The sequence below is a fragment of the Pseudochaenichthys georgianus genome, chromosome 24 (assembly GCF_902827115.2).
Source record: "Pseudochaenichthys georgianus chromosome 24, fPseGeo1.2, whole genome shotgun sequence".
In the NCBI taxonomy this organism is placed as follows: Eukaryota; Metazoa; Chordata; class Actinopteri; order Perciformes; family Channichthyidae; genus Pseudochaenichthys; species Pseudochaenichthys georgianus.
Genome location: NC_047526.1, coordinates 15,570,051 through 15,714,229, shown reverse-complemented (window position 1 = coordinate 15,714,229; position 144,179 = coordinate 15,570,051). Strand labels below are relative to the sequence as shown.

At 42.6% G+C, this 144,179-nt stretch overlaps 6 protein-coding genes across 8 annotated transcripts in view; 2 read left to right on the top strand and 4 right to left on the bottom strand.

Annotated features, from left to right (window-relative positions):
* Nucleotides 1-15,140: 15,140 nt before the first annotated feature.
* LOC117440106 (thyroxine 5-deiodinase-like) lies at nt 15,141-16,349 on the top strand. The gene has a single exon (XM_034076356.2). It carries the CDS (start codon nt 15,228-15,230, stop codon nt 16,032-16,034), a length of 807 nt encoding a protein of 268 aa, XP_033932247.1. The 5' UTR covers nt 15,141-15,227; the 3' UTR covers nt 16,035-16,349.
* Nucleotides 16,350-29,202: 12,853 nt separating this feature from the next.
* Nucleotides 29,203-32,029, bottom strand: LOC139433070 (uncharacterized). The gene is made up of 3 exons (XM_071201958.1): nt 30,759-32,029; nt 30,037-30,677; nt 29,203-29,950 (listed from the first exon to the last, which is right to left on the bottom strand). The coding sequence occupies exons 1-3, from the start codon at nt 31,663-31,665 to the stop codon at nt 29,252-29,254; spliced, it is 2,247 nt and encodes a 748-aa protein (XP_071058059.1). The 5' UTR covers nt 31,666-32,029; the 3' UTR covers nt 29,203-29,251.
* Nucleotides 32,030-67,251: 35,222 nt separating this feature from the next.
* On the bottom strand, nt 67,252-104,261 carry ppp2r5cb (protein phosphatase 2, regulatory subunit B', gamma b). 3 transcript variants are annotated; one of them, XM_034076248.1, is made up of 16 exons: nt 104,078-104,261; nt 103,490-103,549; nt 98,451-98,616; nt 84,530-84,729; nt 78,063-78,173; nt 77,820-77,912; nt 77,594-77,724; nt 77,428-77,487; nt 77,144-77,252; nt 76,996-77,049; nt 76,106-76,276; nt 75,894-76,021; nt 75,697-75,798; nt 72,768-72,840; nt 72,450-72,566; nt 67,252-69,948 (listed from the first exon to the last, which is right to left on the bottom strand). In XM_034076248.1, exons 1-16 carry the CDS (start codon nt 104,102-104,104, stop codon nt 69,814-69,816), a joined length of 1,737 nt encoding a protein of 578 aa, XP_033932139.1. In that variant the 5' UTR covers nt 104,105-104,261; the 3' UTR covers nt 67,252-69,813. The 3 variants fall into 3 exon arrangements, with proteins under 3 accessions (XP_033932139.1, XP_033932140.1, XP_033932141.1); XM_034076249.1 differs by having other exon boundaries at nt 98,451-98,613; nt 104,078-104,259; XM_034076250.2 differs by lacking the exons at nt 98,451-98,616; nt 103,490-103,549; nt 104,078-104,261 and adding an exon at nt 90,098-90,321.
* Nucleotides 104,262-109,482: 5,221 nt separating this feature from the next.
* On the bottom strand, nt 109,483-127,223 carry hsp90aa1.2 (heat shock protein 90, alpha (cytosolic), class A member 1, tandem duplicate 2). Its single transcript, XM_034075664.2, has 11 exons — nt 126,921-127,223; nt 118,751-118,900; nt 118,235-118,601; nt 117,986-118,119; nt 117,591-117,902; nt 117,334-117,499; nt 113,061-113,251; nt 112,405-112,552; nt 111,128-111,396; nt 109,997-110,330; nt 109,483-109,914 (listed from the first exon to the last, which is right to left on the bottom strand). The coding sequence occupies exons 2-11, from the start codon at nt 118,898-118,900 to the stop codon at nt 109,802-109,804; spliced, it is 2,184 nt and encodes a 727-aa protein (XP_033931555.1). The 5' UTR covers nt 126,921-127,223; the 3' UTR covers nt 109,483-109,801.
* Nucleotides 127,224-128,231: 1,008 nt separating this feature from the next.
* On the bottom strand, nt 128,232-136,199 carry hsp90aa1.1 (heat shock protein 90, alpha (cytosolic), class A member 1, tandem duplicate 1). The gene is made up of 11 exons (XM_034076037.2): nt 136,032-136,199; nt 134,977-135,123; nt 134,523-134,889; nt 134,295-134,428; nt 130,827-131,126; nt 130,549-130,714; nt 129,788-129,978; nt 129,549-129,696; nt 129,170-129,438; nt 128,737-129,070; nt 128,232-128,642 (listed from the first exon to the last, which is right to left on the bottom strand). Exons 2-11 carry the CDS (start codon nt 135,121-135,123, stop codon nt 128,533-128,535), a joined length of 2,166 nt encoding a protein of 721 aa, XP_033931928.1. The 5' UTR covers nt 136,032-136,199; the 3' UTR covers nt 128,232-128,532.
* A 1,909-nt stretch (nt 136,200-138,108) lies between these two features.
* The window catches only part of wdr20b (WD repeat domain 20b), a 6,590-nt gene continuing 519 nt past the window's right edge, over nt 138,109-144,179 (top strand). The window contains exons 1-4 of the mRNA XM_034076038.2: nt 138,109-138,408; nt 140,546-140,728; nt 141,184-142,647; nt 142,959-144,179. The exon at nt 142,959-144,179 is cut by the window's right edge and continues 519 nt beyond it. Coding sequence (XP_033931929.1) covers nt 138,160-138,408; nt 140,546-140,728; nt 141,184-142,647; nt 142,959-143,015 — 1,953 coding nt within the window. The 5' untranslated portion in view covers nt 138,109-138,159 and the 3' untranslated portion in view covers nt 143,016-144,179. The remainder of the gene's footprint in view (nt 138,409-140,545; nt 140,729-141,183; nt 142,648-142,958) is intronic.

The window sequence follows — 144,179 nt, the reverse complement described above, 5'->3', positions numbered from 1 at the left end:
AATCCTCTGTAGGCAAGTGCCGTTTTTTCCAGCGTTATATGTAACTGTAGCTTTTGTGATTGTAGTCTGTAAGAACGATCAGATATCATCGATCTGTAAGCTAAGCTACGCTACGCTAATGAGACATGCCGTTTTTTTGCAGCGTTATATGTAAAAGCTTTTGTGTGTTTACTTGTTTGCGCACATGAATATAAATGGGGGTGTGTTAGGATACAACACTGTGTCTGTATGCGAGGGGGGACACACACCACGAGTAAAACTGAGCTAAAGCCCCGTTAGGTGTTTATATATTTTTGTAGCATTTTATTTTGTATGCTCCGCAGTCTTTGCTTTGTCTTTTATTTGAATTATCAGGCATTTGCTAACATGTTCAGACATACTGCCGTAATGGCGATCTGTGTGAAGGCTGTAAAGCCACGCCCTAGGCGATAACACAAGTATGTATTCTCCTATTTATTAGTATTTTGTATCCTCTAAAATCATATCGAGTAAGTTATAATAACAAACGTAATCCTCTGTAGGCAAGTGCCGTTTTTTCCAGCGTTATATGTAACTGTAGCTTTTGTGATTGTAGTCTGTAAGAACGATCAGATATCATCGATCTGTAAGCTAAGCTACGCTACGCTAATGAGACATGCCGTTTTTTGCAGCGTTATATGTAAAAGCTTTTGTGTGTTTACTTGTTTGCGCACATGAATATAAATGGGGGTGTGTTAGGATACAACACTGTGTATGTATGCGAGGGGGGACACACACCACGAGTAAAACTGAGCTAAAGCCCCGTTGGTCTGTTGTTGTTGACAAGGCCTTACCTCTAGCAACAGGCTAATTAGTGGCTAGCACTCATTACAGTCAGTCTACTGAGCTCAGCCCCTCTCCAACACATCATCTGTATTGAGTCAGAAACACAGCATGCACGTTACGGTTCAAAACTAACTCAGATTGGAAAAGGCTAAGCAAAGAGCTTTGCTAAATAGAGAGTTTTAGCCCCATCTTTTGGGATTTCAGACTATATTTATCCAAATAGTATTTTCTCATCCTGAATACTAAGTTGAGATGATTTTGTTCTAACTATGTGTTCTTCTTTACAGGCCAGCACCTCACATACGTACTAATTAGTGACAATTTGTACATCCTTTGCTATTAGTTACATTTTTTTTTCTCATGGCGGAAATGAAAGACTGTACCTGGCAGCCCTGCACTACAATGAAAACGCTGAGCGTGCACAAGCCACTACATCCACTGGAAACCCTCTGTGTAAACTGCAGTTCCCAAAGGCCAGGAAGGGAGAATGCAGAGCAAAACCAGTAAAGACTGACCCCACATTCCGTAAGTGTTTAAAATATTTATTATACAACTATTTACAAATATAAAATAAAAAAATTAGAAAGAAGTTTCAGTTTTTTACATGCATATACTAATCTAAACCACATTTTTTGTTGTGCTTTTTTTACCATTGCACAGCCCTACGTGGCCAACTTGATGGACCTCATCTTCGACCAAGTCTTTGTGGACCCTGCACCATTATGAGCGACCTGACAGGGAGGAGGTCATCGCCGGGTATGCTACACGGTTCAATTTGGCTGCTGTCTGAACCCAACATCGACATTTCACAGATCAGGAAACTCCCTGCGTGTCCTGAGGACAACACAGGCCGGAATCACCACTCTGATCCTGCGTCCAAGGAAGCCCCAGCACCAGCTCACAAAGCTTCTGTAAAAATATTTAGTGTCATTTATACAAAATACAAGTAGGCTACATTTAGTTTTTTTTTATGGGTTTTTTTAACCGTTGATTTTGACAATAAAGTTCCGAGTTGATATCAAAATGTGTCGTGATTATTCATGTTTGGATGGGTAAAGAATATTCTGATTTCAAAAGCATAAGGTTGTGTGGACTTTTTTGTCGTACACATGGGTGTGTTATGCCATTGCTGTATAGTATATAATATAATAGTACATGTACAATGACAGAATGAAAGATTGCATAAAGCCATACACACCAGTATTTATTTCCATGAACAATATTAGCATTCGTTTTACAATTTCAGTCAAAACAAACCACTCACTGCTCTATTTGCCTCAACTGTCGTCCACCATGTTCAGCTCTGTAAATATTCAACGCATTCTGCAGGGAGAACACATTCAGGCACACAGGCTCCAATCCAGGATGGTCCACCATACAGGTTACAGAGTCCTCAAGTTACTGCATCCGTCTTGACACATTGTGATAAACATATATTGAATGACATGTGAAAAATGTCTTTAAACAGACAACTTAGTAAAGCTGTCAAAAATGTTACCTGTGGTATCTCCATGCAGCACACATTCTCCGTTCAGAAGGCATCGTGGTGCAATTTGCACAAAGAAGTCAATAACTGAGCTTTTAAAAACACATGAAACTACACACATTGCTGACAACTGAGGTGTTGTTGGAGTTATACTTTTTATCATCCTAAATTATTCAACTTTCCAACGGTTGTTGCACGATGTTGGAAGAAAAGGACTGTAAACTATTAATAAAAGCAATGAGGCCATTGTATATATGCTGAAAATATTAATGTCTCCCTTTATAAATATATATATATATATGTGTCGATGTTTTTGCGTTACAAGCTCTAAGTTATAAACTGTACACATTGCGTTCTTGCTAATTAGCCAAAATATGAACGGAATAAGGAGCAAGCATCGTAACAGAGTAAAATAAATAGGGACAACAGCTTGTCAGCTAACCATTCAGAAACGTCCTGCTGCAACCGAGATGTTTGCACCTCCACCAAAACCTCCGCTGCTTCAGGGTCAGTTTCTGGATCAAATTGATAATATGCTTGAACACATGCATTGCTCTGAGATAACATGTTTATTCCACACTCGTAATCACAGCAAGCATGGTAACGTGACTCTCGCCGGCTCATGCCTGCTCTTCTGCAGGGGGGCGTGGTCAGCTGCTGCTCAGAATTTTCAAAGACGGGCTTGGAATAGAGCGAAAATGAGCGAAACGAGGCATGTCTAAAAAATGATCTGTTTGGTATTTTGAAAAATAAAATGTATAAATATACCTTATATAGGTATGGTCATACACTATATCATTTAAATATAGCATGATAGGTCTCCTTTAAGTGGCTGAGGAGGGAAGATGGCAAAATGTTCTGCGACATCTGTAGAAAAGCTAAGAGGAGTAACGGATTTGTCCGAGGGTGCACGACGATGCAGAAATCAGCGTTCAGGCTTGGCTACAGCAGGTCAATTGAGTTGTTCTTGTACATATTTTGTTCATATTTTGATTGTAATTGTCTCATTTAAAACGATGGCATTGTTCATATTTGCCTGTTTAGGCACAATGGTCGTGGTGTTTTTAGCGGCCTCTGCCCCCCTCTGTTGTGCTGTCAGTGCAGGAAAAAATAAATCATTCATGTTCGTGTTGACATGAAAAGTGACCACACGGTCGGTGTCTCTGTTCATCTTTTTTTTCTCCATGCCCTTAAAAGTTCTGTATGAATCATTAAAACATGAATGAATGAACATTTGCTGCTCAGTACCCAAACATAAATATTAAATAGGTCTCATCCAGTCTATGGTCTCATCTCATCATTAAAACATGAAAAATAAAATGACGGATAATAATGGATTATGACGAAAATTTTACGATCCTGTCCGTCAAAATGACGGACAACGAAAAAGTCTAACGCAACCACTGCCGCTCAGTGTCAGTAAATATTGTGCAGTTAGTATTGGACTACAAGATATATTTAAGTTTAAGAGTTATTTAAAGCATAAATGAGTGGGTTGGGTTCTGGAGGTGTGGTTACAGCAATTGTGCTTGGTTGGTGTGGCCTATGCCTGGTGGTGGTGGGGCCCAATTTGATATATTTTCATGGGGCCCAAAATCCCTGGTGGCGCCCTGCCTAGAGTTCTGTGCTAAGTGCAATAGCATTTTTTCGCTCAGGGCTCATTTAGACGCTTCTTGTGAGACTTGTGTTTTGTTTCGGTAAAAATGATTCGTATCGTCAGTTAGTTGAGTTTCTTCCCGTTAAGTGAGTATGGAACATTAATAGTTTCATAAATGTTAAGAAGCCCTGAGACACCGTTTCGTGAAGGAAAAAAAAGCCCAGTGTCCCCGCCCGCGGGGGCATGGGGCTCAACAGGTTAACTGGTTATTGGCTAATGGTTACACAACCCAAACAATCGTTATGACATCATAAAGTAGCCAAACTCTGATCAGCTCATTTTCAGACAGGTTTTTATATAAATGGATCGGGACAAAAAGAGAACAAATCTTTTTTCCTGAAACTTTCAGAATATCTTTACACAGAGGGGACACATGTGTATGTATAAAATACATGAAAAAGTGGATTTTGCATACTAGGTGACCTTTAGTAAAGTTGGCCAAACAGTCTTACATCGAAAATGTAAACCAACATGACACATGGGGTTTGCTTTTATTAAGACCTGTTGACTGCCCGCCATAAAATGAATAACTGTTTGGGGATTATGTTCTCCTTAATTGTTTTAATTTTTCTAAATGGGTCAAATAAACACTCAATCCCTGGAAGACCTATTCCAGGAGAGCCTCTGTAATCATGCCTCAATAACAAGCCATTTTGAGGAACACACAAAAGACCGTCTTGGGGAATGGGTTGGCAATGGACGAAACATGATTGAAATCCCTATTCAAATCAAAATCACATTAGTGACTCTTCTGGATAATAACTTGACATTCAGAAATAACAGTGTTTCCTTTCACAACATTATAATATCAGACCTCAGCTGACCAATTTGTCGCCAGCTTTGTGTACGTGGTGTTCCTGGCTGGAAAGTCAAAAGAGGCAGGGTGATGTTTAACACCATATATGTGAGAGACATACGGTGTTAAACATTCGTGTTGTTACATGTGTTTTGTGGGACGTAACACCTATCTGCCCGGCTCTGTCTCTTTTATCAATACAACAGATTAGCTGTTTTCAGGTCTAAATGACCAGGCTCTCTGATGCGATAAAGAATACAAAAATATGTGCAGTTTGGTGTATCAGTGCTGTGGACAAAAGACGCTGGTGAACCAAGGTGATGTGTCAGTGTGCATCGAAGGCTCCATGCAGCCACAGCGGCCTAGACGGATTAGCCTGAGAGGGACTACATGCCGGTTGCTTAGTAACTACAAACCTACTCAAATGCTTGACGAACATACAGCGACGGGGCTGTATTGTGACCATGAATAGTCAAAAGTGCTTTTTTTTGCAACCTCATCTTACCTTGAAATACATACAACACGACAGACAAATTCATAAAGCCCTAAAAACTATGTGTGTTTTAATTATTTGTGATTTGTGTGTGTGTGTGTGTGTGTGTGTGTGTGTGTGTGTGTGTGTGTGTGTGTGTGTGTGTGTGTGTGTGTGTGTGTGTGTGTGTGTGTGTGTGTGTGTGTGTGTGTGTGTGTGTGTGTGTGTGTGTGTGTGTGTGTGTGTGTGTGTGTGTGTGTGTGTGTGTGTGTGTGTGTGTGTGTGTGTGTGTGTGTGTGTCCTACCTGACTCTATGACTCTCCAATGGCCAGTGCACCGATAGTGGTTTTGCTGGTTCCCTGACACTCTTAGTGCTTTGCTGCAGGCTCTGTCCTGGCTGTTTTTCCTATTCTGGGATGTCCTTGTATGACCTGCGCTCCCATGCCAAGATCCAAGCTGTGTCTAATGAAAGTAACGTTCCAGGAGTTTGTTTCAGAATAAATAAATCAAGGCTCAGGCCGCCAGTGTTTCATTAAGCCATACTTGTAAAGCGCCGGTTGATAAGTTAAAAGTAGCAGAAGTTGTGGGATTGTGGCCTCAGACTGTGAGGTTTAGGTATTTAAACCAAGAAAATGATTTTCTAAGAAAAACAGACTGATACTTTGCTCATTCTAGACTTAACAGTAATCACAAATGTTAGCTGTGTGGTTTATTTGTTAGGTTCATTGCATAAGGTATTGTCGGTAGCTAAGATCACATTGTAAATATTGGACAACCTAACACTTTTCTGGTTGGACAATTGGCAAGACTACCCTGATGAACTGCTAAAACGGACTAAATCAAAGCATGCCATGCCAGTTTAATCTAGAAAGTGAAGTTAAGCCAGTGTCCCATTCATCCAATCACATCCATGTGTGATTATGTGCTTCGAAAGTATTTGAGGGTGAAAGGTTGTGTATTATTATGTGAGCGAGGACGACTCATGTCTTTAGTGTGTGTATGTTAAGCTTAGGAGACTTATTTCTGTGGTGACCTATAGCTTCGTGTCACACAAGGCTGATCGGTACCACTTTACAATAAGACTACCCTTATAAAGGGTTTACGAATAGTTTGTAATTCATTTATTAATTAGGTTGTGAACACTTTATAAATCATTAATAAGCTTTTATAAGACGTGAGATAAACAGGGCAACTGTGACCGGTTGCTTGCCAAATAGTGAGCCCATGTTTATCTGCACTGCTAAGCCTTATATTGGCTACTTAGCTTACTTCGTCTTCTTCATCAGCCAGCATCCTTGGTATCTGTTGTTCACCGAGTTGATTCCCCCCCACATCTCTTATGATTATCTATGAATGAGTCACTAACATTTATAACTGGCAAAAGGGAGCCTTATTGTAAAGTGTGAAACACATCACCATCTATTGATGAGTCACTAACATTTATAACTACTGAAAGGGTGCATTGTTTTTAAATGTAATACACCATGTAATGTCCATTTATGAATGAGTTATAACATTCACGCTTACCTAATACACATTTTTCCCATGAAATGCAAAGAAAGATGCAAAAGAGCCAAGCAAAACATTTTATTCACACATGAAGAAAATCAGGACTCAAAATAATGACTGTTTAGTATGACTGATACAAATATATAAACATAAAAGCTTTTCTCAGACATAAATTAAAGACGTGGTAAGGAATAATGGTATTCAGACTGGAAAGGCTTTGTGTATATCCTTGAACAAGCGTCCAAGCAGTCTATCAGGGTGAGCAGAGCCAAGATGACCATTCAAGAACCTTGAGGTGTTCGTCCAACAAGTTTCCTCTCAGTCTACGGACATGTCCTTTGATGGTCGACCAGGCTCTTTCACTATGTTGGGTATGACTGCCGTCTGGGGGTTCACAAACCACCTGCTGTGGTTTATGGTGTAGTGGTTGTACCCCATGTTACTCAGCCCTCTCCTGTATGCCCTCCACTCATCCCTCATGATGCTACTTCCTGACTTAAAATGCCGTCTAATCAGAGGGACAAGGTGGCATCTTGATCGTTTCTCCACTAGTTTCAACACTAGTCTCCGCCTTTGGTCTTTAACTCCGATCATTCCGAAGACCCATTTCTTCTTCCTCCACGTGCATAAAAACACAAAATAAATCATAACATCATCTTAGTTAACAACAACAAGCACAGAAATTACAGGAAAAATTGTTGCACATCATGTTTAAAAATGCCATACTTGTTTATAAGGTGTATTGTAAACATCATTGAAGGATAATGATACAGTAATGGTCCATATTGATTTAAAATATATATTCTCTTGTACAAGAAAGCCCAGTCTATAACTGCCAAACATAGGAACTGGGTACAGTACCTTGTCCCAGACACAAATACTCAAATAAATAGTTTACTTTATCAGCATTGGTATTACCAATGCTTGCTTACTATTTATTTGATACCAATTTGGTAATACAATTAATAAAAAGAACAAGGTTTGGGTTTGTTCTTCAGATATGACTGTGACATTAACGTGTAAGCTCAATAATGAACTCCAGCTCAACCAACCATATTGTAATATTTAAGTAATCATCTTGAAATATGACATTATTATTTGTAATATACACAAATCTTGTTGTGAGATTAATTTCACATACACTAGGCCGCTCTTCAACACTACTTTGACATTAGCTTGACTACATAATCGATCATAGCTCATTTAAATTAACCTTGTTATCAATGCATAAAGTTATCTACCTAATAAAATATCTCTCTAACTTACAAGGATGACCCTATTTCACCAACCTAAAACAGAAGCCGTTTGTTCTACAGTATTATCCCACTTAATGCTTAACACTTCTCCAATATGTTTTAACTTGGAGGCTACGATTAGCATCGTTAGCACAGATGTAGCTTCCACTTGCTTACTACATGCTAACACAAGCCTTAACATTCATTAACGTTAGCTGACTAAAAAGCATAAGCACCACATACATAAAGTACTCAAATTCCACTTACCGTAAAACTGTATTCATGCACCGTCTGTTTTAGCGAGTCACAATAGTCCGATATAAGCATGAAGAATAGTCCACAAGGCACCATCACAACAAACACGGCCGAGTTCAAGTTCTGTTCCCCGGATGAGTTGAGCAGGCTGAGTCCCTGTAGCTTCACAGAGATGCTAGCAGAGCAGAAAGCTAACAGCAGCACTGGACAGACCTGTCACTCAATGTGACCATGTCCTAATTTATGCATAACTTTAATGCTTAATATAACTTAAACAAATTATAAATGGTAGTAACTCATTAATACATTTGGTGATTTGTTTAACACATTACAATAAAAATTGGTTGTAACTCATTAATAAATGGGAATGTGTTTTCTACTTTACAAGGCTCCCTTTTGGCAGTTATAAATGTTAGTAACTCAGAAATAAATCGTCATAAAAAGATGCCAAGAAACATCAAGATGGAAGGGGGGAATCAACTCTATGAACAACCAAGGATGTTGGCAGATGAAGAAGACGAAGTAAGCTAGGTAGCCAATATAAGGCTTAGGCCTACCCCTAGATTCCACCGGGTCCGTCTGCTTCGCGTTACGGCCAAGTTACGGCTGCGCCGCGGTGTCCGCAGCAATCGCAGCCACTCTAGTCAATGGGTGCTACCACACGCGGCGCGTTACGGCTCAGAAGCGTCCCAGAAGCGTCCCAGAAGCGTCCCAGAAGCGTCTCGGCGCAGGGCTCCTATAAAATTAGGATGAATCCTATTTTTGACGCGACGCAGCCGTAACATAATGTCGGGCAGGCAGGAAGTGGAACGTTCAGAGCATATATAGCATATATATATATATATATATATATATATTGTAGTGGTCACTAATTTACTCTATGTACATAATTCACTCATGGAACTACGGGTTGGGGGTATTGTTTCCGCACGGACATATATGTGGTTACCTTTATATGTTGTGTGCCCTCCTGGCTCTTTCTCTTGTCGTCCCGGGCTGCGACCCGACAACACCTGCATTTCTGCTGCTCATTAGAGACAGCTTTGCACCTTCGATGCATCGCCTCCGACTCCCTTTCTCTCGGCACTACATTGGTGATCCTGACAATGTCTCGTGAAGTTTCCGGGACGGACCCGACCACGGCAAAAAAACTCAGGTTTTTTTCTCTAAATGCCGGGGATTTTTGGAGACGTCCGTGGCTGCCACTGGCACGCGGACTGAGGCTCGGTGCTCCCCCCGCGTAATGGCTGAGGACGTCGCTCGCCATTCCCACATCGTCTCGGCACTGGAAGACAGCAAGCCTTTCAACTACAGGGAGACGATGCACGACCTGCTGGGTATGGAAGAACCCGATTCCTTCCACATGGGGCTGTTTCTTCGGGACGTGCGGCTGCACGTCCAGGCTGCGCAAGCTAACGACAACTAGCAGCTAACAGCGTTGGCTAACGACGGCTAGCAGCTACCGATGGCTGCCAGCTAGCGGCTAACGGCAACAGCTAACGGCTAGCTGCTAACGGCTATCGACCCTTTTGAGCTTTTTCTGGTGCCTGAGAGGAGGTTCGACCATGTCTGGTTGGCCTCGTGTGGATCCTCTCACGATTTCGCCCACCTGTTTTTGAACGTGGACAGTACGACCCTTTTTGAGCTTTTTCTGGTGCCTGAGAGGAGGTTCGACCATGTCTGGTCGGCCTCGCGTGGACCCTCTCGCCTTTTCACCACCTCGACGGCGGCTTCGGACGTCACCCGCGCTTTCATCGGCGCCTGGGTGGCGCGCTTCTGGACCCCGTCTCGCCTCGACAGTTTCGGACGTCGCCCATGCCTTCATCGGCCCGTGGGTGGCGCGCTTTGGGACCCTGCCTGGCCTCTCCTCTTACCACGGCTCACGGATCGCCTCGACGGTGGCTTCGGACGGCGCACTGTCTGGCCTCTCCCCTGTCCACGGCTCCTTCCTCCCGGGGATGCTGCTCCTGCCCCCCAGGGACACGGCTCCTTCCTTCCTCCAGGTTTTCGAGCCCGCTCCTTCCTGCTGGGGACCACCGGGTTATTCACGCCCGTCGCAGCTCAGCGACCCAGCTTTCTCCAACTGGCAGGTTAATTCTTCATTCGCCACGAAGCCTACTGCGGCCCGCCCCCCACCCCCGGTGGGGATGCCCTCGTTAGGGCCCCTATCCTCTCCTGCGGCCCCCTTCCGCAGGCCCGTTCCATGACCCGGCCCTCGCCTGCAACCACGCCCTCCTCGGCCCCTGTGGTGCTTCCTCCCAGACGCGGGGATTGTCTCCATGGTTGAATTCTGGGGGGCTTGTGTAGTGGTCACTAATTTACTCTATGTACACAATTCACTCATGGAACTACGGGTTGGGGGTATTGTTTCCGCACGGACATATATGTGGTTACCTTTATATGTTGCGTGCCCTCCTGGCTCTTTCTCTTGTCGTCCCGGGCTGCGACCCGACAACACCTGCATTTCTGCTGCTCATTAAAGACAGCTTTGCACCTTCGATTGCACCGCCTCCGACTCCCTATCTCTCGGCACTACAATATACACACACACAAACTAATTTTGCAGACCCTATCCCTACGTAGTCTTTCAAGTAGGAGGAGAAATGCCAGCGTTCTCCTCCTGTTTACAAGCACTGTGTAAATTATATATATAGAATAATTATGATGATGAATGCATTTTTGTACCACTAAAATACAGCAACACATCTTTGATTCATATCGTTTATAAGTGGGATATTACGATTATTATTAACCTTGTCTGTACAAAGTAGCCTGTCCAGGAAATATGCCCAAATCAACTAAAACTGTGAGCCGGGCACGCAAGACGCTCCGCTTCTAAAATGCTTCTGAAACGCGCCCGGTAGGGTATGGCGCCGGAGGAGGCCAGAGCAAAACTGCGGCGCAGCCGTGACGTGACGCGACGCAGACGGACCCGGTGGAATCTAGGGGTTAGTCAACTTGCCAAATAGTGAGCCTGTGTTGATGTTAGAACTGGTTTATAAATGGTTCTTAATGATTAATAAAGTGTTTACAACTTAATTAATAACCTAATTATAAACCCTTTATGAATCCTTTATAAGGGTAGTCTTATTGTAAAGTGGTACCGGCTGATCTAAGAGGTCAATGATAATGGGATAATCACATTCAGCCCCCAACAAACCAACACTGGCCAGGATTTCTTAACAAGAAAGCACACACATGCTCTTATCCTCCTGGTAGTAAACAACCGAAAGACGCCAGTGGTCTAATTGAGATCACAGAGTTTTAGAGACTGGTTCCTAGAAACCAAATTCATAGAAACTCCTGATTATAGAGCGGCAAGTGTTTGGATGGTTTCTCTATTAAAAGCCAACACCAAACTCTCTTTGTACTCGATGGGTGGCGTTTCTAACTTTTATGGTAAACACTTTATTTGGCAGCGTTTCAACAGCCGTTAAACCAAATTACAACTGTAGTGTGATATGACATCAGATAAGAAACTATTCTTAGTCATCCGTAGCTTTTTCTTATGCAATAACTCATTCACATCATCTCACACATTTATTTGCGGTCTGTGATCCATGGCCACAGAAGAACAGAAGATAGACAGTTGAAGTTCAATGCTTGTATTCTGTAACAGGTATTTAAATTAATCAAGGCTATTTCTTACTGCTGTCATATGCACAACGTTATCACTTATAGGGGACATATGCAAAATTCACTTTTTGATGTCTGTTATACATAAATATGTGTCCCCGGTGTATCAGGGAACTCAAGCAGTGTCAGAAAATAAAACCCTCTCTCTTTTCCTCCGTACCCAAATCTCTAAAAACGGGGCTACAACGGAGCTGATCCAGATTTGCGTCCGATATGACGTAATATCGGAAATGAAGACCCACGGCACTATCAGAAAGTTGCTATCAGAAACAATGCCCGACTGCTTTGGACGTAATATGGTCGGTGTTTACATTAGCATCGCTAACACTCAGAGCTAACCTGTACTGTAGAGCATGTGTGTGAAGCAGCAGGAAATAAAAAGGAACTCACCTTGTGGTATAACCGGCAAGAGAGAAAGCCTTTGAGCTCCATACTGTTTCAGAAATAATCCTTGATAATCCATGATATGGCGTTTCATCATGGCAGTATTTAGTTTAGACAGTAGCTGCCGGGTCCCGCATGAGCTCAGCCCCCTCCTTTTTTATTTTGTATCAAAGCTTTATACCCAAAATCAGCACTTTTGAAACAGGAAGTGAAATAGAGGGATATGAGGCTTGGCTAGAATAGGTGGTCTGTTTGGTATTTTGAGCAAAACACTTCATAGACATGTTTTTTATATATTTTTATATATCTGAGACCTATGCTATTGCCTAAACATAGGTAGGTGACCTTTAACACAACATAACATAACTTTAACACAAAGTGTTGCATATTGCAAATTCAGGTCATGCTATGAATAATAGAGGAGGCAAAAGTATGTTGTTAGTTTTCTGGATCATTGTCTGACTACTTATGTTCAATGCCTTTATTTATGCTGCTGCAACGCAAACATTTCCCAATTTGGGATCAATAAAGTAACTCTTATCTTATCTTTAACTTAACACTTCAGAGTCCCATCCACTTCATTCTAAAATCTTCTTTTGTCCATTTCTTTCCGATCTTTTTATAACGACCAAATACAGTTGCCATATTAATTGCACAATGTGAAAATAAAAAATGTCTTGGTGCAAGCTCAAGCACAAAGTTCCCATTTTGGAGCGTCAGAGCTGTTTTTGTTTCATCCAGTCACAGGACAACAGTTGGACCACTTCAGTTTGGGACTAATTGTTCCCATAATAAAGAAAATAGAATGCATTCCATTCAGGAGAGCGCACTTTCGATTACATTTTAGCTTTACATGGAAGAGTCTTTTAAACAGAATCATACTGTGACAGTGCGAAAGAGAAAAACTACTTTTGTGTTCAGAAGATACAAATTAAGATGGTAAAAAATGTTGCTATTAAATCCAAAGTGCTGGGAGGCATAATCTCCTCCGTTAATGGCCTTTAGAAGTGAAGGGGCACCTGGAAGTTATTTTCTCTTGCAAATCATCTTCACACTCGCAGCTGTTTGTGTAATGGAAGCTAAGACGTCACTCTGGAAGCTGTCGCACATCTTGTTTGTTACGGCTGTCTCCCACCAGGTTGTCTGTTGTTGTCTGAAAATCAACGATGGCCTCCAAAACAGTCCCAGGGGCCTCCTTTCGTACTTTATCATAAATTAAATATTACTTTCTTGGGTTTCTAGCTCATTGTTTCTATATCAGTAACATTGCATTAACACATAGATCTTACTTGTGGTGTTTTTTTATCAAACTTTTGAAATGTCGCGGTTGAAAAAGGAAGATAGACGTGTTTTGTTTCACTAGTTCGGAGTGAATAAAGGTTATGCAAATCATAGTTCTGTCAGAAGTTGGCAGTATAAGCTAGACTTTACACAAAGCTGTCATCACCAAGTAAACAGAGAAGAAAAGATTGAGGTTACGAACTAGCAAACAGACAAGTGGAAGTGGCTAAATATGAGAAAAGTCTTCATGAAATTGATTTAATTATGGCTATGTTTTCTGCGGTATAAAAAAATAAGGATGCTGATAGCGGAAACAGCTGATAAGTCAAGGGTTTTATATGTTCGCTACATCAAGACATTGGCAAAGGCCTTTTCATACCTGACTGGGTGCAAAAACTCTTTCAACAAAGGAAAAAAACAAATCAAGCTCACTTGTGCAATGGAGGAATTTTTAGTATGACAATCAAACAGGTGTTTTAAAAAAAAAAAACAGGGTTAGAAAAATAAAGCTTTGCAGAAGTCCAATAGTGAAAACGTTTTGCATTCCTATTCTTTTTTGGGGGGTCATTGTTATCGTAGAATTATGAGCTTAGCGTAAACTCTGGGAAGAGAGAAACCTGACTAAATTCCATGAGTCTGTGCTGGTTGCCTGGCAACACCCAAGTGATCACTTGGATTTTGATAGGTTCAGGGTGAGGTCTGTGCTTGACTGTGCTTGTATTTAACCTCTAAAATACCAGATAGAATGCTAAAATATGTCTTTTTTACAATGGAGTCCTGTCATACCTGGCAGCATAAAATATATGAAAAAACAAGAGTTGAGGATACAATTTTCTTAAATTTGGCCATGTTAGACGAGATCATTTAGCCCTGATTAAACTCTAACCCTAATTAAACGTAGTTGAAAATGAGCTTTACCTAGTTTCATTTAGATTGGACACCAGAGAAAATATGTGGTATACCTATAAACCATTAGTCCATAGGGTTGTTGAGAAATGTTTGATAGAGGCTAAGTGTGTTAATCAAACATGTATAATACAAGGCCAAAATCAACTTAACATAAAATCATCATATCATAAAATGAAAACAGGTTATGTCAGGTAAAGGAAGGGACAATAAATATACAGCAAACTTTATTCTGCCTTCTCTTCCTCCCAAGGTGCTCAGGGGCCCAACAGATCATTGAATGAGTCATCCAGCTTCACACTGTCTATGAAACCAGCTCCGTCTAGTGGTCACAGTGGCTCCTGCAGATTGAAGCGAAATCAGATATTCTTTTTATCCTACTTTCAGAACCAACCGAGCGCCCAGCCACAGCCAATTAAAACGAATCCTAGAGTTTCGCAGTGTTATATTGAAAAACTCCCATTCCACTGTCATGTTTTATCTATGACATGTGGCTGAGGACACAGAGTGTGCTTGGAGCACCTCTCTCTCTCTCTCTCTCTCTCTCTCTCTCTCTCTCTCTCTCTCTCTCTCTCTCTCTCTCTCTCTCTCTCTCTCTCTCTCTCTCTCTCTCTGCGAGGTAATCCCCACCATGTGAGTGGGCGGTGCGGGTACCGGAGGCGTGTTATTTTTTTTTTACTTGTTTTTCATTATTCAAATGCTGGTGTACCTATAAAAAGAGCGCCTGCGTGCGTCAGATAGTTTTTCTCCAATGGGTAAAGGTGACTAAAATACTTTAGTCGCATCCTATCGGCAGGGGGAAGGAGATGATGCACGACTCCGGAGGTGTCCAAATGGCGAGGGTGTTGAAGCATGCCACCCTATGCCTGATGCTGCTGCCCCGGTTCCTGGTGGCCGCCGTCATGCTGTGGCTGCTGGATTTCTTGTGTATAAGGAAAAAAGTGCTGCTGAAAATGGGAGCGAAGCAGGACAGCCCTGACGACCCGCCGGTGTGCGTGTCTGACTCCAACAGGATGTTCACCTTGGAGTCGCTCAGAGCCGTTTGGTACGGACAGAAATTGGACTTCCTGAAATCCGCTCACCTAGGGCGCGCGGCACCTAACACCGAGGTACTGATGGTCCAGGAACGGCGGCAGGTCCGGATCCTGGACTGCATGAAAGGGAAGAGACCGCTCATCCTTAACTTTGGCAGCTGCTCCTGACCGCCATTCATGACGCGTCTGTCGGCGTTTCAGCGCGTCGTGAGCCAGTACGCGGACATTGCAGACTTTTTAGTTGTATATATCGAGGAGGCGCATCCGTCGGACGGCTGGGTGAGCTCTGACGCGCCGTACCAGATCCCGAAGCACCGCTGCTTGGAGGACAGGCTGAGAGCCGCTCAGCTGATGCTCGCTGAGGTGCCGGGGAGCAACGTGGTGGTGGATAATATGGACAACGAGTCCAACGCCGCGTACGGAGCCTACTTTGAGAGACTTTACATCGTGATGGATGAGAGGGTGGTGTACCAGGGGGGCAGGGGGCCGGAGGGATACCGGATTTCAGAGCTCAGAAACTGGCTGGAGCAATACAGGAACGATCGGATGAATTCCCACACAGCGGTGCTCCATGTGTAGTTGGAAGATGCTGAACTGCTCCTCTGCTCATACTGCTTAAGTGTCCAACTCACAGTGCAAAAATATTCAGATGCTGCTATAAAATGTTCACACATGGCACATTATGTTGTTGGTTTTTTTAATAAAGATATTCAGGACTCTTTGACAAATAGCCTAAAGCCATGTTCAAGCCTAGCCTGTTTTATCGTGCTTGTATTGACCTTAATTGATGGAAAAGTCTTGAATCAGTTGAACCCGGATTCAATAGTGGTCACTCTCTTTTTCTACGGTGTGTGTGTGTGTGTGTGTGTGTGTGTGTGTGTGTGTGTGTGTGTGTGTGTGTGTGTGTGTGTGTGTGTGTGTGTGTGTGTGTGTGTGTGTGTGTGTGTGTGTGTGTGTGTGTGTGTGTGTGTGTGTGTGTGTGTGTGTGTGTGTGTGTGTGTGTGTGCGTGCGTGCGTGCGTGCGTGCGTGCGTTCAGGCTAAGGTCTCACTCTGGTGTTTCTGTGAAGTTCGGTTTTTAAAAGGCGAAGCCAGAAAACTGACACTGATGTTTTTGACACCGGGAGCGGGACCACGTGGGATGCCTTCCTCGATGATCGATTGCCAAATGATTAATGTGGAAACGATGTAACTGAACAAATGTTTTTAATAAATATCAGATCACACATGGATGGTTAACTGTTGATTTGTGCAACACCTTAAAGGTATTTTTTTATAATTTAATGCACATGATGGAATGATGTTTTTGTTTAAACTCTCTAACCCTTTGTTTCACTCTCAGTTTTATGTCGTCTGATGACATCAGACCTGCTCGTTTCATGAATGTTTAGAGCCAGAACTTATGTTCATATGATTGTGAATGTTTACTGTACACTTGCCTCCTTTTACTCCTGCCCTTATAATGACTTATAAGCATGATACGTGTACTGTGTCCCCTCTTTCAGCAAGGAAACATGCAAAAAAGTAGAACAGTTAAAAGGTCAAAATCATTATCAAAATCAATTGTAGAATGAGAGTAACAAATGTGAGTTCTGTTTCATTATGTGTAACACAATCAGAAACAACAATCAGACCAATGGTCAGATAAAAAGAAAAAGGTCAAGAAATGTCAGGATTGAATCATGCCCGGATGAAATGACACTCACAAACAGTAGATGCAAAGTAAACATGCTTATGAGAAAACTTCCCATTCATCTTCCCATTCATCCGTGCCACTATCCATCCCTGGATCTGAATGAAACAAAGAGACTTGAGCTGGTTAGGGGGGGGGGTGATGCATCTTTAATCCCTTTATCTTCATCTCTTTCTCACTTCGTCATTATTTCTCTCTTCTCCCTTCTCTCTTATACATATATGGTCACACACACAAGCAGGAATTCACACACTGCCACATGTATTTTGGTTGGATTATCATGAACCCTCTATTGATGTGGGAAAATGACCCTACTTCTCACTTGATTTGTCACAGAAATAAACCTTTTCCTGATGAATGTATGGTCTCAATCACTAGTTGAAGTCTTCATAAATAAAACATGCAGTTTATTGTGTGAAAAGTGGTCCAATTAAAGGTAAAACAGAGGTTAAAGGTAGGATTTGGCCACTGGCAGCATTGTGAGATTACTTTGGTGTGTTGTGGTGGCCAGCTCTCTGTGACTGGATCCCAATATGGACAACACATTGCTGCACTCCGCTTTCCCTTCAATGAACTGACAGGCTTACATAAGGCACACAGATCCTCATCCAGAGTGATTGTTTTTAATACATCTTGTAAGCCATTGTGTTGCTGCTTTTCCTCATTAATAAGTAAGGCTTTTATCTCACCCACCCATAACCCATCTGCTATTGTTAAGAAATATTAATTTTGATGGCTTAACCCGTGAATTAAACATGTGCCTGCAGTTAGAACCGCAACCATACATAACTAGTAAGTCACACTCTTTCACAAATACAGGGTTTTGGCTTTGTGTGATTCCATTGGCTGCTACTTTGTGATATTTGTTCAAATGTGCCCTAGTGTTGCACAGAATATATATCAGCCCATGAATAGTTGTGGTATGATTTAAGTATCCTGCATTCAGCATAAATAAACATAAAGCAGCATTGATGTCATTAAAGGGGCACACCACCGTTTCAACACCCCAACTACAATAATCTTTCAGCATCTCTGTTGTCAAGACAGATGTTTTCTGCAAATAATCCGAGGTTTGTGTTGCTTCACAGAGCCTTCTCTTTTCCTCCTGACTTGCTGTGTTATCAGCCAGTCTCAGGTCACCAATGTCATTTTAAAAAGCTCTTTGATCAGATGTCACTGATTGACTCTTGTCTTTGTGCCTCGAGGGCTGTCATTTATTTGAAAAAAAGTGTGGGGGAGGGGGGGGTTCAAACAAAGGCAGACCTTTTTTTCTTCCCCTTTAGCATAGAAACTGTTTCAAGATGGTGAAGAGGGGGCATGTCAGTTCTCCTGCTCTCAGTTCACCCCTCGCAGCACGCGGCATGAATGCATAAGGACACACACAGGCAGCTATACAGTACATGCATGTGGTGATATAATGAGGCACAACTGAGGCATGAAGGGACCTGAATACAGAAATCTATGCAGCACAGACGTGGGCTACATACTGAGATGCTGGGTGGAGATTGAAGTTGGGGGTGTTGAAACAGCATCCTTCTGGATCAATAGCTTCAACAAACGTCATTATTATAATTGCATAGGCAATTGAGCACAAAAGTAATTCAAATATATCTATCTTTCAGAGACACTCCAAAAGTAGATTTCCAATTAGGAGTGGGGCTGATAAAAAGATGAGTTCAAGTCTATAGTTGACAAATCCTGAGAAAGATCTCTTTGAGGAGGCACAGGTAGACAGCATCATCATCGTGTACGTAGATACAGGTTTCAAATACATTCTCTGATTTTGTGGACAGTTTCATCCACTTCTTATATACTGCGCAATATATAGTCTCATGGCTACTAGGCAATAACAAAAATATCTATAGTAACAGCTTTAGTACATGTAATCTGGATTACATTACAAACAATTACACAAATGGTTTGAAAACTGATGACACACTTCAGGCAACAAGGGTAGGTCGTTTCCATAAGCGTTTGTCTAAGAGTGTGTGTGTATTTGCGGTCAAACGTGTGTGTGTTTTGGCATGCATGTGTTTTAACTTTGGATCCTTTAAGAAAATTACCCTGTTACATAATTATATTTCATGACGAAGAAATTGCATTAGCTATACATCTGATAAAGTAGGCGCAAAAGTTCATTATTTATGAAATTGTTAAATAACTCAATATGATAATGTGAATCAGCTTTTAGATATCATGTTTTCCTTTAAAGGGCGAACACGTTTTATTTCTACTCAAGCAAAATGTAAACATCTTATTAGAGGTAGTTAAAGGTCTAAAGGTGTGTGACGTAACTCAGTGCAAAGTCTCATTTTGTAGCAATACCATTACAGATAAAGAGCAAAACAACAAATATCTTGTCATTCCATACAGCACTTGAACCTGTTAAGCCCCAAGCCTGTTTTTCAGGTCTCAGAAAAATGTAAAAAATGTAAATGATAGTGTCCGTCCAAAAATTATTTTTTACTTATAGTGAAAACCACCCTTGGATGATGGGTTAGTTAGTAGACTAAAAGCTTTAGGAATCCAAAGTACAACATATATATAAGTACCCTGTATCAAGATTGCTGCAACATTTGACCTTTTTAGAGAGGTTTAGCAAAAAAGACTCCACCTCTGGGGTCATTTGGGTGGAAATGGGCGTTTTTGCCGTTTCTCTGAAACCCATTGGTCGATTTTGATGATTGACATCTCTTTTGAACCGTTAGAGCCAATAGAATCGAAGGGGAATTTCCACATACACACCAACGTTACCATTGAGAATTGGGGGCTATGCGCACGCAGTTTGCCTAAAGCGAAACCTATAGGTTACTTACGTAACCCCAGTTTTCAGAGTAACATGAAGTGAGATGTCTCACTATGGGATGCGCCTCATTGCGGAGCAAACAGAAGCATCAATCTCATTACCCCAATCCTGATTGGCTGGTGATCTTGACGTCAGCGTCAGGGAATCCACCCCCTATAAGTAGCTTGCGCCACGACGCATGCGTTATTCAACGCATGGAGGGCCGTCTGGTGAGACATCTCATTTCATGTTACTCTTAGACCTGGGGTTACGCAAGTAACCTATAGTTCTCATTCATAACACTTCGTTCGATGTCTCACTATGGGAAATTGTAGCTCCCGTATTGCCAGACGAGCTTATCTCGAAAATCACCAAACCAACCAGAACTTTAACAGGTAGAGCTCTGACTCAACCAGTTGCCCAGCACTGCTTGAGTCACACTGGGAGTAGAACGTCCAGACTGTTAAGAGGCGGACAAAAGTGAGCGGCGAGGACCAGCTCGCGGCGAGGACCAGCTCGCGGCGAGGACCAGCTCGCGGCGAGGACCAGCTCGCGGCGAGGACCAGCTCGCCGCTTGCACCGATGTCTTGGATGGGAGACATCCTGGACAGTGTCCAGGATGCAGCCAGACCCTGAGTCGAAAGAGCTCGCGGACCCGAGGGTGCCTGCAAACTCTGACTCGTATGGGCCCCAAAGCAATTGCTTCCACAAACCAGTGCGAGAGCCGTTGCTTAGTAACAGGCTTGCCCTTATAAGGGTTAGCCCAGGACACAAGGCGTTTGGTCATTATGACAAAGCACCCTTAATCTGTCCCTGTACGTGCGTAAAGCACGGGCTGGACACGGCAAATCCGGCCGCTGTTCCCCGGAGGAATACAGTGGCGGGGAGGATGCCTTAATGTCAAATGTGGTACCTCAACCAACCGCCTTAAGATAAAAGCAGGGTTGGGCTTCAACCACACTCTGTTTGCCCTGGAGCGAACTGAGTGCATGAAGATTGTACAGATAGCGCATGAGTGCCACTGGCTCACTTGGCAGCTGCCAGGGTCAGCTTCATGTTACACTGTATTCAGATTGTACCACTCATGGGCCAAGCCCATAGAGCCAAGCGCTCTGGGTGTGGGTGAAAGATCGCCCCCCCCACTTGGGACAGTATTTCCCTGCGTAGTGGGAGCTGCCATGGCTGCCCGCACAGCAGCTGATATATCTCCGCTAGCCAGTACATAGCTTTTAGGGTGAGAAACACCGCTAAAAGCTCCAGGTAATTTATGTGCGCCCGCTGGAGGTCTCTGCTCCAGAGACCCCTCACCGGGCGACCTTCATAAATACCTCCCCAGCCTGTCAGACATGCGTCCGTGGTGACCACTTTCCGTGAAAGGACAGCACCCATAGGCACACCTCGTACTAGAAAAGTCGGGTGCAGCCAGTGGCGCAGTGCCATTACGCATTTCACAGTAACCATCACTTTAGTTTAGTTTTAGGGTGGCCACCCAGCGCTGAAACTCCCTCATGTGTAAGCGTCCCAGTCGTACGACCAGGATGGCTGACGCCATGAGCCCCAGCAATCGCAGGCATGATCTGAAGAGAACATGTTTGCGCAGCTGGAAAAGAGCGAGACAAGCTCTGAAAGCTTTCACTCTTTCCGCTGACAAGCGAGCTGAAAAGGGCACCGAGTTCAGGTGTAAACCCAGGAAGAGTATAGTCTGCGCGGGGCACAACATGCTCTTCTCTGTGTTTATTATGAAACCCAGGTTGAGCAGGTGCTTTACGAGGACATTTATCTGCGTAACAGCCTCCTGCTCCGACTGTGCGAGAAGCAGCCAGTCGTCCAGGTAGGTCGCCAGGCGAATACCCTGTTGTCTTAACGGGGCTATCGCGGCTTCCGTACATCGTACAAACACCCTTGGACTGAGAGACAGACCGAAGGGGAGTACTCTATATTCATAACAGATCCCCTGAAATGCGAATCTCAGATATGACCTGTGTGGGTAATATACTGGGATGTGAAAATACGCATCTTTCAGGTCGACCGATGTAAACCAGTCGTTTTGTCGCACAAGCCGCAGCAGAGATGTGTGAGTGAGCATTCTGAAATTATATCTTTTTAGATATTTGTTCAGAGCCCTCAAATCAAGTATTGGCCGAATTCCGTTCCCTCCCCATTTGGGAACGAGGAAGTACTTGGAATAGAAGCCGCCCTGACTCTGCTCGGCGGGTACAATAGATATAGCCCTCTTTTCTAGGAGTGAGAGAATCTCTCTCTCCAGAATGTGGGCTGACTCTCCTCGGGCCTGCGAATGCAGAATGCCCGAGAAGCGAGGGGGGGTGACAGCGAATTGGAGTCTGTAGCCCCGTGTTACTGTCTTGAAAACCCAAGCAGATGATGTGAGCATCTTCCACTGCATGCTCCTTACGGTACGTCCACACAGCAGCTTTTCAAAAATCTTGAAAATCTTGGAGCTGGGCGTGTCTGACAGCTTGGGGATTTTTTGCGAGCAATGCGACCAACAACCAATCACATGAATCTCCCGCCCCCGACATACAAAGCAAAAAACCCCGGGGATTTTATGCGAGCAATATATATATATATATAAACTCCCCAAACAGGCGAAAACCTACCAGTTTCACCCACTGTCTCTGCCACCTCCCTCCATGCCTGGTTCCTCCGGTTTGTATCCCGTTAATAGTTCTGGTCGTAAAGAACCGGGTGATTTGCTACCATAATTTCTCGTTTGGAATATGAGGAAATGAACTGCGGTCTGGTTCTCCCTGCTTACACGTGGTTTGATTGGCTAGTGCTTCTACTGTCAGATTTGCATAAACGTGTTTGATTGGCTGGCGCTTCCAGCTCAGCTCCAAAGTTGAACATTGCTCAACTTTGGAATCCTGGAAATCCTGGACATCCTGGAAATCTTCGCTTCGCTCCCCCACAATGCAGTTCGGCGAAAAGCGAGGCAAAGTGACGTCATCCCCATTCAAAGTCAATGGGCAGAGAAGCGTTGGAAGCGGTGGAAGTTTCTTCTGAAGCTGCTGTGTGGACGGCCCGTCTACACTACAGCGTCGACAGCGTCGACAGCGTCGACAGCGTCGAAAGCTCCAATCTGCCCATTCACTTTCAATGGGGTGACGTCACGTAGCCGCACTTTTTCGCCGAACTGAATTGTGGGTAGCAGAGCGGTCCGTCTCAGGCGTCTCCGGCGACAGAAGTTGAACAATGTTCAACTTCTGACGCCGGAGACGCCGGAGTAGCCAGCGCCAGCCAATCAAATCCCGTTTCCCAAAATCTGACAGCTGAAGCCGTAGCCAATCAAACCGCGTCTAAGCTGGGAGAGATATCCCGCCGTTCATTTCTATATTTCAAAAAAAGTCGGAGGAGAAACTAACTATCGCCGTAGCGAATCACTCGGTTTTGTATGACCAGACCCTGGTGCATGTGCATGACGGTGGTGCCTTCACAACCCCGACCGGCACTGCGCATGCGCGTGACGGTGGTGCCCTTAAAGCCCCAGCCGGCACTGCGCATGACGGTGGTGTCTTCACAACTCCAGCCGGCACTGCGCATGCGCGTGACGGTGGTGCCCTTAAAGCCCCAGCCGGCACTGCGCATGCGCATGGCGGTGGTGCCTTCACAGACCCACCTGTAATCCGCCTTTTGAGAGATGCCGTAGCTGCTCTCAGAAGGGCTGTTTATTGGTTTTATTGTTTTTCTTTTCATTTTTTTGAGCTGCGCCCTTGGCCTGAAGCCTGGATGCGTCAGCGGCAAATGTTTTATGACAGAAAAATCAACCAATGTGGGACATGTGTTTGTGCGGACTTGAGGATGGTGTTGAGGCATATCTCGAGGTGGCGGGAACACATATAGAGCTGGGGAACCGTGGACTTCCAGCTCTGTCACAGAGGGGAGAAGGAGGGGCTGTCACGCTGCTCGCTTCTTCTTCCTCGACTGCTGGCCGAAATTCTGGGTTGGCTGCGCCTGAGCTGCAGCCGGAACCGGAGATGTTCTAGGCCAGCTCGCCCTTGTCTCCAGCCTGGGCTGGGGACTCGGGGCGGGCTGCGACCTCTGCGTCTTCAGTGCTTTAAATCGAGCAGGGTTCGAGGCAGCTTGGGCGAAGGACTGGTGCTGCAGCGAAGGCAGCGGCTGGACCCTTCGAGGGAGGCAGAGGTGGAGTGCCTCGTCCTCCTTCTTTTTCGACTCGCACCTCCTTTGCATGGAGGCGAGAGCGGAGCCGAAAATTCCCTCGGGAACGATGGGCATATGCAGCACATCCTCCTTTTCCCGGTCTGGGAGGTTGGTGAGGTTGAGCCATCTCGCTCTTTCCTGCACCACCATCATCCCCATTGCCTTGCCCGTGGCCTGGACGGCGCAGCGTTGGACACGGAGACAAATGTCCGTGACCGCTGCCATCTCATCCAGAGTGGCTGCCCCCGGGTTACCTGACAAGTCCTCGCAGAGCTCCGCTTGGTAAGCGGTTAGCAGCGAGGACACATTCAGGGCCCTGGCGGCCAATGCTGCAGCTTTGTAGGACCGTTCAGTCATTGTCGACTGAAATCGGTCCGACTTTGCTGGCAGCGTGGGGTTCCTGCTTGGTGACGGGCCCATCCTTGGTAGGAGGTGGGCCGCTACCAGCGGTTCCATGGGCGATACGTGGAGCAGGCCGAGCTTCTCCATTCCGTCACAGTCTAGGGAAGAGGCACCCTGGATTGGGACCTTGTTAGTGAAGGGCCGGTCTCTCCATGAGACCGACACCTCATGCAACATCTCCGGGAAGACCGGAAGGAGTTGCCTCTTCGTCCGCGCTGCTTGGGGGAAATGTTTCCCTTCGTAACGGGACCTGGAGGTCTCCTTGGCCATTTCAGGCCACGGGATGTCGAGTCTGGCCGCAGCGCGTTTACACACGGCCTGCAGGTCCATGCTCAGACAGGGCGAAAGCTGGTGTGCTATCGCCCGGGAGAGCAGCCCTCGCTCCAGGCTTTGCAGCCTGAGCCGATGACATGAAGGTGTCCTCTTCCTGTTCATCCGACTCGGACAGGAGGAACGCCAAGGCGTCCTCTTCGTCCTCCTCGTAGTCCAGCTCGAGGACATCTTCCGCGGGTGAGACCATGGTGAGGTCTAACCGGGAGCCCCAGCTCGGTAAAGCGTGGGGTCCCGTTCCCGCGTGTCTTGCCGTCACCGGGTCCCGGCGTGCCAGGGCGCGGGATTCTGGTTCCGTAGTCATCGCAGATAATGAGCCCCAGACCGACACGGAGAGGGGTTCACTCTCTGCAGCAGACGCCCCCGTGTCTTGACTGCCGGCCGGCGGGTCAGTGGACATGGGGGGGTCCTGTTCCGACAGTAAAAAACGTCCTCGCTACCGTGGTGTCGATAGTGAGGGAGCGAGCTAGCAACAGGTATCTTGCTAGCTTAAAAAATCAGACCTACCTTACTTTTCCCGGGGAAGAGAAGGGCGAGGTCGATTTTAATACTAACATACCCTAGGGACCAGAGGGTACAATGGTTGGACATTTACTACCGGCCTCGGTATGCCTAGTGTACAGGGTCCATATAACCGACTTAATGCATAGCGGGAAGTCGGTTATATAGACATCAACAGAATAAGTGTTTAACGGTGATTTAAACTAGTTTATGCGGGGAAAAGAGTGCTCAAAATCGGATTCAACAGGCCATCCACACCGACTCCCATTAAAAGTGATTGAAATGTACAGGAATCTGTCCATTTCAATCACATTTGATGACCCGTCCAGGGTGACTTTCTTCCCCAGGAATTAGTGTCTGAAAGCTGGCTAACATTACTTTAAATACAGTGTGCACATGGCTTTATTACCCATGAAATAGTGTGTGAAAGCTGGGTGAGTTTGATGTGAATTTAGGGAGGGAGAGCAGCAGCAGCAGCCGCCGCAGCAGCAGCAGCAGCAGGCTGTGACCCTGGCGGAAATACATTGATTGTTTTAGCCAGGAATAAGTGTTTAGAAGGCGGGTAAAGTGTTCCTGCAGCTCCTCCATGACGGTAATAATGATTAGAAATCATTTACAGGGCAGAAAGCTGTTTTTAAAAGTGAAAAAACGATTTGAAACCGTTTGAAATGACTGGCGGGTGCTGATGGAAAGCAGGCGGAAATAAATGGATTGTTTACCCAGGAAAAGGTGTTTAAAAGGCGGGTAAAGTGTCCCTGCAGCTCCTCCATGACGGTAATAATGATTAGAAATCATTTACAGGGCAGAAAGCTGTTTTTAAAAGTGAAAAAACGATTTGAAACCGTTTGAAATGACTGGCGGGTGCTGATGGAAAGCAGGCGGAAATACATGGATTGTTTACCCAGGAAAAGGTGTTTAAAAGGCGGGTAAAGTGTTCCTGCAGCCCTTTAAATACAGTGTGCACATGGCTTTATTACCCATGAAATAGTGTGTGAAAGATGGGTAAATTTGCTGTGAATTTAAGGGAGATATGGCCCTTTCAAACAGGGAGATGTACAGGCCTTTATTACCCACGAATTAGTGTCTGAAAGCTGGCTAACATTACTTTAAATACATGGTGCACATGGCTCTGTTACCCATGAAATAGTGTGTGAAAGCTGGGTGAATTTGATGTGAATTTAAGGAAGATATGGCCATTTCATCCACACCTCACGACTCCCATTCAAAGTGATTGAAATGTACAGCACTCTGTACATTTCAATCACATTTCCCGACCCGACCAGGGTGACTTTCTTCCCCACGAATTAGTGTCTGAAAGCTGGCTAACATTACTTTAAATGCATGGTGCACATGGCTCTGTTACCCATGAATTAGTGTGTGAAAGATGGGTGAGTTTGATGTGAATTTAAGGGAGATATGGCCATTTCATCCACACCTCACGACTCCCATTAAAAGTGATTGAAATGTACAGGAATCTGTCCATTTCAATCACATTTGATGACCCGTCCAGGGTGACTTTCTTCCCCACGAATTAGTGTCTGAAAGCTGGCTAACATTACTTTAAATGCATGGTGTACATGGCTCTGTTACCCATGAATTAGTGTGTGAAAGATGGGTGAGTTTGATGTGAATTTAAGGGAGATATGGCCATTTCATCCACACCTCACCACTCCCATTCAAAGTGATTGAAATGTACAGCACTCTGTACATTTCAATCACATTTCACGACCTGTGTAGACTGGCTTTCTTACCGTACACCGACAAAGCCACCTCTTCGGGGCCGCTCCAAGACCCCCAAAACAAGGACGCAGCAGCCCCAGCATCTCTCCCTGACATGAGCAAACAGGTTATTTCAAACTTCCATGACATACCCCGGGGAAAAGCACCTCTCTGTGGCCGCTCCAAGACCCCCAAAACACGGACTAAGGAGCTCCAGGATCCCTCCCTGCCTTGAGAAAACAGGCTAGTTCACACTTACATTACGTACACCGACAAAGCCACCTCTTCGGGGCCGCTCCAAGACCCCCAAAACACGGACGCAGCAGCCCCAGCATCTCTCCCTGACATGAGCAAACAGGTTATTTCAGACTTCCATGACATACCCCGGGGAAAAGCACCTCTCTGTGGCCGCTCCAAGACCCCCAAAACACGGACTGAGGAGCTCCAGGATCCCTCCCATGTACCTCCAGAACCTCGAGCACCTTGGGTCCCCGGGCCCCCGAACTTAAGCACTCCCCCACGGACTAAACCAAGATGATCACACCCTCAAGAATCTCGTGCCCCTGGGAATCTTAAAGGGGGGTCTACTTTGCGGTGCTTTACCGTCCGCCCATCAGCACCCATAGTCGGCCTTCCTCACAGCAGCAGCACCCAACCTCCATGGAGGATGTTTCTCGTGCCCCTGGCTACACTTAAAGGGGGGCTACTTTGCGGTGCTTTACCGTCCGCCCATCAGCACCCATAGTCGGCCTTCCTCACAGCAGCAGCACCCAACCTCCATGGAGGATGTTTCTCGTGCCCCTGGCTACACTTAAAGGGGGTCTACTTTGCGGTGCTTTACCGTCCGCCCATCAGCACCCATAGTCGGCCTTCCTCACAGCAGCAGCACCCAACCTCCATGGAGGATGTTTCTCGTGCCCCTGGCTACACTTAAAGGGGGTCTACTTTGCGGTGCTTTACCGTCCGCCCATCAGCACCCATAGTCGGCCTTCCTCACAGCAGCAGCACCCAACCTCCATGGAGGATGTTTCTCGTGCCCCTGGCTACACTTAAAGGGGGTCTACTTTGCGGTGCTTTACCGTCCGCCCATCAGCACCCATAGTCGGCCTTCCTCACAGCAGCAGCACCCAACCTCCATGGAGGATGTTTCTCGTGCCCCTGGCTACACTTAAAGGGGGTCTACTTTGCGGTGCTTTACCGTCCGCCCATCAGCACCCATAGTCGGCCTTCCTCACAGCAGCAGCACCCAACCTCCATGGAGGATTTTGCTCGTGCCCCTGGCTACACTTAAAGGGGGTCTACTTTGCGGTGCTTTGCCGTCCGCCCATCGGCACCCATAGTCGGCCTTCTTCACAGCAGCAGCACCCAACCTCCATGGAGGATTTTGCTCGTGCCCCTGGCTACACTTAAAGGGGGTCTACTTTGCGGTGCTTTGCCGTCCGCCCATCGGCACCCATAGTCGGCCTTCTTCACAGCAGCAGCACCCAACCTCCATGGAGGATTTTGCTCGTGCCCCTGGCTACACTTAAAGGGGGTCTACTTTGCGGTGCTTTGCCGTCCGCCCATCGGCACCCATAGTCGGCCTTCTTCACAGCAGCAGCACCCAACCTCCATGGAGGATTTTGCTCGTGCCCCTGGCTACACTTAAAGGGGGTCTACTTTGCGGTGCTTTGCCGTCCGCCCATCGGCACCCATAGTCGGCCTTCTTCACAGCAGCAGCACCCAACCTCCATGGAGGATTTTGCTCGTGCCCCTGGCTACACTTAAAGGGGGTCTACTTTGCGGTGCTTTGCCGTCCGCCCATCGGCACCCATAGTCGGCCTTCTTCACAGCAGCAGCACCCAACCTCCATGGAGGATTTTGCTCGTGCCCCTGGCTACACTTAAAGGGGGTCTACTTTGCGGTGCTTTGCCGTCCGCCCATCGGCACCCATAGTCGGCCTTCTTCACAGCACCACCTGCCCTGCTGGAGGTTCACACTTTAACTTTTTTTACCCTCTTCTACCTTACAAATCATCCCACACTTGAGCACTCCTCACTCGGACTAAACACCTACATGCTACCACCAGAACCAGAATATCGTGCCCCTGGGGATCTTAAAAGAAGAAAACCCATAGTGGGATTAAAAACAGAACACTTAGTAATTTTAACAAACTTTATTTACAGTAATATTGACAGTAATAAATAAATTCAAACAGGATATAACGTATTTACAAGGGGACTGATTACAACAACACACTGCATATTTACAAGTTGATCACTGGCAACAGTGGGTGAAGTTGGGGCAGAGTATGGCACCCTCTCTTCACCCATGTCTGAGGGGTTGTGTTCGGCCAGTGACTGGTCCCTCTTCGGGACATGTCTTGGTAGGGAGTCTTGGTAGGGAGCCGGGCTGTGCTCCTCTCCAGAGTTGTCACTGTCGATGTCAATACCCGCAAAAGTGTCTTCATTTCCCGCTGCTGCTGCTGCTGTCGATGCCGCCGCCGCTGCTTGAAGTGACTGTGTGAAGAGCAACCGAATGTCCGCAGCCTCCTTCAAAGAAGGATTATTCGCGTAAAATTTGTCCGCAGTTGCAGTGTTGTGACACATGAAATCACTCACTCTTTGGCGGTTGCCTTTGTCTTGAAACCTCTTCGCATTATCGGCGTGGACTGTGCGGAGGTCGGTGAAGTTAATGGGACTGCGGAGCCCCACATCAGCCCATGCCAACCTCAGGGAGTAGGCAAGCTTCCTGAACGGGTTCTTCCCCTCTGTGTACAGAAAGTAACGGCTCTGGGTGCAGGTCAGCGTACCCTTAATTTCCAGCCACCTCTTCATCCATCCAAATTCTTCTACGGTGAGGTACAGCTGCGCCTCCCCGAACGCGTTGGCCGTCTTGTGGTTACTTACCTGTTATGACAGAGATAGAGAGTGTCAATACAATGTCAATCATGCATATAACTGCCAGAATAAATACATTGATTAATAGCACTCACATGAACCAGGTAGCCGAAGGCAGTGCCAGTTGTATCCGCCTTTCGGACCTCGGCGTTGGTCATGTTGGAGTAGACCCCCGGACGGTGGCCATAAATGCAGCTCCAATGAAGAGTCATATACCCATAGAGCAGTGTCCGGGTCGCGGTAGTCGGATTGCTGGCCATCACATCCAGGAGCTGAGGGATGCGAGTGGTGGTCGAAGTCAAGCATGTCATTAGGTCGTTGTGGCTCGGCAGACCTTCCATCTTGTCACGCTTCACTTGCATCTGGTGGATAAGTACTTTTCTCTTCAGGGACTTCAGGATGGCAACTACTTCCCGTTTGATTAAAATCATGTCCGTTTGGCTGAGCCTGCTCCCCTTGCACGGTGTGTCGGCCATGTACTTGAGAAAGTGTGATATATTCTTGATGTAGAAGTCGGAGGTCGTGACCTGAAGGCTTGACTTCATCAGGCTCCGGGACCACCCGCGTATCCTCTTGAGATCCCTCAAAAAGAGCCAGTCAGACAGGCGATTGAAACCGTGTGCCATGAAACTGAGGAACGACTTCACTCTGCTTAGTTTGGAGACTGTGTTTTCCTGGAGCCTCACTGGTGGGTCGATACCTGCATAATGCTCCCGGTATCCTTGCAGATACTCCTCTGTGAAATATAAACAGTACTTTAATGACAACACATGATGTGTTACAGAAACTGCATGTGTCACATAGCCAAAACACTTACCCATGATCCGTGGGAATGTTATGTCCCGCATTATATTTCCCCGGCCCCTGCCCCGGAACCAGGGGGAATTTATGGGAGGGGAGGTTGACGAGGCCTCGGTATGGATGGATGCAGGCTCTGAGGAGCTGGGTGAATGGGTGTGAGAGCCAGTGGGGGACTTGCTGCAGGCGGGAATGGGAGACGTGCTGCAGGCGGGAATGGGAGACGTGCTGCAGGCAGGAATGGGAGACTTGCTGCAGGAGGGACCTTTCGACTTGGACAGCCTCGTTGGTGTCGACTCTGGTCGGGGTCGTTTCTTCAGAATGACCCGCTCTCGTTCCTCCCCATCGAACGCGGGCATGTCCCCGGCCCGCTGATCCATCCTCTGTCGCTTGTCCTTTATCCTCTGCTGCAACTTGCAGCGCAGGGATTTCACCTCAGCAGCATATATGTCCCGCTGAGCCCTCACTGCGTTAGCCTCCAGCCTCCATTCTTTGCAGTCCGGGTTGTCACATTCATTCACCGGGGACAAGGGTGGAGGTTGTGACAGTATATCGTCGTCTGCCACCGTGTCAACAGCCCAAGCGGTAATCATTTCTATTGTGGGGTTTGTCATTCGGAGTTCATAAAGCTCCTTCTTGGCCACTGTCATTTTCATTTGATTTTGAACCACATGTAGTTCCTCCCGGGCCAGCTCAACATGGTCTCTGGCCAAGTGGCGATCCAGCCTTGTGCCGTGGTACTCGCATCCCAGAATGGTACAGGGATGGAGCCTAATGTTGGTCCGTCCGTTGGCCAACAACAGCAGAATTTTTCTTTCATCCAAGTTACGCACACCATGGTTCCTCTGTAGGTGCTTGCTCAGGGCACGGTAGGAGCTATTGCAGATCGGACAACGGACCGCCATCCGACCTGTATTCTTGAGCATTTCGGTACCGGAAAATGTCACCAGAATCGTGGGTAAAAAAGAAGGAAGCGTGAAAAGACTCACGAAAGACGCACTCAGCTTATTTTCAAATCTGTGTTTGTTTTCATTTGCATCATGGTGCGGTGTCCCATTTAGGCACTCGTTAGGCGGGCAGAGATCCCTGTAATCTCCCCTCACGTTCCTCCAGAGTCTGATTCTCCCAAAGGATACCCGACAGTTTCGGGTACGACCCAGAGGGCGCACGGTGGACGGCCAGGGCGAGGCCGCCACACCGCGCTGGAGTCAGGGTCCCGGTGAGGCGCAGGACGGAGCACCCGGCAGTAGCCTCCAGCAGACCCCCGCGCGGTTCCCTCATCCCTCAGAAGAGGTGGAGAGGCGGAGGGGTGGGTCTTTTCATCTGCTGGCGGGTTGCCGGGATAACAGTATCCTCCGGGGAGGCATTGAACCCTTCTCAACTGCCCCCCGGAGGAGGCAGGGGAGTCAGGTACCCAGAGGGTGGACGGCCAGGGCGAGGCCGCCACAACCAGAGAACCAGAAAAAAGGGGTGAAATGGGAAAAAAGTACCCCAAAATAGTGTTCCATAAGGCGGGTAGAGTCCCCTGACAACTCCCCATACCTTTCTCCAGGGTGGGAACAAGTTTAAGTCAACTTTTGGAAGAACCAGAGAAAAGGGTGAAAATGGATAAATTGTATCCGAAAATAGTGTTCCAAAAGGCAGGTAGAGTCCCCTGACAACTCCCCATACCTTTCTCCAGGGTGGGAACAAGTTTAAGTCAACTTTTGGAAGAACCATAAAAAGGGGTGAAAATGGATAAAATGTATCCCAAAATAGTGCCTCTTGAGGCGGGTAGAGTCCCCTGACAACTCCCCTTGCATTCCTCCAGACACCAGTTTGAAAACTTAAAGTTTTGTGAGAACCATGATTGGGGGTCCTCCAGGCAACAATTTCATCCGATCCAAAGTGCTCATGAGGCGGATACATTCCTCCATGATTTCCCCATCATGTGAAAATAGCTCGTTTTTTTCTAAGTGCTCTCAAAAACCGGGTTTCCGATTTCGTGCAGATGGTAGCTTGGAAAAGATGAATGAAAATTTTGGACGGAGGAGGGGAGCTCTCGTTTCCCCTCTCCGTTGTAAATTGCAACGGGGGAGTGCAAAAGTCTCCGGGGCTTCGTTCCGAAGCGCCGAAGACTTGACCCCCTCCCCCGTTGGCACTTAGCCGTTTTTCAAGAATTTTCAAAAACTTCATTTTTGATTATTTTAACATATAATTGACCGTTTTCTTTACTTTTTTTTGCTTTCCACGGGTGGAGGCGCATGGCAGGCCGCATATGAGCTTCCAAATTCGGCCTGGAACGTCCGGGAATTATGGGTTAAGCTCCATATACTGACGACTCCCATTAAAAGTGATTGAAATGTACAGGAATCTGTCCATTTCAATCACATTTGACGACGCATGCAGGGTGACCCTGGCTACACTTAAAGGGGGTATACTTTGCGGTGCTTTACCGTCCGCCCATCAGCACCCATAGTCGGCCTTCTTCACAGCAGCAGCACCCAACCTCCATGGAGGATGTTTCTCGTGCCCCTGGCTACACTTAAAGGGGGTATACTTTGCGGTGCTTTACCGTCCGCCCATCAGCACCCATAGTCGGCCTTATTCACAGCAGCAACACCCAACCTCCATGGAGGATTTTGCTCGTGCCCCTGGCTACACTTAAAGGGGGTATACTTTGCGGTGCTTTACCGTCCGCCCATCAGCACCCATAGTCGGCCTTCTTCACAGCAGCAGCACCCAACCTCCATGGAGGATGTTTCTCGTGCCCCTGGCTACACTTAAAGGGGGTATACTTTGCGGTGCTTTACCGTCCGCCCATCAGCACCCATAGTCGGCCTTATTCACAGCAGCAACACCCAACCTCCATGGAGGATGTTTCTCGTGCCCCTGGCTACACTTAAAGGGGGTATACTTTGCGGTGCTTTACCGTCCGCCCATCAGCACCCATAGTCGGCCTTATTCACAGCAGCAACACCCAACCTCCAGTGGAGGATGTTATCATGCCCCTGGCAACACTGGTAAACACTGGTAACATATGTCTAGCCGCTGACAGGAACTTGACATCGGAACTTGACATCGCATTTCCATTGAGCGGACTCCCGTACATGGGAAGGGCAAGTCCCACGGTACCTCCGTTCATAAGGCTGACATTTGCCTTACACTTAAAGGGGGTCTACTTTGCGGTGCTTTACCGTCCGCCCATCGGCACCCATAGTCGGCCTTATTCACAGCAGCAACACCCAACCTCCAGTGGAGGATGTTATCATGCCCCTGGCAACACTGGTAAACACTGGTAACATATGTCTAGCCGCTGACAGGAACTTGACATCGGAACTTGACATCGCATTTCCATTGAGCGGACTCCCGTACATGGGAAGGGCAAGTCCCACGGTACCTCCGTTCATAAGGCTGACATTTGCCTTACTGGCATTAGTATTACCGTCTTCCTGCGAAGCAGAAGGAGTAGCCGGCGAGCGCCCGTCAACCGAAATGGGTATTTGGGTTCAGTCTGTGGACAGTTAAGCTTGTCCGGCTACTGTAGAGATGTGCTCTGAAGCGAGAAGAGGTGTTTGAATGACGCATGCGTCGTGGCGCAAGCTACTTATAGGGGGTGAATTCCCTGACGCTGACGTCAAGATCACCAGCCAATCAGGATTGGCGTAATGAGATTGATGCTTCTCTTTGCTCCGCGATGAGGTGCATCCCATAGTGAGACATCGAACGGAGTGTTATGAATGAGAACTATCTTACGCTCTGAAATCTGAAAACTTAAAACTAGGTTTATTGCTGATGGATTATCAGAAATCATTTCAAAGTGACACAGGCACATTGCATTAACCTATGGATTAACCTTCAGCAGCGTTTTTATCGTTTTAATGCCATTGAAGACAACTTTTGATCAGACAACAACAAAGGTAAGACATATTGCCTGTTTTCTACCTATTGCCACATGTTGTGATGTCTATTTTTGTTTCTCATTTCGCGAGTTCTTATCATGGAGTGATGATACAGATACCTATCGTATCTGTGTAATCTCACGATGCTAGTCGATGGGTTGGATTTGCATTTACGATAAGTACTAAGGATTTTATGAGTGAGTTCTGTGCTAACGGCGTTAGCATCTTTTCGCTCAGGGCTAATTCAGAGGCTCAGCGTTAGTCTTGTGTTTTCTTTTGCTAAAAATGGTTCATATAATCAGTTAGCTGAGTTTCTTCCCGTTACATGGATATGAAACATTCATAGTTTATTAAATATTAAAAAGCCCTCAGACGCTGTTTCCTGCAGACGATGCGTTTTTTTCCGCCCGCCGGCGGGGGGATGGGGTTTACATTTTTTGCACATTTTTATTAGATAAAGCCAGTTCTGCCACTTAATTTCTACATTTACCTCCCAGACAAACTGGCACCAGGCGGAAGATCTCCCTTTTTATTGTCGAGGCATTTATTGTGTTATATAAATGTGATTTCATTTGAATCAATTGATTTCTTGGACGTCTTGGCAAGCTAACAAACAATGTATGATCTCAGTGAGGCATTTGCCGGTTAAAGTCAATAACTGCTGATTAACAGAAAAACACACAAACAGTTATCAACTCATGAATAACAACATGCCTCAGATAAGATGTCCTGACAAAGCTGTGAATCTTGTCGAGCATAGCATCTTCTGACCCAGTAAATCCCACAAGGTTTTTTTTAAGTACACGTTATGGCCAGCTAAAGCTACAATAATCACTATTTTATATTTCAAAATGTACCAAATGAGAAAATGGTACCTTGTTGTGAATAACCCACAGAAAATCAAAACCATAATCCTTCAGTTCTACACCGATTTTTAGTATCTTTCCACTAAATGTTTTTGTTTTCTAGACCACAATTTAAATACTGTTTCAATTCAGTCTCACCACCTGGATCAGTGCTTTTAACAGCAATACATGTCCAACCACATACTACAGCCATGAAGTAATCTGGTGTAGCTGGTGACAGGGTGTTCTCATTCACTGTTTGTAGGTGTATTTATGAAAAGTCATGCCCCATCCTTTCTGTATATCCAACTAAATGTATTTGTATGTATTCCAGGTAAATGTGGGGCAGGAAGTATGAAGATTGAATGATTCTGCAAATGAAATAGGTTGTTGTGGATCGATGGGTCCAAAGACTTTCATCAGGGCCGACTTTTTATGTCTTGTGTGAAACTTCTGTATTTATTTAAGTTATTCCACTTCCATAGTTAACCTGTTACGGCCTGTCATGGCTCAGTTTGTCACACGCGGCCCGCCACATATATTTGAGAAGCCAAACCCCAACAAATTATACTAAATAATTGTATTTGTAGAACATTGAAAGAAAACAGAACTAGAACTATCAAACTAGTCTAGAGGAATGGCAAAAAATAACCAAACAATTAGGAAGCCTTCGGACCAGAGCACCCCAGAAACTTAAGAGAAACAGTGCAAAAACTAAACTAAGAAACCAAGCCGTGAAAACTGAACTACCAGATCCTCCGTCCTTAAAAAAACAACAAAAAAGAATGGATGGGGTAAAATGATGAGTGAACTCATACAATGAAGTCTAGAGCACAGAGCTTCAACATGGACCCTCCAGCTGAGTGTAATATCTACACGAACACCAAAACACCAGGACACTGCAGCAAGAAAGAGACAGATACCTCCCTCCTCCTCCAGCCTTCCTTATGTACGGGGAATCATGTCAGATCAGGATCACCTGAGGGAAGGGCCGAGTGCAGACCACCACAGATCAGGAGCAAAGGGGTGAGAACTGAGAGAACAGGGGTGGTGAAGGTATAACATAACCTAAAACAATTACAAGTTATTCTGTTACTTAGAACTGAGGTGTTTTTTGTGAAGAATGGCGTTTATTTGGCTTTATGTAGGTACACATGTTGCTTGACATAATCATTCGTATTAATCGAATAGCGTATAGCAATATTTTTCAACAGTATACTTGATAGCATTTCTTCAGTACTTTCTGTCGGCTGTTGATTAAGTATGCATATATTCTGGATATTTGTTGTTATCCACTAAGGACTCCACCCCCTCATTAGTTTGAATACTTACTGTAGTGCTTACGGAAATAAACAGGGTCTCTGGGAGGATGAGGTCGGGCCTGGGTGCAATGGTCTGACACGCTATCATAAAATGAATTGCTGAGTTAAAAAATACAGTGAAAAATGTGTAATTTAATGAAAAATTACATGATCGACTAAGTACAACATAAACAGCAAAATCATATTCATATTCAAAGCAATCGTAAAGTTTGCAAAAAAGTACAGCGACCCTCTCTGACCCTCTCTTCCACACACACACACACCTCACCCAGGTGAACAGGTGATTATAATTTCTATGAGTGCTGCCCATATCCATGTGACCCCACAGTAATATATTATAACACAAACCATTACCCATACAAAATAAATATAAACTAGTACAAACCTAAATTGTAATAAAACTAAATGTATCACTTTGTAAGTTTAAGGGCTTCTACATTTACAAAGCACAAGTTATTTTTCAATTCTACCAATTCAACACCCCCCTCCTGAATCAGACCACTGACCTGGCACGTGTTAGAAATACTCCCAAGCCCTTTTAGTGTGTACTGTCTACGAAATGACATGAAATGATTGTAATGCTGTTTGAGAAAAGGTACATCTCGACAGGACATGAAATGCCTTCTAGAAATGATATCTCTTCATCTAACCCCGTGACTCTCCATTCCATTCCACTGCGAGCCCTTGAAGTCATATGATGGAGAAAACAAGGTTTGTGACCATGGGACAGTGTTTCCGTGCGGAGAGACACTCAAACACACTTTACAATTTAAGATACTCAATGACCCTCAGGGAAACCTTCCAGCTTTATCACAGCAGATTTGGTGAAAGACTGGCAGCAGGAATGTGTGTGTTGATGCAAACAGTGAGCCTCCCAGCTGCACTGAACTCCACGGCATTTTAATATAATCAAGTCTGAGCCGTGTGGATATTAGTTCCTAAGGGAAGTCCATAGAGCAATACACGGACAATGCCTGTTCTAATAATAAATAGAATGGACTACACAATCATACTTTCATAAACTGTGCACACAGCATAAGCAATAATAATATGGAAAGAATCCTAGGAGTCATTTCCAGTGGGGGTTTGACTGGTATTTGAGTTTGATATGAATTCATATACGTTTAAACTAATGTTTGAAAAGCACATGGGCAATGTTCAGTTCTGGACTCATTTCAAATTCATGCATTTGTAAGACGGGTTCATATTTACATCTGTCTTAAGTCAATACTCATATGTATAATATAAAGAGTTCCTGGATGTTAGTATTCCATAGTGACTCTCCAATATATTTATTTTTAATCTGGGAAACCATATGGAATAATACATAAAGAAATCAAGTGACTATGTATTTTTACTGAATTACTGTTTGAACATTTAAGTAATACATTGCAATTCATCTCTTTTAGAACTCTTACAAACCTCACGGATCTTTACTGAAGAGCAGCATCCATCAAGGTGAGAGGAGGCTGCTTTCGGAACACTTTAAGCAATTAGCGTGAGAGGAAAAGGCCGGAAATGCTGGGAGGTACATAGACAATAATTTAGGGATGGAAACTAGATGAATCATTCTTTTTTTTTCTTTTGGAAAAAGTGTCAGTCTGGCAGCCAGTCACTCTGCATAATCACCTCAGCATGGCATCTGCATCCATGTTGCCATGGCAATTTGGTTGCTATGAGATCATTTTATCTGAAGATCTGGCTGTTGCAGATGTCATTTGGTGCTGCTCTCCAAAATGAAGCATCGATCAAATTAAAGAAAGGCTCACACACACTCCTTATTCTGACCCTGACTGATAGACTACATCTTCAGTATTCTATCTTTGAGAATCCTAGAGTGTGTTTGAGCACTTCTGCTGATCATCCAATCAAAAACTGAACCAATTTCACACTGGGAAGTATCTACTATATCAGATAAATACCATAAGATGCCAGTCAAGATCATAGTGGAGCTAGACGTACAGTAACACCACGCTCCAAACTCACTCTTTTCCATATCCACCACCAAGAGGAAGAAATACATGAGACATTATTATGACTTACTATTAAGTCTTAGACATTATAAGAACTTAATATCTCATTATTATCAGAGTGCGTTGAAGGCCTACATTTGTAACAAAGCCTAGGGTTAGAGCTGGTATTTTTTTGGTATTCATTTAATTTGTATGGTAATTAATTTGAATGTTTTATGTATTTGTATTGTCTTTTGTTGTCTCTTATTTTTGTTTAGTTTTATTTCTATTTGTATTCCACACACTATCTTGTCTTTTCATTTAGCTGTAACTCCATCATATACAATGTTATTGTTTGTTTTTAATCTGTGAAGCCCACTTAGACAAACGTGTTTTTTAATATAGGAATATACAAATAAAGCTTGATTTCATTTCATTATCAAAACGAGTCATGCCATCATTTTTGACTTGGTCTGAAATATCTCATAATATGACTAACTTTGTCATTATCGGGCTTACATTGTCATTATTTTTGGCTTCTTAAAACTAGATTCACAATGAAGATTAAAACAGAAACTGACTGAGAGGACTATGGATGGTCCACACCAGACAGGAACCTGGTTAAAGAGTCATTCCTAACCAATGTTGAAACAGGTCCAGACTCTGCTGAAACTGAAGTCAGTTTTGATGATGGGCAAAAGCCTTTGCAGGGAATTCTGAAAAGGCACACGAGAGTCAACACAAGAGAGAAACCATTTGGTTATAACAATGATACAGTGAATTATTCAAATAAAATAGTAAGTCATAATAACGACTGGCCCAGTGTCTTAAATGTGCCTCTCTCTCTCCCATCCTCCTCCACTCAGAGCCTCAGAGCTGGTACATGCGGCCCCTGCATGACGCATGTCTCCACACCTCTGACGTGGAGATCAGCACAGGAGCGGGAATACCACCTACTTTATTTCCAGTGGTTAAAACCCCCCGAGCAGCCAATTCAAATCTGTATATTGCTCTCCTGTATTCATCTCAGAGGGGGCTAAAATTAGTTTGAGTCATCACATGACAGAACATATTTAGCAACTCTTCAGCAATATGTCATGTGTGCGGGAGTTAGAAGAGAGCATACGAGTGTAAAAATAAAACTTTACTTACACTACAGAAGTTGTTTGAGAAGTGGCACATATTTTTCTCAATACCTTAAGAGTTTATCAAGAATTTAAGGTCACACAGAGTAATTGATGTGTACAATGGTGAAATACTCCTGTAAGTGCATAGTACGGGTTGAAGAACTAAGACAAGGGGAAGGTAAGCTGAAGTTATGAAGGTTATTTATACAATGTCCTCACAAATATAGTAGAACTGCATGCATCCTGTCAGTGTTAATGACCCTCTTAACGTGGCCCACCTGTCTCCTGTGAGGAGAAGCTGAGCTCCACTTAGCCATGATAGGTGCAGAGTTGGGGAAACATGACGTATGGAGTGCAGGCTGTAGGTGTAATGTGAGAGCCCTGCTTGTTGAGGAAAGGTTGTACCAACAGGTCAGAAACAAGTACATTTCAGGTACGGAAACATGTTGCATGTTTGAGTTGGAAAGGGGGCATATTTCAGCCCAAATTATACATTTTCTCCATCATAATTGTCTTCACAGTTTAAACAAAACAAAATTGTATTGGCACACATTTGATAGCTGGACTTATTTTCCCGCTTTTCACCGTTATATGGGGAAAAAAACACTTATCTGTCTAGACTTCGATAGCTGGACACAAACTCCTTTTCTTTCCATTTCCTTAGTCTCTGTACATTTATGAACTGGAGTCATAAACTCTCTGCATAGGGGTGACTTATCAGCCAAGTACAGAGTTGAGCGGTTACATATTTACTTCGATCCATGCCTCTCATTCAGGGCACATTTGTGTCCACTTTTTGATTGAACTTATTTACAATAGTCCACCTTGGTTGTCGAATCCATACCAATTGTCCATCATATCTAATGTTAAGTGGACATACTTTAAAGCCATCACCTTCAAAGAATAAAATGCCAATAAGTGAACAATGCCCCCTTGTATGACAGCTTGTTTCTCATACATGAACAGCAGAGTATTATGAGTCCTGCAACTTGGATGCTGAGTTGTTTTTCTAGCATGAAGTTTAACCTTGTGATCTAATTCTGACATTTTGAAAAGTACACATTCAATAATAAAGGATTGAATCATCCCGAGATTAAACTCACAAACAAACCCACGTGTCAGTTGAACGCACGCTTTGAGTGTCCTCAGCTCAGCTCTCACTCCTGAGTGTGCAATGACTCATGCAGCTCCTTTCACAAGAATCCAAAGGTGACATGATGCAACATGCTCTCGTGTTTTTCCTACAACGCAGACAGGGGTAGCAAACAACCGTGACCTATGCATTATCTTGAGAGGGTTTAAAGTTAGCAGCAACGGTATCCATATCCTGTCCCCTGACACTGGACATCCAGCAGAGTATCCTTCCTTCCCCACCAACCGCAAAATCAATCAAGTTTTTTTTTTCTGTTTTTGTATGAGCCTTAGCAACACTTAATCAGCTTTATCCTAATCTGCATTTCAATTAGATCTACCACAAGAGGCTCCTATTTGCATTATTTTAATGGAGTGTTAAAGATCTCGTGTGACAGCCTGATTTCCACGGACAGAATAATTTCTAAAGTGCAGAATGACTCAATATAATCATGTTTGTATTTTTCTTCTACAGTTCCTGTGCTTGTTCCAATCATAATGCGTTTATATATAGGCATTCATCCGTAAAAATAAAAACACATCAAGCAGTATTGTATGGGAGCTCATGCTGGGAACAGGCCCTATAAAGAAGCTTGAAATTGGATGTATTTGCAGAGCAGCTTGTCTAAGTGGAACTTAAATGGGGTTCAATTAGGTTTGCACAAATAATTGTAGAATATTAAATAGTTTCAAAAAAATGTGCCCAGAAACAAATGACCTGCTAAGCACCCCCCTTGCTGTGCAAAACCCCAATAAATAATTCACATAAATGCATTGCCATGAGAAAAACTGTTCACCCGTGACGCTCAGATGAAGCCTCTCATCTGAACATCCTCTTGTGCACATTTATCTATCGCTCAGCCAGGTGGAAAAGAGCAAAAGAGTGTGAAAGACCTCTGCCTGTGTGTGTGTGTGTGTGTCGTGCGTGCGTGCGTGCGTGCGTGTGTTTCTCTGTCCAGTTCTCTCTATTTTCCTGAATAATTATTTCCAAACACAAGTCAGTGTTTTCTGTTCTGAGAGCAGCGAGGCTCCAGACGGTGAGGTGAGGCTGTTCTCTTCCTCTGCCCTACATATAATCAGACAGCTACCTGTGTCCCTTGTACAGACGAAGGCTTATGTGTCTGCGTGGCTTCAGACAATGGGGACGTCCCCAGGTGCCCAAGATACTGGAAGATAATAAATGTTGTGTGTATGTTCCAGACAGTCACAAAGGAAGAGTGGCTCTGCTGTGCCCGCACTGACAGGCAGCAGGATTACAGCTGGAGAGGTGACCACAGTTGTGGTCGCGACACAGAGGGCCTCATCATGCAGGTCACCCTTTAAAAAGAGATCTTTTGATCTCAAGGGGCTTCACCTGGTTAAATAAAGGCTACAAACAAACAAACAAATCATATAACTTTGCGTGAGGCCACAAGTTGGCCAGGGGCGGCCCTGCAGTAGACTCACAAAGTGTCAGACAATACAACCCTCTCTCTTGTCCTCCGTACCCACATCTCTAAACATGGGGGTACAACAGAGCTGATCCAGATTTGCGTCCGATATAACTTGATATCGGAAATGTGGGCTGGCTTTACACCCTCGGCCCTATCAGAAACGTTGCTCTCACAAACAATGTGCGACGTGTTTTGGACATAATATGGTCTTTTTTTACATTAGCAAGCATCGCTAACACTCAGAGCTAACGCCACTTATGTTTCAGAAATAATCCTTGATGTAGTTTGGAACATGATATGGCGTTTAATCACTGCAGCGTTTAGCTGAGTATCTCGGTAGAATTCTCCTGCATGAGCTATTTTATTTTATTTATTTTTTAACCTGTTAAGGCCGAAGGTCCCCGTCGACGGGGACCCTGGGTTTTTTTTTCACAACACTGTGCCACAGGGCATCTTAATATTTAAAAACCTATTAATGTCTTATACCAGATTAACGAGAAGAATCTCAGCTAACTGACTATATGAACCATTTTTACAGAAACAAAACACAAGTCTCACAAGAAGCGTTAGCATTAGCCCTTAGCTAAAACGGGCAGATGCTACTTCCGGTGCTAACTAGCAAAAACGATCTTTACAACTTAATATTTTCTGCACAAACTACATATCATCTGAAAGCTGATACTCCACAGATTATTTGGTTATAAGTATCATCACTGTAAGACACAAACTTACTGAGCTAGCAGCCAGAACAGAGAAGAGAAAAAACAGCAATTTTCAAAACCATAACAATAAATCAACCTGATCTCACCAGAATGCGTGACTCCACCACGACTCCTTAACACCACAATGCGTGGTGGAGTCACGAACTCTGTTACATTTGCGTGTCGGCACCACGCAAACAACCCCAATGTAAAGTGAATGAGGCTCCTTTGTCGTGGTGCACACACGCATTTCTACAACGTCCCGCAGTGAGCTTTTATTCTATACAACGTTTTTTAAATCTACTTTATAGCGTGTAGTAACTCACGGGAGGCTTCTTTTATTTTATTTGTATTCATAATTATTTTTATTTTTCGTCAGAATGTAAAAATTACATTAGTTACGAATTTGTGTTCTCAAAAAACAGTGCATTGTGTGTAATGCAACTGTTAATTTTATTAAATTAGTTTGTTTTTAAGGAAGGCCAGAGCTTCAGCTGTGTCAAATAGATTGTTCCCTTTAGTTAACGTTATTTAAAAGATAATGATCATGTCTTGTATTACGAGCGTCCATTCCCATTGGATAACGGAGAATTTTACACCCGGAAGTAAGTAGCCTATTCTCCTTACTGTCGATTGATTTTACAGTGATATCTGCACTACTCATCGACTAAAAAACACCAAATTGTCCTTGTTAATTACACAACATTGATTGGTTTGAATTGTGTACAATGCTTTTGTATTTTCCCCCTTCGATTCGGAGAAACAAATATTTTTTCGGAGTTTTTGGACGGCAGAAGACACTACACTACCCAGAATCCTCAGCTATCGTTTGGGACTACACCATGAACCCCGTGATCAGCCCTCAAGCTCTTTGATTGGTTGACCTCCAACTGCATTCCATATAAAAAAAACGTTTCGTAAAAGAGAAAATCATACTTTATTCAGCAGTGCTTGCTTTACTCTTTGATAGTCATCACATGAATGCATTGTAATAAATGGTTTGGCTGCATTACATATTACACATCTGTCTTAGTTCTTTATTTATCTACAGAGATCGGGCATCAGAATAGACCGGAAACTATTCTTTTACCGTTCTGTTTTAATTTCACAATAAAGTTAGTAGTAATATTTTGTTTTGATATTATTGTTTTGTATTAACTACTAGACGACTGGGTCATGTTAAGACCATCTTTTGGTTGCTATGGGTTTTTTCCATCGCTTTTGTGTTACAAATATCAAAACAATAACAAAATAATATTCGTCCTAAACTAAACCGGAAACAGCAGTATATTTTATTTTGTTAACACTGTCACTACCCGATCCGTCACCCTACCCGATCGGTACTGCGCATGTGCGAGATGGTCCGGAAGTCCGGACGGCAACCCAAGATGGACACTTGACACAAAGCTCAAAAAGAAAAACCGAGAGAGATGAGTTATTGTTATTACAACGTGACTTCACTATTATTTAACAACTCTTTTTATTGGGTTCTTTTATTTGAGGTTAAGTACATTGTCAGAATAAGTGAGAAATAGATTTAACTTCTGTTAGACAGCTATCATACTGAATAAATATTTACTGTGAATGTATGCAAAAATGTATGGCATATGGCTGTCTAACAGAAGTTAAATTCATTCCTCACTTATTCTGACAATGTACTTAACCCCAAATAAAAGAACCCAATAAAAAGAGTTGTTAAATAATAGTGAAGTCACGTTGTAATAACAATAACTCATCTCTCGCGAGTTTTCTTTTTGAGCTTTGCTAAAAGCCACTGTGTCAAGTGTCCATCTGGTGTTGCCGTCCGGAGTTGTCCAATATGGCGGACCATCTCGCACATGCGCAGTACCGATCGGGTAGGGTGACGGATCGGGTAGTGACAAACACTGTAAACTTGACAGCCTTTTAACCTATGCTTTTAACCCAAACCACCTACTGGTTAAAGCACGTTATTACACGTTTAGAGTAATTGCAATGCAGGAAGATTGTGTTGCTTTTTAATGACTGTTTAAAATGCCTTTTTCTTAATGTCTTTCATTTTTGTAACGCACTTTTGAATGTGTTATATTTTATGAAAACATTCAAATATTAAGAGTACATACAAAATAGTGGGAAAGTAGAAGGTCAATTATATAAATATAGAATAGAAAATATCAAGAAGATACTCAAATGATATCTAGAGTAAAACAGTTTAGTGCCTGATAGGAGGATGTGCTAACTAATAAGGCTTTATTTAAAGAAATGTGCAGAATACGACAGTGTAATGGTGGAAGTATACACACATTGATAGATGTCTTGTAATGCACTGTTGATGAACCTGTGACCCAAGTTTGTCATTCATTGCATAACTACGCTATTGTGTATATGATATGTCAATAAACCTTAGAAAATCTTGAAATATTGCAAGGGATGTGCAAAATAGCAATTATATACAGTCTTTAATGAACTATTAGAGAATAACGAGTAATGAATATGCTTTAAACGGATCTGCAGATAAATATTTAGTCTTCTCAAGCACCAACTATCAAATATCTCGCCTGATTGTTGGCACTTGACAATCACCTTCACTGAATTTCATTCAGGTGTAACTAAAGTCTGATTTAAGAGTTGTTTATATTTCACATCATTAATCCAAATCTGTAAAGTAACTAAAATAAATGTAGTGGAGTAAAAATACCAGGTTAACCTTAAAGAAAGCCCTCAGGATTATAAAAGACCACCATCACCCCAGCCACAAACGGTTCTGTCTGCTGCAGTCTGGCAGGCGGTACCACAGCATTCGGACTAAAACCACCAGACACAGAGACAGCTTCGTCCCACAGGCCAGAAGACTATTAAACACCTGAACTTAGAAATAACATTCATCTGGCTGCTACTTAGAAATTATTTATCTAATATATCATATTCCAATCACTTGTATATAGACTCTTATTGCACTATTTCACAATTTTTTCTGTGTATCTGTTTTATTGCGTAGCACTGTTGGAGGAGCCTGTAACCTAAGGGGGGGAGGGGGGTAGGACACGTTCGATTCCTGTTTTGAATAGTGTGCCGTCGATGGGTTTCATTCCATTTCAATAGGCGCGTTCACACTGCGGTACTTTTCCCACAAAGGTTCATGCGAACTTAGTTCATGCAAACTCTTTAGTTCGCATGAACTAAGTACAGATCGCGTTCACACCAGAAAAAGTCCCTGGGGGTGGATTAGGCAAATGAAGCCGCTGACGTCACTTCTTCTTCTTCTGCTTTGGGTTTACTGGCAGGCCGCAACCCACTTCACGGCGTATACTGCCGCCCGGAGTCCCCGGCCGGAAGTCCCCGGAGTTGGGGAAGGCTTCAGTAGAAGCTGCTGGGACTCCCAGCAGCTTCTACTGAAGCCTTCCGAGTAAATCGCCAGAACGCCGACACCTCCTCATCTCCACCGCTCCCATGTTTTCTTTTGTGTTGCCATAAGTTAGTCTCTCTGCGTTTCTGCGCTGGGCTAATGCTAATAATGCTAATGCGAGGATAATAAAATGGCGGCTTCACAAAACTTTTTGGGAGTTTTACGGGGCGTGGTTTGCAATTCGCCCAGCCAATCAGACATATAGCTCTTTTCTCACAAAAGAGCCGCTCGAAAATCCCTGCTCTCTAGCAGGGACTTTCGAGGGGGTAAAAAGGTTCGCATGAACTACTTTTAGTACCGGCTCTTTTTGGTGTGAACGCGATCATGAACTAAGTTCGCATGAACCTTTGTGGGAAAAGTACCGCAGTGTGAACGCGGCTAAAGTCCTTTTGGACGCTCTGTGTAAACGTCGCGCATCCAATCACAGAGGTTGAGGACTGATCACGGGGTTTGTCAAGCTAAGCACATGGTGTAGTTCCAAACGATAGCTGAGGATTCTGGGTAGTGTAGTGTCTTCGGCCATCCTAAAACTCCGAAAAAATATTTGTTTCTCCGAATCGAAGGGGGAAAATACAAAAGCATTGCACACAATTCAAACCAATCAATGTTGTGTAATTAACAAGGACAATTTGGTGTTTTTTAGTCGATGAGTAGTGCAGATATCACTGTAAAATCAATCGACAGTAAGGAGAATAGGCTACTTACTTCCGGGTGTAAAATTCTCCGTTATCCAATGGGAATGGATGCTCGTAATACAATACAGAGGACATGATCATTATCTTTTAAAAAATGTTAACTGAAGGGAACAATCTATTTGACACAGCTGAAGCTCTGGCCTTCCTTAAAAACTAACTAATTTAATAAAAATCACAGTTGCATTACACACAATGCACTGTTTTTTGAGAACACAAATTCGTAACTAATGTAATTTTTACATTCTGACGAAAAATAAAAATAATTATGAATACAAATAAAATAAAAGAAGCCTCCCGTGAGTTACTACAAGCTATATAGTAGATTTTAAAAACGTTGTATAGAATAAAAGCTCACTGCGGGACGTTGTAGAAATGCGTGTGTGCACCACGACAAAGGAGCCTCATTCACTTTACATTGGGGTTGTTTGCGTGGTGCCGACACGCAAATGTAACAAAGTTCGTGACTCCACCACGCATTGTGGTGTTAAGAAGTCGTGGTGGAGTCACGCATTCTGGTGAGATCAGGTTGCAACCAATATGTCTTACCGTTGCTGTTTTGTGATCAAAGCTCTTGTTCAAGGGAATAAAAACGCTGTTTAAGGTTAATCCAATGTCTCTTAGTCACTTTAGAATTGTTCCTGATAATCTATCATTACATTCATGGCAGCAGAGTAGTTATAAAGTTTCGCAGTCCGGAGGTAATGCTCACATGCTGTTTACGCAAACCTCTCTTTACTTGACGTAAGTGTTTAGCGGGACTTACTAACTGTCACTCGATTCTATTGGCTCTAACGGTTCAGAAAAGGTGTCAATCACCCAAATCGACCAATGGGTTCCAAAGATATGATCCTGCGTAGTATAAACTACGCCTGCTCCGGCTCCATTACGCATTACGCAGCCAGAAGGGAGAGCTTCACCACAGAGCAGCTGCAAGAGATGCTAGCTGACGATAGCTATGATCATACCAGATGACTCTTCGTCGGATGATGAAGATCTCCTCCAGCCAGACCTGGATCCGGACAGTAGTGACTCGGATGTTGAACTTCCACCACGGGAAAGGTATGTAATCTCTCTGTTTTTATATATTATGTGGTTGGTGGAACTGCGTCACAGTGCTAGCTTAGCCAAGAAGCTACAGGAATGATTAGGCAAAATGCTAAATAGTGTTACTTGTCTTTTTGGAGTTACATTTTCTAAATGAATGGCTAGTGAATGAATATATATATGTGTTTACTTATTTATTTGTTGTAGTATTATTCATTTATTGTCCAATATTATCCTTTTTATGTATTGCTTTTGTGTTTGGTGGAACTGCATCACAGTGTTAGCTTAGCCAACAGGAATGATTAGCCAAAATGCTAAATAGTGTTACTTGCCTTTTTGGAGTTACATTTTCTAAATGAATGGCCAGTAAATAAATATACATGTATACATGTATAAAATTATTCATTTATAGTCCAATATTATCCTATAAGTATAAGCCAGTGAATTAATCGAATCTCTTTGTTTTTCCACATTTGTTAGATGGGGTGTGTGACCCCAGCAGGACAAAGCCACACACCCAGAAGACTTTCAGGGAGCAGCTTGCTGCAGAATTGTTGGAGTTTGCTGAAGGCCCTGCTGAAGGCCCTGCACCACCCCCTCCTCCACCACTCACATGCATGCCCGAGTATTATGAGGAAGATGCCACCAAGGTCAGGAAGAACTGCAGGAGGTGCCTAGATGCTGGACTCAAAAGGGTGAAGACACCTGTGTACTGCAGGAAGTGCCAGGTCCCTCTGTGCTTCACTGTCAAAAAGAACTGTTTCAGGGAGTGGCACGACCTAAATACTGGAACATTCAGGTAGGTATAAAGTTCAGGTAGGTATAACATTTTGCGAGTGTTTATTTAAAAAAAAAATACTTGTTGTTTTATATACCTAGTGTGATTTTATTGTATAGTACGTTGGTAAAATGTTTGTTTTACATGCCTATTGTGTGTTGGTAAAATGTTTGAAATAAATCTGCCCCAGTTGGAGTCAAATGTTTCCGGGTTTTTTTATTGTGCAAGTACACCTACACACAATGTAGGTACAGTTGCATACACACACAGCTACACTTACACATACAGCTACACTTACACATACCCACACAGCTACACTTACATACACACACAGCTACACATTACATTACATTACATTACATTGCATTTAGCTGACACTTTTATCCAAAGCGACTTACAATAAGTACATTCGACCAGGAAGACACAACCTTGAGGAAAACAGAATCATATAAGAACATCAGGTTTCAAAGAGCCAATCGTTTCAAGTGCTGCTCAACTGGCTTTAGATAAGCCAGTCCTTTATTAGTATATAAGTGCTCTGTTAGCAGTTCTTTGTTAGTCATTCTATCGCTCGAAGTGGAGTCGAAAGAGATGAGTTTTCAGTCTGCGCCGGAAGGTGTGTAAGCTTTCTGCGGTCCTGATTTCAATGGGGAGCTCATTCCACCATTTTGGAGCCAGGATAGCAAACCCACGTGTTTTTGCTGATGGGAACTTGGGTCCCCTTCGCAGCGAGTGTGCAGCGAGTCGTTTGGTTGATGCAGAGCGTAGTGCACGTGCTGGGGTGTACGGTTTAACCATGTCCAAGGGCCAGATCCATTCGCAGCATGGTACGCAAGTACCAGTGTCTTGAAGTGGATTCTAGCAGTTACCGGAAGCCAGTGGAGGGAGCGGAGGAGCGGCGTGGTGTGGGAAAATGTTGGAAGGTTGAAGACCAGACGAGCCGCTGCATTCTGGATGAGCTGCAGAGGTCGGATGGCACATGCAGGTAGACCAGCCAGGAGGGAGTTGCAGTAGTCTAGGCGTGAGGTGACGAGAGCCTGGACCAGAACCTGCGTCGATTTCTGGGTCAGCTGTGGGCGTATCTTCCTGATGTTGAAAAGCGTGTATCTGCAGCAGCGGGTTGTAGCAGCGATGTTTGCAGTAAACGACAGGTTGTTATCTAGGATAACACCCAGATTCCTTGCAGACTGAGTCGGGTAAACAACAGAGGGGCCGATGTTGATAGTTAGGTCAAGAGAGGGACAATCTTTTCCCGGAAGGAAAAGCACTTCAGTTTTGTCAAGGTTGAGCTTGAGATGATGAGCGAACATCCACTGAGAGATGTCAGCTAAACAAGCAGAGATGCGTGCGACGACCTGGGTCTCTGAGCGGGGAAAGGACAGAATTAATTGGGTGTCGTCAGCGTAGCAGTAGTATGAAAAACCATGCGGGCTAATGACAGATCCGAGCGAGTTTGTGTACAGGGAGAAGAGGAGAGGACCAAGAACAGAGCCCTGAGGGACCCCTGTAGTTAATTGACAAGGGTCGGACTCAGACCCTCTCCAAGTAACCCTGTAGGTGCGGTCTTTGAGGTATGAGGTGAGGAGGGAAAGTGCAGAGCCTGAAATTCCAAGTTCTTGGAGAGTGCGAAGGAGGATCTGATGATTCACCGTGTCGAATGCAGCAGACAGGTCCAACAGGATGAGGACAGAGGAGAGGGAGGCTGCTTTAGCAGTGTGCAGTTCCTCAGTGACAGCAATGAGAGCAGTTTCTGTGGAGTGACCTGCCTTGAAACCAGACTGGTGCGGATCCAGAAGGTTGTTCTGATGGAGATAGCAGGAGTTGTTTAAAGACAGCGCGTTCAAGTGTTTTAGACAGGAACGGGAGGAGAGAGACAGGCCTGTAGTTTATAACATCAGACGGGTTGAGAGTGGGTTTCTTCAGGAGAGGGTTTACTCTCGCCTCCTTGAGAGTGTGTGGAAAGTGACCAGAAGTTAGAGAAGTGTTGATGAAATGGGTGAGAAACGGTAGAATATCAGGAGCGATAGTCTGAAGGAGGTTTGAAGGGATAAGGTCCAGAGGACAGGTGGTAGGGCGGGCAGAGGTAATGAGGGTAAGAACCTCACTTGGTGAGAGAGGGGAAAAGGAGGTTAGTGTGCCGGTTGAAGGTGGCTCAGGTGATCCGGCGGTGAGTAGGGGTGAGTCAGAAAAAGAAGAGCGAATGTCGTAAACCTTTTTTTCAAAGTGGTTAACAAAGTCGCTTGACAGAAGGGAGGAGGGGGAAGGGGCTTTGGGGGGGTCCAGGAGGGAGGAGAAGATGGAAAATAGTTTTTTAGGATTGGAATAGGAAGATTGGATCTTATCTTGAAAGAAAGTGCTTTTTGTCTGAGAGATGGAAGCAGAGAAAGAGGAGAGGAGAGCCTGATAGGTTAGGAGGTCGTCACGGTGTTTGGATTTCCACCATTTCCGCTCTGCTGCCCTAAGGACGGTTCCATTAGCACGCAGTGCGTCATTTAGCCAGGGAGCAGGAGGGGACTGACGAGCCTGCCGAGATGTGAGAGGACAGAGAGAGTCCAGAGAGGATGAGAGAGTAGAGAGGAGAGTTTCTGCAGCAGAGTTTGGAGGCAGGAGTTGGAACGAGTCAGAGGAAGGGAGGGCTGAGAGCACCGAGGAGGCAAAGGTAGAGGGGGAGAGGGAACGGAGGTTACGGCGGACAAGTGCAGGATGAGAAGAGATTAGTTTGTTATGTTTGGAAAGGGGTAAAGAGAATGAAATGAAGAAGTGATCGGAGGTGTGGAGCGGGTTTACAGAGAGGTTAGAAGTAGTGCAGTTCCTTGAGAATATGAGATCGAGGACATTGCCAGCTTTATGAGTCGGTGGGGACGGAGACAGTGAGAAAGCAAAGGTGGTTAACAGAGATGTTAGTTCGTCTATCTTCCCCGTCTGGAGGTTGAAGTCTCCGAGAAGTACAGCGGGAGGGCCAGTTTCAGGGATGTGTGAGAGGAGATGATCTAATTCCTCCAAGAAGTCCCCCAAGGCGCCTGGTGGACGGTAGAGAACAACAATGGTCAGTTGTATAGGATGGGTCACAGTGACGGCATGGAATTCAAAGGTGGAAGGAGTGAAGTTAGGTAGCTTGAAGAGGGAAAAGCTCCATTTGGGAGAGAGCAGGAGACCAGTGCCACCTCCTCTGCCAGTGGGTCTGGGTGTATGGGAGAAGGAATATGCTGTGGAGAGAGCTGCTGGGGTGGATGTGTTGGATGGAGTAATCCACGTCTCAGTGAGAGCAAGGAAATCCAGAGACTGCAGGGAGGCGTAGCCAGAGATGAAGTCAGCCTTAGGAACAGCTGACTGGCAGTTCCACAGGCCGCCTGAAACTAGGTGCTGGATCTCAGTGGAGCACGTGGGATAGACGAGAGCGGGCCGGTTATAGCGATTAGGAGATACACGGGGCCAGTGATAATTGCGAGAAGACACATGAACAGGAATGGAGAAAATACACATGATTATAGCATGAGGGGCTGGAAAGCTAAACAAAAGAAAAATAAGAATAAGACACCAGTGATACTTAGCTCAAATTAGAGTAGGATTTGCCTCCTCTTTGCCACCCTCGTGACTCCCGCAGGACTCCCGCAGGACTCCAATGTCTTTGGCAGTCTTACTCCCGCAGGACTCCAATGTCTTTGGCAGTCTTACTCCCGCAGGACTCCAATGTCTTTGGCAGTCTTCGGCTGTCTGACGCTGCCGCTGACGCTCAAGAAACAGCTGCCTAAATGGACGCCTGATTGCTGAGTTCTCACAGCTAAGGTGCCACGCCCCTCTAGTTAGTTAACTCTCAACAGCTGATGGGCGACAACGCAGAGGGGTGCGTATTTAAATGCAGCCCAGACAGAAACTGGACGCAGTGACAGTTTCACGTGGACAGATCTGAGATTTAAATTCTCTCAAAAGTGCCCTTTTAGCTACAACAACTACAGAACAATTATACAGAGTAGAATAACTGAAATAGAGAAGTCTAATTAAACAAGATTATTACTTGCAGCGGTTTCTGCGTCCGAGGAGGTGTAGCAGCCAGGTCAAAGGAGTACACTGCACATACACATACAGCTACACTTACACATACCCACACAGCTACACTTACATACCCACACAGCTACACTTACACATACACACCTACACTTACACAAATATTTGTAATATTTTGTTAAGAATTATTTTTATTTTTTTTTATTTATTTTTTTTTGAGTGGAATGAATACCTATAGTGATGATTCAATGTAATACAATGATTTTTATAGTCTGGTACCTGAACAAGGTCAAATGGCACTGATGGAACCAAATGTGCCCAAAGCTTATTCCGCCTGGACTTTATTTTCATAAACCTCTCTAAAAAGGTCAAATGTCACTTGTTTTGCCTCAATCCTGATACAGGGTACTTATATTATGTTATACTTTGGATTCCTAAAGCTTTTAGGCTAGTAACCCATCATTCAAGGTTGGTCTTCACTATAAGTAATGGGTTTTCTTTAGGCGGAGACAGGAATTTACATTTGTTTTGCCATGTTCCATCTGAATTTACTCTGACACAGAAACATCTATATTGATTCTGACACTTCTACATCCAACTCACAGATGTAACCTTGCTTTGATGACAAAAAATATTCATATAAACCTTTTAGAAGTGAAGTTATAGTCATTTGTTCTGGGAATGTCATTTTCGAGCCTGAAACCTGAAAAACAGGCTCGTGGTTTAACAGGTTAAAGCTATAAAGAAACCCAGAATCAGCACTTCTCTAACAGGGCTGAAATAGAGGGGGTATGAGGCATGGCTAGAATGGTTGATCTGTTTGGTATTTTGAGCAAAACACATCATAGACATATAGTTTATGACGGGAACAAGTGTGAAATGTACAAATATACATCCTAAATTGAGAGTCAGACCAGCAGTCACAAAACCAAAGGCCTCGGCAATCGGCTGCTGACTCTTTAAGCTCTTCCTCCAAGGTGCATCATGCATCTCACAGCAGCAATGCAGCACACCTGAGCAGAGCTGAGGGACACACAACAGCTTATAGTTATACTTTGACTTATGCCTTTTGCAGTCTTTGTCTGAAATATGTTTCCCAGGCTTTGCAATTGAGAAGAAACAAAATATCCTAAAGTGTAATCGTACATTGTCTTGTCACCTGTAAGGAAGTTAGCCTTGTGAAAGCCGGATGAAGAAGACGTCTCTCTCGTCTCTCTCCTCTTGTTTGTAAGGCAGGATGCTGGGCCCGATTCCAAGTCCTTCACTTTGATACAGAGGACTTTGAAGACCGGGTGTGGAGCATCAAAGAAATGGGGGACTGGGCTGAACCCCAACTCTCCATCCTCAAGGGGGGGAGAAGGGTTAAAGTGTGTGGGGTGACTGTTCACTGTGATCAAGAGGATGCAGGTAATACAGAGCTACGGAAGTCAAGACCACGTAGCTCAGTCAGATTTCAGACCCCCTGGGTGGTGTGATGAGTCACTCTTCGGCTCCCTCCCTCCCTCCCACACACACACACACACACACACACACACACACACACACACACACACACACACACACACACACACACACACACACACACACACACACACACACACACACACACACACACACACACACACACACAGAGAGAATCAGGTCCACACAGATGTAACCACACTGCACTTCAGAGTAAAGTAACGCAGCGCTGAAAGCTTTTCCTAAATCCTGATTGGATGCAGGCACAATGGGGGTTGATGTGTCAAACTTTTGAGTTCTGTTTCCATGGCGATAGGTTCTGACATGTACTGTCGTATCAAGATGTTTTTTGGTTTGCAAGGACCAGAGGGGGATCAGAACAATGACAGTGAACGAAGGGGCTGTCAGAACATCCTGATGACCAAAAAATAGGAAAGAAAAACAACTTATTTGAAATCAAAAGAGCTGCACTTCCACTTCAGGCAAAACAACAAACCCAATGATCTCATCCGAGAGCCGAGAGAGAGGTAGTCTTTTAACAGCACACAAAAAACAGACGTATTTTGTGACGTACCCAGTAGAAAGGAATATTTCCTCTTAGATAATTGGGGTACAATTTGTTGATAATGAGGCGAAGAGAATCTTTTTTTGTGGGAGACAATTTGCATCCTCGTTAGGGCGGTAATTTAGAGACAACGGCTATTATGTTTCACACGTTTCCAGTGCTAGATGAATCCATCTTTGGCTCTGAAAACAGGATCAGTGTAATCCCTTTGAGAATAAAGTTCAAAGCAGAAACAACGACAGTTGCACTGTCTTATCCACTGTGTCATCATCACCGTCACAGCAGCAGCCGGGTGGTTGTTTGTTTGTGTTTGAGAGGCGAGATATGCCTGTTTGTTTTCTGAATCCCTGCAAGGTTCATCTGGGTTCAGCTCGGTACCCAGCAGGGGTGCTAGACACAAGGGGTGACACCTCACTGCTGTCTTCAAATGAAAAGAGGAACTTAAGTGAGATGAGACAAAACAAAGCAGAGAGTGTGGGCATCGTTGAAAGGCTGCCTAGCAACATCTCCTAAAGAAGAACAAGCAGTGTCTTTCAACGTATGACTGCTTATGAGTTAAACCTGTTTATTCAGTAACGCATTAATTAAATGTGTCCTAGTTCAGTGCTGCAGCATGATAAAATAACCGATTTCAAACCAGAGAAGCCACATTACATCACACCCTGTTTAACAAGAGAAATTGTGTCTTTTAAATAAAGACACAATTTAAATAGTTATTAGGAACAAGGGAGTATTGACCAGGCTTGGAATTTCGTCATTTTAGGGGCAAGGCCATTTGGCGTTACACATTTTTTCAAGGCGCAAAGGCCACATGCCAGGGCACAAAGGCCATTGAGGGATACATTTGGATTTGGAGCTTACAAATAAATAACTTCACTTTTTTATAAGAAAAACACACGAATGACATGGAAAACAAATCACTTTTTTAATATCAATAATTTCAAACATGATATCATATAGGCCTATGCCTCCTTAGTATTACCGTATATAAAATAAAATACTTTACTTTGAATAATTAGTGTTTGGTATGTTTTCCATAATACTACTTCTCCCATTCACAAATCCAAAATCAAATCAAAAAATCTAAAATTCTATTAATATGTAACAAATATATTCCATTTCAGAGCAGAAGAAACAGCCTTCAAGGGTCAAACTCTGCACATACATCATTCAGCAGTGCACAGAAGTGTGTGCGCGCGTGTGCGTGTGTACGAGAGTCTCTTTAATCAACTCCTCACAGCTCTGTTCAGAAACTGGACAAAAGTTAAACATGTACAAACCACAGACTGTCATGGCGAATACAATCGCTGCTTTAATACTGTCTTTAGGACGTTGTTGTGAGTGTGGACGGAGCAGCTACAGATTAGTTTAGCCTGATTGATCCATTCAGAAAACACGCATTTTAAAAGGTTTTTCGCTTGCCGTCTTATCTGCAGACTTGTCAAAGCATTAATTCATGTTTTTTACTAACCGGTATCAGTATTTAGTTACTTCGGCATCATTTTGAAACGTTTATTACAATTAAATCACGGTAAAATATGTTCATTTTGTCGTAGTTGGTTTCCACCACAGTATTTACATGGAAATAAGCCCCGCCCCCTCTCCAGCGCATCCTGTTTGAATGACAGGAGTAAACACAGCTGACAGCCGCGGTGAAACTCCAGCGGTTAGAGCGATGAGAATATTCGCATCACGTCCGTTGTGAACGCAGCATAATGCAGTTCAGAAAACACCGTTTTGTCGCTTTTAAAGCAACTTCGAGATTTTAACAGTATCAGGGGCACACACAGGCCATGGTGGCCGTAGGACGTACAATTATTTGTGGGGCATAACGGCCAGACCGAGGGGCTACGACCATAGACATATAAATGACATTATATGACATATGTCTATGGCTACGACGGCCATGGCCGTCGTGAAAATCCTACCCTGGTATTGACTGGATCACATGTTTGTTAGCAGCGTGTTACCTAACACAAAAGACTACATTTAAATATAATTATTTTCGCTTTAATGACGAAAATATCAAGGGTGAGGCATTGATTATTTTCTTGCTTCAGTCAGATATTCGTCTGAACGACGAAGTAAACTCTGAACCCTTCGTTTAAATGCTCCAATTGTGAGGTTAAACCATAGGGTTAAACTGTACGGCGATGTATAAACACTTGATTGACAGCTCTTTGTTGACACAATCAAAGTAAAAATGTGTATGATTTTTGAAGAGCTTGATATGAATCATCAGGCTCTGAAGTGTTGAATGTTACCTTCTGTTTTCCAGCAGGGGGCAGCCAAGGACTACGTTTCCTTTTAAATTAGTGCAAACAGGGATTACAAAAAAAACTAATATCATTTAGAGATTTGGTTTCCTTGCAGTTTGGTTTGAGCTTAAAGAAAAGTTCAACTAACGTGACATTTGAAAACAGTCAAATGTATCCTATTCATATAATCTATATAAATGCTATACCAGCATTCAAAAGAAACAAAGGTGAATGTATTACCTGAATGTCTGCATACTCATTCTGCAATCATGCGTGGTGATGACGGATACATTTTACATATTAAAATTGAGTTTGAGTTGCTTATTCAATGTAAAACAAGTGCGTAAAATTGTACATTTCTACAAGTTGTAATCTTGTATAGTTCACTCTATAATTCTTATGTAAAAAAAGTTGAATGAAACAACAGAGGGAGACTCACATGATAGCTTGAATGCGATCAATAACGACTCTCAGAAAAGTGTTTTTTTAGGATGAAAATATAAAACTCACATGTTCTCTTTATTTGCTGTATATAGATAGATGAACACCACTGGAGATTTGGATAAAAGCACACACAAAAAGCTCATTTATGTAGAATATCAACACGTGTGAAGATGGAAAACAAAAACGGAAAAGATGTCAGATTACAAATAGATAAACTATCCAAATTCTATACGGTTCTCTAAATGTAAATAGTCACGTGTGTTGAAGTCTGTGCCACATACCAACTGTCTGCAGTTGCTAATAATAACCTCTGTATTCTGTACACAGGGTTTTGTACAAAATATGAAATCTACCATTTAATAGTTATAACATAAAATAAAAGTACATTATATGTACAATATTAGAAGCCATTTAGTATGAGACATATACTAAAGGACACTTCATTCTTTTGAAAGAAGACAAAATGTGACATGGAGAGCTCCAAAGAAGCCAATATTAAAGCCATTTTGAGAAGAACAACAGTCACCAGTGAGCGTAACAAACCCAGACAACCAACAATCAGAGGACGTAGATCACCGAAGGGATGGATTCACTTTCATTACAATCCACTGTGGGGCACAGGGAGTGAGGTAAGAAGCCTTTGGTGAATGTTTTTCTTCCAGACAAACACAGAGAAAAAAGAAAAAAACGTGACTGCAGTATTATTTACAATTTGCACATTCAGTTGAAACACTGACTGAGAGGTTCTGCAGGCAAAGGAAGAAGAAAAAACAGAACAAGGAAAACTTGCAAGCATCCAGAAGCAGATTCAACAGAATATCAAGCCTACTGGGTAGTAGGTTTCTACTGGAGAAAGGGGGGGGGGGTTAGAGTCAGTGTGCAGGTCCGGGCAGATGGGGTCAAACAACGGTACAAATCAAAAGCGGAATGGGACAGAAAAGATTTCCTCTCCTGTGGAGGCGAGCTCTTATCCACCCCACCCAGGGGAGGCGACCCCTCACGCCACCACAGACAGCATCACGGATTCTTTTCTAGTTGTTTTTTTTTCTATTTTCTTTCAAGTTTTATCAGGAAGTGCTTCATCGCTAGGTTGGCTTGGGGGCGACCACTCTGCTTCTGCTCTCTAGCTTTCACCTACAAAATCCACTTTGTAGCTTCAACAAGGCAGCAGCTGGAGGTGTGCCACTACAGACTTGAAGGAAAACTTTTTTTGTTAATGATCTGGCATTTCTTTTTGTTCATGCTACTACTCGATTCTCGTTGGAACAAATATCCCCTTAGACTATAAAAGGCACTGTGAAAAGAAAGGCTCACGTTCAAAGCAAACACACCTCATCTCAAAGCAGTCTAATCTCTAACAAGTGTTTTATAAATAAAAGGGTCTTGCTTGAGAAGAGTAGAAAAAGCGATCACCATGGGCACAGTTTCTGCCCCTGTTGACTTCTCTCCCACACAGCAGCATTGTGTAAATCCAGAACATCTCTCGGACCTCTCTAAGCCCAACATGAATGACAGCGACTTGTACTGAATGCTAAATGGCCGTGTTGAACACACTCCTACCATGGCTGGATATGAGCGAGCAACCAAAAATAAATCCCACAATCCCCTCTCATGTAACCAGGCACGGGCTGGACCTGTCCCAAGAGCCAATCGAATAGATCCAAACACAGCACACTGTCTGACCATTGTTTGAGCCACACACTGCAAACCTGCATCAACTTATTGCCTACACAATTAAAAAACGATTGTTTATTTTTATGAGAAGTTGGCACCAGACTATGCTTTTATACAAGCACAAAGATCTGTTCGATTAAAAAACGAACTCTGTCAGGCCAGCACTGTGTGTCGTAACACTTTTAATCCGGACACACACTGTACTAGTAGTCCTGTCCTGATTATCAGAACAATCAATTCATCTTCACAGCTGATAGAAAATAAAAATAACATAGCAGTTATACTGATAGGAAGTGTGTTTGACTCCAAGTAGAGCACCCTAATATACTATGTGAAGGAGAAAATCAAATATAAACAGCTGTCTAGACTGTCTAGTTAAAATGAGAATAATAGCTTGTGTTAAATATATAGAAATGACTGATCTCATCCACCGCTGATTTCTGTTTTAAAAACCAAACAAGGCTCATGGTATTTGAACAAGCACCTGACATCTATAGAGAAGAGGCTAGAAGAGACGACGGCTCACGCACAGAACAGAACACCTGAGAGAGACGACCAGGAGGGGGCAGCGCGGGACCCCGAAAAACAAGGGAGAAGAGAGAGATAACACAACAGTATCTTGGGAGAAGTTCAGGGACACGGTGCACTTTGTGGTCTTTTACAACAAAACGGCATCACAGATGTTTTTGCTGGACAAAAAGGGAAGGGTGGGGGGGGGGGGGGGGTCAGAGCATTGCTTGTCCCAAAAAGTCGAACAAGGCTAATTGGACGTGCCGCTTTCGACATTTTCTGCGTCAGGTGGAGCTGTTCAGTTCCGTGTTGTGCTGGGCTGAGATTCCAGAGTTCGGACGTTGTGCTGGCCTCTGTGGGCCTGGGGGTCCTCTGCTGCTGCTGCTGCTGCTGGTTCATGGTGGATCCGGGGTGGTCTCTTAGTGGCCGTCGTGCGGCGTTATCATTTCATCGGCTCTCCGATGCATCTCCAAGGCCGTGACGGTGCAGATGTCCCTGGGGAGTTCGGATTTCCTCCTCACCAACGGGCGCTCTCTACGCTGATCTTTTTGGATCTGGACACACATGGAGACGGGGAGGGATGGTACGATTCAGCGTTAATACACACACTCCAACGTAACAATTATGGCAATTCACTGTCTCTCAGGAGGCAAAGGAAACTAAAGAGTCTGATATTAATGTCTGTGCTTTTCCTGTGCCCCAAGTTCCATCTGGAAAAAAAAGCCCCTGCCTTCAAACTCTCAACAAGCACATAAAGAAAAGGCTTTTCATTCAGATTCAGTCTGATCTAAATGAATTATTTAACACTTAAATACACGCAGTTTGTTCCCCATGATACTTGGAAGTGCAAAGTATAATCTAGTGAGCAGGCATATGGATAATAGTGATGGTAGGCGTTAGATCTATGAATTTTAAATAGTTTTTTTACGTCTGGCAGACAGGCTGTTCCAACAGAATCCTCTAATGGCGCTTTTCCACTGCAGGACCTAGCGCGGCTTAGTACGGTATGGTTAGGCCTTGGTAGGCCAGGCTCACTTTATGCTGTGTTTCCATTACAGTTTAGTAACAGGGGGAGTAACTATAGTAACAGTGTAGGCGGGGCGATCGGCTGTTCAGCGGGCGGAGCGACGCTGCGTAAAACTGCCGTGACGCCATCTTCAATGCGAACCACAAAACCAAAACATCAGTCGTTAGCTGTGAGCACTCAGAGCTCACAGCTCCTCATAGAGTAGACTGTGTCATGGCGAATACAGTCGCTGGTTTATTTAGGTCTGTAGGCCCTTGCAGGGTATATGCAGGAATCCTGAAGTCAAATGTAATACCTTTTAAGACCTTTTTTAAGACCCTTTCCATACATTTTACTTCGAGTTCTAACCGGTTACATTGGCAACACACTTTACCTCACATTTACTATATTGATTGTAAGATAGCACAACTAAACAGAGTGCAGACAGACTACTGAAGCCTCCTCTCCACATGAACTTCAACCTCTCAGTGAAGGTCAGGTTTAATGCAGCATGCTGCTTTGTTGCTTCTGTACTCTGTGCTCATTCCAGTAAAACTCCTCAGAAACCAGTAGAAACCAGTATTTGACCAATAAACAAAACAATTGACAAAACTTGAACTATGAATATATTAACTTCATGAGCTTCAGCGGGTATGCCATATAGGAGCTCCCTCACAAATACCCAGGGGTTCAATTGGGCTGGGGCTGTCCGGGGCTAAGCCCGGCACAGAGGACGATGCTCTGACGTCATCACCCTCACACATTTGTCATATGTTTACAAAAAACGATATGTTAAGACTTTTCTCGTTCTTAATATAGACTATATTTAGGGTCGATATGTGTTGACCTTACTTAAAATAGCAGATCTCTGTGACCGGATAGTTTGGCTTAGACCCCGGCCCCACGAGGACGCATACAGTAAAACGCATACGCAAACGCAAAAAAGTCTTCCGTTCACGCGCATTCGATTCATTAACGTGTCCGTTCACACTAGGACCGCTGGAAATGCTGGAAACGCTGTAGTACATATGCCAGGCCTGTAAGTGGCGCTGCTGCTGCCACAAAATACACCAAAAGCAGCGAAGAAGACCCCGGAGCATGGTTGTCCTTCTGTTTATTCTCGGCCGTGTTCTCCTGCTGTAGGCTATATCTCTCAGGTAGTCCACCAGCAGATTAAACCCCCCCCCCCCACAGAGCGGAGGCAAGGCAACTTAAAATAAGAAGCAGCATTTTATGGCAACGCTATGCATGGGGCCACCTTGAGGGGTTTCCCGACATGTTTGTTTCAGTAAATTAAAGGGTGTTTCATGTGGTCGTTGCTGTGGAACTTCTTAATACCTTGGAAAATGCTGTTTAATACTTTTTAATAGCCTTAATTTTCGCTAAATTGATTTATCAACTTCTAATACTTTTTAAGACCCCGCGGACACCCTGCCTTGTTGTGAGTGTGGACGGAACATATACAACGTAGCTTAGCCTGATCGATCTGATTCCCATTCGGAAACACGCATTTTAAAAAGGTTTTCCCCTGCCGTCTGTCTGCATTAATTCATGGTTTTTACTAACCGGTATCAGTATGTTGTTATTCGGCATCATTTTGAAACGTGTATTACAATTAAATCACGGTCAAATATTCATTTTTGTTGTAGTTGTAGCCCCTTGCCAGCGATTCTCTGACCATTCAGCAGTTGAGAGTGTTTACGTCACTAGTTTTCAGCCCGGTTGTTGGCCCGGTAAGAACCTCGTTTTTGGAGGGCCAGAAAAAAGGTGAAAAAGTACCCGCTAGCCGGGAACTACCCCTAGTGGAAAAAACAAAAAAAACGTGCTGCAGTGGGAAAGCGCCATTAATGCACAGTTGGACACAGAATCTAGAAAATGATTTGTATATTATCCAAGTTGTGATAGCATATTAGGAAAAATAGCCGTATACAAAATATAAAGCAAAATGGGCCCATAATAATTGGACTGCACCAATGAGCAATGTAAGACCAAAGAAGACAGTAATATTGACTGCTCCACAACACTACAGTCTATTCCGTACCTGTATTGGCCTTCCTCTCTACTTTTTTCTTGAGCAGGTTGACATCGTCTAGCAGCGTCACGTCTGTCTCCATTGTCCATCGGACCATCGCAGCCTATCGAGTCAACGTACGGCAAAAACTGTTAAGGGATGAGAAGCAGGAAAGGTGAAAAGGCATCGAGAAAAACTTTGAGAAATGTTCACTAACTTCGGAGAAACTCAGTGACCTTTTCTCTTCGTTTGTTTTTGACCATGCTGTTGCACGGTGCATAATAACACCTCATCAGTCAGAAAGATGTGTTCTGCCGTATTGATTTATTAAAGGTTAAAATGGTGTTGCTCACCTGTGGGTTTGACTTTGCAAGATTCTCGATCTTCAGCCACGATTCGTCCCTCTCTTTCCATTTGGCTTTCTCTTCTGTGACGAAACAAAAACAATCTTAGAATTAGTGTTTAATTTTCGTCAGCTATTTTTTTTATTTAGTTTTAGTCTTAGTCCTTTAGTCTTAAATTTCATTTTTAGTTTTTAGTCATATTTAGTCACCTTCATCCTGTTTTTATTTAGTCATGTTTAGTCGATAAAAGTCTGAGCATTTTAGTCTTATTTTAGTCAAAGAAAAATAAAATTTTGTATCCTCAATTTTACGACGACGAAAGTAAGAGAGAATTTTTGGCATAGTTTTTTATTTAGTAAACTACATTTTCGTCTCGTCACTTTTTCGTCAACGATATTGCATGATGATTCGTTGAGTTATTGTTTACTGCCGTTGGTGCCGTCTCGTCATAGTTTCGTTTTCGTCATGAAAAAAAGGTCGCTGACGAACATATTTCGTCATAGTTTTTAGTCAACGAAATTAACACTACTTAGAATTCGACTGTTATTGGTATCAGCTCAGTTTCTGGTATCGTTGACATACCTAGTGCCATTCTTTTCATATCAAATATAGGTTTGTGTGATGTTTTCTTTGACATGTAATGAGACCATAAGATGTGATGTCCAGGGCTCGAGCTTAACACTAGAACCGCCAGAGGTCGCTGTTATACCTAATCCGCCCACGGGTAAAGTTTACCCGCTATTGATTTCCAAAGGTACAATGTACCATACAGAACGGTGAGTTTTGATCGCACAGGGATGACATGTATACCAATATAATCTGTGGACTCTCAGCTTTTCATATTATGTGACCCGCTCTATCAAAATCAGTCGGAAGTCGCAACGGCTCATTTCAGAGTAAACGTGGATTTACGTAAACAACTATTTTTTTCAGGGTTCGGGTGTTTTGTTTGATTTTAAACAAACAAAGTCTTGGCTTTCAGAATATGAAACTTTTATTTCCAAAATCACACGATAAATACATTTTTGAAGCTTGTAAAGGGACGAAGACAGGCACCTCTCACTCGCAATCTGCTCTTCCAGCAGCGCCGCCCCCCCTCCCTCCGGCTGAAATTATGAACGTAAGAGTAAAGTAATCATAGATAACACGGCAGGGTCCGTTACAGTTTGTTTTCATCTGATTTAAATTAAACAAAGTCTTGGCTTTCAGAATATTAAACTTGTTTCGGCAAATTCAGATGATAAATATAACTTTGAAGCTTCGGCATAATTACAAGCGGAGAGCGGAGTAACTTGACAGCAGGCAGCAGCAGGCACAACAACAGCCGGTGTTTCTCGTGAGGGTTTTCTCTGGGAAACAAACACAATACACACAAACGCAAAAATACACAAACACACACTATACACACACACACACACACTCGCGAGCTTCCCCTCCAAATGAAAATATCTTCCCTCCCTAGTATTTTGATCATTTTGATCGCAAAATCAATAGAGCGAGGAGCGCTGCATTTCTATGAGGTAAATATTACCCGCTGGCGGAAATAGGTATAAATATCATTTTTTTGGCGATTTTTTCAATCTGACTTCATATTGACCATTTTTAACAACACAGGGTGTTCCATAACACACTTTCAGGAAAAGTCACGGACTGGGAGACGTTAATATTTTATTGAAAAAAAGTTACATACAATAAAAAAACAGCTGCGGGTAAAATTTACCCGTTGGCGGTTCTAGTGTTAAGGACGTCCCGTCATCCCGGGGCCGAGAAAAATAGTGTCGGGGAGGATAAAAAATAATTTTGTGACGAATTTGTGACTAGTTAAAATAAAAATACCCTGCTAACTCTACTACAAACGGCGATGAAAATGAAACCGACTGCACGTTTTGTGTAGCACACAGTTATTAAACCTCCTTGTCAACATAAACACGCACAAAACATTTAGCAACCCGCGAAATACACACACATGTCCAGCTGGCTGTGCCTGCGAATTCCTGGTCCGCAAATTCGCGGGTCTAGATATGTACCGAGTGTGTATTTCGCGGGTTGAGTGATGTACAATGGAATCCCGTGGAGGAATTCTGAAATGTTTTATCGTTACATCACAAAAACGCACAGCAGAACCAGACCCTGGAGCGCCGGCCTCTTTATTTACTTACTCCTCTTCATCCCCTATGGGTAATAAGGCTGAGATGAGAACCCTCCATCGTATTTAGTCCTTAGCAATATGCTGCGCCTCTCCCCATGTAGGGATGGTACCGACCCCGGTATTAAACGGAATCAAAAAAATCTAAAATTCTATTAATATGTAACAAATATATTCCATTTCAGAGCAGAAGAAACAGCCTTCAAGGGTCAAACTCTGCACATACATCATTCAGCAGTGCACAGAAGTGTGTGCGCGCGGCGTGTGTACGAGAGTCTCTTTAATCAACTCCTCACAGCTCTGTTCAGAAACTGGACAAAAGTTAAACATGTACAAACCACAGACTGTCATGGCGAATACAATCGCTGCTTTAATACTGTCTTTAGGACGTTGTTGTGAGTGTGGACGGAGCAGCTACAGATTAGTTTAGCCTGATTGATCCATTCAGAAACACGCATTTTAAAAGGTTTTTCGCTTGCCGTCTTTCTGCAGACTTGTCAAGCATTAATTCATGTTTTTTACTAACCGGTATCAGTATTTAGTTACTTCGGCATCATTTTGAAACGTTTTTACAATTAAATCACGGTAAAATATGTTCATTTTGTCGTAGTTGGTTTCCACCACATATTTACATGGAAATAAGCCCCGCCCCCTCTCCAGCGCATCCTGTTTGAATGACAGGAGTAAACACAGCTGACAGCCGCGGTGAAACTCCAGCGGTTAGAGCGATGAGAATATTCGCATCACGTCCGTTGTGAACGCAGCATAATGCAGTTCAGAAAACACCGTTTTGTCGCTTTTAAAGCAACTTCGAGATTTTAACAGTATCAGGGGCACACACAGGCCATGGTGGCCGTAGGACGTACAATTATTTGTGGGGGCATAACGGCCAGACCGAGGGGCTACGACCATAGACATATAAATGACATTATATGACATATGTCTATGGCTACGACGGCCATGGCCGTCGTGAAAATCCTACCCTGGTATTGACTGGATCACATGTTTGTTAGCAGCGTGTTACCTAACACAAAAGACTACATTTAAATATAATTATTTTCGCTTTAATGACGAAAATATCAAGGGTGAGGCATTGATTATTTTCTTGCTTCAGTCAGATATTCGTCTGAACGGACGAAGTAAACTCTGAACCCTTCGTTTAAATGCTCCAATTGTGAGGTTAAACCATAGGGTTAAACTGTACGGCGATGTATAAACACTTGATTGACAGCTCTTTGTTGACACAATCAAAGTAAAAATGTGTATGATTTTTGAAGAGCTTGATATGAATCATCAGGCTCTGAAGTGTTGAATGTTACCTTCTGTTTTCCAGCAGGGGGCAGCCAAGGACTACGTTTCCTTTTAAATTAGTGCAAACAGGGATTACAAAAAAAACTAATATCATTTAGAGATTTGGTTTCCTTGCAGTTTGGTTTGAGCTTAAAGAAAAGTTCAACTAACGTGACATTTGAAAACAGTCAAATGTATCCTATTCATATAATCTATATAAATGCTATACCAGCATTCAAAAGAAACAAAGGTGAATGTATTACCTGAATGTCTGCATACTCATTCTGCAATCATGCGTGGTGATGACGGATACATTTTACATATTAAAATTGAGTTTGAGTTGCTTATTCAATGTAAAACAAGTGCGTAAAATTGTACATTTCTACAAGTTGTAATCTTGTATAGTTCACTCTATAATTCTTATGTAAAAAAAGTTGAATGAAACAACAGAGGGAGACTCACATGATAGCTTGAATGCGATCAATAACGACTCTCAGAAAAGTGTTTTTTTAGGATGAAAATATAAAACTCACATGTTCTCTTTATTTGCTGTATATAGATAGATGAACACCACTGGAGATTTGGATAAAAGCACACACAAAAAGCTCATTTATGTAGAATATCAACACGTGTGAAGATGGAAAACAAAAACGGAAAAGATGTCAGATTACAAATAGATAAACTATCCAAATTCTATACGGTTCTCTAAATGTAAATAGTCACGTGTGTTGAAGTCTGTGCCACATACCAACTGTCTGCAGTTGCTAATAATAACCTCTGTATTCTGTACACAGGGTTTTGTACAAAATATGAAATCTACCATTTAATAGTTATAACATAAAATAAAAGTACATTATATGTACAATATTAGAAGCCATTTAGTATGAGACATATACTAAAGGACACTTCATTCTTTTGAAAGAAGACAAAATGTGACATGGAGAGCTCCAAAGAAGCCAATATTAAAGCCATTTTGAGAAGAACAACAGTCACCAGTGAGCGTAACAAACCCAGACAACCAACAATCAGAGGACGTAGATCACCGAAGGGATGGATTCACTTTCATTACAATCCACTGTGGGGCACAGGGAGTGAGGTAAGAAGCCTTTGGTGAATGTTTTTCTTCCAGACAAACACAGAGAAAAAAGAAAAAACGTGACTGCAGTATTATTTACAATTTGCACATTCAGTTGAAACACTGACTGAGAGGTTCTGCAGGCAAAGGAAGAAGAAAAAACAGAACAAGGAAAACTTGCAAGCATCCAGAAGCAGATTCAACAGAATATCAAGCCTACTGGGTAGTAGGTTTCTACTGGAGAAAGGGGGGGGGGGTTAGAGTCAGTGTGCAGGTCCGGGCAGATGGGGTCAAACAACGGTACAAATCAAAAGCGGAATGGGACAGAAAAGATTTCCTCTCCTGTGGAGGCGAGCTCTTATCCACCCCACCCAGGGGAGGCGACCCCTCACGCCACCACAGACAGCATCACGGATTCTTTTCTAGTTGTTTTTTTTCTATTTTCTTTCAAGTTTTATCAGGAAGTGCTTCATCGCTAGGTGGCTTGGGGGCGACCACTCTGCTTCTGCTCTCTAGCTTTCACCTACAAAATCCACTTTGTAGCTTCAACAAGGCAGCAGCTGGAGGTGTGCCACTACAGACTTGAAGGAAAACTTTTTTTGTTAATGATCTGGCATTTCTTTTTGTTCATGCTACTACTCGATTCTCGTTGGAACAAATATCCCCTTAGACTATAAAAGGCACTGTGAAAAGAAAGGCTCACGTTCAAAGCAAACACACCTCATCTCAAAGCAGTCTAATCTCTAACAAGTGTTTTATAAATAAAAGGGTCTTGCTTGAGAAGAGTAGAAAAAGCGATCACCATGGGCACAGTTTCTGCCCCTGTTGACTTCTCTCCCACACAGCAGCATTGTGTAAATCCAGAACATCTCTCGGACCTCTCTAAGCCCAACATGAATGACAGCGACTTGTACTGAATGCTAAATGGCCGTGTTGAACACACTCCTACCATGGCTGGATATGAGCGAGCAACCAAAAATAAATCCCACAATCCCCTCTCATGTAACCAGGCACGGGCTGGACCTGTCCCAAGAGCCAATCGAATAGATCCAAACACAGCACACTGTCTGACCATTGTTTGAGCCACACACTGCAAACCTGCATCAACTTATTGCCTACACAATTAAAAAACGATTGTTTATTTTTATGAGAAGTTGGCACCAGACTATGCTTTTATACAAGCACAAAGATCTGTTCGATTAAAAAACGAACTCTGTCAGGCCAGCACTGTGTGTCGTAACACTTTTAATCCGGACACACACTGTACTAGTAGTCCTGTCCTGATTATCAGAACAATCAATTCATCTTCACAGCTGATAGAAAATAAAAATAACATAGCAGTTATACTGATAGGAAGTGTGTTTGACTCCAAGTAGAGCACCTAATATACTATGTGAAGGAGAAAATCAAATATAAACAGCTGTCTAGACTGTCTAGTTAAAATGAGAATAATAGCTTGTGTTAAATATATAGAAATGACTGATCTCATCCACCGCTGATTTCTGTTTTAAAAACCAAACAAGGCTCATGGTATTTGAACAAGCACCTGACATCTATAGAGAAGAGGCTAGAAGAGACGACGGCTCACGCACAGAACAGAACACCTGAGAGAGACGACCAGGAGGGGGCAGCGCGGGACCCCGAAAAACAAGGGAGAAGAGAGAGATAACACAACAGTATCTTGGGAGAAGTTCAGGGACACGGTGCACTTTGTGGTCTTTTACAACAAAACGGCATCACAGATGTTTTTGCTGGACAAAAAGGGGAAGGGTGGGGGGGGGGGGGGGTCAGAGCATTGCTTGTCCCAAAAAGTCGAACAAGGCTAATTGGACGTGCCGCTTTCGACATTTTCTGCGTCAGGTGGAGCTGTTCAGTTCCGTGTTGTGCTGGGCTGAGATTCCAGAGTTCGGACGTTGTGCTGGCCTCTGTGGGCCTGGGGGTCCTCTGCTGCTGCTGCTGCTGCTGGTTCATGGTGGATCCGGGGTGGTCTCTTAGTGGCCGTCGTGCGGCGTTATCATTTCATCGGCTCTCCGATGCATCTCCAAGGCCGTGACGGTGCAGATGTCCCTGGGGAGTTCGGATTTCCTCCTCACCAACGGGCGCTCTCTACGCTGATCTTTTTGGATCTGGACACACATGGAGACGGGGAGGGATGGTACGATTCAGCGTTAATACACACACTCCAACGTAACAATTATGGCAATTCACTGTCTCTCAGGAGGCAAAGGAAACTAAAGAGTCTGATATTAATGTCTGTGCTTTTCCTGTGCCCCAAGTTCCATCTGGAAAAAAAAGCCCCTGCCTTCAAACTCTCAACAAGCACATAACAAAGAAAAGGCTTTTCATTCAGATTCAGTCTGATCTAAATGAATTATTTAACACTTAAATACACGCAGTTTGTTCCCCATGATACTTGGAAGTGCAAAGTATAATCTAGTGAGCAGGCATATGGATAATAGTGATGGTAGGCGTTAGATCTATGAATTTTAAATAGTTTTTTTACGTCTGGCAGACAGGCTGTTCCAACAGAATCCTCTAATGGCGCTTTTCCACTGCAGGACCTAGCGCGGCTTAGTACGGTATGGTTAGGCCTTGGTAGGCCAGGCTCACTTTATGCTGTGTTTCCATTACAGTTTAGTAACAGGGGGAGTAACTATAGTAACAGTGTAGGCGGGGCGATCGGCTGTTCAGCGGGCGGAGCGACGCTGCGTAAAACTGCCGTGACGCCATCTTCAATGCGAACCACAAAACCAAAACATCAGTCGTTAGCTGTGAGCACTCAGAGCTCACAGCTCCTCATAGAGTAGACTGTGTCATGGCGAATACAGTCGCTGGTTTATTTAGGTCTGTAGGCCCTTGCAGGGTATATGCAGGAATCCTGAAGTCAAATGTAATACCTTTTAAGACCTTTTTTAAGACCCTTTCCATACATTTTACTTCGAGTTCTAACCGGTTACATTGGCAACACACTTTACCTCACATTTACTATATTGATTGTAAGATAGCACAACTAAACAGAGTGCAGACAGACTACTGAAGCCTCCTCTCCACATGAACTTCAACCTCTCAGTGAAGGTCAGGTTTAATGCAGCATGCTGCTTTGTTGCTTCTGTACTCTGTGCTCATTCCAGTAAAACTCCTCAGAAACCAGTAGAAACCAGTATTTGACCAATAAACAAAACAATTGACAAAACTTTGAACTATGAAATATATTAAACTTCATGAGCTTCAGCGGGGTAATGCCATATAGGAGCTCCCTCACAAATACCCAGGGGTTCAATTGGGCTGGGGCTGTCCGGGGCTAAGCCCGGCACAGAGGACGATGCTCTGACGTCATCACCCTCACACATTTGTCATATGTTTACAAAAAACGATATGTTAAGACTTTTCTCGTTCTTAATATAGACTATATTTAGGGTCGATATGTGTTGACCTTACTTTAAAATAGCAGATCTCTGTGACCGGATAGTTTGGCTTAGACCCCGGCCCCACGAGGACGCATACAGTAAAACGCATACGCAAACGCAAAAAAGTCTTCCGTTCACGCGCATTCGATTCATTAACGTGTCCGTTCACACTAGACCGCTGGAAATGCTGGAAACGCTGTAGTACATATGCCAGGCCTGTAAGTGGCGCTGCTGCTGCCACAAAATACACCAAAAGCAGCGAAGAAGACCCCGGAGCATGGTTGTCCTTCTGTTTATTCTCGGCGTGTTCTCCTGCTGTAGGCTATATCTCTCAGGTAGTCCACCAGCAGATTAAACCCCCCCCCCCCACAGAGCGGAGCAAGGCAACTTAAAATAAGAAGCAGCATTTTATGGCACGCTATGCATGGGGCCACCTTGAGGGGGTTTCCCGACATGTTGTTTCAGTAAATTAAAGGGTGTTTCATGTGGTCGTTGCTGTGGAACTTCTTAATACCTTGGAAAATGCTGTTTAATACTTTTTAATAGCCTTAATTTTCGCTAAATTGATTTATCAACTTCTAATACTTTTTAAGACCCCGCGGACACCCTGCCTTGTTGTGAGTGTGGACGGAACATATACAACGTTAGCTTAGCCTGATCGATCTGATCTCCATTCGGAAAACACGCATTTTAAAAAGGTTTTCCCCTGCCGTCTGTCTGCATTAATTCATGGTTTTTACTAACCGGTATCAGTATGTTGTTACTTCGGCATCATTTTGAAACGTGTATTACAATTAAATCACGGTCAAATATTCATTTTGTTGTAGTTGTAGCCCCCTTGCCAGCGATTCTCTGACCATTCAGCAGTTGAGAGTGTTTACGTCACTAGTTTTCAGCCCGGTTGTTGGCCCGGTAAGAACCTCGTTTTTGGAGGGCCAGAAAAAAGGTGAAAAAGTACCCGCTAGCCGGGAACTACCCCTAGTGGAAAAACAAAAAAAACGTGCTGCAGTGGAAAGCGCCATTAATGCACAGTTGGACACAGAATCTAGAAAATGATTTGTATATTATCCAAGTTGTGATAGCATATTAGGAAAAATAGCCGTATACAAAAATATAAAGCAAAAATGGGCCCATAATAATTGGACTGCACCAATGAGCAATGTAAGACCAAAGAAGACAGTAATATTGACTGCTCCACAACACTACAGTCTATTCCGTACCTGTATTGCCTCCTCCTCTACTTTTTTCTTGAGCAGGTTGACATCGTCTAGCAGCGGCCCGTCTGTCTCCATGTCCATCGGACCATCGCAGCCTATCGAGTCAACGTACGGCAAAAACTGTTAAGGGAGAGAAGCAGGAAAGGTGAAAAGGCATCGAGAAAAACTTTGAGAAATGTTCACTAACTTCGGAGAACTCAGTGACCTTTTCTCTTCCGTTTGTTTTTGACCATGCTGTTGCACGGTGCATAATAACACCTCATCAGTCAGAAAGATGTCTGCCGTATTGATTTATTAAAAGGTTAAAATGTTGTTGCTCACCTGTGGGTTTGACTTTGCAAGATTCTCGATCTTCAGCCACGATTCGTCCCTCTCTTTCCATTTGGCTTTCTCTCTGTGACGAAACAAAAACAATCTTAGAATTAGTGTTAATTTCGTCAGCTATTTTTTTATTTAGTTTTAGTCTTAGTCCTTTAGTCTTAAATTTCATTTTTAGTTTTAGTCATATTTAGTCACCTTCATCCTGTTTTTATTTAGTCATGTTTTAGTCGACTAAAAGTCTGAGCATTTTAGTCTTATTTTAGTCAAAGAAAAAATAAAATATTTTGTATCCTCATTTTTCGACGACGAAAGTAAAGAGAGATTTTGGCATAGTTTTTATTTAGTAAACTACATTTTCGTCTCGTCACTTTTCGTCAACGATATTGCATGATGATTTCGTTGCAGTTATTGTTTACTGCCGTTGGTGCCGTCTCGTCATAGTTTCGTTTTCGTCATGAAAAAAAGGTCGCTGACGAACATATTTCGTCATAGTTTTAGTCAACGAAATTAACACTACTTAGAATTCGACTGTTATTGGTATCAGCTCAGTTTCTGGTATCGTGACATACCTAGTGCCATTCTTTTCATATCAAATAAGGTTTGTGTGATGTTTTCTTTGACATGTAATGAGACCATAAGATGTGATGTCCAGGGCTCGAGCTTAACACTAGAACCGCCAGAGGTCGCTGTATACCTATATCCGCCAACGGGTAAAGTTTACCCGCTATTGATTTCCAAGGTACAATGTACCATACAGAACGGTGAATTTTGATCGCACAGGGATGACATGTATACCAATATAATCTGTGGACTCTCAGCTTTTCATATTATGTGACCCGCTCTATCAAAATCAGTCGGAAGTCGCAACGGCTCATTTCAGAGTAAACGTGGATTTACGTAAACAACTATTTTTTTCAGGGTTCGGGTGTTTTGTTTGATTTTAAACAAACAAAGTCTTGGCTTTCAGAATATGAAACTTTTATTTCCAAAATCACACGATAAATACATTTTTGAAGCTTGTAAAGGGACGAAGACAGGCACCTCTCACTCGCAATCTGCTCTTCCAGCAGCGCCGCCCCCCCTCCCTCCGGCTGAAATTATGAACGTAAGAGTAAAGTAATCATAGATAACACGGCAGGGTCCGTTACAGTTTGTTTTCATCTGATTTAAATTAAACAAAGTCTTGGCTTTCAGAATATTAAACTTGTTTCGGCAAATTCAGATGATAAATATAACTTTGAAGCTTCGGCATAATTACAAGCGGAGAACGGAGTAACTTGACAGCAGGCAGCAGCAGGCACAACAACAGCCGGTGTTTCTCGTGAGGGTTTTCTCTGGGAAACAAACACAATACACACAAACGCAAAAATACACAAACACACACATATACACATACACACACACACACACACACTCGCGAGCTTCCCCTCCAAATGAAAATATCTTCCCTCCGTAGTATTTTGATCATTTTGATCGCAAAATCAATAGCGCGAGGAGCGCTGCATTTCTAGGAGGTAAATATCACCCGCTGGCGGAAATAGGTATAAATATCAATTTTTTTGGCGATTTTTTTTCAATCTGACTTCATATTGACCATTTTTAACAACACAGGGTGTTACGTAACACACTTTCAGGAAAAGTCACGGACTGGGAGACGTTAATATTTTATTGAAAAAAAGTTACATACAATAAAAAAACAGCTGCGGGTAAAATTTACCCGTTGGCGGTTCTAGTGTTAAGGACGTCCCGTCATCCCGGGGCCGAGAAAAATAGTGTCGGGGAGGATAAAAAATAATTTTGTGACGAATTTGTGACTAGTTAAAATAAAAATACCCTGCTAACTCTACTACAAACGGCGATGAAAATGAAACCGACTGCACGTTTTGTGTAGCACACAGTTATTAAACCTCCTTGTCAACATAAACACGCACAAAACATTTAGCAACCCGCGAAATACACACACATGTCCAGCTGGCTGTGCCTGCGAATTCCTGGTCCGCAAATTCGCGGGTCTAGATATGTACCGAGTGTGTATTTCGCGGGTTGAGTGATGTACAATGGAATCCCGTGGAGGAATTCTGAAATGTTTTATCGTTACATCACAAAAACGCACAGCAGAACCAGACCCTGGAGCGCCGGCCTCTTTATTTACTTACTCCTCTTCATCCCCTATGGGTAATAAGGCTGAGATGAGAACCCTCCATCGTATTTAGTCCTTAGCAATATGCTGCGCCTCTCCCCATGTAGGGATGGGTACCGAGCCCCGGTATTAAACGGGCCCCGGGCCGGAATTATTAAAGACAGTGGTAACATTAAATTCCGACGTTATCAGTCTTTTTATCGGTACTGGAGACATTTAAAAAATATATGTCATATGTATTATTGCTACATACACATTGTATCGCAGTTTTAATTTCACCAACTCCGTTTCTAATATGCAATAAGACTACAACATGCGTCGATGTATTTTCGAGCTTTCCAATCCAGACGAGATCTCTCTCTCCCGTCTGGGTGCGAGGGGGCGGGGCCGTTTGTAAAGGTCTCCTGACTACAGACTGTCATCCTGGTTAGTGGTTACTCTGGGTTCTGTCTTCAGGACAGTGTTGGATTTTTTTGTTAATGGGATGGGACTTGATTGGATTCAATATTAGAGTAATTTCTCATTTGTGTGTTTGTTTAAATATATTTTGCCTTTGTTTATGTGATTGAATGATTTACTCAAATAAAAAGGTTGATGAATTATCATCTAATGATTTGTATGATGTTTTATTTATGTTAAAGGTCACTTTGAATGATTTTAACTAATGATAATGTAGAAAAACGGTCCACATTAATTTCGGGACGGCTTAGATTGCATTTCGGGACGGTTCCGGGAGGATGGGGGAAAAAGTTAGTTGAGAGCCCTGGTGATGTCTCCCTTGGGACTTACTTGCTTTTCTCGGCCCTGAACTGTTGGGTGCAGTCATCAAACAGCTTCTGGTTCATCTCCATGAAGAGTTTAAGAGCATTGTAGATCAACCCGTGGATCGTCCTGCGGAGAGACAAAAACAATTCGCTTGATTTAATTACTTTCCAATTGTTCACACCAAGACACAGACACAATAGAAAGCCCGAGTAGGGTCTCACTTGTTCCAGTGGGTCTTGGAGTTGCGGTAGAGCGAGGGGAACATGATAGGCAGGATCTTGGCAGCGTTGTCGCTGATCAGGCTCATGATGTACTCATTGTTCCAGTAGTACAGAGCTCGTTCTGCCACCTAAGAACAGAGGAGTTTAGATGAGTTACAAATGCGTATAACAGATCATCTAAAAGTGTGTACTGGGATGGATGACTGTCGGACCTGGAAGTGTGGGCTGGACACACACTTGGCCAGCTGTCTGAAGAGCGGCTCCATGACTTTGACGAACTCCGACGGCTCGATGACGTCCAGGATCTCCTCCAACTCGTTCAGGAACATCACCTCTTTTGGACTGTGGGTCTTCGGCCAGTACTTCAACAACGCCATTACGGTCTGCGTGCAGCAACAAAAGATCATGGAAAAAGAAGAAGAAGAATGCCATCTGTTGATGAAGTAACACTCGGGGACAGTTTTATCCCACAGGCCATAAGACTGCAATCACCGCAATAAACCGTATTTAATTTTGTCTTAATTTAATAATCTGGTCTTGTACATATCCCATATTCTATTCACATGTATATAGACTTTTTGCACTACTTTTTATTTTCTATTTTATTATATATGTTGTATTGTTGGAGGAGCTCAGGCCATTGCCATGTCTACACTGTAGCTTTGTGCATATGACAATAAAACCTTGGAATCTTGAAGTACTACAGGAGCTAGCATTGAACTGAATAATAGAGTCCTTTTTAAGATATAAAGCACAGATAGCTAGCTTGTCTGTACATCATTTTTCAGGGTTGAGGATCTAATGAACTAAAATCAAATAGAGTTTGTTTTCCTATCTCTTGTATTGAATTCACACAGGCTAAGCAAGGTTATGGCCTACATATTTGCTCTCTTTATTTTATGTCCAAAAACATTCAATTGCATTTCCTCTTCTCTTTAATAAGATTTTAAAAATAATACAGTACCTGACATATCACATTGCGGCTAAGCTAATAAGGAACCATCCAAAGCTTTGATAATGGAGTCATGGGGTTCACTCAGGCAATTTGATAATGAAATCTATAATATTATTGCCGTAACAACATTACTCAATCCCATCTTACCGGCTCCGTGAGGGTGCTATCCTTCTCTAAGAACTGGACAACACAGTAGGCCAGCTGAGGGAGGAAAACAACATCATTTCAGAAAACAGCGCAATTGTGAATAGTGTTATTATAAAGTTATTTTTGTGGCAGAACACTACGTGGTTACCTGTGGGTGGTACACACTGAGAGACTTGACTTTGTGTAAAGGCAGGAGGACTTTCAGCAGGAATATCTTGTGCTCTTCTTTCAATGGTAATGCAAAGCCATTGATTATGCTGTGAATAGAAAAGTGGTCATTGAAGATAATGAGACAAAGCAAACACCTGTATGTAATAATACAAATGTGCCTTTTAATGGATTTTACTAATGAAAACCATTACTGAAAATGAACTAGTGAAAGTGAGTGTGAAATGGTGAAAGAGTAATGGGTGCACCTCCAAATCATCTTACCTGCCTAATATCTCCAGTAATTCTGCTATTCCATTATGATGTTCAGTCTCATAAATGAACCTGAAAAAAAGCAACATGGTTATAAAATCAAGGCATTTAGCAAAATTCACTCCATTCGACAAAACCACAGGTGTCACTAATGTGTACAGCGTCATGAGTCACTCACCTATAAAATATGTTATTAATGTGTTTCCTAATGTATGCTCGCAGGCCCAGGAACTTGCCATAGATGCGATGAAGAGTAGTCTTTAAAAAGTCTCTTTCCCTGGGGTCTTCACTGTCAAACAGGTCTAAGAGCTGTAGACAAAAAACAAAGGCATACATTAGACTGAGCATCAAAAATATTGATCCCTTAAAACCATGCGTACAGACGTGTATCATCATGCGCTCACCTGCATTACAAACTTCTGGTCAATATACTTTTTGGCTATGTTTGGTTGAAAATCAGGTGACTCTAAGAAGCGTAGGAAGAATTCATAAACAAGCTGTGGGAAGAAAAACCAAGGTTAACACATGAAAGTAACATATGGATTTATTCACAGCAGTTTACCGTGTGTGTGTGTGTGTGTGTGTGTGTATGTATGTATGTATGTATGTATGTATGTATGTGTGTGTGTGTGTGTGTGTGTGTGTACCTGTAGATGTGGCCACGCAGCCTCTAGCGTGGGCTCGTCTTCTTCGGGGTCAAACTCGGCGCCCGTGGGGTTTGATGATGGCGGCAACGTCCTGAACATGTTCACAGCAAACTATGGAGAAAAACAGAGCAGCAGGTCAACTCTCCAATCCTCCGAAAAAGTGACGTCACTGAGTCAAGACGTTCATTATCAGGTTACAACTAGCGATTCATATTCAAAACATTAAATAGAATTACTGGACAACATGTAATGTCAACTACTCGGCTTCCTCTGGTATCCTAAAGCTGAGCCGGAAAAAGGCATTTCAGCTTTAGCGAGATAAAATGAATGAATATATTTATTTAACAAATTAAAGCCCTATAGTTCAGGGGTTCCCAACCTTTATTGTGCCAAGGACCGGCAGATACATTAAAAAAAGATTCGCGGACCGGTTGTCAATTTTAACTGATTTTAATATTTACTCACCAGCAGGTGGCAACAGAGGCTAATTGTATTTCACAGCCTGAAGAAATACCAATATGCATCCAAAACATATTAACAACGTTTAAAACCAGGACACAATTAAAACAAATTAGGACCACTGTACACATATTGATATAACTGAAATGTCAGTGAGACCCCTGGGCTTGTTTGCCAGCCATAATAACGTCATACCGGGGCGTTCGTTCCGGTGTACTCCGACAGCATTTAGCACGACATCGAGATTAAGATTAAACTAAGTTATTTTGGGAACACCCACATACCTGTGGAGTTGGCCAGATGTGTGTAAATTACTGTTCATGGTAATTTGAAAACAAATGCCGTTGTTGGACACACACAAACACACCGAACATACACGCACACACAGCGGAGCTGAGCAGAGCACATACACAACACATCATGCGCCTTTGTGACCGGACATTTCCTTCATACAACGAGTAATAGGGGGAATAATCAGCCATTCGATGTGTGTGTGTGTGTGTGTAGAGGTGTGTGAGGTTGAAACGTAACAGCCTGCAGTGGGGAACACAGTGAAGACGGTGTGTGTGTGTGCACGCGCTGGTGCTGCACTTCTCAGAGGCTGTCTCCTGATGCTGCAGCCATTTCTTGAAGTGAAGGAGGTTTTACAAATAAAAAAATAGCTCTACACCGCTGGCCGCAATGTCCTTAAAATGAAGTCCGAGTTCGAAATATATCAAATAATGTATGCACTGCCAATTCCCCACATAAACATAACGGTCTGCGATGAAACGGTTGTCTCCTGTGTGCTCCACTTCCTATTGGCGCACCGGTAACTTTCTCTGAGCACGAGAGGCGGAGACCTTATGCTAACCAATTTTGATTTATTTTGTATGTTTTGGATGAAATAATGACTGGTATAGGTGCGAAAATTAAAAAAAATGGACCGGGTTTTTTTAACCCTGCTATAGAGAACATCCAATTTAATCAGAGACAAAAATAAATAGCTAACTACAATTATTTTCCATTGGATACTAGGCTAATTCAAGTGAATAATAAATAAAGTGAAGAAAATAAATGTCAATCTTGAGTCTGTGATAAAGAATAAAATGAATATCTTTTGCTTATTATCATTGCTGTTAGAGAGATGGTATCCAAGCTCTAAAGACCATAGATATTATCTCTCCAACAGCAATGATAACAGAAAAGCACACTTGAAAGATATTTCTCTCACAATGTACACACCCTGTAAACACAAAACACACTGAGCTCAGTTTGTCCTCCACTTAAACAACTAAACTGGCGACTTAACGTTTGCTTTTAATACAAAACCGTCCAGCTGAAATAATAAAGCCGATGGTGGAGTTTCAGAAAGCCACTAGCGACAGTATTTGATAAGCAACCAATGTTATAAACAATCATTAACTCAACTAAACAAAACCACAATAGGACAAATACTCAAGGTTAAGGGAGTTGACAACTAAAACAAGCCTCTTTGCAGCCGCTTTCAAAGGATCTCAACTAAAGACTGGATACGCTACAGCTCAGTGAATGTACTATTTATAATTCAAAAATACAGTTTCATTTTTACATTGCGCAATGAGAAACATGTTAACTGTCCACTAAAAATGTAACTATACAATTATTTACAGCACTCAATTTTTTGCCCAAAACAAGTAAATGGAAATACTGAAAAATCAAATGCTCAATTCTCATTAGCTTACTTTGAAACAAGGTGTTTTCTTTATGAAAAACAATGAATGACATGTGTATTCATGGTTGAATAATCCCTCGTGTGTTTCTGGGATCGAGGCCTGTTTCAAAAACACCATTCCCCAAACTGGGAAACATCTATGTATTTTCTTTCTCACTTTCAAGACAGCTCACTCGACAGTCCCTGAGAGACCAGACGATAAGAGGTCAAACACACTCGTTCGTCATCGTCGTGTTTATATTCTCAGCAGAAACCATTTATACTATAGAACCGCTGTCATATCATCCAGAGGTCTGCCAAAATATTGTTCTAAAGCTTGAACACCAAAGCATCAAACATGGAGGAAATACTGTGTGCAGCCTTAACATGAGAACGCACCCTTTAGGTCTAAAAAAGGAGTTTGCCGGGTCAGTCTGCGCACTTTGATGATTAAAGCCTTCAGTGGTCTTCAAAGGGTCTTTAAGGGGGAAGGGGCAACGTACGGTCAGTAATAAGAGTTTGTTTTCATGCAGATGTGTTGCATTTTTGGATCAAATGAAGCCAAGGCGAGGCGGGTGGAGGGTAGATTTGCACCTTGATCCTCTGCAGTTTACCATGTGGCATTGAGGCAAGGCTTTGATTACAAATCAAAGGCTTTTTAATTTGGCTTGGGAAAGCAAACCGGGCACACATCCGGGACACGACCTTTAGAGCAACACATTTCTAATAAATATACAGTGTTACTCAATGACCGCCACAATGAATAAACAGGTTCCGACATGAGAAGATAGAGCTATAGACTATTTCAGGTTTACTTTCCTGGCCATCTTAACACAAACATCATAAAGTGCCAACTTGAAAGAAACTAAATAGGTCACTTTATGGCTTACTAATCAATTAAAGGATAAAAGCTGGGTGTTATGGGTTCAATCTGAGATTAGGGATGCTCATGTGAGTTTCTTTGAAACAAATACATCTTACAAGAAAGTATTGCTGGCAGGGAAACGGAAACCGCAGTACATTCTCTTCCCATGGCGCAGAAGGAAGAGCACACAGAACACAAAGATTCTTAACAAACAGCAGATCCTTGTTCGGAGGTCAAAGCGGGAGCTACATTTAACCGAGGGCCCTTCTCACTTATCTTATTTTTCATTTCCTCGCTCCTCGGTCTCGGTATCACCGGAAGTTGATTTGTCTGCGCCATCTTGCGTAGCGTCGCAATGGCCTTATTTTTGCCGGAGGACCGAGAAGCGATAATGGAGGAACCACCAGACCATCCTTCAATGAAATCCTCAGACACTCGCCCCGCCCCCTTACTGTGTATCGCTCACTGATTGGACGATGCAGCGCATGGACTGATCTGATGCTTCTTGACATGAGAGCAGTTTCCCAGCGGAGTGAAGAAAACACATGAACCTCACGGGAGTCACTCCTCAGTTTATACCGTGTTTTGTTTCAATTAATGTATCATTTAGTTACAAATATGTGATATATCTCAACAACAAAAATCATTTTATTCATTTATTGGAAACATTTTCATGATTGCTTTTTTCGTTTTACATTTTCATTTATTGTCATTTCCATTCAGTCAGTCAAATGTTAATGTGCTACATATCCAAACAAACAAAGTGTGCAATCCAATGAATGTTAATCTAACTGGGTTTTGATAGATAACTTATCTCTTTTTCTTCTCTCGATTATTTTATTTCTATCGTGCATTCTAATCAATATTAATCTAACTATTGTTCGTTTATACATTTTAAGAATGGCGTTTATCTTTTTTGAGAATGAGTTCTTGTTTTATTTAATGTATTTGGGTCTACAACAGATGATACACATGTTTGTGTCAGTAAATGTGTACTAACAGAGGCTGGGGTGTGTGTGGAAATAACGGGGACAGCGCTGCTGTCAGACGATCAGCTGTGCGGCGTCATCACAAACGGACGTCGCTTCACGTGACGCTCCGGAGGAAAGGACGTCCCATTGCTCTTAAAACTAATTTCCCTGCTTCTCGTGGTTTCCTTGCGTCTCTCCATGCTTCCCTGGTGGGAGGGACTAGTCACAGGGAAACGACGCAAGTGAAGGACGCAAGGAATCCATTTAACCGAAGTGAGAAGGGCCCCGAGTCACATTGATCTGTACAGTCACATGCATTTAGTGATATACAGCTGAGCGCCACAGACAATGGAAGACAATCCCTCGGACATTAGTAAGACCAACATGTAAAGGCCATTCTGAAACCCAAGCAACCCTCACACACTACACTAACGCCTGACAGACCAAAGTAAGACATGATATGTTCAACTGACCTTAACAATGTGGGTGTTTTATATTAAATAGGCCTTTACTAGCAGCAGGAAGCTTTACTAGGAAATAGAGTAAGCGAGTATGTGATTATGGCTGTCAATTTAAGAAATTAAAATGGTAGGTGATGTGATTATACAAACTAATGAATAACAGGAACAAGATGAAGAAAGAGGGCAACCGGTTTCTAGACTCATGCTCCTAAGCGATGCGTCAAGTATTCACAAATAAAGCTTTTTAAAAACAAACCGCTTCAGTCATTAAAATAGTATATTTTGAGTCAAATATATCTTAATATAATAATCAACTGTTATTAGGGATGTAACGATATACCGAATGTCGCGGTAAATAAACATCCCAATACCGTCGTGAGACTGACAAAATCTACCGCGATGTTTCTTTTTTTAAACACTTTTTTTTTTAAAAACCTTTATTTAACCAGGTGGTCCCATTGAGATCATTGATCTCTTTTTCAAGAGAGACCTGTCCAACATAGCAGCAAGTAGGTTACAACATGAACATAAAACAACAGAACACAAAAGGACATCGTATTTACAGTGCTACATTTACACACCTAGAGACATTGACAAGTAGCCTACCAACAGTATATTGATATCTCGCCCTGTCAATAAGCCTCACCTTCTTGGCAAAAACTGTATTGTTTTTGAAGTGCTGGAGAGACAATGCACACACAGTTTGACCCACTGCTGTTACCCATGGCCAAAGCATATCTCTCCGTCCCACTGAGGTGGCGTTAGACTTTTTCGCTGTCCGTCATTTTTGACAGACAGGATCGTAAAATGTCCGTCATAATCCCTTATTACCCGTCGGGTCTGAACAGAGCACGCTCGTGAACTGTCAACGGGGGGGGGCGGTGTTATGCCGTGTGTGCATGCACCTCGCGGGAGCGCACACAGCGTAAAGCAAAACCTCCCAGACATGTGTTGATCTGTACGACAAAGTACGGTTTGGAAACTATATCATTTCCTTTTGGAGGGCATGCATAAGACGGCATAACACGGCATAACACCAGAGCCTCGCTGCGGGGAAACTTTGGCGATGTTCCGAGTTTGTTCTAATCTGTCAAAATGACAGACTGCTTTCAGATTTTTCCGTCATTGATAAATAAAATATTCGGTTAACTCGACCACTGCTGTCCCAGCAACATCAGTACCAAGCGAGAGAGTTTTTTCCAGAGCAGGGGATATTGTAAATGCCCAAACATCCCAGCTTATAAATACCTGGAAATGTGGACATTCTCATATTCCTAAAAACCTGTCTGATGATGCTGAGTGAGTGACTAGTGAGTTTGAGTTGAGTTACTTGAAAAACTAAAGTGAAACTTGATTTATTTTATTGCAGGGTCTGATTATTAAATGTCCTTGTTTATTTGTGAGATGCAGTGGCACAAAGAAAATGCCTACTTTGTTTGGTAGTACTATAGGTACAAAAACACTGGTGTTCCAGTCTGTTACTGTCACTTTGTTTTTGACACTTTAAAATACTGCTATCCTACTAAAATGCTGTACAAATCAGATGTATTATGTAATAAAGAAACATTGTGAGTAAAAAAAAAAAAAAATTGAAAAGAAAATTGAATTTTTTTTTTTCTTTATTATTCAATATCGCGATAAATACCGTACCATGGACTTGTTATCGCGATATTATCGTACCGTGAGTTTTTGGTATCGTTACATCCCTAACTGTTATGCAAAGTCCTGATGTAAAACAACCAAAATGTATTTAAAAAAGCCTGCAGCATTTAATTTAGTTTAAAACGGCAGCAGTTTAAAATGTATTGTGACTTCCACTTGCTAATCTGAAACTCACAAACCTGCAAATGTTGCTTACAAACAACATCCATCCTGTATGAGAACAGAGGAGGCCATTGTAAAGGAAATGAAAATAGCACATTCTCTGTCAGGCATGCAACATAAACAACTGCTCTGTCTCATATACAGGAACCTTCAGTATGGAGCTGAGTAATGTACGGTCAAACTGAAATCAATCTGTAGTCTGTTTCAATACTGACCATGTGCACCACCTCTGGGTAGATGGGCTCTGTGATGACATTCCTGTTGTGGGTGATGTACTCCACCATCTCGCTTATCGCCGCCCGCTTCACCTCCTTCCATTTCAGGTCACTCAGTGGGTCTGAGACGAAGTCAAAGAGGACGCAGCACTGCCGCAACTTCTGGATGAACAGCTTCTCCTGCTCTGCAAGGGGAACATCTGCGAGACACAAGAGGAAGTCAGTGTGTGTGTGTGAAATTACAAATCAATTCAGACATTAACACTGTATCTGGGAAATGTAGTCTCAACCCTTTGATGGGTTGTCATCACGTGAGAGCTTCATCTTTTCATCAGCAGAATATAGAAGTAGCTAAAACATTGCTGGAAGTTTAATATCTAGGAAATACATGCATAATAATGCAGCACCTGGTCTTTTATATAAAAAACGATCAAGGTTACATATGTGGAGGTAATACTGGTGCAGGAATGAGTCATGACTCATAAACATGGAAATGAGCTAGCATTTAAGCACTACCCGTCCCCAACGTCTCAAGTTTTGCTTTGTATCCCTGCTGATAGCATGTATGCTTTAAACAGGATAAAAGTTGTGTTAATATGTGGAGATTTTAAACATTTGTTGCCATGGTAATGGCCAAAAATCATTGTTTACATATTGTTCTTCTCCCCCCCCATGCAGGGATCATTTGTACCATCGCTCCTGGAGTTAGTCAGGCTCAGTAGAGCTGTAATGTGATACTGTGGAGTTCATGTCGCGACATCATCGAAAGACTTCATAAATCAATAAGTCAGTCACTACGACATCAATGACGTAGAAGCTCCAGGATGATTGAGCCACGCCCGTCTGTGTGTGATCATTAACCTGCCATTTCAAAATCATTACACGTTCCTCTGTAGCTACTGCACACTCACTGGCAATGAGACAATCTGCATTCTGCATGCATTATCTTTGAGTAACTCATTACTAATCACAAGCCGTCCACAACATTCAATTAATATGCCATCAAACAAACATGATAAATAAGAGAATAACTCACATTATAACTACTTAATGTTGAAACCATGTTAAAATGTATCAAGACTTTCAGCAACCCCAGCATTACGGTCGGGCTGTGCCAGAGGCTAGGAGCACAGGAGCCGAATGCAAAAAGATTTATGCTCTGAATTTTGGAAACGTTACACGTCTGCTCCCAGAGGACCTAAAGGGCTTTCCCATCCTGTACAACAAGAATGTAACGGATATATAATGAACAAGGACATGTAGTACTTTATTAAAAATAAACAAACGTTACAACTGTTCTTATATTCGGTACAGTTCTGGATCAAGTGGTACTGATTTGCAATATGTTGGGAACTTCTTTCACAATTTTTTTTTTTTATTGTTTCTACTTAGGCTTTGGATGTGATTTTTTAAATTGTATTGTGCATGCATCTTTATAATAATCTGTCCCCTTGGCTGTCATAATAAAAATGTCCCTGTGGACCAAATAAAGTATTTCTGATTGAGATTCCGACAGTTTTACATAATCAGTCTATGTAGTGCACTGAGAGGGTAGTTATCGTGTTGTACATACTGCAATAGGACATGCCAATATTGCTGAGGTGTTAACTTTGATGCTATTGACAAAGTGTCAGTAGAGACAGTTTTCCCTTTAGCCTCAGTTGGTCAGAATCCCAAGCTATAACAAGTACCTGAAAACAAGTGCAAGGATGCCATTGCCCATTTATTTGCATTCAACAAGGGGATACAAAACAACATGTCACCTTCTTTAACCCACCCATTGGGCTGAATGAGTTTGTTTCTCACAGCCTGTGATTTATGAGTGAGTCTCATCTCCCCATTAACAATCTCTATGTGTACTGTAGGTAGCCATGGAGACCACAGACGTAGATAGGACTTTGGACCACGAGGTGACCGTTGCTAATCAAAGATGCAGGCTGCTGCTGTTACAAAGGAATCATATGCTGCCGATTTGTTGATCTCATCAGCTGTGGCCATGAGACAATTCAGCCAAACTGACCTCGCAAAACATGGAGCACTGGAAGTAGAAGGGCAATGGATAAAAAGAAAAAGACTCATGGATTAGAACAGACATTTAAAAAAAAGGCTAGTATAAAAGGCTCCAGCCACACCTTCCTGATTTTTTTTTTTACGGCCTCAGTTTAAACTTCCTCTTATCCTTTTACTTTGCAATTGTCAACTATAGTGGTTATTTGCATAGAACCAAACTCTTCAAATTATTGGGGAATGAATGTTTGCAGAACTCTATGCAGTAAGTTTTAATTGTGTTTTTAAAAGCTGTTTAAATGAAGCTGAGTAGAGCCTGTAGAAGTGAAACACTCATATTCCATATCTTCTTTAAACAGATGTAGCTTGACGAATTAAGAGAAAAAAATGCAAGTCACATTATGCTAATACTTAGCTAGTGTTAGCTCTCTTGCCATTGCTTACAATGTGATAGTATCAAGGATCAGGGACTACACTGAAAAAGTAATAGAGCATCTGGGCTCATTATTAAACCCAAAGTAAATCCTTAATTAAATCAAACAATCCCAACATCTAGCCTTTGTATGACAGATTAACATAATATTTAACAAACATGAACCAACACAGATCAGATTGAGATGCCAAGAGTCAACATCAGATATGAATAACTACTGTCAGATTAAAGAAAACATATTAAAATTCAAGCCCATCAATAGTTGCAGCACTATAGGGGGAACCTTAGATTTCAGGTAATTGCTTTTCTAACTGTAAAACATAAAATGTCTTTGTCTTGCCAACATCTTTGCAATTAACATTGGGTATCCATGATGTGTATAAGGGACCAGCCAATACTGCTACAAACATCGCAGTTGATACTTAATAAATACATGCATTTAATTACTTGCCACTGATTCAAGAAGATAATTCAGTACTGCATTCGTGCATACTCCCACACAAGCGAGAACCTGACCCTGGGACTGACAGCACCAACAGGCGGACTTTCCCAGCGCCTCCACGCTTCTGAGTCACTGAGGCACATCTTGTATCTGACGCACAGCACCAAATGCAGCTACCTGTGTGCTACCTATACGTTTTTTTATTTACAGTGCATTTCTATTGATTTCTAGAACAGGCATTACAAAACATGTGTATACAAGTTTGTATCAGCTTGGAACAAGAAGTCTAGCTACCCGATTACAAAACATTTCTGAGGCTATATTCGGACACAGTATAGATTAGTGACAGAGTGTGTAAGTAGCTTCGCAGTAACATCACACTTCATTCCCTCCATCTTGACTACTGGTCACAGACAGGATCTTATGGCGCGTTTCCACTGCAGCGGGTAGCTTGCTTTAAGCGTGCGAGCCGTGCGGGGCCCGTTTTTGGTTGCGTTTCCACTTGGCCTAGTACCGGCTAGCGGGTCCTAATTCACAGTTGTTCTGGCCCCATAAAACCGTGGTTCTAGGGCCAGGAACAACCAGGCTGAGTCGGGCTGAGTATGCTAAACTAGAGAGAGAATCGCTGGTAAGGGGCCGGCTACAACTACAACAAGATGAACATATTTGACCGTGATTTAATTGTAATACACGTTTCAAAATGATGCCGAAGTAACAACATACTGATACCGGTTAGTAAAAACCATGAATTAATGCTTTGACAAGTCTGCAGACAGACGGCAGGCGAAAAACCCTTTTAAAATGCGTGTTTTCTAAATGGAGCTTGGCTAAGCTAACATTATATATGCTCCGACCGTCCACACTCACAACAACGGCCTATACAGACATAAATAAAACAGCGACTGTATTCGCCATGACACAGGCAGTCTGTGGTTTGTACTTGTTTAACTTTTGTCTAGTTTCTGAACAGATATGAAGAGCTGTGAGCTCTGAGTGCTAAGAGCTAACGGCTGTGTTGTTTTTCTGGGGCGCTCATTGAAGATGACGTCACAGCTCCGCCTACACTGCGTTACTATAGTAACTACCCCAGTTCCTAAACTGTAATGGAAGCGCAGCGTTAAAGTGAGCCGGGCCTAATAAGGCCTAACCAAACCGAGCGAGGCCTGCAGTGGAAACGCGCCATAATAGACAGCATCAAAGGTCAAAACATGTGCTTCACCCCTCAGCTTTAACTACCACATCCGTAGAGAACTCTAATGGGGATCTGTTTTATCTTCCAGCGCTGTGTTTATGTAAGGCACAGCTGAGTATATTCTTTTGTTGCGTCTTTCTTTCCAACAAGCTGCAATTTTTAAGCAGCTGCCACTGAAAGAATAATATTGAAAAGTATAATTTTTGTTGAGAAACTTTGGCAACCACTTTCCCTTCCCGCCTTTAGCATAAACAACAAGGATGAAGCCCGTTTTAACACGAAACAGGAATAGACAGGACCTTAATGTGAAGGTGCAAACAAATATCTTTGCATTTATCGAGATACAACAAAAATAATGCTAAATTAACCCTAAATAATCACCTTGACAGCTTAGTGTTTTAGAAGTCCTTAAGTTTAATGTAGATCATGTGATAGTAATCTAACTGTAACAATTGATTTTAAGGTTGAACTCATCAGTACCCGGGAGGTCAGCCGGTGCCTGTTGCTAATGATCTGACACGTTCCACCCATAAGCACCTCGACTCATCAACCACCGAGTGCCAAGAGGTCTTCCAGCTCCTGTTACACAACAGCACTAGTGTTTCTGAACAGGCCTAAAATATTAAGAGGCATGCTGTGCAACTGCATACTTCACACACAGGCCTCTCTGCATGGATGGGCCCCTAACCTTTAATCATCCAACGGCTTCAAGCGAGCATGCAGGAAGCCAGTCATGGGCACACATTGCTGCCAAGTCCGTCTCTCAGGTGCCATGGTGAGGTGAAGAGTTGATGAACTGATTAATAAGTGGTACAAACTGTACGTTTTGGTGTCAATGCAAACAGAGGACAACCACAGCTAAAGCCTGTGTGATTTGTTGTGGCTACGATAATCACCATGATATTAAATGTCATGAGATCAGTTTAAGAGACACAAACACTGATTGTAGAACATAATGTGACTTTCTGAATGGAAGCACTGACTTGCTGTAGGTCTCAGTGTCACACTATTCTGGTTAGCAAGTAAATCACAAGACACCTGGAGATTCAGCCACCACAAGCAGAGCCTTTCTACTGACATGAGTTTCAACTGACACATATACAAGACAATACGTAGGTGTATGCTGATAACAAGCTTCTACCTCACTTCCTATGACATCAGCAGTCTTGATGGGGGATGGGAGACTCAAAACTCACACTCCTAACTCTCTCACCCTCCCTCCCTGACTGCAGCTAAGCTATGCAATGTCTTGAGCAAAACCCTTCCTCGTTGACATACAAACACAACCCCCTGCTTCCTCCTCCAAAACACACCAACACCAACAGGATACATGTTTTAGTGTCTTGTAGAAACTTTTAGAAATGTCATCTGGGAATTATTTTCTTCAACACAATCTAAATTAGCAGCTGCAGTTGCTAAATAGCAAAAACATTCTTGCCTATCTCCCCCTTGAAACACACACAAACACAGAACAGGCACATTTCCTATTCTCACCTCTAAAATGCATGAGGGCCACAGGCTGGTAAGGCCCGTTGGAGCTCGGTGCATCCAGAACCATCCCACCGCTGGTTCTAGTGCATGCCAACATCAGAGAGCGGACGGGGGTGAAGAGGGCAGCCCGGGCTAAGGCGAGGAGCCAGCCTCCATTTTAGCACGAACACTCGGAGCAGAAAATGAAGCTCCCCTGCTGCTGAGGGAACTAGCTAGTGAGTGATGTCATAAACTGCAGCCGCCCGATTGGCTGGCTGCAGTCACGTGGGATGGTTGTCAGAATAAATTAACATGAGGGAAGGGATTGGCTGGTGGGCTGGGCTGAAGGGGGCGGGACTGTGGCTGTGATTGGAGTGAGAGCAGCTACATCTGTCATTTTGGTGCGATGTTGAACAGTATTTAAAAAGGATAAGCTACGCAAACCTTACAACTTAAGGATAAATACATTTTTACATATTTTAAAAGATGATGGAGTTCAGTTTTGTTCAAAGTTAAAAGGATAATTTCATATCCATAAAAAGAGATGATATGACTAACCCAATTTTCAGACACCTCTACCAAGAACTACAGAAGTATGGCACTACAATTAAGGCAATTCAAACTGTATTTGACCGATATTTTTCTTTTTATTACTTTTTTGTTTATTGTGTCTGTGTAACCCGTATGTGAACGTATTTGTGTGTATATAGTAGGATTTGGTGTTTTATATATGTTCTTGAATTACAAAAACATCTATCAAGAGTTTTAAAGAACAAACACAGAACTAACCCTCATTTTAGCCACTTCTGTTACTTCATTACTACAACAACTACTACTATACTAAATACAGGAATAAGGCCAGGGATGTAGGCTGTTTCATAGAGTCAGAGGAAGGTTAAAGTGACGCTTCTCATTTTTCATTCACACCCAACAACAAAACCCAAATACCACAACTGACCAAAGCACTTCAATACACTGAATATAACACACAAAAGCACAAGTGTTAAGCTTTCATGCCACAGTGCAAGTTTAGAAGTGATCCTTCTTTTATATAAAACAACTACAAGGTATATATAAGTTAAAGAAAATGTTTGCATATGGTACTACTTTAGATAACTAAAGTAAATATGTGTAAAACACAATATGTGTACAATAACTAAATGACTAACACAGGCCCTTTGAGTCTTTGTGAGTGTGTATTTGTGAGTTTTTTCTATGACAGATGGCTGTCCTGGACCCCAGCCTGAGCCCAGGTGTATGCGACAGAGAGACAGGAAGGGAGGAAGTCTCAATGTGAGCAACACAGGATGTGCATGTTCAGAGAGGAGCAGTCCTGCACTGTAAAGTTGTGCAGGAAAAGGGCAAATTTACAGTGTTAAACGCAGTTAAACATCATATTTAGAAACTACATTGAAAAGAGCACATTCAATACAGATATAGCTCTTTAATGCCTGTAACTGTGGGAGGCTGTGGCGCAGTGGATTAGTGCGTTGGTGTTCGGATCAAGGGAGCATAGGCTCAAACCCCACTGCAGTCAGCATGTCGTTGTGTCCCTGCGCAAGACACTTCACCCCAAATTGCTCCTGTGGGGATTGCCCACTGTCACGGAAGTGATCTCTGGGCCCATAGATCTCGGCCTCCGTTACGGGTTGTATAGCTTCATTGTTGTTGATTGTTGTCTCCTCCCCCCTCACCTGTGTCTTATTGGCCTGGTGTGTGTGTGTGTGTGTGTGTGTGTGTGTGTGTGTGTGTGTGTGTGTGTGTGTGTGTGTGTGTGTGTGTGTGTGTGTGTGTGTGTGTGTGTGTGTGTGTGTATTTAGGCTCTGTTGTCCCTGTCAGTGGACAGGTAGTGTGAGTGAGATCCTTGTGGCTGGTGACTGTGTTCACATGAGACAGTAATTGAGGCTGTGTCATGTACCACAAGGAGTAATAAATGCCCACACCGGGTTATATTTGAACTCTGCCTCTGCCTCCTTGCTTGGTCGGGCCGCTCAACGGTCAGTCTCACACCCACAGTATTGAGTATGTAAGTCGCTTTGGATAAAAGCGTCTAACAAGTAACATGTGATGTAATGTAACTAGTGCAAACGAGGTAGAAAAGTGGAGTCAGTGTGCATCCACCCATTTCACACCCACTATGACTACAGTGTACCGTCACCAGCTCTCATGAACACACAGTGCACACACCAACATATAAATAATGATGTCAACTAACACCCATTGTCATTTCCTGTGCAATTTAACTCCCTGTGCATTACTGACATTAGTTTACATTTCCCTTTTGTCAATTACAAAACCACATTTCCACATTTAAAACTACTTTGATCATTATTTTTTACTCATGATTGTACATTTTTGTAAAGAGGTGACAAACAACTGAAATGCACAATATATTCACGCTTAGTTTAACTCCATTTACTATTTCTATGAATTTTGCAAACAACAAATTATAACCGAAATATGCACTGTTGCATATGCAAGGTCAAATAGATATGTGTGTTTTAAATGCCAACATTTAAAATCAGTAAATCATTATTCGTTATTAATATTGTTTTATTTGTCCAGCTAATGTAGCTCTAAATACACTTAAAATATATATAGTTGGGGCCTTTTTCCAGAGTTTAAAAAACAAATCAGTGTGTTTTTAATCATGTCAGTTACTTTAGGTTGTGACTGCAAAAATGTAGTATTCTGATTGATCTTTCGGAAGACTTGGCGATTAAGCTAAGTTTGACTAACTTGCTACATTTGCTCTAAACTGAAATCTACGCCATCGTTGTTTTTCAGCAATCTCTGAAACCTTGAATGAAAACAGTGTTTCTCATACATTGATTTATTTGTGGCGGGCCACAAATAAATCCCGCCTGGAACAACACTACTAGCGTGCCCTTGCGTAAGGCACTTAGCCCTCAGTTACTCCAGGGAGAATGTCCCCTGTAATTGTGCCCCACAAATAGAATCAAATTCTGTGGGAAACACTGAAACATGATTGCATTGTTAAGATCCCCCGCATAATGATCTAGACTGCAAAATGCAATTTAGCAGTGCAACAGGACTCTACCACAGAGTCTGTCTGGTCCTAATATATACAATACAGAGGGCTATTTCAGCAGCAGGGTGTAGTCTGAGCGTATAAAGGGCTCTTTCTTCCCATTCTGTTCCCTAGTCATGGGGCAACATCCCATCAGAAGATCTGTTGTTCTGACCAACACAACGCTAAAACACTCCCACTTGTTACAAATGCTCTCCAAACGCTCCTCTGGCACATGCCTTCATGAGCTTTCTGCTGTCTGCGCTATTTTTGGCGGTGGCAAGAGAGTGAACTTGTGAGGCATCATGAGTCTGCTCCTGTATTGGATGGGGAGAGCTTTTGCTTGTGTTGTAAATCCATCATTGATAGCAGCAGGTCGGCCCGAAATACACAGCCGAGTGTTTCATTTTCAGATCTGCTGATCTTTAGTGTCATGTTTTGAATGCTCCAGGCTCAAATCTATTTAGAGAAGCAGACTTATCAACACAGCTGAAGCATTTTCAACTGAAGCTGAAGCTTGAGTTGTTTTTGCCCTAAAGCAACTTCCAGTGATATAAACTTAGCTCTATCAGTATCCTGGATCTATTCTAATGTTTCTGCCTGCTCTAACTCACACAGAAAGTGATCTTTACGAATGGAAGATGTCATGTTCATTATGGCTGCTATGTATTACTTTCACATAAAGACTGGAAATGAAAGAGACAAATATCTCAGATGACTGGTACAACACATGGTATTTTTTGTTTTGCAAACACAGAAGCAATATCAGTTAAAAATATGACTTCAACATTTTCATTTCTTTACCTACTTAAAGGTCCCATGTCATGGCCATTTCTACTGATCATAATCCCATGGTTGAGGTCTACTAGAATAGATTTACATTGTTCAATGTTCCAAACTCACATTGGTTTCTCATACAGCATCTCTGTATAGTATGTGTATATTCACTCTCTGTCCTAAATGGCTTGTTGGAGCTCCTGCCCCCCCCCTTTCCTATGAGCCCACTGTGCTCTGATGTGTGATTATGTGTTACAATGGCGTTTGTTAGCAACCAGAAAATGACACCAGTAATGACAAACAGATGAGAATGCTGAGTGGGGTCTGGGTGCCGTGTTGGCGGGACGTTGCGGGGCTCGCTGCTGTGAGGAGCGGACAGTGTGAGCTGGATTACTACTGTTGTGGTTTCCTGGTTGCTGCGTGGGATTTGCGAGACAGCGAGACACAGCGAAACTCAGCCTGAGCACACACACGTGAGTGTGTGGCGAACTGTGAGTGGAGATCCACACAGCTGCGGCTGAGAAAAGATAAGGCTGAGTGTGCCGGCGAAACTCCGCGGAGTATCACGGATTTGCGGCTGAGAAAATATAAGGCTGAGTGAGTGTGTGTGTGTGTGTGTGAGGAGCTCCACAGATTGGTCCATTTGGACTAATAGGTCCATTTGGTCGTCGTTACGTCACTTGGTACCAGGAAGAAAAAAATGGAAAAAGAGAAATCTCCAACGAGGCGTTCCTGCGCAGCACAGACAGGTCTTTTCTGTGTTAGAGTTTTACTCGCTACAGGGTGTACTTTGAGGGTTTGTGACTGACCGTTTACATGCAGAAAAAGCTACATAACACACAAGGGGACGGGTAATAACCAGAAAAGCATGACATGGGACCTTTAACACTGTTCCTCAAAAATGTATGAGAGCAGAGTCGTGCCAAACCCTTGCTAGGTATTTACAGCTTCGTCCCAGCTGGTGAGTTATGTTTTTATTATTTTATATATATGCGAAATGTTAGACCTCTCAGGAAAGAGGATTGGGGGCTTTTCCTGTCCCACCTGCAGGAGTGAGAGGAAACCCCTCCCTGAAGGCAGCTTTTCCCTTTGGCATCCTGCTTCAAGTAACTGCTAACCATTTAACAAAAGTCAACTTTCAACTTTTCTTACCTGACGGACACCTACATTTTCTATATTTTAACCAAGCTGTTAAAAACCAACAAGAAGATTATGTTAAAAATAAAAACATAAAAATAACTTGAATAATAAGGGATTACTATTCTAAATGGTGTGATTATATTTGAGTTTTACACAGGTTAAGCAACCACTAGAGTAAAATTGCAAGGTCAAAATGATTTAAATGTTTGTTAGAGTTTAACAACATAATAATAATAATTAATATTTTATACCAGCAGATGGCGACAAACCCTTGGTGAAAAATGCTTCGTGCAGGCTGCTTTAAAAAAGAGAACACTTGCAGGTGTAAAGGTTGTTGTTGTATTTGTATATAATTAAAATTAGACAACAATTAAATTAACTAATTTAAAGCATTTATCTTATGTGTATGACATGCAGTGAGAAAGTAAGTATATATATATATATATATATATATATATATATATATATATATGTGTAATAAAAGCCTTACAAAACAAGCTTGCCTGCTGTGCTAATGAACACAAATGGAGGGACAGTTCAACTCCACTCTACACTTGCAGTGTTTCCCATATATTGATTTATTTGTGGCGGTCCGCCACATATGGATCTCATAAAAAAAATAAAAAATAAATAATAATAATTTCTTTTTGGTTTTTTTAATTAAAAAAAAGAAAAATGTGGTGGTCTAATAATGGATAGTGAGGCGGGCTGAAGATCGGAAGGTTGCGAGTTCAAATCCTGCCTGGAACACCACCACTGGTGTGCCCTTGAGTAAGGCACTTAGCCCTCAGTTACTCCAGGGAGAATGTTCCTGTAATTGGTCATTGTAAATTGCTTTGGAATAAGGCATCTGCTAAATGCCTAAATTGTAAATTATATTTTTGGGAGAATAAATCCCACAGATCCTCAACTCCGGTGAGTCTCACTCATTAACAACGCAACACAGAGCAACAACAACGTTGTCTACAGTAGCCATGAACTCGCATGTATTTTCTTATTTGAGGATGGGGTGGATGCGTGGGCCACCCGAATAGGTTAAGGGGCCTTTGACTTTTCTTGCCAGGGGGGGGGGGGGGGGGGTGCGGTGCCCCCACAAATAGAATCAAATTCTGTGGGAAACACTGACTTGGGTTCATGGCCTGCTTCTGGTCAGGGCTTTTAGGCTCGTCTCGGCCTTGTGGCTCTGCAGGACGGCCTATCAGACGTGTTGAATATGCCTGGAATGAAAACAGGCCGAGCGTGGAGCCTGTTTGGACAGGACTAAGAGATAACATCTACCGGGCTACTGTGGGATAATGTTTTGCAGAATGTTATCAAAGGTCCAGCTGGGGTGTGGGAAGAGAGCAGCTTTTATCAGGAATTAAGTTATGATTGATGGTTTCTTGACACAGTACAAGGGTAATGGCTAACCGAGATACAGGTGTGTTTTATGGTAGAATTGCCACACTGGGTGTAATTGTAATCTCACACAAAAGGTGAACAAATGGTACACAATAACAACATCTGCTATTAAAACCACAGATAGTAACTTCACTAAGTGCTTTAGCTTCCAAAGAGAGAAATATTTGTGAGTTATTTTGAAGGGGAGTGCTACCTTTGCGTTGTGTATTGTAGCAAGGGGTGCTCACTGCAAGAAGGCTATGCTGAGATCAGAGGCGAGATAGAAAAACAATTAAAGTCATATTTCAGTCTGTAGTTTAGTGGACAATATTGTGAGAAGAGATTGGCCTCAGGTGTTATCTTATGTGTTTACCTTATAGGACGTCTACTCTCTCTTGAACAGAGAGTTGACGTAAAGCTTGCATAGGTAACATAAGGAGAAGCCAGCAAGAATGATCCAACCTTGAAACCAACCCAGTGTTTCTGACTATGTTTTAATGAAGGCAGCAAGAAGCCCTTGCTCTGAATTGGCAAAAATTACAGTTTAATCCCAAATTATTAAATGTTTTGGTCAGAGCATTGGTTTATTGATTTTGTCAGGAGAATATCAACAACAAAAAACACAATTCAAAACACATTAACAGCCCTGGCTTTAAGTTCTGACTTCCAACTTATAATGTACAATTCACATATTAACACTAGTAGACTGCACACAACCATGCTTTGTCAGAGTTTTCCAAGACAGAATCAAACCATGACATTGAATTGAATCAAATTCAGGAAACAACAACCCTGCAGACTTGTCATTGCCTTATTAACTCTAAACAATTCAAATATAAAAACAAAATCTGTCTTTGAGAGGAAATGTATGACCCTCCCAGACAACATCTCAAATGTCCAAACGTTAAGAACTTTGTGTAATTATTCATTTGTTAAATGATTAGAGGACAGTTTAGTCGCTACTATATCAGTTTCTCTGATAAGAGCACACTGCCTTGCATTGTTTATTTCACCACCTTTTCTGAGTTATATTTCCCAGACATAGAACTATTACACCTTTGTCTTTTGCACTGATAAGCAACCTTTTATTGCATCCCACTGATTAACTAACTTCTTGCCGTCATATCCACTTCCAACATCTGCCAAAGCAGTTCCTTTAAGCACGTCCGGTTGCAGTTTTGCCCACGTTCTTAATAACATATAGTACATGTATAGCTGTATAACCTGGCTGTATGTTTTCAGCACTCAGCCAGGTTATATAATTACTGTACTGGCAGCAGGCAGCGGACAATATTGTTGTGTGTGTATCCATGCATAGATAGTATGCCCAGAGGCCAAACACCAGTGCCCACTTCTTGCTTTTCCATCTGGTGCTATGTTGCTTCCGAGTCTAGACATAAAAGAAAACGTCAATAGAACTCCGCAAAAACCTGCCAATTTCTCTTCCAGCGGGGGCGGGGGAGATGGGGGGTTAGTAGTATGTCTGGCAGACATTACTGGTCACTGGCAACATCCTGAAGCACAAGGACCGTGGAATTAAAGCTTTATCTCTGGATTACCACTAAATATAGACGCTTGGGTCCAATCCAGCGCAAAGTCCATGCCATGTACGTCCTCTGCTCGTTTCCATGTGTTGCGTAATGTCATGCTCAGCTGGATATTACAATGAGGGTGATGCCGCAGGGGATGTTCAATAGGTGTTTGGAAAGAAATTAACATGAGTGTGTGCATGTAGGGATGAATGTCTGTAAGGCTTACACTTATCTGTGACAAGATTAGAGGTTGGTTTTCCCCCCATCATGCCTCAAGGGGAATTCTGCTCTATGTACTGTATGGTTTCTTGGAGATGAGGCTTGAAAACAACATATTTTTGCCCCAAATAAAGCAAATTGTTAACACTTAAACAACAACTGGAAACAGCAGCTTTGCTTAGAGTGCTTGTATCAGTTGATGTCTAAATGCAATAACTCTAGAACCCAAAACACGGGGTAGTTACTTCATGATTTGATTAGAGGACAATATGATTTAGTGTTTATACAGGTTAAATACCTTTGAAAGCAGGCAGCTTCTGCAGCTCCCTGTTGTTGCTCAAGCTGAAACGAGAGGAGCTCTGCCTCTTGTCCTTTTTGACAGGTGTCTGGGAACCTGGCTGCTTCCCCTTTAGCAGCTGAGTGGTGGGAGGAGCACTATTGCTAGCCTTCCTGTTAGAGCTCTGCTGAAACAAGAGAGAGAAAACACATTAGTGACAGGGCGATAGCGCTAGCACATATTGTGAACTGTGTGTGAAAGAGAGTGCAATATGTCTTTGTGAATCAGATACAACTGTGTGACTGCCACACTAAATGAAGGATTTCTTTATATGCAATAGCTAAGGTCATGAATCACTCTTTACCCAATGTAGAGATACTATATACTAGAGATGTAACGATATACCGAATATCGCGATAAATAAACGTCTCAATGCCGTCATGAGACTGACAGAATCTATCGCGATATTACATGGTTAATTCATTTTTTGAACCTTTATTTAACCAGGTGGTCCCATTGAGATCATCGATCTCGTTTTCAAGGGAGACCTGTCCAACATGGCAGCAAGTAGGTTACAACATGAACATAAAACAACAGATAACACAAAAAGATGTAGGGCTACATTTACATACCTAGAGACATTGACAAGTACCGTATATGTATATCTCGCCCTGTCAATAAGCCTCACCTTCTTGGCAAAAACTGTATTGTTTTTGAAGTGCTGGAGAGACAATGCCCAGTTTTACCCACTGCTGTCACCCATGGCCAAAGCCTATCTCTCTGTCCCACTGAGGTGGCGTTAGACTTTTTCGCTGTCCGTCATTTTGACAGACAGGATCGTAAAATGTCCTTGTTTATTTGTGAGGTGCAGTGGCACAAAGAACATGCCTACTTTGTTTGGTAGTACTAGTAGGTAAAAAAAACACTGGTTGTTCTTGTTCCAGTCTGTTACTGTCACTTTGTTTTTGACTAGAGATGTGCCGATCCGATCACGTGATCGGGGATCGGAGCCGATCACGTGACTTTCAAAAAATCGGGGATCGGGAGAAAAAAATCGGGGATCGGGATTTTTTTTTATTTATTTTTTTTATAAAAAAAAATTTTTTAATTTAATGTTACAAAACAAAAATGACCATGTTCACGTCTTAAAGTCATCCTGAGGACTTAGTCTGGGGGTCTACTTTTTCAAGTCAGGATATCTCTGCTGTTCCACAATTGTGGAAAATAAATTGTGCTTCCTGCGATTTCAATATTGCACTCATCAATATCAGTATAAAAACGAACCATCATGACTTTGTATTCACTAATTATTAACCTACCCAGCTGTGTTCTAGAGAGGACTAAATAAAAAGCTTAGTGAGGCGTGATTTAATCCTGATGTGGAATAAAGTGAAAGTGGAAACTTTCTCACAGCTGGTCCCACCTGCCTGCTGGGATCGATTCATCAACACACACTTGACAGGGCACAAAGTGTACTTCACCAGATGCAGCTGTGGGGCTGTGTCAGACCGAGTCACAGGGGAATTATTAAACTCAGTTAAGACCCAGCTGAAGTCACTCACAGTCAGTACAAGAAAGCAGCCTAAGAGCTGGGCAACAAGCAAGCTGTATAGCTAAGTGGGAAATAACAGCTTGCAGCCCAGCAATTTCAATATGACGCAACATTGAAGCCATGGTACGCATGGCTGCTGACACACAACAGCAATCCTGCTTGCATAGATAATTGACATCAAGGCAAAAATGTTTCTTTTGGAGGGGGAAATACATGAATGTGATACAGTTCTGTCTGTTTTTGTAAATAGCGAGCAGAAAACTTTTTCAAGCATTTTAGTAATTACAAGGGACTGGATTGTGTAATACAGCAGCCCCCAAAATACAAACAGGTGGTCAGCAGACGGTCCAATATGAATATTAGATGTAATGGGGAGGACAGTACGGCACAAACAGATGTCCACTGTCAACCAGGGCTTAAAAAGGGGGCATCAAGGTTTTTGTTTACTTCAAAATGGAAAAGAAAAGAGTTGAAATCTTTTCAAAATGGTTCAGTGATGTTCCAATAAATGGTCATTGCTGAGTTCATGGAAGAAGTTGATTTTCTTTTGTTAAAAGATGCATTTTAACTTGGAAAAATCACAACAATACTGTTTGGAATCATGCTGTGCACTATGTGTGGATACGCTCATACTTTTTTTACAAATACAGTACATGACCATGTCGTGCAATACTGTGAGAAAAATGATTCACACCAGCTGCCTGTGCTATTACAGGACCAACACAATGTTTAACAGCTACTGCTTTGGCATGTCCAGATGTGACCAAATCCAGATGTCAGAGCAACTTTATTAGCCTTTCTTTTAAAGTTTTATACATATTGAGAGGTTATGTAGAATGATGCATAACCTTTTTATACAAGTGTATTCACTTCTGTGTTCATTTCTGAGAAACCAATAACAGTGTTGTCCTTTCCGTATTGATAAATAAAGATTACCAGTCGAATTTGTTCACATGTGTTGATTAGAAACTAGTCTCGTGGCCTGATTAAACATAGGCCTATAACAATAAATACTATTATCGACCTACGTACTATATATGAACATGAACTCTGTTAGGACACAGCCTTACTAAACAGGTAGCACATACAGTACAACCTTCGAATTCCATTTGCAATATCTGATTATTATTAAAAGTTCAACATAATTGTAATAGTATGCATTAGTATGATATCAGTTGCATAGAATGGTATTCAAATGATGATGATAATATCATTCATTACTTGGAACAATATATTGTCAGTCAAAAACCATTATTGTGTCCTCATTAAACACCCATTACTACATTTAACTGCATATTAAAATATCAGTTATTGCACATGACACCAGTATTACAAAGGATTTGGTGAGTATATTAATATTGAGCATACTAAGGACATATTAACATGTATGGAGAAACTCCACTTATTGGCAAGTGCCATGAACGGATGTCATCTGCAAGCACTGGATCATCAATAAACAGCAACATTAGGGTGTGTTCACACCTGCCTTGTATAGTCCGGTTGAATCGAACCCTGGTGCGTTTAGCCGCTTGGTGCGGTTCATTTGGGTCGGTGTGAACGCAGTCCGAGACCTCTTAAGTGAACTAAACAACCGGACTCTGGTCCGCTAAAATAGGTGGTCTCGGAGCGCTTGCTTGCGAACTCTGGAGCGGTTCATTGCTGGTGTGAACGCAGTCCGCACCAAAACATAGGACGCGCAGTATTTACGTGTCACAAGAACGCGGATATCTTCAAAAATCTTTAGTGAAAGAGTCTTTCAAGACATCCGCGGTTGTTTAGTTAAAGAGTAAAGCAGAATTAAGTGTTGAACAGTGTCGTGTAAAGTAAAAATTCTCCGTCAGCTACATAAAAGTAAGAACACCTGTCGTCGGTGAAACGCCCCTCCTTACTGCAGAACGTCTCTCATGGATAAACAGGAAAAGAACACCGACAGGCTGATTACTCCAAGTGCGGTTCTACAAGTGCTGTCTCCGACGCTGCAGCTTCACGGCCCGTCCACACAGCGGCGTGCGTTGACGCTTCCCCATTCACTTTGAATGGGGTGACGTCACTTTTAGCCGAAATGCATCGTGGGAAGCGACGTGGAGCGTAGCTGGCGTGGCTCGCTGAAAAAGTTGAGCAATGTTCAACTTTTGACGCCTCGGCGAGGCGTCAGCCAATCGAATCATATGCCAGTACAAGCTCTAGCCAATCAAACCGCTGCTTGTGTGTCAGGGGCGGGAGATTCATGTGATTGGTTGTTGGTCGAGTGTCAGACACGCCCGCCGGCAAGCGTCAGCGCACGCTGCTGTGTGGACGGGCCGTCATGCTACTCGATCAGGAGCCCGACGCGAAGCGGAGGGATCTAGATCGGCATGAAGGTGTTCTTTTCCCCATAATGACCGCGCTGCTGCACATTATCCCGCTTATTACATGGCCACATTCTCAACAAAGTAACGACATGACTCCCAATATCAATTGAAATGCTTTTGTGGATTTAGAAAATGATTTTATTGATTTAAAAAATAGTGGATGTATTTAAATTGACATGCATCCGCTAAGAAAAATAGTCCGTTGTTACTGTTTGAACTAACGTAGCAACGGCAGGAACTGCTTCGATTGCGTTTTTGAGGAGCTTTTTGATTACAGATTTGAAAAAATCGTTGCTTGCTTTAAAAGTAGCACAATTCATTATGTCAAACCTTGGGAAGTATCTAGATATCCCTGCCCTAATGCCAAAGTAACTGGCAACTGAATATGTGTCGCCGTCTGACCTATGTCTGGACCGCTGCGTAAAAAGGAGGGTTTCTGCCCGTTACTTCTCCGCTGTTTTCTTGTCGCTCTTGTCTTGTCAGTTAGTTTCAGCCAAACGGTATACAGTTCAATCGAACGGACTTCTTTGTGCAGATGTGAGCGTCCTTAACAACGGTCAATAAATCCTTGTCTGTCTGTTCTGGATTAAAAACGTGTCACGTGTTTTAAATTGACCAATCAGAATCGAGTATTCAACAAAGCCATGTAATAATATTTTTTTAACGGACGTTGTCTGATTATATAATCATATGTCTGTTGATCTCCAGACTAACAGCAGCATGAGAATAACCTGCCGAAAGTGCCGATGCTCCATGGCGGAGGCTCCGCTAGAAATTGCCGGGATTTGCGTTTGTACGGTACCCCAATAATGTCTGACCAATGGTTGAACAGCATTTCCGAGCACATGACTTGTGTTTAAAATGTATACGTTTGAGTTTTTCCCGTGTGAACGCAAACCGAACCTTCTGAAAAATGAAACAATGTAAACTGTCTGGTGCGCACCAGAGAGCGGACTATTAGGTGTGAATGCACCCTAAAAAAAGGGCATGTACAACCAAGGCTGGTCAATGACCCCTAAACGGAATCACTGCAAAGGACTCCAATTTACAGTACACATTCCATTTTCACATTATAATATCAGAAGCATATCACTTGTTAGCACAAAAACTTCCAATAAGTATTTGTATTAAAGTGGACATGGTTAACCCAACGTTACCTCCTTCTCTGAATTGTCTTGTCCTCCACTCTTGCCCACTTTACCAGACTTAAGGGACTCCTGAAAGAGAAAGTTGAAGTTCCTAGGTCAACTTAACGTTAACAAATAACTAAGGAGCCAACATCATTAAGCAGTCTATCAAAGAAAATGTTAGCTAAAAATAGCATGCCTGCCCACCCAGTCTCACACTCCTGTTTGAATACACTGGCAAGTCTGCTGCTCGCCAGCTAATGTTACTCAATAGCATTTACACGACCCCGGCTTCAAGCTTTAAACAAAATATACAACGCTTACTTAATACAACTTAGCACACACACGTTGTCATACACAAATATTTTCAAAGTATGCAACATCACTTTGGGAAAACGGTGCTTAATTTAAATAAGGCAGGACAAGTGCTAACATGTAGGCAGAATAGCGGCTAGCTGCAGATCATTGCAGGTTTGCTAACGTATATGATGGGACCCTGCGCTGAAAGCTGTATTAAATGTCTTGTTATAACGCCGGTTTTGAATAAATACACTTAAATACATCTCATGCGAACTTTTTCTCCAAACGTCACAACCTCTTATCAATTCTGAAACTCACCTTGTCTTTTTTCGTTTTATTCGGCATTGTACAACCGTAGCCGCCCTTGCTCCCCTCTCGGAAAACGTTACTCCACTCCACAACCCAAATCTTGACAACTCAGGGTACCTCACTGAAGGCGGTTCAGCCCGTCCTCAAGCTGTGATTGGCTGCTGTCTGTCAGCTGACACCAACGTCAGAGCAGCGGGAGCTCCCGTCTATGGGAGCTCCCTGTCTGGTGGTCGGTGACAGTATGGATACACGTGAGACAGCAGGATCCATCATGTTCATGTAACGGACCGACTCTAGGGCCCTTTCTCATTTCTCGAACTCCCCTCCTTGACTCCCCTCCTTGACTCCCCTCCTCGACTCTTATCCTCGATACTTAGTCCCGCCCACAGGAGATGCAAGCCGAGGAGGGGAACCGAGGAGAGAGGAGGGGAAGCAGCAGGCGGTTAGAGAAATGAGAACTCCTCTCCTCTGAGCGGTCATTTTAAAGAGACGTCCATTAATGATGACAGAAGGCACAGCAGCCCTCTGTCGATGGACAGATGTGTTCATGATGACTTATATATTTACTTTTATTCATTCACAGTGCGGTATAATGAGACAATAACAGGCTACAAATGCGGACACGCACGCACACACACATATGTATATATTTATATAAATATATACAATTTCAGAATCAAACAGAGCACTCTCATAATAACGTAACACTATCAGAGACTGGATATATCCCCCCCAATGAGGAAAATAAATTACGGGCCAAAAGTTGTATTTACAAGTATTAAAAGTAAGCAGAGGACACCAAACCAACTGAGACCTGTCTGTCCGCTGCATCTACGCACACACTGTACCACACACACCTACACCACACACATGCACATACAGCTCCTAAAACAGGCTACAGCCGTTGTGTATTTTATTGTGAAGCACTAAATGGTTTTAGAAAAATATCGACTCTTTGTTTGTAGATATCTACTAAACTAAAGCAAATAAAGAGAGTAGGCCTGTTATACTGAGTGATATTACACACTGCTCTGCTTTCTGCATGGACCTCACAGCTGTTCTCACTGTAAACATCGCGTACCGATGAAAGCAGTTAATAAAATAATATCCAGGGGATGCATGCAGAGCTGTCATTGGCTGAGATAAGTCCGGCCGTGGGTCACGACCTTTATATATAGTCTATGGTCACGACTCTTTGAAACATCTCTGTTGCCGGAAATGCATCCACGAAGGAGCCGTGGAGGACCGTGGAGGACCCATCAGTGTATCCTCGGTTATAGCTCCTCCAAAGAGCCTCCTCGACGCTCGGTCCGACTCCTCGGTCCTCGAAGTGCATTTAGAGAAATGAGATGTCCTTCAACATGGCGCGCTAAAATTCATTTCCGGGTCACTACCGGAGGACCGAGGAGGGGGATTTGATTAAATGAGAAAGGGCCCCGGTCTAGAGAGGCTTCTCAATACTCAAATTTCCCCTCCTCGACTCCCCTCCTCGATACTTAGACCCGCCCACAGGAGATGCGAGCGGAGGACCGAGGAGAGAGGAGGGGAAGCAGCAGACGTTTAAAGAAATGAGAACTCCTCTCCTCTGAGCGGTCATATTAAAGCGACGTCCGTTCATTATTACGTGACAACAGCTGCATCAGCTGTCGAGTGTTTCGTCATATTTTATAATCTCTGTTAGATCAGCTGAACATTGTTCCCCCACATATGTACTTTTAATTCATTGAGAGTGCGGTATAATGAGACAATAACAGGCTACAGATGCGGACACACACACACAAATATATTTATATAAATATATGCAATTTAAAGTATGAGAGCACTCTCATAATAACGTAACACAATCAGAGACTGGATATATCCCCCCCTCTCTCTGGTCGCTGAAATGGGGAATTGAAATTACGGGCCAAAAGTTGTATTTGCAAGTATTAAAAGTAAGCAGAGGACACCAAACCAACTGAGACCTGTCTGTCCGCCGCATCTGCGCACTGTACAACACACACCTAAACACTGTATAACACGCACCGACACTGTACCACACACACCTACAGCTCCTAACGCATAATCAGGCTACAGCCGTTGTGTATTTTATTATGTGAAGCACTAAATGGTCTTAGAAAAATATCGACTCTTTGTTTGTAGATATCTACTAAACTAAAGCAAATGAAGAGAGTAGGCCTGTTATACTGAGTGATATATATTTTACACACTGCTCTGCTTTCTGCACGGGCCTCACAGCTGTTCTCACTGTAAACATCACTTTGCGATGAGAGCAGTTTCTAAAATAATATCCAGGGGATGCATGCAGAGCTGTCATTGGCTGAGATAAGTCCGGCCGTGCGTGACGCCTCCACCGTTCCCGGAAATGCATCCGCGGAGGAGCCGTGGAGGAACCATCAGTGTATCCTCGGTTATAGCTCCTCCAGAGAGCCTCCTCGACGCTCGATCCTCGGTCCTCGGTGTGCATTTAGAGAAATGAGACGTCCTTCAAAATGGCGCGCTGAAATTCATTTCCGGGTCACTACCGGAGGACCGAGGAGTCGAGGAGTTGAGGAGGGGAAATTTGAGTATTGAGAAGCCTCTTAGGACATGTTCCTTTTAATGCATCCATGGCTGCCATACAACTTGCTTTACTGCTCCCATTTCCTCTGTCACTTTCAGATCTTATCCCATAGTTTGCATTTATGATTTGTTCGCTCACTTGCTCTGAACCATCTACACAAGCTAGAAGGCTATTTTGCATAATAATTAATTTAATTGTTCAGCAAAGATGGACTATATCTATATGGACACCATGCTTCTTAGCTTATGTTATTATATGCTAGTTATTTGAGTGTTTATTTTTATACCAGACAGAATATATTCAACTGATAGACTGCACAAAAATAAGTTAGACAATGCATATCTATAGACCAGAAAAATACTAATTAAATACATTTCATCACAGAATTTCATTCAAGTAAAAGGTAACATACCTTTATGGACGATAGCTCCTTTAACATGAGATATATTTGGAAAAGAACACACGAAAAGGAGTGCAATAATCTTATATTAAATTATTGCACTCCTTTCGTGTGTTCTTTTCCAAATATATCTCACGTTAAAGTAAAGCACGTTTAAAGTAATCGACTCATTGACTGTTGTATCTAACTTCTATGTTCCTCTTGCTGGTTATCCAGTTCTAGAATATTTGAAGAGCTTGGTAGAGCCACTGAGTCTTCTATGTATGCAGCAGCTGGATCACCTTAGTGTTTTATTACTGCCATCTACTGGCATTAGACGGTCTTAGTTTGGCTATTTTTACAACTAAATGTTATGAATACATTCATGTTATCCCCCAAACTCCAATAACTGTTTATGAATTCATCGTTTTATATGCCTCTTTTTCTGTAGTAGGGCGGCAGTGGTTCAGTCTTTAGGGGATTGGACTTTGGAACGAAGGGTCGCCGGTTCACGTCCCAATCGGACCAAGAAATACGGAGTGTGGACTGGTACTGAAGAGGAGCCAGTTCACCTCCTGGGCCACTGCCGAAGTGCCCTTGAGCAAGGCACCTAACCCCCAACTGCTCACTGGCGGCAAATAGACCGGCTGACTCCGCTCTGACCTCTCAACTGCATGTGCATGCAGCATGTGTGCATATAACTGTATTGTATATGTATGTTCATGTTGTAAAAAGTGTGTACTGTATTACCTGTATGAAAACGCATGTGTGTGTATGACAGAGTGGAAACTGAATTTCCCCCTCCCATCTTCTTTTAGTCCTTAGGACATTGTAATGTTAAAGGTCCCATGTCATGGACATTTCTACTGATCATAATTCCATTGTTGAGGTCTACTAGAATAGATTTATATTGTGCAATTTTCCAAAATCACATTGGTTTCTCATACAGCATCTCTGTATAGTATGTGTATTCTTCACTCTGTCCTAAACGGCTTGTTGGAGCTCCTGCCCCCCCCCTCCCTGTGAGCCCAGTGGCCGTCTGCGAGACAGCGAGACACAGCCCGAACACACACACACACACACACACCCGCAGCCTGGCTGGAGTTTGTGTGTGTGCTGTGCTCACACACCGACTCACAGGGTGTTTCTCAATGTCGAGGACGCTTGCTTGGTGTGCAGCCTCGAAATTTCCCGTTACGAAGTACACCGGCCTTGGTAGAATTCCAAGTATGCTGGACATTGGAACAGTCCTTCGGCGGCACTCGATGACGTAGTATGCTTGAAATAGTGGTTCTGGAGCAGCCTTCCTCGACAGTGAAAAACAGCCTCGCCGCGTCCCGCCGTCTCAGGGAGGAGAAATCGGCGGAGCTGCAGCTGAGAAAAGATTTAGGGTGTTTCTCAATGTCGAGTACGCTTGCTTGGTAGCACATGTCTTCCGAGTCACTTGCTTCAGAAGCGAGGCAAGAATACTTCCTGGCATTCGGAAAACAAAGAGTGGAACAGGCTAGCAAGTGTGCAGGTGTGCGTCATATGAGAGGCCCCGCCTTACATTTTCCGCCACAGATTTGGGGAAATTGGTCCGTGCGCAAAGCATTGTGGGGATTTTAAGACCACGGAGTCTACACATGTGCAGCCTCGAAATTTCTCCAAATGAAGTACGCCGGGCTCGGTAGGACTCCAAGTATGCTGGAAATTGGAACAGTACTTTGGCGGCACTCGATGACGTAGTATGCTTGAAATAGTGGCTCTGGAGCAGCTTTACTCAAGATTGATTAACACCCTGAGTGTGTGTGTGCGTGGATTGGACTTAACTTAACGGCTCCAGGGATTGGTCTATTTGGACCAATGGGTCCATTTGGGTATGGGCACGTCACTGTACCCAGGAAGAAAACAATGGAAAAAGAGAAATCTCCAATGAGGCGTTCTGGAGCAGCATAGACAGGTCTTTTCTGTGTTAGAGTTTTACTCGCTACAGGGTGTACTTTGAGGGTTTGTGACTTTGCAGACCATTTACATGCAGAAAAACCTTCATAACACACAAGGGGACGGGTAATAACCGGAAAAGCATGACATGGGCCCTTTAAATAGAGAAAACCACAGTTGTAAATAGTGACATTAATTAAGAGATAGGTGACTAGAGCAGAGCCCTCATTAAGGTAATTAGGAACACCTGTGCTTTTTCCTGCTATGACAGCCTAAGTGACTGTCTTCTAAAGATTGAATTTCTAGGAGTTTTTAAATTCAGTTAATATTGTTGGCACGATACATTTCACAAATCTTACACTGAAAGGTTGCATGTAACTATTGCTACAGTCTATGTGTTGTGAATCATATACACAATGCTAATTTCATTTAAATGGGATTTAACTAAATGTCCTGTCCTTAGCTGTATATTTGTGAATTATTGTCTTTAGAATTGCCCCCGTGTTATAAACTTTTCAGAGGGTCAGTAAGGATGACAAAACATGGTAGTCAAGATATTGAACCTTTATTTATGGGTCCAACCCCTTTGAAATAACTAACATTTTTGGTACTTACAATCAATGTAAGAACACAAAAAGTTAATTGGAATGTCAATAAATAAAGAAAATGCATTGAAAACTCAAGATACTAAACGTGACAACTTAAAAAATAAAGTCCTATGAGGAATGGATCTGAATCTGGTCATATCAAGGGGAGAACTGTGTGAAAAAGGTGTTGAGGGGAGAGCAATCCCAGGCTCATTTACAACATTAAACTTTACATGTTACATAACACTACTTCTGAGAGCCAAGAGGCCACAGAAACAGGCCTAGTCCACCTCCTCCATCCTGGATGTGTCATCATCGTCCCCTTCAAGACGGGGCATGTCCTCAGTGAGCGCAGAGGTGACGTCATCTGGTGTCATATCATCTTCATCAATACCTAAAACAAGAAAAAGAAAAACATGATTAGTCAAAGAAGCCAGGTAGTTGTTTATATAATGTCCGTAAGCACAGATACTCACCGAGACCGAGCTTGATCATTCTGTAGATGCGATTGGAGTGGGTCTGGGGATCCTCCAAGGTGAATCCAGAAGAGAGCAGTGCAGTTTCAAAGAGCAGGATGACCAGATCCTTCACAGACTTGTCATTCTTATCAACCTCTGCCTTCTGCCTCAGGGTTTCCACGATGGGGTGGTCAGGGTTGATCTCTAGGTGTTTTTTAGCAGCCATGTAGCCCATGGTGGAGTTGTCCCTGAGAGCCTGGGCCTTCATGATCCTCTCCATGTTAGCTGTCCAGCCGTAGGTGCTTGTGACGATGCAGCATGGGGAAGACACCAGGCGGTTGGACACCGTGACCTGCGGATGTCAACAAAAATGTACACCAGTTAGTTTCTGCCTTAAGGCGAGACACGGCAGGCAAAAACATCGCTTTTCATTCACTGGTCAATTTTGAGCTATTTTGATTCCATAACATGTTTTCTATCAGGCTTTTGGAAGGAAAACGTACAACATACACATTTAAGTGTTTATTTTATAATAGTTTGTCTATTTGCGTCTGTAGATCTCCTAAATTCACCAAAGGTTAGCATTCTAACGTAACAGAGTACCGCGACCGCTGTTTGCACCATGTCAACAGAGATATTGTTGGAAAGCTCAGTTTCTTTTACAGAAGGGTTTGTTCATATATTTTTCATAGCCTTAATTATATAACATTTTATACCTAAAAAAAAAAAAAATGGCAAAAATGGATATTTTAGGGCTGTTTTCTGATTTATGGAGTGACAAAAAGAGATATCCAAAATCCCTTCTGTAAAAGCCTTAGATCCTAATATGACTACAAAATGATACAAGAATTTTGAACCTGGCTTTATCCAAAGTTCAGATTTCAGTTCCTGAAATGTGTTAAAATAAGCGCATATTTAATGAGATAATGGCTCATTTGCATATTTAAACATGCTATTTCAGAAAACTTGTAATACAAAAAATAATTGCCTTATGTATGCAATTAACTGGAGAAATTTCTAGCTGATATCTTTAAGTTAAAAAAAATTACCCTATTCACCTGGGGTGTCTCGCCTTAATTGCACAACAGTGGTCAATCAACAACCCCTAATGATTTGTTTTGAGGTAGTTTCGTTTATAAATCCTCTCACCTTCTCCACTTTCTTCTCCAAGATATCCTTCATTATCTTGCACAAACTCTCGTACTGAGCATTCTTCTCCTCCTGCTTCTTCTTCTCCTCATCATCTTCTGGCAGCTCCAGGCCTTCCTTGGTCACTGAAACCAGGTTCTTGCCATCAAACTCCTTCAGCTGCTGGACACAGTACTCATCGATGGGCTCGATCATGTAAATAACTTCAAGGCCGGCTTTGCGGAGGCGCTCCACAAAGGCAGAGTTGGCCACCTGGTCTTTGGTCTCACCTGAAAAACAAAACACATTTATATTTTAACTAGGGCTGTCAAGTTAACGCGTTAATAACGCGGCTATTGTTGTTGTTAGCATCGGGTGCTAGCTAGCTGCGCTAACGGATATAAGGAGCTGTTTCAATGAAAACAGAGGAGCGCTCTATCCACACAACTGCGCCGAGCACTTGACTTGATGCAGGAAGCCAGACAGCGGGACATTGTACGAGAAGTCAGCACACTCATGATTGCAGCAACATGATCACAGCGTCCAGGCAGCTCCCGTTCGAGCATATGCCTTGAGTTGCACGCACACACACACACACACACACACACACACACACACACACACACACACACACACACACACACACACACACACACACACACACACACACACACACACACACACACACACACACACCCACACACACACACACACACACACACACACACACACACACACACACACACACACACACACACACACACACACACACACACACACACACACACACACACACACACACACACACACACACACACACACACACACACACACACACACACACACACACACACACACACACACACACACACACACACACACACACACACACACACACACACACACACACACACACACACACACACACACACACACACACACACACACAGTATTGAATGAGAGAGGTTCCAGGTTGTTGTGTTTAATATTCATGAGAATAGTTGTCATTGTTCAAATGATAATAAACATTAGCATAAAGCATATTTGTCCACTCCTATGTTGATAAGAGTATTAAAAACTTGATAAATATTCCTCTAAGGTACATTTAGAACAGATAAAAAATTTGCGATTAATTTGCAATTAATCGCGATCAACTATGGACAATCATGCGATTAATCGCGATTAAATATTTTAATCGACTGACAGCCCTAATTTTAACACATTAACCAACTCCGTTCACCTGTTTCAAAACTATTTTGAATCTAAATGTACAGTATAAGGATGAGAAGTGTCCTCACCAGTAATGTAGTAGATGTGTTTCTGGTTTTCCTTCATACGTGTGACATAGTCCTTCAGGGACACCAGCTCATCTCCAGAAGCTGATGTGAAGTATCGCAGCAGCTCAGACAGCCTCTTTTTGTTCTGAGAATCCTCATGGATGCCAAGCTGAAATACAAATAAAACTTAATGTCAGTAACATGCATTTGAACGTTGTATAAGTAGATCCATTTATTAATTAAATGTGTTACATTCTGGTTAAAAAAAATTACATAACTATTTCAGTATTAAAGAGTAGATACACTGATATTTGTCTCCAAGAACTAACCATGAATAAAGTGTAAGTAATGTCATTAAGGAGCACCAAACAAGACTTAAAGCAGCTTTTCATTAGGGCAATATGGCCAAAGGATCAGACAGATGGCTAACACATTAAAAGGTCTGAAGTGCAAACTGGAATATTTCTCTACAATTCAAGAGGTTTTTGTCAAGCTTTGCACTCTACAAACACACTATCCTGTTAAAATTCAGATTACATTTTGCAGGACTTGTGTGGACATTAACAAAGTATCAAAGCAAGGCACAAGGGTTTAACACAAGGTGGCTGCCAACAGTTTAAATGTGACAAGATTAGGAACACTTAACGGCTTGGACGGTGCAAGGTGAGAACACTAACCTTGATGTTCTTGGAGAACTGATCGTAGTACTTTTTGTAGTTTTCCTTGTCCTCAGAGAGTTCAGTGAAGAGTTCCATGCACTTCTTCACCAGGTTTTTGCGGATCACTTTCAGGATCTTGCTCTGCTGCAGCATCTCTCTGGAAATGTTCAGGGGAAGGTCCTCAGAGTCCACCACACCCCTGATGAAATCTGATAGGATGGATAAAGACAACCTGATCAGCCATACAGTCAAATGTCTATTTGTTATTTTAATTATATAAGCTGATTATGTGATTTATGAAGAGTATACGCTAGGCCTGTCACGATAATGATTTTTGTTCTACGATACAGTTTCCCGTAAATTATTGCGATAAACGATAATATTGTCGGCACCGTTGTAAGACCATCTTAGACCACTGACATAATAATATATAATAATAATATTTCAAGAACATCCTTTCAAACAGAACTTTTTTATTGAACATTCAACATTGCGAATGAAATGTGAAATAATATTCAAATACATAAATTATATAAATAAACAAATGAATTAAATTATTAAAAATAATTAAATCACACACAACCAAAACAATAAATTAAATAGACTCAGGCTGGAAAACAGAGCTCTCTCTCATATATAAAAATTAACGCCACTAATTATTTTAACGCATGTGTATTTTTTGTCCTCGGCCGCCCCGTAGTTTCAGAGCGCATCGACTTTAAAATACCATCTACAAGCTGATGCTGAGAGCCCCGCTCCTTCCACGCTCACCAGCAGTCCCTGACTGGCCATCGGGAGGACCGGGCGGGTGTGTGTATGTGTGGCGCGAGAGAGAGACCTTATGTGTATTGTTGTTGTTAGCATCTGGCGCTAGCTAGCAGCGCTAACGGATATAAGGAGCTGTTTCAATGAAAACAGAGGAGCGACATTTCGCCGACAACTGCGCCGAGCACTTGACTTTATGCAGGAAGCCAGACTGCACGAAAAGTCAGCACACACAGCACGGATAGTGCACGCAACATGATTGCAGCGTCCAGGCAGCTCCCGTTCGAGCATATACCTTGAGTTGCACATAGCTCCAACGATCCATCACACACACATACTTTGTATTATTATATGAGAGAGGTTCCAGGTTGAATTGAGGCAAATATTTGTAATGTTCAGAGGTTGTTGTGTTTAATATTCATGAGAATTTGTCATTGTTCAAATGATAATAAACATTTGCATAAAGCATATTTGTCCACTCATGTTGATAAGAGTATAAAAAAAACTTGAAAAATATTCCTCTAAGGTACATTTAGAACAGATAAAAAATGTGCGATTAATTTGCGATTAACTATGGACAATCATGCGATTAAATGTTTTAATCGACCGACAGCCCTAATATATATATATATATATATGAGAGAGAGCTCTGTTTTCCAGCCTGAGTCTATTTAATTTATTGTTTTGGTTGTGTGTGATTTAAATATATATATATATATATATATAGTGCTAAATAAATAATAAATATATTTATTTATATAAATAAAGAAATATGAGCTCACATTGTCTCACAAGCAAAAAAAACCTCAACAGGCCATATCCAAATTTGTATTTCAAAGATTTAGAGCAAGGAACACCAACATGTTCGCATTGTCGGACAAATGCATCTTTGATTGCAAACTGTCGGGAAGGTGGAAGCTCTCCATCTCCAGCTGCCGTGTTTGCTCCCAGCTGGGAAAACGGAATGGGGTGGTTGTGTTTCAGGTGCAGTTTAAGGTTGGTCGTATTGCTAGCTTTTCTTGCTACCTTTTTAAAACAAATGCGAAACACTGCCCGGCTCATTCAAGTCCGTAGGTTCGCCTCGTTGATTTGGCTTAAATCCAAAATATTCCCACACCGGAGATGGAGTTAGGTTTTGCAACCAATTACATTTAACTTCAGATTCCTCTCGAGTAAGTCACACGTTGTCTCCAGCTTGTTTCTATATTATTAATTTGGCTGCTACACGCCGAGTGTCCTGAGTGTTAATTTCGTTGACTAAAACTATGACGAAATATGTTCGTCAACGACCTTTTTTTCCATGACGAAAACGAGACCGGCGGCAGTAAACAATAACTGCAACGAAATCATCATGTAATATCGTTGACGAAAAATGAGGAGACAAAATATTATCAAAGATAACGTTACATCTCTGATAGTCAGTTTTTCTCCCAGCAGTTCCATTTCCGGTGCTGCGGCTGGGCAGCAGCTGTGTGTCTGTGCTGTACCCGGCGGTAGATTTGAATTACACCGGGCAGCGGCACAATATGAACTGTCAGGAAGACTCGGGTCTAACTCATGGTCTAACTCAGTGGTTCCCAAACGGTGTGCCGCGGCACGAGGCAAGTCCGGGTGTGCCGTAGGATTTTGTGACAACCATACGTTATTATTGCAATATACAACTACACAAAAATAATTATTTTTTATTTTACTATATCAGTACTTTGTAGGTTTATATGTACGTAATCTGCGTGACTTGTGCGTCCACATCTCCACGTGCAGTGCTGCATAAACATGGCTGAGTCAGCGATAACTTTCGAGGGGTGGAGGTATGCCCATTATTTTGAGTTAGTCCGAAGAATAGACAGGAATGTGACGGTGAGGTGCAAACTGTGTCCAGGCCAGAAGCTGTTATCCACTGCTGTGAACACCACGTCAAACCTCAACAAACACCTGCAAAGAACACATGCTAAGGTGAAGCTACCACACACGCCATGTGTTGTTTGTTTATATCACGTAGTCTGTTCTTCTTCTCTGTCTTCCGGTTGTTGCCTGTTTTGAATGACAAATACACACTACCGCCGCCTGCTGGTAAGGAGTTATTGCCACTCACGCATGCGCAGTTCGTACATGCTCGGCGAGTAAAGTAACGAGTAAAGTAACGAGTTACTTGTAGATAGTAACGAAGTAGTGCAATATATTACTTTTTTTAAAGTAATACATTTATAATTTGTAGTTCAGGACCATGGACAATGCAGCTTCCTTGCATTGACAGTTCTCTGTGCTGAATTTCTGCTGAGTTTCCTTTGCCTCATTTTTTATTTTGTGACCCGTCTGGTTTAAATGAGTGTGTTGCTGCTTTGATGAAGCCTAATTTGATAAAGTTTCAAATTAATTTCTGAAATATTTCGTAATATAGTTGTCTTTGTCACATTTTATTTGGCATTAGTAAATAATTATGCACATTTACAGATATTTTACATGATATGAGTGATAACACGTATTATCAGGGCTATTTTGCACAATAGGGGTGCCTTGAGATTTTTACTTGTCCTTTAGTGTGCCTTGGGCACAAAAAGTTTGGGAACCACTGGTCTAACTAACCTTATTTAACAGAATATGAAATGGCAACAACAGGGCTTGGGAGCTGTGGTCGCACTTGCGTTAACCGAATACCCCCGTCAGCGCGAGTGATTGATAAATTGTGCACTCGACGGGTAATAATGGATTATGACTGAAATGTTACGAACCGGTCCGTCAAAATTACTGACAACGAAAAAGTCTAAAGCCACCACTGCTTGGGAGAAAGAAACGATGTGATATTTGGACCCATTTTCGCTACAATGAGGCGGAGAAAAAAAGCGAATTTTTTTATCAGAAGGAAAGCAATGTGGCCATAACACAGCTGGTAAAAACACCACAAACCTGACCAGATACTCTCTGCAAAGCTCCTTTCTTAATCATTCAACCTGTGTTTTTCATCAAATAAGGACAAGATATAATCTTGTTTATTTATATATACTAAAATGAAAAATTATTTGTTTTGGCTAGACTAGTTTGACTGAAATGTTCTATAAAAATCTGATGACTAAAAAAGACTCAACAGTTTTCATTGACAAAAAGTAGACTAAAATAATTAGTTTTCTTTGACTAAAATGATCAGACTTTGAGTCGACTAAAATGATCAGACATTGAGTCGACTAAAACTTGACTAAATTAAAAACAGGATGAAGGTGACTAAATCGAAAATTTAAAACAGGACTAAGACTAAAACTAAATAAAAAAATAGCTGACGAAATTAACACTAGTCCTGACCTGGATGTGTGTGAGCCCCGCCCCTCACAGCAAGCCTGGCCGACAGCCACAGCGCACCTGGCTAAAATGCTGGTCACATCCTTATGTAAACAAACACGCATGTAAACGGCAATTTATCGAGGTCAGGAAAGTTATCGAGTTCATTTTTATTTATTGTACGATAAGTCAATTAATTGCTTATCGCGACAGGCCTAGTATATGCTAGTATTTTGTGGCTTGAGTTAATACTCACTGAGGTACTCAGGGATGAGATCCTCGCAGTTGTCCATGATGAAGACCCTGCGCACGTACAGCTTGATATTGTTTTTCTTCTTCTTGTTCTCAAAGAGGTCGAAGGGAGCGCGGCGAGGAACAAAGAGCAGAGCGCGGAATTCCAGCTGACCCTCTACGGAAAAGTGCTGTGAGAAAGACGATCCATTAGGTCAGTATTCAAGTTAAAATCTCACTACTTTTATTACATATGGATAAAGAATCATTTAGGGGCCCTACTTTGACAGCAAGGTGGTCTTCCCAGTCGTTGGTGAGACTCTTGTAGAACTCTCCATACTCCTCATTAGTGATGTCGTCAGGGTTACGCGTCCACAGGGGTTTAGTCTTGTTCAGCTCCTCCTGGTCAATGTACTTCTCCTTGATCTTCTTCTTCTTCTTCTTCTTGTCTGAACACTTGTCGTGGTCGTGCTCCTCATCAGACCCGACGTCCTCAATCTCAGGTTTGTCCTCGTCCTCTTCTTCATCCTTGTCTTTTTCCTTTTCTTCTTCTGCCTCGTCGTCACTCACCTCCTTGTCACGCTCTTTCTCCACCTAAATTCATATAGAACTCAGTCAATGACAATCAGGCTAATTAATGTTATTTATTTCCTTAAACAACTTAAATGAGGACTTACAAAGAGTGTGATCGGATAGCCAATGAACTGAGAGTGTTTTTTCACAATCTCCTTGACTCTTTTCTCATCTATGTATTCGATCTGGTCTTCTTTCAAGTGTAGGATCACCCTAGTGCCACGCCCAATGGGCTCAGCTACATAGAAAAAAAGACGGGTCAATGCACGTTACATGTAATCTCCTGTAGGTACCACTTTATCGATAGAAATCAATTGTTATTAGCAATAAAGTAAGGGCCTTATAATACTTACAGTTGTCCACTTTGATTGTGAATGAGCCTCCAGCAGAGGATTCCCAAATGTATTGCTCGTCATCGTTGTGCTTGGTAATGACTGTCACCCTCTCAGCCACTAGGTATGATGAGTAGAAACCCACACCAAACTGACCGATCATGGAGATGTCGGCTCCAGCTTGCAGAGCCTCCATGAAAGCCTTGGTACCAGACTTGGCGATTGTGCCCAGGTTGTTGATCAGGTCAGCCTTGGTCATGCCGATACCAGTGTCAATCAAGGTAAGTGTGCGTCCCTCTTTGTTGGGAATGACTTCGATTTTTAGGTCCTTGCCACTATCAAGTTTAGTGGGGTCAGTGAGACTCTCATAGCGGATTTTGTCCAGGGCCTGGGGGAAAGACAAAAAGCTATAAGTGTGGATAGAAATTTAAATAACTTTCTATTATTCAGAGATTTGTGAAATAAACTCAAACTTCACAACCACACAACATGAGATTAAAAGGAAACACCTTCAGCCTAATGCTATGACAAACTTACATCTGAAGAGTTGGAGATAAGCTCCCTAAGGAAGATCTCTTTGTTGGAGTAGAAAGTGTTGATGATCAAGGACATCAACTGAGCAATCTCAGCCTGGAATGCAAACGTCTCAACCTCCTCCTCCATTGGTTGGTCGTGTGATTCAGACATCTAAGCAGAGGGAACAAATGACTATTTTTAGAACATGCATACATCATGGATTACAAATGAACACACAACATAAATGCTCTCTATGATCCGATGGCACCGTTTGTGTCCCTAAAGCAAGGGCAACATAATTATTTAAATTAGAAAAATTAATGCATTGCCCATTGAGGAGATGTTTGACACTTATTTATGACTCTCTTATACTTTTTTACATTTTTACAGGCAGGTTAGCCCTGTGTGTGCTCGCAACATTTTCATTGGTCTGTAGATTGTCTGCAGCTCTGTGAGTCACTACATGTAAATAAAATCCAAATACAGAAAAAAGTTTTACATGTGTATTTTTGATCCTCACATATTTGTTTTCCGTTTAAAACCCCTGAACCTGCAAACACAAACAGCTTTCTGTGCACGGATCGCTGTGCATTCGTGTGTGGGATTTTTGAGACTCCCCTGACGGTCAGCCGATTCGTACTTGTAATTATTTCTATCTATAGCCAATCAGATGTCTCCTCAATTCTAAGCCAATCACATGAGCGCGCCCCCACAAGGCTGACTGCTCCATGGAGCCTGCCTGCAGGCGCTAATCTCAGGACACCCTTCACTCTCAGTACAGCGCCACTTTCCGAACAGGAAATGCACGCAAATACAAGCCTTTATATTATTAAGGTACAGCACCACTTTCCAAACCATTGATGAATGCTTGTGTACACAAAAACGGCAGGCAAAACCGTTTTAAATGTGTGTTTCCTGTATGGCGAATACAGCTGCTTTATTTATGACTGTATGAAGTTGTTGGGAGTGTGGAGGGAGCAGCTACAGGTTAGCTTAGCCTAATCGATCAGTGCACTACGAAGCCAGTGCTAGACAGTGACCTGTTAACGGGGGGACAGTGTGAGAAAAAGTTTTTAGAGAGTACTTGTCCATGGACAAGTGAGTTTGGCAATCTACTTGTCCGAATACATTTTTCACTTGTCCAGAATGGACAAAAATTTGGGGCCACTGGAATCTTCTTCTTCGCCATCGTATTTTACATTTTCCCACGGTTTTTACGACACCGATAACGTAAGTGAGCGGTAAGATTTTACTGTATCACACATAGGGTTGGGTATCGTTTGGATTTTAACGATTTCGGTTCTGCTTTTCGATTCCGGTTATTTTTGTTTCTCGATTCCGGTTCTTTGAGAGGGTAAATAAGTCCCATGACAAACTGGGAGAAAAATATATTTATGAAAACATTAAGTCAAATCTGTATTCCTATTTACAAATCACTTCATACTGTTTAATTTATTTCGGTTATTGAATACAATTGTATACAAATAATCTCTGCATTGTTTAGTTAGTTCTAAGTGGTGCAGTTTGAGAATGTACAGTTGGCCCAGTGTCCTTTGATGTTACACTGCAACCTGCCTGTGAGACAGAGTCCAACCACACATGTCCAACACATAGGACATAACCTAATAATAATAATAATAATAATGACACATTAGATGTATAGCCTAGAGGCCTAGTGCTTTTCTACAACTCAAAGACGCTTACACATGTCCTGCAATCAGGGCCGCTATTATTAATAGAAGTTGTTTATTTGCATTAATTATATTTTAATCTTTTTGAGAATAGTATTTGGCAGGAAATGCAGACGTATTCACCTGTAAACGCATACTGAACGACATACATGCACAACCATTTACCTCACTGCATAAAAAAGTGTTGATAATAATAATAAACAGGAATTATATTTATATTAGCCTACTTTGTTTCGAGAAAAAAAAAAAAGTTCACTCCTGTCAGTTGGGGGAGGGGCCTCATCTCACAATGTCGCTTGGGGCCCCAAGCTGGCCAGGGGCGGCCCTGCCTGCAATACACATGCTGCAGCTGCCCAGCTGCTCACTGTTTGTAAAAGTAAATAAATAGTATTTTCATTTCAGTAATGTACTTTCTATACCCTGCTTCATAAACAATACTGACATCCCTGTGCTCCTCCGAGTCTGGGGGTCCGGGGATGTGAGGACAGCGCGAGGACACAGACAGGAAGGCTACTTCATAAAGGAAATGGCGGTCAATATTAACAACATAGGAGTTAAAACGCTTAATAACCTTCATTATGTGTTAGAGAAAGAACATAAGAAAGTTTGACAAAGATGAGGCTGTTAAACGGGCTGCGGATCCGCTGTGTGTAGAAAGAGAGAGAGAGACGCTGAGCTGCACCGCGCAGCGATCAGCTGATACGGAGCATAGAGAGAGAGAGCTGCGGTCCGCGGGGCTCAGCCTCGCCTCCTGTCCTCACAACTCTTATTAATCCCGGTACCGGACAATTGTTATTTGTTCCCACCCCGCTCCGCCCCGCCCCCGTCTAACTGTACAGAAAGCGGCGAGATGCATTTCCTTAGGAATCGACAAGCAGAACCGAAACTAACATTTCTAAACGAACAATGGCGGACACGTACAATTTGCGAATGAGTTCTACCTTTTGTAAACTGAATGTATCAATAATTTGTCAATAAATCAGGCCGAAAAGCGTCACTTGTCCGCCGGACAAGTCAATTGAAAGATCTACTTATCCGATATTGTAAATAACACGTCCCGGACGGTGGGACGTGTACTTTTTCACACACTGGGGGAGCCCCGCCGGTCATTATCAGCCGATATTCACTCTTAATAGTTTGATCTGTGCTCTCTATAAAGGCCGATCAGGAGAGCTGGATCTGATCGATATGGACATAAACGCGAGAGAGCGATCAGATCAGCTGCTGAGTCTGATGGAGACACGCTGCTCTGCATGATCACCTGAAGCTCCGCCCCCTCCGTTTAGCGAGCTGACCGGACTGCGCAAAATGCGTATATGAAGTAATCTTACCCTCGTGGGGGCGCGCTCATGTGATTGGCTTAGAATGAAGGAGACATCTGATTGGCTATAGATAGAACAAATTACAAGTACAAATCGGCTGACCGCCAGGGGAGTCTCAAAAAACCCACACACGAATGCAAAGCGATCCGTGCACAGAAAGCTGTTTGTGTTTGCAGGTTCAGGGGATTTAAACGGGAAACTAATAAGTGAGGATCAAAAATACATATGTAAAACTTTTTTCTGTATTTGGATTTTATTTACATGTATATGAAATAGGGGTGCAACAACTAATCGACTTAATCGATTACCAAATTAGTTGGCAACTAATTCAGTCGTCGATTCGTTGGTGACGTCATCACATGTGTTCTACACCCCGTTAAGCTCCAACATTATCGCTCTTTTTTATCGGTACAGGAGACATTTAAAACATATGTCATATGTATTATTGCTACATAAACATTATATCGCAGTCTTAGTGTCGCCAACTCCGTTTCTAATATGCAATATGACTACAAAATGCGTCTATAATGTATTTTCGATCTTCCCAATTCAGACGAGAGATCTCTCCCCCGCCTGCTTGCGAGGGGGCGGGGCAGTTTACACACACACACACGCAGCTGCTACATGCATGCAACACACACACGGAGGAGATGGCGGAGAGAACGCGCTCCGAGGTGTGGTTAAACTTTATCCATCTCAATGCTCGTTACCAAAAGTGCAATAACAGTTTATCATGTAAGGGCGGTAACACGAGCAATTTGTCTAAACATTTAGCAAAAGTGCTCCACCTCCAGACGGAGGAATGCACCGGGTTCCACTGTCTTTCTAGCAGCTCTGTAGCCCCGTCCACGAGTAACTTTTCCACGTCAGGTGTTATGTATGCTAGCAGCAACACACAGAGTTAACTCAGTTATAAAAACATGGGTTAATGATTAGATTATTTAGTTTGTTAAAGTTTCAGCTATTCTGTTTACAGTTCTGTCATCAGATTATTTAATATGATTTGTTAAAACATTGTTGTTTCGTTTGATGTCAAATATTATGCATTTAATTAAAATAAAAAGCAATGTTAGTTTTGTTCACAATTTGTTTAGTTAGTTAGTTTACCCTATTTCTTGTCAGAAGAACCGTTAAAAGGACCGGATCGAAAAGCAGTATCGATATAAGTAGTAGTACAGTTAAAACCTTAACGATCCGAATAATCGATTAATCGTTTCATTAATCGATAGATTAATCGATTATCAAATTAGTCGTTTGTTGCAGCCCTAATATGAAACGGAACACATTTGTGTGTGCTTTGAAAAACACAAGTGTGGATCCGGAAATACAAGTTTGAATCCTTCTGTGTGCATGTGTGTATTATGAGACTGTTCTGAGCCCATAATGCTCAGCTCCACCTGCCTATAATCCATTTTTGGCAAGTGACACTAATTCCACCGCTTCCGTCTGTTTGTTTTATTTTTTTGTCTCCAATGTATATTTTTTTATTTGTTATTTGTCTTTACTTGTAAAGGCTTCTTATTGTTCTTATTGTCTTCCGAGTATGTGACACACTGTACTTGTATGCACTTGTCTTGTAACTCCTATATCACTAAATAAAAAATAAAATAATCCAAACAGTCAAGATATTTAATTAATTTGTTTCCACTGCTGCATAAAACAAAATAACGTTTTAACTTTTCAACCACACATGTTAATAGATAGTAACAGTGCAATTAAGCTCAGTAGGGCCTGGCTCATTTCGTGGCATCTGCAGGCAGTGGCAAGTCCTTCCGGCATATGCCACAGAGGCCGCTACTCTGTGGTAGCTGTGGCAAGTACTTCCGGCATATGCCACAACTTGCCGAGGCATCTGCTGCTGCTCAACGGGAGTTGCCACAAGATGCCAGAGTAAGAGAACGTTTACGGTAGCTGCCACTCGCCTTCCGTGGCAAATGCTGCTATTTAAACCCGTATTTATCGTGTAAAATGTCGCTGTTTTAGCATGACTTTATCGAACTGATCTGTACACAGGACTGATGATCTGTACACAGGGTTGGGTTGTAACGGAATACATGTAACGGCGTTACGTAATCAGAATACAAATACCAAGTAGCCTAACTGTATTCAGCTCGCGTTACATTTGAAAAACAACTAATCCGAATACAGTTACTTTCGTAAACCTGAAGTGAATACATTTTGGAATACTTATTGGAATTATTGGTGGAAAAGTTTCCTCACAAAATGTATCCTAATATGCATTACCGGCAGAACTGTTTGCACAGCGCAGCAGCATGTCTGTGAGGCCCCGCCCCCGCACGCAGATGAGAGAGAGATCTCTTTTTAAATATATTGAAAGTTAGAAACGGAGATGGTTCGATAAAACATACAAGATAACGTTTATGTAGCATTTATTTATTGTCGAAATGATTACATTTCATAACTTCATCAAATCAAAGTGAATGGCCTGCTGCTGCTGAAGGCATGGGGCAAATATAAGTCCTTTGCCTAATTTATAAAGTAAACCTTAGCATCTCACTAGCAGTGGTGGTAACGGCAATCAGTTACAGCTGCCCTAAGTCTGTAGCCAAGTCTAATAACACCAGTGTACACGTTGCCGTGTCAATACAGATATTTATTTGTTAATTATTTGTCTTTGCTAGTCATACACCTGGTTTATCGTAGCAAGCAGTGGAAACTCCCCTCAAGAAGCGACAATTGCCAAGGGCGTTGCTTGCAACCCTCACTCGCCAATATCTCATCATAAATATAGCACGTTTGTTTATTTTAGCAAACCATGCTTCAAGTAAAATTGAATAGAAATGATAATGTATAATCTTTCTGAAAAATAGAGACCGCACATCAGTCCTGTGTACAGATCAGTTCGATAAAGTCATGCCTAAACAATGACATTTTACACGATAAATACGGGTTTAAATAGCTGCATTTGCCACGGAAGACGAGTGGCAGCTACCGTAAACGTTCTCTTACTCTGGCATCTTGTGGCAACTCCCGTTGAGCAGCGGCAGATGCCTCGGCAAGTTGTGGCATCTGTGGCATATGCCGGAAGGACTGAGATGGGTCTGGCTGCAGACCGCAGCAAGGAGGCGTTTCCTATAGGGGCGTTTCCTAACTTTTTTTATCCAATAGCAACTTAAGGGATTCCAGCTGCTTTTATAAATCCTCGCAGAAGAAGTCATTGTTCTAGTGATGGGAATTCCGGCTCTTCTTGCTGAGCCGGATCATTTGGCTCACCAAGAAGAGCCGGCTCTTTCGGCTCCCAAAGGGCTCTTCAGTTTACCACATATTATACCTTTTAATTAAATCAAATGTAGCCCTGTTTTGACTAATGATTTATATGTGTACACATATATCACTTAAATTATTCAAGACATCCTTTGTACTAAAGTATTCAAAAGTAAAAATTACATGTTTAATATAAATTATTTGCTGTGGCCAATTGTTTTCATTGCATTTACAGACCCGTGTAACTCTCTGACACCACCCAATGAATTCATTGACTTGCTTGTAGAACCACGCTACACAAAACAAATGGCAACACCTATAAAAACTATTTAAAAAAAGGGGCTACTGTATCAACCTATATAAAGTATATACATATAGTTTTTCTCCCTGCAGGAGAGGGGAGCGTGCTTTGAGATCAACTGCTAGGCTGCAGCGGGGAGAAGAGGGGGACAAAAAGAGATCTCCGTCCTCCGTGTTTTATTCTTATAGAAGTAAGAAGAGAAGTAATGGGTCAGAAACCCTCCTTTTTACGCAGCGGTCCAGACATAGACATCATAGCTACGGCGACATATATTCAGTTGCCAGTTACTTTTGGCATTAGGGCAGGGATATCTTTCAAGGTTTGACATAATGAATTGTGCTACTTTTAAAGCAAGCAACGATGTTTTCAAATCTGTAATCAAAAAGCTCCTCAAAAACACTATAGAAGCAGTTCCTGCCGTTGTTACGTTAGTTCAAACAGTAACAACGGACTACTTTTCTTAGCGGATGCATGTCAATTTAAATCAATACATACAACTATTTTTTAAATCAATAAAATCTTTTTCTAAATCCATAAAAGCATTTCAATTATTATTGGGAGTCATGTCGTTACTTTGTTGAGAATGTGGCCATGTGTAATAAGCGGGATAATGTCCACATTGCACATTGCATAATGTGCCTTCATGCCGATCTAGATCCCTCCGCAAAAACAAAACAAAAAACGGCTCGTTCGCGGGCGAGAGCCGGCTCCCGTCGTTCACTATAGGAAACGCCCCTATAGGAAACACCTCCTTGCTGCGGTCTGCAGCCAGACTCTATTGGAAGGACTTGCCACAGCTGAGTAGCGGCCTCTGTGGCATATTCCGGAAGGACTAGCCACTGCCTGCAGATCCCACGAAATGCGCTTGCTGTCTCTCATTAAGCTTGCATGTTTAAATAGATACAATGAGTTGTTGGTTTATCAGAGGAGCACGTGGCTATGGATTACTTTTAAGCAGCAGTTAAAATGGCTCCCCCTTCCGGTTCCCCAGGTGAGTTGCAAGTTTCTAGAAGGTACCAAAAGGCGAGCAGAACTCTAGCAGTTTCCATAAGAATCGAAAGCTCCTCCTCATGGCCATCTGATGAGGATCTGTAAATGGTCGCCTTTTATTCACTTTGTTTGAACTGAGGAATGAAAGACTCTCTGCTCAGGAAATGTGGTCTTGGTTGTCAATTTTGTGCCACTTAACATAATTCCTGCCTGAAGTGCACCTCTTTTGCATCATGTGGCTGCTGTCCCCCAGTGCACAGGTAATATCAGGCAGGAAGGATAGTTACCAAATCATATTGGAAAAAGTTTGGACGTGTGCAAAAAAACGCTGACATGTAGGAGCAATGATAACCGTTACAAATCTTGATTTGTAAACGTACATTGAGATAACCAGCCTCTGGTTGCAACAGTATTGTTATGAGCCGTTAATAAAACGATGCACATTAACTAGATTTAGTTGCATCACCATTGAAATCCAGGCATGTCAGAATATTATTAGTCATTTATAAAATACCAGTATTGATGGACAACGGTTAAGCTTTACCTATATCATAACTAAGCTGATATTGGCTTACATTAACCATGAATGTCAAAGTGTTATATTAGATTTAGGCATCTCGTTATTATTTTTATAATAGTAAAGAAATATTTCAATAATTTACCTTGGTCCTGTATCGAAGACTCCCGTGTGGACTTAAGTTAAGATGTGGACTGCTGACAGGTTCCCCTTGCAGCTTTTATATCCCCTTCGAGAAATCCTCCCGTCCAGAACCATCTGGAATCTTCCTCTCTCTACAGCTCTGTGATGGCAGCTGATAGGCTATGTGTGCTGTCAATCATGATGTGTGTACTCGCCTCTGTCCATTTATGGCTTGAGGAGGCTGGACTAAAGGAGGGGATCTGACGAAGGCGTGCGGGGGCAGAATAACTAGAATGAACCATGCAGTGGCAGTGTTTAGGGGAGAATAGGTAAATTGAACCACCCCCTGTAACCAGGCAACGCCTTATAGTTGTAATCACGTGACCAGAAATTATGCAAGCTCCACCCATTTCTCATTGCCTGTGAAAGAGAGATGCTCATTGTGGTTTGGTAAGTAAACATTCTTACAAAAAAAGTGTTTTGCTTGTCAAAGTACATTTTTTAGATGTCAGCTATATCGGCTGTCATTTAAAAAAACCAATCCAGGTTTAAACACATTGCATATGTTGATGTGTTGGCAGCGTATTAAACCATGTGAATCATTAAGCTAAAGATGACACTGAATTTTAATGCTAGGCTATTTTTTCTAAAATGGTGGCTATGGGGTAAGGTGAACCACGGGCCTTGGGGTAAGTTGAGCCAGTTTTTCAATGTAGAAATTAATGAAAGTAGGCCAAGTTGATAAGAGCTCATTGTAGTTACATTTAAAGTTGAATTTACCCTGTGTTTGGTAAGATGTATGAAATTGTATCACCATTTGTATGATTACTTTTCAATTCAATTTTCAATTCAATCGAAATTTATATTAAAAATATTTGAAAAACTAAACTTGTACTTGGTTTGTTATTTATTGTTTATAGTTACCTTTAAGATTTGTTGTAGGTATGCCCAGGTTTGAAAAGTGGTTCAATTTACCCCCTGACCTGGATCAACTTACCCCTAACCCGGGGCAAGTTGAGCCACAAGACCACTTTTTTTTTTAAGAAGTAATATTTTCACTGCTCTTGATCAAATATGAATTCTTGTCATTGCCATTGATAGGAGACATCCTGAATTATAGGTGTGTGTTTTCATTTTTACTATGTGTCATTTCTCCTTGCTTAGAGGACAGCATAACTAAAAAATGGCTCAACTTACCCCACTCTCTCCTACTAACATTTCCAGAACATTTAATAAATTACAAGATACAATTAATCTTACCGTATGACCATTTTAGAAGCAAACAATATGATGAAAAACAGCATGCATCGTTCAGTAATCAAGATGGCAGCTCTTATGTTTTAATAAATTTTATTACAAATTTGAAGGCATTTCATAAAAAAAAAATGTTACAAAAAGAGACACAAGTCAAATGTACAGTGACTTTATATAACTCTTAATGGTAGTCAGTAGTTTTATAGAAGCAGCTGATACAATGCAGACAAAGCCACACTGTGGCCTACATTCATTCCATTAATTAACTTGTAGTGATTAGTTAATACTGTTCAAGAAATTAGATTTGTGTTAGATTGACATGTCTATTTGAGGCGATATTACAAAAATAACAAGGAAACGGGAAAGATTATCTTAATCGTTTAGTCAACTTCCTCCATTCTTGATGTGTCATCATCTCCTTCCAAGACTGGCATATCTTCATCAGCAGGCTGAATGACGTCTTCAACTGCGGAATCATCATCATCAATGCCTGTGAATGAGAATGCATTTATTAGCAACCAAAGACACAATAATATGTAAAAGACACATTTCTGTTATGTCAGTTGTCAGAGAAATAAACCTACCAAGACCCAGCTTGATCATTCTGTAGATGCGGTTGGCATGTGTCTGTGGGTCCTCCAATGTGAATCCTGAAGACAGCAGGGAGGTCTCGTAAAGGAGGATGACCAGATCCTTCACGGCCTTATCGTTCTTGTCAGCCTCTGCCTTCTCCCTCAAGGTTTCAACGATTGGATGCAAAGGGTTGATCTCCAGGTGCTTCTTAGCCGTCATGTAGCCCATGGTGGAGTTATCTCTCAGGGCCTGAGACTTCATGATCCTCTCCATGTTAGCTGTCCAGCCGTAGGTGCTTGTGACAATGCAGCAGGGGGAAGAGACCAGGCGGTTGGACACTGTGACCTGTTATAAATAAAATGTTGTATTATTGTCATGATCAAACAAAATGGACTATTATAGCAACATCAACATTTAAGAAATGTTTCAGTCATTTCCCCTGACCTTTTCAATCTTCTTGTCGAGAATGTCCTTCATGATCTTGCAAATGTTTTCAAATTTGGTTTTCAGCTCCTCCTGCTTCTTCACGTCGGCCTCATCTTCTGGCAGCTCCAGGCCTTCCTTGGTCACTGAAACCAGGTTCTTGCCATCATACTCCTTCAGCTGCTGGACACAGTACTCATCGATGGGCTCGATCATATAAATAACCTCAAGGCCGGCTTTGCGAAGGCGCTCCACAAAGGCAGAGTTGGCCACCTGGTCTTTGGTCTCACCTGAAAAAAGTAAAATGAATTGATTAAATCAATAAGGTAATCACTAAATTACTTTTATTTTTTTAAATGTTAGGCAACAATATAGAAAAATAAGTGAGTTGAAAACAAACCAGTGATGTAGTAGATGTGTTTCTGGTTGTCCTTCATGTGTGACACATAGTCTTTAAGGGAAACCATCTCCTCTCCAGAGGCTGAGGTGAAGTAGCGCAGCATGTCAGAAAGCTTCTTCCTGTTCGCGGAGTCTTCGTGGATGCCAAGCTACAACAGAAAGTGATCGGTTATTAAAATTCAACTGCAAATTTGAAAATGTCCTGTCACAAGGGTTAGAGTTAAATTAATAAATTCCTACCTTGATGTTCTTGGAGAACTGATCGTAGTACTTTTTGTAGTTTTCCTTGTCCTCAGAGAGTTCAGTGAAGAGTTCCATGCATTTCTTGACCAGGTTTTTACGGATGACCTTCAGGATCTTGCTCTGTTGCAGCATCTCTCTGGAAATGTTCAGGGGAAGATCCTCAGAGTCCACCACACCTTTGATGAAGTCTGAAAAGAAAAAAAGATTGCTTAGCCTTTCAAAGCCATACAAATGTAATGTAACAAAAGCACACATTTGACAAACAATCAAGACTTATGGGAGCTAGAGTGCATCATTTTGAAGCCATTACTATTTAAATGATATGCAATATAAACAGGGGTGCACATAACTTTTTTGCCCTGGTTCTCAAAGGAGCACCTGGAGATGTTGCTTGGTGCTCATCCTTAAAATGAAATACACCATAACTTTTGAGGGGGTCTTGACTTTATTTGCCAGACACACGGCACTGAACACAGAACACACATGCAGAGGTGAACACAAGACAACATTAGCACGACCAGTAATCCTACAAGCTGTCATCACTACCCTCCTGACTGTTCTCCTCACTGTCTTCCTCTCCGTCAGACATGGCCCTGAGTTCATATGCAACTCGCATATCTTTCTCTCTCTCTCTCTATCTATCTATCTCTCTATGTTGGTACGCAAATGCACCTTTTTTCAAATGACCCGGTGCTCTTTTTTTGGCGGAGATGCGCAACAGTTATGTGCAGCCCTGAATATATACTTATTTAACTCACTGAGGTACTCAGGGATGAGCTCATCGCAGTTGTCCATGATGAAGACCCTGCGCACGTACAGCTTGATGTTGTTCTTCTTCTTCTTGTTCTCAAAGAGGTCGAATGAAGCTCTTCTGGGAATGAATAGCAAAGCACGGAACTCGAGCTGACCCTCCACCGAGAAATGCTGCAAGCGACAACAAATAAGGTATTAGCTTTAAATGTATCAATATAAGAGGATAAAATAAGTATTTTGTTGATACTTTTTTGAAAGTTAATCATCAGTAAACCCGGCTTACCTTGACAGCGAGATGATCCTCCCAGTCGTTGGTGAGACTCTTGTAGAACTCTCCATACTCTTCATTGGTGATGTCATCAGGGTTACGGGTCCAGATTGGCTTGGTCTTGTTCAGCTCCTCGACATCAATGTACTTCTCCTTGACCTTCTTCTTCCTCTTGTTCTTGCTCTCCTTTGTGTCCTCATCCTCATCGGAGCCTACATCCTCAATCTTAGGTTTGTCCTTGTCCTCAGCGGCATCTTTATCAACTTCCTCTTCTCCCGCTTCAAGGTCCACTTCCTTCTCTCTTGTCTTCTCCACCTTGAATATAGGGAAAGAGTGGTGGTTTAGGAATTAGTTTGCGTGTGTAAATAGTAATACAGAGGTGGGGGACTCGAGTCACATGACTTGACTCGCATATTTTTGGACTTGAGACTTGCTTGACTAACATTGATTAAAGACTTGACTTTGACTTGGTATTCATGACTTGAGACAGATTACTCGAAAAGGACTTTACTTTTTCAAATGAAATATTTGTATTGTACGGAGCCCCTAAAGGGCAATGAAAAAAAAAAGATACTGTATCTCGTTCGCACAAGAAAGTTAATCAGAGTTTCCGTTTTTCTCGTGCGAACGAGATACAGTATCTTTTTTTTTTTTGGAGCGCCAAGTAGGAAGTGGAGCACACAGGAGACAGCCGTTTCATTGCAGACGTTATGTTGGGAAATGGCAGTCCATAACATTATTTTAGATATATTTCTAACTCGGACTCTCATTCGCCTCTGAGAAGTCCAGCACCAGCACGCAAAGCGCTGTGCCTTTGACGCAACGCCTTCACTGCGTTTACTTTCATTAAAACAGCTAAAGAGCGACCGCAGGCTGCTACTTTTTAAACCACACACCGATACTCGTTTTATGAAGGAGATGTCCGGTCGCTAAGGCACATGATATGTGTGTGTGTTTGTGCTCGGCTCTGCTGTGTGTGTCTTCGGTGTGTCCGACAATGGCATTTGTTTTCAAATTACCATGAACAGTAATTTACACAAATCTGGCCAACTCCATATGTATATGTGGGTGTTCCCAAATGAAAGAAATTCGTTTAATCTTAATGTCGCACTGTCTGCACACAAACATATCATGCACCCTGGTACACTATTCCGTTGTATTGGCTTAGATGCAATATATCTTTGTGCACAGACAGTTAGGAAAACAATGAGTCAGGGTCATATGAGAGCACCTTAGACAAGAGAAATACTCTGACCCTGCTGAAGGGGAGCCAGGGCAGGAGGCTTAACATGTTGATGTCAAATATTCGTGTTGTACTCCTGTTATCACTTTAGAGCCCTTTTAGAACTTATAGGGTTATCATTTCAGCGCCCCACTCTCCATTGCTGTTTATGTTGAAAATAAAACTTTTCATAACCACAATATTTTTAACTGATTTAAATGCGGACACTGGGGTTATTCATCAGAATTTCGTATGACTTGACTTGTGACTTGCTTGACCTGAGCAATGACTTGCTTGACTCTCACCACAGTGACTTGGGACTTTAAGACTTGCTCATGACTTGCACGTGTAGGACTTACCAGGGCCGGACTGGGACAATAAGTCAGGCCGGGAATTATAGACCCAGCCAGGCCACTACCAGTTTTCTTTTGTGCCATTTTCCTAGATTTATTTGTCAATATTTACAGCTTTCCTGCCCATAGTGATAGGCCTAAACTTTAAATCTATTACTCCAGAATAAACATATGGACATGGGTTACTATTTAAAAAAAATGTGCAAATCTATTTAGGAACCTATCCATGTGAACATATTTTAAGTGGAGGTGGACTTAAATGCATCAATCTGGTGCACTTTGAGGGGGAAATAAAGTGACTACACCCATATGAAACAGAACTGTCCATTTAAATAATCATAATATCATAAGAACATGGCCATAACCAATAACATGCCATATCCAATATGAAAAAACATTGAAACTTGTTTATTTATTTGTTTTTGGTTCATTTATATTTGTGAGTGTGTCTCAGCTCCTGAACCAGCCTCACTCGTCTCCCCCTGCTCCTCTTTGAGGCAGCAGCAAAGACTAGTTTTAGCTCTCAACAAGTTTTTTAAGTTTCTTACCTTTTTTCACCTAGTTAACGTTTTTTTAATTATTCATGCATATTTTGCTAATCACTCCCCCTTCAAATGGAAATATCTGTTTACATAAATGGTGACCAAACCGTTTGAGACCCACTGAGATAACTCGGACTAAGTTAACTATCTAAACACTCAAAGTCCTTTACCTCACCTGAGCTGTAGTTATCAGTCTGACAGGAGAGGACTCTCCTCTACCTTGTTGACAGTTCATTATATCCATTAGCGCCGCTAGCTAGCACCAGATGCTAACAACAACAATACACGTAACCGGTGCGCGCGCGCTTTCTCTCTCTCTCTCTCTCTCTCTCTCGCTCGCGCCCGACACACATACACACACCCTCCCGAGCTTGAATGAGAGACCAATCGAGGGGTTTGGTGTATGATCTGTATGAAAGTGGCCATGTCGGCAGGCCACATCATGTAGACAGCCAGTCACCCTCTGTGAGGCAGAGTCAGACCCACATTTGCGCAGCGTTGCGTTCACAATACATACATAAACAAAATCCTCAGGCCAGCAGGCCAGGCCATCGGGAAACCTCCCGGTCCTCCCGATGGCCAGTCCGGGCCTGGGACTTACTCCCACCCAGGGGCGGCGCCAGAAGGGAGCTAGGGGGTGCTGAAGCACCCCCAAGGATTGCCAAAGCACCCCCTAAGCACCCCCAAGAAATATGTGTTTTTTGTTTTTTTTCGAAAATTATTATTATTATTTTTATTCAATTAGAAAAAATATTGATTACATCAATGCAAATGTGAAACAAACACATTTTTTACCAAAAACATAAAGCTAACACAGGTGATATGATTAGGCCAATGGCCAGCACCCATTCGATTTTTGACCTACCCATAGGCTAAATTACTTTGTGACACTTTAGTGACTTCCTGTTAGCTAGAACGCCACATTATTTGCTAACAGCAAAGTGAAAAATTGATCGTTTTTTAGTCCTTAAACGTATCTTCCCGGGGAAGCATGCCCCCGGACCCCACTAGAGGAGGTGAGGACCCTCCTAGAGGAGGTGAGGTCCACCACCCACTTGTAAAAATAGCACTTTACCCCTGCTTACACCTATATGCCGTGAGCTGATTATCGAGCCTTCATTGCAACAGTCGTGGGTACACTGTGCGTGTGGGGAGTGTTGCAGTAGAAAATTCAACTGTAGCGCTGGTGCATTAATGGGAAACCCTTAATGTTTGAGCACCCTCTATGAAACGCCAAGCTACCCCACAGCACCCCCTAGAGAAAATCTCTGGCGCCGCCACTGCTCCCACCTCTGTGTAAATATCATAGGTCACAGTAAGTTTTAAGTCTGAATGTGTATTCTTGGTAAAGGAAGGTACAACTTACAAAAAGTGTAATAGGGTAGCCAATGAACTGGGAGTGCTTCTTCACAACTTCCTTGACGCGCTTATCCTCACAGTATTCTGTCATATCTTCTTTGAGGTAAAGGATAACTCTTGTGCCTCTGCCAATGGACTCTCCTAGAAGTAGCAATACAAATCAATGATGAGAACTGGGTTATGAGTCAAATTATAACTATCATGCAAATTATTGAATATCAAAGAGGGAACTTACCAGAGTCCACTTTGACTGTGAATGAGCCTCCAGCTGCAGACTCCCAAATGTATTGCTCGTCATCGTTGTGCTTGGTAATGACTGTCACCCTCTCAGCCACAAGGTATGCGGAGTAGAAACCCACACCAAACTGACCGATCATGGAGATGTCGGCTCCAGCTTGCAGAGCCTCCATGAAAGCCTTGGTACCAGACTTGGCGATTGTGCCCAGGTTGTTGATCAGGTCAGCCTTGGTCATGCCGACACCAGTGTCAATCAAGGTAAGTGTGCGAGCAAGCACGTCGGGCCTCACTTCGATTTTCAGGTCTTTGCAGGACTCAAGTTTGGTGGGGTCTGTCAAGCTTTCATATCTGATTTTGTCCAGGGCCTAAAGGGATAACATTGTGAAATGGTGATGCTTGCTAACATGGGAGGGCTTCCACATTTAAATGATAAAAGGGCTGATTTTACTTACATCTGAGGAATTGGAGATGAGCTCTCTAAGGAAGATCTCTTTGTTTGAGTAGAAGGTGTTGATGATAAGAGACATCAGCTGAGCAATCTCAGCCTGGAAAGCAAAGGTCTCCACATCCTCCTCCACAACGTTTCCGGCGGCAGGCATCTAAAAAGAGCCACATATAACATTGAGTTATTCTGCATTCATAAATATGCTTCTTACGCTTAAACATGATAATTTACTCTAAAATACAATTGTAATGTATGTGTTGAAACCGTGCCTCCTGCTGTTTTATTGACCCCCCCCCCCCTTGTAAAAGGCAGCCTCGTGGCATGAAGTGGTCAGCTATTGCAGATGAACACATGTTCCATCTGTCAATCAAAGCTGCCATTTGCTTAATGGGTGGAGTTCTGGTGCCTTTCCCCAACCCCCAAAGCTTTCCTGCTTTGTCATTCAACACCTTTATTTTACATTTTAAATGAAGGTATATCACCTAGTAAAGAAAACGACATATGTTCTACATTAATGTTCTACAACTGTGGAACATGAATGATTTTTTTTATTGCGAATGAGAAATTAAATTGTCTGATGGTATAATTTCTTCAAACCTTCAACATGAAAAAAGGCCTAACAAAAAGTTAGTTTGACTAAATTACATTCTAACAAATCGCACTTCTGTAATGTTTTTTGCACCAGCATGTGAAGCTGCTGTGCCTGCTGTTTGTGCCAGCTGGTCTCCCTGATCTTCCGCCATTGCTCTCACACATACTCTAGGGTCACCCTGCTTGCCATGTGTTCCCTGCATGTTACAATCTCACTTAGAGAGTAATGGTAAATGTGCTACTCTGCCACACAAAAAATACCTGATAGACTGATAAGTGTACTTTTGGATACATTTGCACAATTTTATCATACAATGGTTTAATTTTCATGTATTCTAAAATGAAGCAAGTATTCTTGCTGTTCTTACTGTGTTCTCCTTTAATCAACTAGTAAAATATAACACCATATACATTTTAACTTTGCAATGCAAAAAACATAGCTGTACTTAATGTGATATGTTTAAGTCTTACCTTGAAAATAATGTATTCCTACAGTCGCTTCTTGATGAAACCTTGTAAAATGTGTTGTCCTCAAATGATTGAAGAGCTCCAAGTGTGCTTGCTGCTCCTCTCCTGGGCAGTTAACTCTCCCTTGATGTGTTCAAGTGAATCAATGCAGCACTCACGACAAGCTGGTGTCTTTTTATACTCAAGGGGTGGTTTCTAGAAGCTCCCATTCAGAAGCTTCCAGAAAATGTGTTCACTACTTTAAGGGGGGTGTAAAGGAAAGGCCTGGAAGGGGGTTGTGAGATCCCTAAAGTTTATGTGCCCTTATAGGGCAGCGGAGTCACAAGCAGTGCCTGTCAATCACATTTAGAGCTGCCCTGATAGCCTATCTAAAACTCTTAGGCCCCATACCCCCCTGCTATTGTCACAGCTGTCCAGGCCTTTTGCTATCAGCTGCTGTCTGTGCCTCACACACACTTTCGGGCCTCCTATGTTGAGCAGGCCCATTTATTTTTTAGGTGTGCGAGATTGGGGGTAATCTCAGAGTTGAGCTACACATTAAACAATTGTACTTAAGTTATTATTTGTATATGTGATGTATTAATATCATTAATATGAATAAACACTACTAAAGATCTTCGATAGAAAAAGTATTGTCACAGTGGGGTAAGGAAGGCAGGACCCAAATGCAGGACAAAATAGGGGAGGCAAGTATTGGAGTATAACACAAGGCACGCTTTAATTTATAAAAAGCTGATGACTAAGAAAAACTAAACATTCACAAACCATACACACAAGGGTAATCACAAGACAAGACACAGCTGTGGGAGGTGAAACACAGAGGCAGCATGTGAACACTAAAGACAATCAGGCACAGGAGGGAAACACAGGAAGTAAAACCAGACAAGACACAAGGAGGAATAAAACTATCAACCAAACCCCATAATCATGACATTTATTAGATCTTTCAGCCCTATCTTATGGACTAAACAGAATCAGACATCTTAACATGAACACATTTCAGAGTGTATTGGCCACAGTTGCAACTTTGAATGTTTTGGGGATGATTAACAGGCCTTGTTATGACATCAAGAGGTAACATTAGGTGGAATTAGGGTAAAAACATTGTAGCAATGTAGTAGTCTCTGTCCTGGAACTTCGACATGTGTGTTTTATAGCTAGTAACAGTACAATTTAGAAATGTTTTGTATATTGAAATTGGCAAATTTGCAAAGCTTAACTAGGCTACAATAGAATGTAAAAAGGGGCACTGCTGCTGCTAATACCCCTATAACATTTGCAATAAACAACTCACACACAATGTATATGTGGTACTTTACAGTAAATTAAACCTTGTATAAGATAGAAGAGCTAGAATTGTCTAGTGTGGGTGTTAATGACTTCAGCTGACCAGAGGATGGCAGTGTATTACACTTTCCACAGATCTGTTATATAATAGAAATATATCCTCACTTAGAGGCTGAATAACACTGAGAAACATGAAGAACTGTTGCAAATACTTTAAGATTATATTTTCTGAAGGAATGAGCCAGATTCTCCATAGGTTAAATAGTCTGTTAGAATAAAATGGTAAGTGAATGTACTTTTTTTTATTGAGCCATACAGAACGCCTGGGTGCCACCTATAAACACATTTTTTATTGTGTGTGACCACATTGATTTCTTTATTTTAATTACACTAAACCATTGCTTTTCTATATTTTAATCATACAAAGATTGACCATTTGTTGCTGCTTCTTCCCTGGGTAAAGAGTAATAGCTTACAACATTTGATGGTGATGGTTAACAAATTCAATTGCACCTTTAATAAATATAATATATGCTTATTGTATTCATTCTATACAATTGTGACTTTATATATCACTTTTATATAAATATATGTGCCTATTGTCCAGCCTATAATTACAGCTACTTAGTTGTTATCTTTATTTTAGAAGGAAACAGCATTAAATAGATTTACTTTATCTATAAAGTCTATAATTCATTGGGTTTTTATACACTATGTTTATTTTTCTAGTTTTGTCTCACATGACTATATTCTCTGTACGCATGGCTGCAGAACTTCAACGCTGCAACGCATGCGCTGTCGCTAACATCCGGGGCTCGGACAAGGATGAACGCCAATTTCCAAGATGGCGGCGGAGGGAGGAGGGAAGGAGATGAACGAAATTAAAACTCAATTCACCACCCGAGAAGGCGTCTACAAACTCCTCACTCACTCCGAATACAGCCGCCCGAACAGGGTGCCTTTCAACTCGCAGGGCTCCAATCCCGTCAAGGTGTCCTTCGTCAATGTAAACGACCAGTCCGGCAACGGCGACAGGATCTGTTTCAATGTGGGCCGGGAACTCTACTTTTATATCTACAAAGGCGTGAGAAAGGTAAACAATAAAGACTGCAGCAACCAAGCCCGCACTGTCCAGGAGCAGCCCGTTAGTGTGGCATCTTGAAACGTGTTGCACCCCGGCTGTCAACTCTCCTAGCTTCTGTCATTGAAGTGCGCAGCTTGTCAAGACAAGGCCATGTAGCAGACCTAGCTAAGTTACGAGCTAATTAGCATTCTTAGCTAACATCGCCACAGTACTTGTTGTTGCTTCGGCGTGACTTGTGTACGCTTCACAGTCCGCTGGTTATTTTAAGATCTCAGTCAGTGATAAGCTGTGACATTAAATGTTCCATCACAGTGGATAACGTGAGAAAAGGCTTGTGATGTATTATAATGTGTTTGTTTATCTTCGTGCTTTAATTAAATGGTGAAGGGGAGGCAAGTTGTCAACAGTGCTCACCAGCAGGGTCAACTTTGGTACATCTATTACAGAACTAACTGGTCACATTGTTAGCTGTCGGAGTGGTGGTGAGGGGGGGGGGGTTGTTATTCGTGATGTATGGATGTGTTCACTTTACTGTCAGGAGTTGGATGTGATGTAATAAGATCCACTGTTTGGTTGCACACAGTGATGATGTCATTGCAGCAAGCCACGTTTGGGCTTGTTTAGCAGGGATGGGGACTGTGAGAGTCAGTGATTGTCCCTGGATCAGCTACAGAATACGCAATCTAACAATGGCAGCCTATTCTCCCCGTGAGAGCTCTGCTGCTGCTATTTCTACAATTCATGTGTACTTGGTGGTCTCTCACAATCTTTCAGCCCAGTCAAATCAAACAAGGGAAGTTGTATTTATTAGGGCTGTTCTCGACTTACAAAAATCATACTTTAGTAACTGGTAATGCATTTTTTGTGTTGTGGTTCTTGTTTAACTCACTGTGACTGATTCTTATTGTGCCAGCCTCCCTCCCTTGCAATTGACTTTATGACCTGCATTTGAATATATATATATATGTGGCATGGTCTCCAATATTGAAGCCTTTATTGCAGCTCTGACAGCACAAAGAGAAGTAATTTGTCTAATGAAAGACCGAAACAAGTTGTCAACATTACTGTGTGGCCCTCCCATTTATCCAAAGTGGAGAAACTTTGCATATCTATTCCTTCATCTGTTTAATTTAAATGATTGTGGTGTGTCATGCCCTCTCATTCTAAAAATGTACACTTCCCTCACTGAATTGACCTACAAAAATGCACTGTGTCGAACTTCCAGTCAGTTGTCAGGAACCAGCTTCTTTTGAATTTGGTTGCCAATTGGAAACCTTAACATCCTTTTGGGATTAGAATTTTATTTTATTTAGAGCAGCCTGTCCTTGACAAAACTAACAGCTTTTAAAATACATCCCTTAACATTTATCTCCGTCTGTCCTTTTCAATGCATGAAAATAGATCCCAAGAGATTAGCATCTATATTTGTATTTTCCTTTTAGACTCATTACAGAATGATCTCAACTTCCTTTTTCCTACAATAACGAAACAGTTCAACATTTCTTCAGTAATAAATAAGATCCGTTTTGATGGTAATGGTTCATTTTATTAAAGCTTACAAGATTCGAACTGATTACGTCTGGAATAATCTAATCTAATCACTAATGTTGGACTTGAGTTCTGTTTTCAACCAACACACTAAACAGTTACCTCTAAGGTCTGCCTCTGCTGGTCTTCCTCTATTTTTGGATAATGACTTTCCATGTGTCACAATTCGTTCTCATCATGCATTAGGAACATTCGGTTGGCACTTAGTAGACATCAACAAAGAGAAGATGCCAGCCAACAATGCTCTTGCGATATTTGTCCCAGCAGGTATAGAAAGATTTAGGAGTCTTAGACTTTAATTGATCCCATTTCTAGGTTCCTGATCTGGGATAAGTTGTCCCCTGGAGGTGTTTGAGAGAATCTAATGTCATTTCTTTACTGCGACTGCACTATATAAATAGATTATATGTCAACCTTCCTGTACAAGAAACCTTTGGAGAAGAACTCTGGGATAAACTTTAGCGCCAAGTTGTGAAGTATTGGAGGTCGCCTTGAAGGAGAGTGTCTGAAATATAAATGAGTTTGAACAAAATGGTTGCTTGTCTTTTCTAAGCAGTGTCAAAATCATACTCATTTGTGTGTATTTGTCTTTGTCTAGGCTGCCGATCTTAGTAAACCCATAGACAAGAGGATATACAAAGGAACGCAGCCCACATGTCATGACTTCAACCCCATCACAGCCACAGCGGAGAGCGTCTCCCTGCTGGTGGGCTTCTCTGCCGGCCAGGTGCAGCTCATCGACCCCATAAAGAAGGAAACCAGCAAACTCTTCAATGAGGAGGTGGGTTCTATAGCCAACTGGAGACATGTTTATGGAGGGGATGATTGACAATGGTTTTTCCAAGAACAACATCAATGTGATTTTTAACGTACTAACTAAGATTTTATAAAAAAATAATGTCTTGATTTATTTGGTGGGGCAGCATGTCTGCTTAGGCTCTTTTAATTAACTGCATTGCTGTTCTCCATATGATTGTTAGGGGAGGGCAAAACAATTAACTGTATTGCTTGCTGTCAGCTTGAAGATTTGATTGATTCAAAGTTCTGTCAGAGGTGATAGGGTGATCAGATAAATATATTTGTAAAATAATTGTTCATTCTTAGTTCTAGTCAGCGTCTGAGCTTATGTTGCTTAGGCTTGATTACTAACATTGAGTTTTAGTTGTCCGCTGTTGAAATAATGAAATAACCAGTGTCTTATTTTCTCTTTCTGTTTCTTTGTCCCTCTCCCCCCAGAGACTTATAGACAAGTCCCGAGTAACGTGTGTGCGATGGGTTCCTGGTTCGGAGAGCTTGTTCCTGGTGGCCCACTCCAGCGGCAGCATGTATTTGTACAACGTGGAGAACACCTGCGGCACCACAGCGCCTCACTACCAGCTCCTGAAGCAGGGAGAAAACTATGCAGTGCATACCTGCAAGAGCAAGTCGGCTCGCAACCCGCTGCTGCGCTGGACGGTGGGCGAAGGGGCGCTCAACGAGTTCGCCTTCTCCCCTGATGGCAAGTATCTGGCGTGTGCGAGCCAGGACGGCTTCCTGCGGGTGTTTGGCTTCGACGCCGCGGAGCTCCACGGGACAATGAAGAGCTACTTTGGCGGCTTACTGTGTGTATGCTGGAGCCCAGACGGACGGTATATCGTGGCAGGAGGGGAGGACGACCTGGTGACGGTGTGGTCGTTCTCGGACTGCAGAGTGATCGCTCGGGGGCACGGTCACAAGTCGTGGGTGAGCGTGGTGGCGTTTGACCACTGCACCACCAGCGTGGAGGACGGCGACCCTCCTGCTGAGTTCAGCGGCAGTGACGAGGAGTTCCATGAGCAGATTCACTTCGGTGCGGGCAGAGACCGGGCTAACAGCGCTCATTCTCGACTTTCTAAGAGAAACTCAACGGACAGTAGGCCTGTAAGCGTCACCTACAGGTTCGGCTCGGTGGGCCAGGACACCCAGCTGTGTCTGTGGGACCTAACAGAGGACATTCTCTTCCCTCACCTCCCTTTGTCCCGCACTAGGACTCACACTAATGTTATGAGTGCCACGAGCCCTCCAGCCACTGGACAAACCACTTCCACAACGACTACTACAACCACGACTACTACTACTACTACTGTACCTGCCACCACTCCCAGTGGCACCAATGGTAAAGACACTTCGAGCAATAGTAGCACCAGCGGAAACCCCAACCCTAACTCCCTCCCCAGCACCCTGCCTCGGTCCAACAGTTTGCCACACTCCTCCAACCCAACAGGGGGCAGCACCCCTAACAGTCACACAGGCAGCAGCAGCAACAGCAGCACCACTACCACCACCACCACCACCCCCACCCCCACCCCAAAGGGCAACAGCATCATCGACAGTGCGTTCATTGCCACGGGCGTCAGCAAGTTCGCAACGCTGTCGCTACACGACTCGCGCAAGGAGCGCCACGAGAAGGACCACAAGCGGAACCACAGCATGGGTCACATCAGCAGCAAGAGCAGCGACAAGCTCAACCAGCTTAGCTCCACACGGACGGCAAAAGCAGAAGCAGCTAAGACTCTGGGCACCACGCTGTGCCCGCGCATGGAGGACTTGCCGCTGCTCGAGCCGCTGGTGTGCAAGAAGATCGCTCACGAGAGACTCACTGTGTTAATCTTCCTTGAGGACTGTCTGGTAACAGCCTGTCAGGAGGGTTTCGTTTGCACATGGGCTAGGCCTGGGAAAGTGGTGAGTGACAGGCCTCTCGAGGATACTGTCATGTGACGCCTCTTAACTTACACTGTCTCGAGCACAGGCTTTTTTTTGTTCTCGCTGCATTCAGAAGTCATTTACGCTACTGTGTGCAGACAAAAGGTTTTTGGTTATTTCATGCAAGATTTACACTAAACTCCCCCCCACCACCCCCACCACCTCAGCTTTTTCGATGGTTAATGGCACATCCTCTCCGACAGTTAACCTCACTATTCTTCTAGCCTCTTTTAATACATTCAAGTAACACTGTTGTTTGTTATCAATGTGTGTTATCTGTCTCTCCGCAGGGATTGCTATCATCTCAAAACAACGCAGCCAACTCCCCCAGTGGAACAGTAGTATAGCCCCAGTGCTGGCGCTGCTAATGACAGCTCCATGCAACAGAGACGGGGATGACCGTGGCCAAGGCCCTGCAGCGCTTCTTCATACACTGTCACACACCACACGACCTCCAGTGTAACCTTCATTTTCATCACGGCAACCCAACCAGATGCTCTCTATGTGTTAGTGATCATGTTTAGATAACCGATTTTGGCCAAGCCAGGGTTAGAAACTCGACGCCCCTCCTTTGTAGTCCGGGCGTAACCAAGGGGGCTACTAGAAGTGAGATGGCAAGCTTTAAATCGTCCAGGAGGTTTATAGGAGGGATTGACTGGCTCATTGTTCCATCTACGGTCATATCAAGTCGTGTCTAGTCTGAAAAAAACTCTAGTACCCAATCCTTTGTGCCTGTAGATCTTTAAAGACTAGACATGCTGTAAGCATTGTGGTGATGCCTCAACCTTACCTTTTTATATGGGCTTAATTTGGAAAACGTTCCTATATTTTGTTTCTTCAAATGTCATCCATAAAGGGAATAAGATGAGGGAAGCTGAGTCTTTCATTTTTCACTTCCTGGGCGATCTCTGGTGCAGCCCCAGTCTTGACACCTGTTCAGGAGAGTGTTTTTACTTCCTTTACAAATATTTTAATCAGTGGTATCACACTTTAAAGTGTATTTGCACAGATTTTCTTTCTTTTTGTTTTTTTCCCCCCATTTTGAATTCATGACTGTAAGCAACATATTTTGAAGACAGTTTTGAAAGCACTTTGGGGGAGGGAGGGAGGGTGGCTTGTTATTGCCCTCTGTCTCAACGCTGGATGCTGCAATCATAGTTTTTTATATGGAAAAAAATTGTTTGCACTTAATAGTTTGTTAGAGGAGAATGGCTTTACATTTTTGGAGTGTGTAAGGACTCCATGAAAAGGTTGAAATATAAATAGAATTTAAAAAAAAAACACCTTTGTATCTATTAAACATTTATTTTAATATTGTTTCAGATTAAATGGGCTCTGTATTATATGTAAATATTGTACTTCAATGATTTATGGGTGAAATTATCATTATTACATTAGGATCCTCATTTCAGAAAATAGTGATATTTCTAATACAGAAGATCTATACCTAATATTAAAATGAATCTTGAATATGCAGGTGTTTCTTTTCTGTTGTACATATAAAGAGAATT

Bases quoted from the DNA above. Each gene is read 5' to 3' on its own strand.
- ppp2r5cb (XM_034076248.1), bottom strand. From the start codon at position 104,104: ATGCCGAATAAAACGAAAAAAGACAAG. The intron at 103,550-104,077 runs GTGAGTTTCAGA...TTTCTCTTTCAG, and splicing joins ATAAAACGAAAAAAGACAAG to GAGTCCCTTAAGTCTGGTAA. The intron at 69,949-72,449 runs GTACGGAATAGA...ATGTGTGTCCAG, and splicing joins TAGAGGAGGAGGCAATACAG to ATCCAAAAAGATCAGCGTAG.
- hsp90aa1.2 (XM_034075664.2), bottom strand. From the start codon at position 118,900: ATGTCTGAATCACACGACCAACCAATGGAGGAGGAGGTTGAGACGTTT. The intron at 113,252-117,333 runs GTGAGTATTAAC...CCATCCTATCAG, and splicing joins TCTCATCCCTGAGTACCTCA to ATTTCATCAGGGGTGTGGTG. The intron at 109,915-109,996 runs GTGAGTATCTGT...TTCTTGTTTTAG, and splicing joins AATGATCAAGCTCGGTCTCG to GTATTGATGAAGATGATATG.
- LOC139433070 (XM_071201958.1), bottom strand. From the start codon at position 31,665: ATGCTCAAGAATACAGGTCGGATGGCGGTCCGTTGTCCGATCTGCAAT. The intron at 30,678-30,758 runs GTAAGTGTTTTG...TATATTTCACAG, and splicing joins AACATTCCCACGGATCATGG to AGGAGTATCTGCAAGGATAC. The intron at 29,951-30,036 runs GTGAGTGCTATT...CTGTCATAACAG, and splicing joins CCTTCGGCTACCTGGTTCAT to GTAAGTAACCACAAGACGGC.
- hsp90aa1.1 (XM_034076037.2), bottom strand. From the start codon at position 135,123: ATGCCTGCCGCCGGAAACGTTGTGGAGGAGGATGTGGAGACCTTTGCT. The intron at 129,979-130,548 runs GTGAGTTAAATA...TTTTCTTTTCAG, and splicing joins GCTCATCCCTGAGTACCTCA to ACTTCATCAAAGGTGTGGTG. The intron at 128,643-128,736 runs GTAGGTTTATTT...TCTCATTCACAG, and splicing joins AATGATCAAGCTGGGTCTTG to GCATTGATGATGATGATTCC.